The sequence below is a fragment of the Periophthalmus magnuspinnatus genome, chromosome 12, assembly GCF_009829125.3.
Source record: "Periophthalmus magnuspinnatus isolate fPerMag1 chromosome 12, fPerMag1.2.pri, whole genome shotgun sequence".
NCBI classification, from domain to species: Eukaryota; Metazoa; Chordata; class Actinopteri; order Gobiiformes; family Gobiidae; genus Periophthalmus; species Periophthalmus magnuspinnatus.
Genome location: NC_047137.1, coordinates 12,000,496 through 12,107,042, shown reverse-complemented (window position 1 = coordinate 12,107,042; position 106,547 = coordinate 12,000,496). Strand labels below are relative to the sequence as shown.

Below are 106,547 nucleotides of genomic sequence, written 5' to 3'. Positions count from 1 at the left end.
CTCCAGTAATCTTTTGCCAAACTTGCAGATAAAGTGCATATAAGTCGTCATTGTTCTTGTCTCTGAGGCTGGACCCATTGAGGGAAAAAAAGATTGTAGGAAACGTAGCTCTCCAGGCTAAAGTTACGTATAGTGTTGTAGACTGCATGACATTTCTGTAGCAAATTTAACCTGTGAAAATGCATGGAGAGCTAGTGTTTACGAGATCTGGGAAGGCACACGAATGTCTCAAGCTATATATTCTATAATGTAATAATATGACATAAGAATGATACGTTTTTGAGGCAGAGTAAGATAGATTACAGGAGCTACTTAGTATGGACCTCAGTTATTTCATATGAAGACAATATGGAGGAATTCACATACAAGACGCTCATCCTCAAAGTAGGTCCTGATGGTGAACTTAGCTTAGCGTTTTTACAGAACACATATTATGCTTTTTGTGGCTTTAATTCTCTATAAAACATGCTCTTGGTCACTTTGGGATTAGTATTTCACATTTTCTAACTTAAAATAATTGGTAAAACACACTTTATAAACCACTTTTCCATTTCCAATGATGTATTTAGGCATTGGAGCGCCCTCTGCTGTCAGCAACAGGAATGGAAAATCAGAAATAAACAAATGAAGCTCTTAGGAAATGTGAATACTAATAGAGCCATACATTTGTTTATCAGCACAATTTGACCACAGAATGATTCAGGTGATAAAACTGCGTAGGAGAAGTCCAGTTTTTTGCCTATGTTTGCATTTTGCCTGGATTGTTGCGTCAGAGGATTTTTCGAGTGCTCAGAGAAGACGACTTTAGATTAATGAAACAAGCATGAATGGAGCAAAATACAACTCCAATTATGTTTTTGAGGAGGGGACAATACAATATAACATGGTTAAAGCTGAAAAAAGTACTTTTTGCATAATATGTGTCCTTTAAGTTATGTTTATCTTCTGCTTTAGCTTGAAAACTGAATGTCTTTTTTCAACGGTCCAGCCTCATAGACACATTACTGGCCGACTATAGCCTTATTTTGCTCTTGTCTATGTTTTTCTTGGGTCAAATTGCACACATTGAAAGAAATAATAATGTTTTTGTTGATGAAGAAAGGTTGGACCGGATGTATATGTGAACAGACGGGTTCCCCTCAGAATGCGATAATATAAGTCTGCATATAGAGATATTGTACGAAAAAAATAATTGCTTTGAGGTTGTTTGTTTTTTTTGCCCACTACATTGGAAAATCATTTTGTCATTAAAGTTGACCTGAATGAAGAGACGAGTGTGGACATTTATTTGTATTTTTTGTGCTTTATTTAGACAATAGAATGTAATAGAATGGCATTAATGCATCTTTATCTAGCAATTTTATTTTTACCAGACATTTTTATTGCTCAAAAATACTGTTCCTCGCCAAACACAGGCTTTCTTATTGAGTTGGATTGCCTCTCCACAGATTTGACCTATAGCTTCACCTGACTGTGCCGCCTGCTTGTTTCCATGGAGATCGACACGTTTAATGCCATATGTAGGGTCATTCTAGGCAAAGGAGTAACATCTCGGTAGCGATAACCACTATGTAACCATTCACCAGAAATGTTACACAGTGCACGTTTAAAGGTAAAGCAGAAATATTGTGATTATTAATGACACAATTCCATTATTTATCACTATCCTGTTTGTAAAGAGACTGATTCTTACTTTATAAAATGCCGCTACTCTATGAAATACTTATTTTAATAGTCAAAACAGTCAGTTTCCCCAAATAAACAATAAAACTGTCGATCTACTACAACTTTGCTTTGAGTAGTATACCAAATATTATTCATTGGGCTGTACAGATTGAATATCATCGCCAGCAGAGGGCCAGAGGAGGGTAGTACTCAGTTACATGTACTTGAGTAACTTAATAAAGAAACTGCAGCATACATTTACTCCTACTTGTGTAACAGTTTTATTGAAGTAACAGTACTCTACACTACGTTTTGGTAACAAATGGCAAAGCTTTATGTTGACAATATGAAACGATTTGAACATTTGTGTTTCTTGGACCACTCCTTCAGATATTTAGTTTTTTTAAATCATTTTTGTGAGTGAAAATACCAGATTTTGTGCATTATTTGATGACACATTCACTTTAAATCATAAATCGGACAGTTACTCTTACTTGAGTAGTAGTTTTTTTACTCTTACTTGAGCAATTTCTTGGACCACTACTTTGTACTTCTTGAGCAATATTATTTTGAAATACTTCACCTACAGCTTTGCCTGACTGCCCCGCCTGCTTGTTTCCATGGAGATTGACATGTTTAATGCCATATCTAGGGTCATTCGAGACAAAGGAGTAACATCTCACATCATAAATCAGACAGTTATTCTATAAGTTACTCTTACTTGAGTAGTAGCACTTTAGTACAATTTTCTACCAAATGCTCAAGTCTTCCAGATTTTTAGTCTAACATTTGAACTTTAGGTTAAATGTTAGTACTTTCTATGTCTTCTTGCAGGCAGACATGGACAGTATAATGTGTTACGTGGGCAGCAGTGTCCTCCTGTCTCCTGCAGCTGTCCCTCTCGTCCACAGCCCTGTCCCGAGGCGTTGCATAAATCTTTCCAGAATTCCACCTCGCATTCCCTGGACCGTCGTCAACACTGTCATAACTCTGTCACAACACTGCTCCTCATGCAACAGGGACCAAGAGAGGAGCACAAGCCTCAGACGTGCCCGACATCAATGCTACTCGTGTGACTGTTGATGTTTAAGTGTTAGATTAAACATGTTGCAAAAAAATCTGGTTGAAGTTGAGAGATTTTTAGATTTTGATTAAGAAAATCTAATATAAAAGAATTGTGGAGGAATATTAGAATTTGATTTCCTGGTCAAGGGCAGCTTGGCATAGAGGTAATTCCATGACTGTTACCAAGCAACCACAACATAACAAGTCTAACTTTCCCTGGCAACATTAGTTATGATTAGCCAACAAAAAAAACAAATGTTTTTTTTGTTTTTTTAAAGGGCCTGTATTACACTGTTTTCTGATCAATGTTATAATATTTCCTCGTCAAAAAACATACCTGTGATTTAATTTTGTTTCATTCACACGTTTAACACACAAACCCTGCATATTTCAGTTGAGTTCTTCTCTCAAATGGAAAACACTCTGTTCCACCTTTTGATGTCATGTGGTAATACAGGAAGTGCTCCACTGTGTTTTTAAACTCCATAAACCTTCACTAGAATCATTTGGATAATTTCACCCTTGGAATTGCAAATCTATACTGAACTAAAAGTAAAACGCACTGTTAACTTGAAAACTACCGCTTCATGACATCACAAGGTGGAACGGGGCATTTTGAGTTTTGGAGATGTAGACAGACTAATAAACATGTGTGAATGAAACAAAACACAACTCTAGGTATGTTTTTGAGGAAGTAATAACATTATAACATGGCTAAAATAGTCAGTTTTGCGTAATACTGTACAGGACCTTTAAGAGTTTTGACCTGTGACATCACCTGCTTGGATATAGATAGGGTTAATGCCATACTGAGGAATATTCTATTATTAGGATCATAGTTGGTTGATGGTGTCTTGGTCAACCGAAATTAGTTTTAATTGACTTATTATTTTAGAAGAAAGGGGAAGTTAGTAGAAGATTTGGGAGTGAATACTGTCTTCAATCTGCTTTTCCGTATAAATACATTTTCCTAGTACTTTTGTGTTTAAATAGTAGTTTTTGCATGAACTCACATACAGTTGTATCTTGTCTTGTGGGTGCAGTTAAATGGTCAGATCATTGCCACGCCCCCTTTTAGTCGATCAACCGGCAGGACCAAGAATTTGTTTTGTTGATGACAGCCCTAGAAACAAGACAAGCAGGTGAGAGACCCTCCATGAGAAAAGTTACATAGTGTGTCTTTAATAGTAGTAACGTCAAAACTGTGCAAACCTGTGTTATTAGTACACAGAATGGAAAAGAATTGTCAGTAACTTAATGTGCAGGGTGAAGCTGGGTGAAACCAGAGAGCTCTCTTTTCAGGAAGTGGATCTGTCAGAGAGTATCCAGGGTACATTTAAAACTTCCTCTCCCATCATGCATCTGGGCTGAACCAAAGGCATGTGTTTTGTCTAGGACTGGAATGTACAATAGACACAAAGATTTCAAAATGTGTAATCTAGTACGTGTATCCATCCACCGAAGCGATAAACAATTCAAGCCAAAATATATCTTTAAAATATTAAGTCCTCAAAATGGTGCCCAGGAAACTGAAATCTATTAATGGGGTGATTATGATCATGCTCAAGGATTGATCCTCCTCTTCCGCCCACTGATTCTTGGTACACATCAGCACACCTGTTCACAGCCAATCAGCTGTTTTAAAGCGTGTCTTAGCCCCACCCTCTGCAGCTGACAGCATCGTCATGGTTACAGGGTGGTGGCCGCTCCATCGCTGAGGCAGACTCACACTGCAGCAGAGACTAAAGTAACTGATCTGAGCTTATATATTATTTTATATCATAGTTTTAGATGGAACACAGGGCCCTATAACTCTAAGGGTTATTTGCTATTTTTGAAAGAACTAAACAAATAGAAAATCCATGTATTTTGAACCAGATGTGTTTGACTAATGCCTAAGTGCTACAGTGCAAACACTTTCGCTCGCAGGCCTGAATAATTTTCCCATAATTCATTTGTCCAGACAGAGAAGCAGGCCCAATAATTACAGAGATATTGCCACCCCACTCTAACACCTTTTGTTTAATTTTACTCATAATATTGCACAGAATTTTAACAAAAAAAGTGCAAATAGTAGGGATGTACCTATATTTATTATTAGTGAGTAATAACAGTATCTGCCAAAAGCACTGATATCACTTGGCCAATTATCATTACTATTTCGCTCCGGTAATGGGAGGGTTAAACCTGACATCCCTTTCCACATGCAGGAAGAAAACGGCTCCCTGGAGAGAGCATGGATCTGGGAATAGAGACGTGATGCTGCTTCTGTATTCTAACAGAGCCGAGTGTAAACTGTTATCCAGTCTTCAGTCCATGCCAAAAGACTCACTAAGGACAAAGTATATAGAAGTATCGGTTATCGGCCCAAGTGTTATCAGGTTGTTAAATTCTTAAAATTATCACCTTAAAAAGTTGGGCTTGATCAGATGCCACCCCAGTGAAAAAAGTTTAAACATACAACTTGTTCCTTTTTGTTTGTTAATATAGAGTCTGTGCACAGTGTGAACATTATAACTATTAAAATCTATGCCTGATCTATGTTATAATGTTGTTTCCTCATCAAAAACATACCGGGAGTTGTGCTTTGTTCCATTCACACATGTTTAACACGCAAATCCTGCATACTTGGACTGAATCTCTACTGAACAAAAGGTAAAAGGCAGCTGTTAACATGAAAACTACAACTACATGACATCACAAAGTGGAAAAGACCATTTAAGCTTTGGAGATATAGACAGACTAATAATAAAGGATTACTCAGACGCGTGAATTAAACAAAACGCAACTTTAGGTATGTTTTTGAGGAGGTAACGGCATTTTAACGTGGCTTAAAGCTAACAAGAGTAAATTTCCTGTAATTTAGGACCATTAAATAATAACGCAAAGGTATTAAAGTGTTGTTTTAAACTCTCAAAGGTGCAACGTTACACTATTCATTCACTGCCACAGCCGCCTTACGGTTGACTGCCAGAGATATGGCTGCCAATCTGCGCTGAGGACTTCTCCAAACACCATCACACACTACATTCATACACAAGCAACATCGGTGAAGTGTCTTGCCCAAGGAACGCAACTGTTTTATGCCTCGGTCAGCCATCACCCTTCAATGTACATTTAGACTGACCATTATCTATGTACGCCCACACTATGGAACCTCTCAGTATGTAGCGCAGTTTAAGATCAGACTGAAAACCCACTTCTAGGCGGGATATTTTGGTGTTTTATTGTTTTACTGTTCTTTGACTATGTGTCGCATTTTATCTATAGGCCTATCTGTTTTTGTTGACTTTGTGTGAAGCACTTTGGGCAGCTTAAGTTGTATTTTAAATGTGCTGTATAAATAAAATTGAATTGAATAAAAATTGAATGTTATCCCTTATATGCAGGAGTTAGTGGGCACTATTCTTATCAAAGATGTACTTCATAATTCATTCATTTTGTACATTCCAGAGTGGTTACTGTGGTGAACTGGACTCGTGGCCTACATTAGTGGACATAGTCGACCACAGCCCTTCCTTCCTCTGCCCCTCTGTTTACAGGGAACACAGCCAATTTTCCTAGAGTGGCCAGATTTCCAAAAACTGGGACCCCCCCGGTTTTGTGTTCTGATCATTTTCAAAGACGTTTTTCGGTATGTTGCTTACAAATGACAAATTATGCACGTCTTTAATGTTGGCAGGGATCAAATTGGTCAAAAATACGGACATCTGTGACATTTTTTGTATAAATCCGGGACAAATCAATGGTTTTGGATAAATCAGCTGGAACACGGGACACAGGGTTTAAAAGTGGGACTGTCCTGGGTAAATAGGGATGTCTGATCACCCTAAACCTTCCCCATGCAGAATCATGCCCTCCTACACTGTCACTGTTAGCTTAGCCTGCTATTGTCAGCTAGACCGTGTGAGAATATTGCACGAGCATATCACGGGAGGGTTACAAACTTGTTCGCTCATTACAGAAAAAGCTGTTTTGTTCCACATGAATTGTAACTTAACGACACGGTATCACTTTGAAACCAGCATCACAATGTAAATCCTATATTTTCTTTTTTCAAATAGTTCTGAGAAAAGCCCACACAAACCTGTAACTATCAATAGCCTATAGTTTTTGTGATACAGTACTTAGTTTAGCACGATCATTTAAGTTCACTCAGTTACTGCACTTTTAGCTGCTCAAATAAGTATCAGCACAGCAAATTTTGGATGTACTATGTGACTTTTTTTGGATGTACGGCGAGCCACCTGCTTGTCTCCATGGAGTTGTTTTTAATGCTCCACAGTATGGCATTAAACATATCTATCTTGCATTTATTCAGTTTATTCAGTGTTATTTTTTGCTCCACCGTGCTGAAAAACATGCACTCTTATTCTCCACAGACGTTTAACTTAGTCTGGTGGTGTCAGCTGCTTTTGGAAATGAGTTTAATTCTATACTGTGTGAAAGCATGATTTTTGTTTTATTACTTTACTCTTAAACCTTGTGTCGAATACTTTGTGTCTTAAGCTTTGAGGTGAGCTTGTTTCTCAGTAAGGATGTGACACATGCTTATTTTAAGATGTCTACACTGGAGCCTGTTACTTCGGTTACATGATTTCGGTTAGTGACACATTCTACCTCACTGTAAACAGCTAACGGTACATCAATTTATGAGCTTGTACAGACAGTATGTAAAATGAGTTAAGTCTTTATAGGATCTGCCTTCTATAGATAATACCTTTCTCGGGCTATAAGTACTGGAAAAAGCCCCTGAAATACAACGCATGTGCCTGTTGTCTGTAACTTCATTCATCTGATCAGATAAACTTCTTTCAGCTCTCTACCTGGTCTGCAATCTCTTCCTTCACAATTACACCGTGGAACATTCCAATGAAAGTGCTAAAATATCTATGGATACCTGCAACTACCAGAAAAGTTACATATAGTGCAGCTTTAATTACACAGGTTGAATGGTACACTCTTTATAGCATCGCCAATTTTAACTAGACTTTTTCATAGATTTGAACACAAATCTTTGCACAGGGGACAGGGGTGGGTACTTGGTAAATTAACGACATCTGGGACTACAAATAGTTGGAGTTGTTTTACCACTACTTCAACTTGTAGGTTATACTTGAGTACTATTATTCAGAGGTATTTTAAAGGCCATGTATTTGAGCAAAATGTGTCTTGCCCCAGTGCAGATATATTGTATAAGCAGCTCTTAGGGTCAAGATATGTCCGCTGTGTGCTGTTTGGAGCTAATTAAAAAGTCGCTCCGGTTTCTGAAAGTTGTGAAAAGCCCTTATAAACTCATCATGGTGAATAATTAGGATGCTCAGATTGTATGAGGTAAGTGAGGAATAACTTTGAACCACTGCAAACTGTTTAAAACAAACTAATTCTGTTTTTTTTTTTCACAATTTTAAGACTGTAATAATCAGATCAGATTAACCCAAAAAGTGACATTATTCTTCTGTCTAATCCAGAGAATCTCCTCAAACTTTGTCCAAACATTTGTCTCTGGTTTCACTTCTTATCACCATGGAAACAGAGGTAGACATGTTTGCAGTGTCCTCTCCTCAGTGAAGCTCTCAGACAATGGCCCCGCTTTTCGGTGGAGCAGACATTAAACCGTTAACAGCTACCAGTCTGTCGCCATCGTTGTCATGGAAACTGGACTCGCCGTTCAAATCCTTCCCATGGTGCTTTGTGCTCGGGACGTTTATCAGTTCAATGGGAGGGCTTAACTGAATCAGCGTATTCCTGATTTCTATACAACACTGCCAAAGTTTTAAGAAAAGTCTCACCAGGCAAGGCTCAAACCGGTCTAAACCAGGAATAATCTCTGGTCTGCAGCAGAACTAAAACCACGTTCCAAAAAGGTCTCATATAACACTCCTTTCTCGAGTCTAAACCAAGTCAGAACAGGAATAAACCAGATCTGAATCAGGACATCTACATTTCAAGTACAGCTTAGTGAGTTCAATGTTTTCTCACCACTGGGGTTTGCCTGGGGTCCAGAACACACACTTTTTCAATACTTTACAAAGGTGTGAGTCTGGTCACTGGTGAATCTCCCTGAGTTCAGATGGGCGTGATTGACATGCGGTTTAGCCAATCAGAGACATGCGTGGTCTGTACGTGTCAAAACAAATATGGCTGCTTACAAGGAAAAAAGAAAGGAAAAAAAGATTTCTGTAGAATCTTTTTAGTGAGCGAAACACTATGTTTTGTTAATCTGAGGGGAGATACATTTGATTTTGTTTGTAAATGATGGGTGACCAGTGAGATCCTTCGTTTCACATGCATCACTGTAATAAACAAATCTGATTGGACAAAAATGTTTTATCCTGGGTTGAGGTGCGACGGAGGGTATGGGGACCACTTTGATATCAATCTGTATGAAAAAATACAGAAAGATATCAGTCTGGATTTGCCATTCCTTTGCAACAATGGGATGGTAACCCCTTCAATGCTAATATCAACCTTCATCCGAAGCCTCAAGTAAATCTGATGTAACAAACTATAAAGTCAGTGTGCCACTTTCAACTATTTTAAGTCAATTCAACATATGCATACAAACTGATTCAGCACTGATTCATGTTTGGCTGCAAGTCCTGGGGTTAAAAGCTAAGGTAGTCCTGGTCAAGCCTAGCAACAAGATCAAGGAGATGGGTCTCTGAGTGCTGCACTACGGCGCCCACTGCTTCTGAAGTAATGCCACAGCAGCAGCATTAAACGATGGGTCAAATGCAGAGGGCAAATTACCCTATGGGGACAATAAAGTGAACCTTAAAGAAGACTTGCTTGTGTCTGCTCTATGACACCCATGGATCATTTGTTATAATTTCGACATTTTTAATCGCAATATTAATCTAAAATGACTTTATAAAACTAACAAATGCACTGACTTCCGTGTTAGAAATCTGCGGAGCCCAATGGGAGCTGATGTCGCTGCAAACTTCATCACAACATAGTCAGCACCTCTGATGAATAGCTACAGATCACCGTAACGAGCAGCATATTTCTTTTCATTTGTACCAAAATGACTACGTGACGCTGCCAAATCTTACGTGTGTCGCTCATTAAGAAAATAAATTTGGAAAACAAAATAAGCACACAGCAGTGGATGTATGTTAGTGGCGGTGAAATCAGGGATTGATTGATAATATGGCGTCTTAAAAATAACCGTTTAAGGATGGCTCAAACCTGCATCAATCCCTCAAAATACAACTTCAGGTGAGAAAATGGTGAGGGGGAACAACTAAAACCTCTGAAAAGTCCATTTTGCATAATAGGTCTGCTTTAAATTTAACCATAACACCAAATTATGATAAATAAATAAGACATTTCCAACATTTTTTAACTTAAGAATAAATCAGCAGTAAAACTAAAAGCTACATTTTATTTGAACGCATTTAACTTGTATATCTGGAAACACACTAAGGTCAAGTTTATCAAGTTTAAAATAGAAATATTCCATGCATCCAGTTCCTTTAAGACCTTTACGTTTCAACAGATAGAAAGTAAAGAAAGTGTGTACAAAGGGAAGGCTCAAACTGCATTGTGAATGAGTTTGCAGTGAAACAATTGATCCGTGCATAAGCAGGTCACTGGAGACATTTTGTTCTGAAAAACTCACACTGCATATAAGGCCTATCTCTCAGTGTATCAAGTGCTGGGCTCGTTTTAAATAAATAACACTACTTTATCCCATTAGTGGAGTTATTATCTTGTCTGTGGCGCTGTGTAAACGTGTGTGTCAGTTTGTCCTGACTCAGCAGATTCTAAATGTGTTCTGCTGCTGAGAAACCTACAGATTTCCCACAGGACGTCGATATAGCCTCATGTCGTAAAACAGACTCATTAGAACTGTGCTAAACTGGATTTTTTGGTTAAATTGACGACTGTGTTTAAGAATGTATTTATTTATTCGAGAAATGTGTGTAATATGTATATTTTTCTTTAGTGTTTTGGGGGTTTTGTTTTTGTTTGCAGTACAGCGGTTAAAGATATTCTACAGTGTATTTTTTATCACAATGTCTACTGCAGAATGAAGTTATGTTTATTGAAATTATAGGCCAAGGGATGGAAGGAAAAAAGGGAAAAAAGGAAAAGGAAACAATAAATAAAAGAGAATGGAGACTCAACCCTGAAACTAAATGTCAAAACTTCATAACTATACTCACTAATTTATTAATTTTACTTGCTCAATAATAAAACATTAGCTCAGAGTAAGCCCCCAGCCCACCCCTCAAACTACCCCCTCAACCCACCCCAAGCTCTGATCATTGTTTTATTTCTGTTTCTTGTCCTTTGCTTCGTACCAGGTTTATCATTTTCTTGTCTGTTTCTTCATCTCCTGTGAATGTTTCTGTTATGTTTTGTACTGTTTTTGTTTTTTTCATAAATACAATTTTAAAAAGAAAGAAAAAAGAAAATTATAGGGGAATTGAATTACCAATGTGTTGTTGTTCCAGGCAATTCATACAGGCCTAATACTAAAGAATCTAAATGTGTAAAACATGTGTCAAACCATCATAGAATTTTCAACAATCAGTACTGAAGGAACAAGGTAGACACAACTGAACCTGAGTTGTCAGAGCCTTAACCTGCAGATAGAGGACACATACAAGTATTTTTCTCATTATCAGTCTATGAACAGGCCTCATTTGAAAGCTGGAAGCCTTCAGAATTCACTCATTGAGCTGCAGAGGGGGTTCACTAGCACTGATTAAGGATTGGCTGCAGATACTGGGGTTTAGGTAGTGACGGTTCAGATCAGAGAGAGTCCTTTTAGGTTTGAACCAGCTCGATTTCGGCATTGAAACTGACAACCCAAATGAGAGACTTGTGTGAGGCTCATTCTGCTTTCTGATTGGATAATTGTCTTGGAAGCAAAACCCCAAATTACAGCATGATGCATAATCAGCATCAGTAAGAGCTATTTGATCATGTCTATATTACAAACAAATCCTTTACTAGACCTACTTCATGCACACACATTTTCTAAAAAAGTATAGCACAGACTCTATAACCATGAGGACACGAGCTCAGACTCTGTGCTCTATAGTCATATATATGCAGCTCTGAGTGTCACAGCGCTGCTTCTTCCCTCATGGTGCTGAAGGACAGCGCCCTGGTGCCTGCCGCCTCATTCTCCCCCGACTGTCAAACTTCAGAGTAACCGCCCGGACACGCACTACAGCCCTCGTGCCGCTACATGATCTCATCTCTCATTAGATTACACGCTTTTGTGCCAACTACGCGCCGTGCCATCTGACGCGCCACAGATCAGTCCCAGTCCTCCAGTCCAGTTTGGAGACGATTTACGGACAAGATCTGGAACTCCTTCAATTTGCAAAAAGAAACTGGCTACAGGTAGGTTTGAAACGTCGATTTTCTTACATTATTAGCTTCACAATCTTACCCATTACTCAACTAAACCGTGCGTAAAGCTATGACTGCAGCGCGTCGATTAAAATAAATTAACATATTTCAATCCAGTACGTAATTTCTGTGTGTTCTGGTGCTCGTGTTTGCAGTTGCACAGTAGCACGGTCCCTTATCGCACCGAACAAAAGGCGGTGTCTGTCCACTGTCCACGGCAAGACGCACAAGACGCACAACACGGCACCCTCGCATCCACCGCCGCTGCTCCACTCCCAGCATCTCCTCCTCCTACTTAGACTCCCCTGTGAAGCAGTATGTCTCGCTACGGGGAAGTGGCATCCCTAAGCCCACCCATGACCAGGCAGGGGCAGTTCTGCGGCGTTTTCTGCCCCGTGGACGGAGCCGGGGGAGCGGGTTTGGGCTTGGACGCGTGTCGGGGACGAGGGCGCAGCGAGGGGCGTGGGACCGACCGGCAAACGGAGACCTCCCAGCCCAGGAAGGTGGAGATCCGGCAGAGCACGGGCAAAGAAGCGCTGCAGAATCTGGACCAAAAGGTAAGATATAAACCATTTTTACGTTTATAGTTGCGTGCGGATTACGTGCTGCTGTCTGTGTGGGCTGGTCAGTGATTTATGAGTTTGAGAGAAGTTGCATCGCCTACATTTCCCATGATGCAGCGTGATGTAATAGAGGAGAGTGGCACAGTCAGAGGGAGTGGCTGCTCGGCTCCATTTTTGTCGTAAAATTTGGTGGTACTGTTTGGTTTCCATGGTGACAGTCCAGGTTTTAGTGCAAGGAAACACCAGGCTGGTTTTTGGTGTGACTGCATGTGGTCAGGTATTATTAGTCATGAAGTAATGGCTGGGCCAGTACTTCTTTTATATTATTCTGACATTTTGGGATGATTATTTTTAGAACTAAATGATTGCTTAAGTCAACTAAGTAAAAGGCCTACAGTCTATTTGAAAATTACAATATTTTTCCTCTGCATTTGACCCATCCCTCACTGCTACTTCGTCAGCACATCAGCAGCAGTGAGTGGTTACTGGCTGGGATCCTGGTACATAGTAATAAAGAATAGGTTATCTATCTTAAGTAATAGCCTATTGTAGCATTGTCAGGATGCTAAATAAAAAAACACTATTTACCTAGACAATGTAAACTAATTTTCAACATTATAAACAATAGTATTTTCTTTTATATTCCCATGTGGCCTTATATCTGTGTAATCCCTCAGTCATAGTGGTCCATGGGTGTATAGTAGTCTATGTGTCTTATACTGGTTCCGATACAGATCAACATCATTCTAAAGCTATTCAGGAAAGGTTCATTTCTGTCCTGTGAATGTGACTTTTATTAATATCAGTACTTGCTCAAATGAGTATCTAGTTTCCATACTAGTTTTAGTATTGATTATCGCAAGGACAGCAGTCCAAGCAGGGACTCCCTGACTTCTCTCACCCCAAACACTTCCTCCAGCTCCTTCAGTGGGACCCCAAGGCGTTCCCAGGCCAGTTGAGAGACATAGTCCCTCTAGTGTGTTCTGGGTCTACCCCGGGGCCTCCTCCCAGTGGGACGTGCCTGAAACACCTCCACCCCAGAGTGGCATTTAGGAGGCATCCGGAACACATGCCCGAGCCATCTCAGCTGGCTCCTCTAGACATGGAGGAGCAGCAGCTCTACTATGAGCTCCTCCCATGTGACTGAGCTCCTCACCCTATTTCTAAGGGGGCACCCAGCCACTCTGTGGAGGAAACCCATTTAATCACGTGTATCCACAATCTTGTCCTTTCAGTCATTACCAAAGCTCATGACCATAGGTGAGAGTAGGAAACAACCACAGAGTACAGCAACTGCATCACTGCAGACGCTGCACTGAAACTGGAGAGGGAACACACCTAAACGCAGGAAGAACGGGCAAAACCACAAGGTGACTGGTCCAGGAATGGAACCCGAGAATCGAACCAAAGACCTTATTGCTAAATGAGATCATGATGAGAGGGTAAATTACAACACAGTAAAAAATAAAATGGGAAGGATGCATAAATTATGCCTGCTTAAAAAAAGTTTCTAAAAGTAACTAGAAAAAAAGACAACATTTTAAATTCCAAGAATCTGCCTATTTCTTTCTCTCTCCACTTTAAGACTAGAATAATTCATGTAGTTTGTAGTGGGTCATTGGGCCAGACTTTTCATGTAATATTCAACACTCATAAACTATTCAAATGTTTCAATTTTGTGGAATATTGTACCAGACTAAAGACTGAAAAAGCTATGTGGATGTACATTTTTGTAGGAAAAAAAAAATAAAGCCAGGTATTCATAATGGCTTTGTTGATTACAGAATAAATAGTTACAGGAGGGTGTTCTGCATGTGTATCTATGATGAAATGTTTAGCAATCTGACATGGTGATGCATGATACACATTAGCAAACACTGCCAAAAACGTTTTCAGAAGAAAGAAATGATATTTTTGTAAACTGTTGATCGATGAAAAGGTGAGTGTGACTAACTGAGAAACTGTTGGCTAATGCTAGCTTATGGCTGTAATGCTATGTGGCTTATTTAGCAGTACAAAATCAGCTCACATGTTGAAGATCCACCTACACCAGTTCTTTATGGTCAGACAGTGTTAAAACAAAGCTCAGATTAAAGTCCTCCAGTCTCAGAAAACCTCAGACAGAGCAGTGCCTCCAATTAGCATTACACCTCCAGGGAATGTTGACGACATCAGCTGCACAGCATGGACTAATAGCTGCAATTCTGAGGACATTTCACCATTTCAGTTTTGGTATTTGTATGTGGGTGATGTTTTGAGCAACTCCCCTGTTCCAGAGAAATGTTTCCACCCAGCTCAGTTTTAAGACAATAGGCCTTGTTATACTTTTTATATCATCTGAAGCAGTTATTCAAGTATTGACATAAGTTTACATGTAGGAAGAATACATTTACTAGACGTTTTCAGGTTTTACAAAGTAATCTCCTAGATAGGGCGGGGCAAGAGCCACATTTTCCTGTTGAGTGGATTTTGTTTTGAAATATCCAAAAGGTAAATGCTCTGATGTTCAGTCCATTAATTTCTGTAACTGACTAGATCATAGAACTCAGTGTAGTTCAACAGAAATCAGCATTTTAACAATATTTCAATTCATTTTAGTTGTCCCACATCTGTATTAAATATTATTGACCTATAGAATGTTGTGGTATCATCTGAAACCCAGCAGTTGAGGTTTTTTCTTTATAAAATTTGATTATACCTAACCCTAATGTTGAGGAAATCTAGACCACTATATGATTATTTAACCCGACAATCACACTTTCTTTTAGGGTTGTCAAAAGTAGCGAAAATCAGGTATGTATCGATATTAAAAAGGTCATATTCACAGGACAGAAATGCACCTTTCCTGAATAGCTGTAGAAAGATTTTGAGCTATATCAGAGAGAAAATACTGTGATGTAATGTTGAAAATGAGTTTCTATTGTCTAAATAAAGACTTTTTTTTAATTATCATCATGGTATCGGAATCAGTATTAAAATTTTAGTATTGTGACAACACTACTTTCTTTTGCCTTTTTAAGTTCTTTGCTATTCTGACCTCTTCCTGCCCGTTACTATTGACACATAAAAGCATTAACTCTATGAACCCCATTGACGCAATGACAATTAAGGATCAATACATCCATCAGGGCTCATAGTATGGGGCGTGCCCAAACCAGATGGAGCGTCCTTGGGCTCAACATATGTCAGTGAAGGCAACAAAAGCCTTCCCCTCACTGTCCTGCCATAAGTCTACTGTACAACCAGCCCCGATCCCACTGCAGCGGTGCGTTCAGTGTCCCATGAGGGTCGTAAATCTCAGCTTGCTGTGGAGCTGATCCAGGAGAGTGACTTGCAAGCATCTTGAAATTGTGCTGCCTGTCTGTGGCAAACAAAAGAGCTGATTGTAGAAATTAGAGGTTGAGAAATGTGCAAGGTTACATTTGTGCAAACCGAACTGTCTTTTGAGATTTTAACAATGTTTTTAAAGTCACATTATGTACGTGTTTAGCCAAAAATAGATAGATAGATAAATAGCACTGAAAAACATAACAAAACATGAGTCCCTACTGTGAGTAGACTCGCCTCTCCACAAACTCTCATTTGGCCTGACCTTTAAATTGCAGTCTAAAAAAGATCTAGATTTGTAAGAGGAGGGGAAGAGCACTATAACTATAATTGTAATTAAAGAATGGGTATTACGCTTTCTTTCTTTCTTACTTACTTTATTCTTTATTTGTCAGGGGCCATGTACAAATTCATTAATCTTACAAAAGAAAAGATGATTTGTACCAGATTTAGCTACTGCTACTTTCTATCTATAGTCCCTGGGCAGGTGAACACACAGTAAAATACACATTTCATTACAATTAAACACTTCTATGGGGTATTAATTAGTAACACATAACATATTCAGGTCAACATGTTACCTTTTATTGTTTTGAAAGTGCTGTATTCGCCAAAGACAGTGCATTAACATGTTAAATAAGTTTCACTTCAGTTTTTGATGCTCTGAGTCTCTCCTCCTTTTGCTCACTCCCCCTTCAGAGCGATATCCCAACACAATTTTGTGGGAGCATGGCGTGGTTTATATTTAAGTCTCTGAGTTGTTTACAATGTGCAATCTGAAAGGGATCCTACTTTTCCAACATATATTGCAACTCTAATTGCCATCACAATTCTTTTTTTTTTTCCAAAATTGTACAACCTTACACATTAGCACGTCCTGGTTTTGTTTGCTTATGTAGAGAGTTGAAACCAAGCGTAATTGTTCAGTGTGTAAATAAAACATTGCATTTGATTTGAAGGTGTAAACAACTTGGTAATAAAGGCTCTCATACCTCACAAGCTCATTTAGAATATGTCTCTTTTAATGACAAGCATTTCTTATTAAGTGGCATATCTGTTTGTATGCCTGCAAGATTAATCACAGTTGAATCAAAGTTGCATTTGAATGGGCAAAATTAGCAAATCACAAAGTTTTTGTAGTACCATAATTTCCTTCACAAACATCAAAATATTCTGTCTTATTCTGTAAAAAAAAACTGCTAACCCTGTAGTTTAGATCTGCACAAACATGCTCTGAAATGTGATTCTTGTATTAATTTGTCGGTTCAAATTTCAGTCTTTTTGTCAATTTTTCTAGGCGTGTTTAAAATGTGAACTTTGACCAGAATATTATAATTAAAACATAAATAGCAAATCTATTTGCAGTCGCAATGCTTCAAAAGAATTGTAATTAGATATTTTTCTGAAACTGGTCAGTGTAGTATGTAGTGTAATTGGGTCAAATCTGGTGTGATGGAGGAGCACTTTGAATCCTTTGGTTAAAAATGAGCTCTTGGTTTGTTGCTGTTAAAAGCTGTAATGGCGGTGTGAGCTCTACTCTCATGTTTCATATTGATCCACAGCATTTGCAACATGATCCACTCTGCACCTCCAACCACACCTCTCAAATCTACCACGTTCTGTGCCTTTTATCAATGTCTGAATTAAACATGTGATGTAAGTCAGATGTTTAGATTTAATGTGCTATTCACCAAGCTGCCAATTTGTCTTTTCAAAATTTGTCACTTCCCTCTGTTGCCAACAGAGGGCGTCAGGAGGTGCAATTCAAGTGTTCAACAGGAAAAGGAAAATGCTTACCTGTTCAGCCAGAACCACATGCTTTAACAAAACTTCACAAAGATGAATGGGTCTGAAACTGTATCCCGTCTCCCTGATTTGAGAAAGGCATGACTGACAGGTGGATTAACCAATCAGAGAGAATGATAAAAGATTGATACAAGAATTTTGGAGAGGACATTTGAGAAACATGTTATACTAATTAGCAGCTGTGGTTCAACCGTCCCAAGTTAGGACAGTTGTTTGAGGCCTTTATGGTCCAATTCCAGACCCTTCTGGATTCAAACAGAATGTGAAAGGACTGGCTGGTCAGGCAAGGAAAATGCTGCAAAATAAAAGCATCGAGGGATACATATTAATGTTTTCAATGATGTCTGTCAAATTTTTGTGGCACAGAATGTCTCTGAGGGGCATTTTGGACATACAGCTTAAAGACGGGGTATTACGCTAAATCAACTTGGATCTTATAATATTCCTCTATCAAAAACAGGCCTGAAGAGTTTTTATATGCCATTCATGCATTTTTTAGTAATCTTGCAATCTCTGACGGAGGCTATTTGAACCCTCTTTATGGTTAGCAGTACAAACCTGTCCAATACTCAGCCCACAAGCCTACAATTTCCCATAAATATACAAAACCATGATACAAAACACTACATTACAGCATCACAAACCCGATGTGATGTGCAATATTTTCATTAGTGGGATGCACGCTGATTGTAATATGATAGCGTTCTGAAGGGGAGGGACTTAGTGCGGGGAACAAGGGAGGAGGCATCAAAAAACAAGTCGATAAGCTGTTTTTGGTGCATATAGCATTTTCAAAACAATAAGGTAAGGTAATACAAGGTAACATGGTGATCTAAATATGTTTTTGTTAGCAATTAATACCCCATAGAAATGTAATACTCCCTTTTAATGAAACATGACCTATGCATAAGTTAACATTTTTAAAGTTTGTTGGCTGTTTTGACTTGTCAGATGGGCTGCATCTATCTTACACTGTGATTATTAAATATAGGTTATCTGCTATTGTGAGTTTTGTATTTATGGCATTGATCTCTTGTAAAGGAAAATGTACACAGTAGCCTACAGCGCACGCTTATTATAACAATAACAGGCTACTGATCTGCATTTAAACTCAAATTTTATATTTTTAATGTTGTCTGTGTGCGTCAGTTTCACATTTAAGTATCAGATTAGTTTTGTTCTGAGCTAAGTTACTCTATCTTTAGCAAAAGACGAAGTTTAAATCTGTCAGCTGGACAAATTGTTGTAGAAGTGAAGACGTTTTGCTGCTCATCCAAGCCGCTTTTTCAGTTCTGGTCAGATTTCTGGTGGACACTGTCTTATATCTATCTGAAGGGAGGGGCTAACTACAATGAAACTGTAAACAGCTATTGTCTCAAGTTTCAGCCTTAACGACCCTATTCAACCTTTAATGCCCCTCCTATGCCCCTCCTGAAACGTCTTCACTCCTACAACAATTTCTCCAGTTGACAGGTTTAAATTTCATCTTTTGCTATGGATTACTGACATTTACTCCATCTTTGCAAATTATTTTTCCCATATAGTCCTTTAAACCACCTAAAAACAATAGCTTACCAAGATTACCTAATTAAGATGACTGCATACTGGTGTTTTCCAAAATATATCCCTGATCCCTACGTTCACCAACCCCAAAAAACCCTCCAAATGACACATTAGTCATGCCCTGTGTTTGAATGAAGCAGCAGACTAGAGGCAGTAGTAGCTGTAGCAGGGCGAGGCTCTGCGCATGCGCCGTTGGCCTGCCCTCTCCCGGAGCTGGATCTCGGTGCCTCCTCCTCCTCCTCCGCCCCGCCGGCTGCCCTGCCTCTCCTCTCCTCTTCTGTCTGTCTCCTCTCGGCTCTCTGCTGCATCGGACACCGGGGAGGCTGCTGCCGCCACTGCCGCCACTGCCGCCACTATACAACCCCATACCTCGCTCCAACGTCCGGCTCCAAGTCTCACGTCCATCAACGTTTCCCGGGATCTGCTTTTTTAGTCGAACCGCAACCGGGGCTGACCTCAACAGGCTGCAGTAATCCTCTCCATCCGCCGACATGTCTGGATATCAGGGCAAGAAGAACATACCCCGCATTACCGTGAGTTTTGGGTTATTTTACCGTCGTTTGGCACTAAAAAATGCGCTCTACACTTTGGGGAAGCGTTACCGGATTATCACACGCAATTTTCTTTCTTTTCTTACCTGTTTTTTGGTCCATATTCGCCTAAATCCCGTAATCTTCTGTTGATTGTAACGGAACTGATCATTCTGCTGTTAAATTGATGCACGCGCCTAACTTTTGACTTTGTTTTCCCGCCAAAGCTGCATTCTCCAACAAAATAACTGCAATACCGACATTATTTGTACATTATTCGTTACCATGTCCATGTTTGCGTCCCTTTTAGCTTGAGACCGGTGTAGCAGCAGGGTTTTTTGGGGTGTGTGGGCTCCTGTCACTTGTCGGCTTCTCAAAACGTGAAAAGAATAGAACATGCTAATCTCAGAACTAGCTTTAATGCTACATTTTTGCATTTCTAAACCAATTTAACGTGGCTTCTTTGTTCATTCCTGCTTTAGCTTTCCCATTTACGTCAATACCACATTATGTCTAATCAATGGTTAGCTATTAGAATTAATTTAGCCCATTGTGAAGCCAGGAATTAAAAATAAAAGGCTTTGTTGCAGGTGTAATTGTAAGTATTATGCATTTAAAGCTGGTTGTCTTTGTGAAACCACATGTGAATATTGCTTTGAACAACTGTTGTCACATGCATTTTTATCAATGAAATAATAATGATGTATTTCTTTTCTTTTTTTAGTTGCATCTTTGGTTCTTGGTAATGGAACCTCGCAGCGGTTTTATTCCACTATGCTTATCCAGGGAGAGGCAGGGAGGATGGAACAGGGAGGGGAGCGTGGAAAGGGAGGGGACCTAGCTGGCTGCTGCTGTTCCAATGCATGTTTCTCTGGCTAAGCTGAGGGGAGGGACGGAGGCTGGCTGGATGTCGGGATGGATGGGTGGATGTGGATGTGTGTGCATGCCGCAGAAGAAATAAAGAGGTCACTGCCCAGAAGAGAGCAGATAATTGGGTTTGCATGGATTAAATTGGACCAAATCAGGCTGGCAAAACATGTGAAAATAAGGAGCAGTGGCTAATACTAGTAGGAATTTTGAAGTCAGATGAAGATGTAGTTAGGCAAGACGAAATGTTGGGTTACTTTTTAGATGACATGGTGCATGGTTCAATTTTGATATGGAGGAAAATTGTTATTAGCATGCTAATTTTATGGTGTTGTATGATGGTACATGATGTACCACCAAGGTTGGAACTGATGTGCTATAATTGATAAAGTAAAAAAACTGGGGAGTTTTCTTGGTGATGCAGATTTAAAGAATATTGGCTTCTGTGCCCACTTGAAATGAATTTGAAAACAAGCAGGTTACGTTAACTTACTAACCTCTTAGCCTTATGATAGAACAAAGTATTGCCAATGTACATACATTTGTTATAATGAACATTGAGATTTTTGAGAGTCAGAGAGACTTTAAAATTTAAGTTGCCAATTTTTACCTACAAAATAGTTGGAATACTAATATTGTAGTGTTCTGCTGTAAGGAAACATGCCAAATTTCATCTGGTTGCTTTCTGAATACAGGGCCTACTATAAATGTTAACCCAAGCCAAAACAAGAGCAAAAAACAAGAGCAGTCTCAACTCACTATAGCCAGTCTCCAGAACAGACCAGTAACTGATGAACTGAACCTTCACATCAACTTGTCGGCATAGCAACCAAGCATCACATACAAAAGCAGTTACATTAACAACAACACGTTAACAGTTACAAGAACAACAAAAGGTGTCAACTCTGAGCTAAACACGAAATATCATTACAATATTATGCATACAACAGTCTTACTGTTGAGACCAATAACGTGTATTTGTGACTATTGATATCAGGATTTTAAAATAAGCTTTAGTAAAGTTCACAAATTTGAACTCACTGGTCTGTTTAAAAGGCACATCTGATGCAATTAATTTCCCCATTTTCACTGATACTATAGGACCATTATATCATCCATCCGTGATAGTTTCATTATTACAATCCTAGACAAGGAGCATGTTTAAAATGTAAGAAGCAGAGCCGAAATGTGCTGATAAGATATTCTATTAACTGTGTAAAGGTTAAGAATTTGTACTGTGTCCACATTGAGGAGATGAGGATTAAGGCAGTGCAGTCATGTACCATGATGCAGATACATGTGTCCTTATTTAATCAGACATCCATAGCCTTCGGGCGTTTGACATGACTCCAGATGAACTCTCTGTCAGGTCCTGTTTATCTAATGGTAGTAAATGTCGTGTCATCTTAATAAATGTGAAATATATAGGTCTTGTGACTGTCTGCGGAGAAGTGTCTGGTTTTCTCCATCAATAAGACTCTTTGATTGAAATGAGTCCTTGTTGTGTCACTAAATAAGAATCATTGTGCTTGGGTAAGTGCTGGAAAGGTTGTCTTGAATATAATATATTCTGTAGTATGGGCTTTCTTGCTGTGACTTGCTAATGCTAACCATGCTGATCACCATGCCACTAGTTTAAACAGTGCAACTATTGTTTGTTTGCTTCATTGTCCATTTTATTTGTAAATGCTGCAGATTGATTGTATGGATGGATAACAGCAGATCGGGCAGCACTAGGCCTGTCACAATAACATATTTTGAAGTTTGATATATTGCTGAAGTAAATAGACGATAAATGATAATATCAAAACTAATTTATGCCACTCTAATCCAAATGCAGATTTAAACCACAAAAACTATTGTAAATGTACAATATTGTTAGAAAATCATGAGCTGCAGTTAAACAACAGAACGAACACTTAAGTATTTAGTTTGCAGAAGTTATTCATTCAACCTTTTACGGCTTAAATCTTATGGTATAACCAAACAATAACCAAAAAAATAAAAAAATTGTAGTGCAAAGAAAATGTAAAAGGAATAAATATTGATCACAACAAATATTGTTCCAACTTTCATAAATTGAATGATAATTCAATATAGTAATTATCATGACAGGCCTAGCACACACTACCAGTCAGATGTTGGGACACACTTTTTCATTCTCACTTCTCACACTTTCATTCTCAAAACAATGAATGACACATATGGAATGTAGTAAACAAAAAATAAACTTAAAATAACTCAAAGCATGTTTTTGATATTAAAAAGTTAAAAATAGCCACCCTTTGCTTTGATCCCTGGTTTGCACTCTTGGCATTTCTTGACCCTGATGCAACAGCTGTGAAGTGAAAACCAAGAAAAATTCCCATCTGTCAGCTGGACAAAAAGTTGTAGGAGTGAAGACATTTCACTGCTCATCCAGGCTGCTTCTTCAGTCAGCTCCAGTTCACAGATTTGAATTTTTCTTTTACTATGGATCGTACCTGGACGACTGAGGGATTACACAGACGTTTCAGGAGACTTGACCAAGAAGCTCATTGAGAGAAGGCCAAGGGTTTGCAGCACTGTTGACAAAGCAAAGGGTGGCTACTTTGAGCATTTGAATATAGAGTATAAAAAATATTTAGTTACAGTATTCTATATATTTTGCATCATGTGTGAGGTCTTCTGTATGTATATAAAACATCAAGTAAAGCAGTAAACATATAGAAAAACAACACTGAATGAAAAGGTGTATCCAAACCTTTTACTGGTAGTGTAAAGTTATATACATGAGTACTAGGGCTGCTAATAGTTTATCATGTAATGTGATAGGCAGTTTTATATGTTTAAAGTATTTTGAGTGAGAGCCTGTTGACGATGGCCCCTCCCACCCAGTGTCTGCACCAGTTGGCCCAGAGATGAGAGGATTAGAGCAGTTGTAGTCCAAACTGAGATTATGTCACACTTAAAAGGATTGACTTCCTTTTTTTGACCTATGCAGGAAGGAATCTGCCCACAGGCTCCAGGCACAATACTGGTTATTAATGTGCAAAGGCTGTCATTAAAAAGAAGTAGACTCTGTGGCTCGGGCATTTGTTTAAACTAGACTATGGTATCTTATTGTCTGTCAAATCAAAAAGCAGTGACTACATACTATTGCTTAAATGCTTAGAACATAGGTCGGTTTAGTTTTAAATGCATTCAGGTGTAGACTGTTATACCAGTTAGACCTGAAGATGGACCTGAAGATATTAATTAATCAACTGTTGTAGAATAAATGGGTGATGATTCATGATTGAAACATATTCCAGTATTTATATTTAAGAAGCAAAGCTGCAACAATTAGTTGATTATACAGACTATACAGTAATGTCACAATAATAACATTTCAAACTACTACTTCATACAAAAAAAATAGACTTGATACTTATTCATTTTTTAAAAACAATTTTATACATTTAGAATACTTTTTTGGGGACGATTCTGCTTTACGGTTTGGTTTCAATATTATTGTTTATCGTCTATGTTTACTTTAGCAATATCAATACTTGATCTTTTGGGTATCAAAATCAGTATCATTTAAAGGGTTTTAGACAATACTGTAATTTTCAACACAAAATAATAGTTTGCTCTGTGCACATTTTATATACATTTATATATGTTTGTTATACTTTGTGATCTTACACTTAGTTCTGTTCAAACTCTAAATGAAATTGTTCAGGAAAGGTTAAGTTTTATCCAGTTATTAGTCTTAGTATTGATTAGTTCTGATTTTTGATACTTTTGACAACCCCACTCTAAAACAAATACAGAAAGCCTTTTTGTAATAATAAACACAGTGGCATTATTAAATAATTAAATCATTTTAAAAAAAAGAAAGAAAACAGTTTAAGATTTTGCACAATAAAATTCTCCATTTAGAATGCTTCGGTCACCATATTTCAACCTTCATTATTATTATTATGTATTTAAAAATTCTCAAAATACAATAGAAAAGTTCATTTCACCAGTCAATTGTCCAAAAAAAAAAAAAAAAAAAAAAAAAGCTAACTTGTCTTTTAAATATTCATTAGATGCAGCCTTATTATTACATGAATTACATAAATTTATTCTCATTTATGTTTTGGTCCTTGTTGTTCTGAATAGGCATGGAACGACATGGAAATTTGCTGTCACCGTTATCATGGCCAAAATAATTGTGATTAATGATTTTATCACAATCCATTTTTAAAGTTGCTGACACTTTAAAAATGTTCTGGATATGAATATTTATCATTTTAATACTATGAACAGGTTCCATCTTTAAATAGCTGTTATAGTATTGTACTTTGTTATAAGTAAAAACAACAACTCCAGAAGAAATCCTCAGGGGGAGTAGCTTTTTTGTGTGCACATTCTGGTGATGTAATTGCGATTATCTTTGTTGGCGATTATCACAATTGCATAAAATGTCCCGCGTACGATTATTATCTACCCTTTATAAATGCATTCTATAAGTAACCTGGCATTTAAATAGCACTGACTTTCATAATTAAGCTAACTCCATGCAGATCACAGTGAGATTAGTGTAAATGAGATGTAAACGTGTGCAGCTGCGACAGAGCCCACTCTCTTCCTGCTTCCTGGATCACTTCTTTCCTGTAATGACATTTATTGGCCCATTATTGGACGTGGTTATACATTCTTATTTGTTGTGCCAGTATTCCAGGGCGTGGCACTGATGTCCACTTCACAGCAGATGGATTTGGGAGGCTGCTCACATTAAATATGAATGCACTATATTAAGTTCAAGGCTGGGATTGGATGGGAGCCTCGCTGTGATTCTAAACCTAACCATGACTCAAGGCTTAGAAAGGGCAGATAATATTCAAGATAATATTGAAATGATTGCTTTGAAGTTTACAATATCAAGTTTCACATATATCATAGCATAACTGTCTGCAGCAAAAATGGAGATTAAAATGGAACTTGTAATCATGGAAAAAACATGTTTCATTGTATTTGAACAACATTTGTACAGACGTATTGCAATGTATATGTATTGTCTATTGTACTATTTGCATCTAATTAAAGCATTTTAGTGTTTATTAATCAGGAAGTGCATGCCAGAATACTAGTTGTTGTTAGCTTTACCGTCACTGCAAAACTCCTTTCTTGTCTGGTGTGAAAAGCACTTATATATAATTAAGAAACGGTTTAAAGCTAGTTCTGTTTCTCACGTTTTTATAGTTGTAAGTTATGCACCTTTTTAAACCTCTACCAATACATTTAAAGATATATTTTAGGGAGTCTGACGTCGGGCACTTAGCAGCACTGTCAATCGAGGAAAGAGGACGCCTGATTTGTCTGTCAATAATGGTCATATCTTGATTAGCGAAATAAAAACATCAGGATCATGTAGAGCGGGTCAATGTGAATATTTTAAGACCAAAATGACGAGTCTGACAGCAGCAGTTACAGAGGAACGAAAACGTTTCTATGTAAAGTGAAAGAGTCGATGGAACCAGCGGCTAGCAAGTTGGCTTTGTCCATTTCTATATACTGTCTATGGTTTTAGCACATTTTTTACTATTGGCTTCCTCAAAAGAAAATTATGCAGTTATTATTGGAGCTATTTGTCCAAAAATATAGTAGCTGTATTGAGAAACTTTTACCACTTTTATTATTGATTTATCTTGTGCTAATCTATGTTATCGATGTATGGGTTAATAGTTTGCCTTGTTCTGTGAGTTTAAGCTGAAATCATTTGAGTGGCCTGTGTTAGCATTAGCAGCAAAGCACTAGAAATAACAATAATGCAGGCGATAGAGAATGAGGAAAAAGTAACTGACACCAAAGAGTGTTAAAAATAGTCCACTGATCTATTATTACTCTGTCCTGGATAACGGCGAGCTCAATCATCTGCAATAGTAGATAGTCTTGTACTGTCTGGTGCCTTAGGACAGACAGTGGCTCAGGTATAGAGCAGTCGCCATGTAACCAGACAATTTGTGGTTCAAGTGCGAAGGTTTTCCTCAAAGTCTGAACCTCTTCTTTTCAATTCCCATGCTGTTTTTCTAGTTTCTTACAACCATTCAATTTTTCCTCTGTTCATTCATAAAAGTAATGCTTTGTTACAAGCTAACTCAGGGATAAAATGAGGCGTAATGAGACTTAAATTGTTACCTGGAAACACTGTTATTTTGCTCAAATAGAAACTATTCTGGAAACCTCATTAACTGTAGGTTCACGCATACAACATCAGTCTTCTTATATGAGCCTGCTAGCCGACCCATAATGACGAACACAGCTCTGGTTTCCAAATACGAGTCTAAGCTGTTTCTATGGTTGTTGTATTGTCACTGGAGAACATAGTTTGCCTTTGTAAATATGTGAGGAAGCTTGTGAGGACGGCGGCGTGGCTAGAGCCGACAGTACTGCTTTGTTCTGCTACCCATTCATCCCAAGTTCAACAGTTCACACAAACACAACTTCTGTCTCTACTATGGGATATTATAAGTTTTCCACACATTCTTGAGCAAAAAGGTGACATTCTTTTGTTGGGGTTGTAAAGGGAGGCCTTCTACATTTTTGGCTATTGTGGGCTTAAATTCTCCTCATCTGTATTTTTCCTATATAAACTTGTCTTGCTCCAGTACAGATATATTGTATAAGGTCTGTGTCCTCTGCTAATTAGAAAGTGTTTCATTTTCTGATAATAAGGAAAGGTGTGTTAGCGAAATAGTTATTGTTAGCAAAACTGTGAGCTGTAATACCGGCTTATAAACTCATGGTGGTGAATAATTAGGATCGGAATGCATAAGGTAAGTAAGGAAACCATTTAAAATGAAATAGCTCTGTTTTTCACATTTTTAAGACAGTAAAAATCTGGTACATTGCCTTTAAATCAAACATAAAAGGCATTCTTCTGAAAATAGTTGTCAGTGAGGTTCTAGAGATTGTAGGGTCAAATGTGTGTATCAAAGCATGACATAACCCTGAGATTATTGGATACTTTTCTGTTGAATTCAGCTATATACTCTCATAAAACGACCGGTGGATGTAGCCAGTTACTGTGAAGTTTGATCCCTCAGAAGAATTAGAATCTTTTTAGAGGGAATTCAACGTCCACATAAATCATGAGAAAGTCAAAATCATTTTAAAGGATTTTCATATGATTTTTTTCAGCATCTAAATTACTAAATAGTACCTCTAAAATTATGTAAGCATGTTCTGTTTTGATCAGATAATGACTTTCTTGCATAACATGTGTGACTCACCTGAACATCAGAGGTATGTTATCACCATTGGTATCGTCTAGAGAAAATCAATTCACTTTGCTGTTTTCTGCTCACATCTCCAAAGCTTAGCCGATGTTTTTGACTGCCTTTGCTTTGTATGGGATGAGCTAACTTCTACCCACTTCCTGTTTATCAGCGTTCTCATGGAGCTAAGGTCAGGATCATGTCTGGAGTCTGGCTGTGCTCCAGGACAAGCAGACTCGGTGTCCAGCCTCTGCACACTATACACGCACACACAGACACATGCACAGATAGACCCCACACTGTGATAAATACACACCCATACACACAGTTACACAAGTCCCCATCCAGAATGATCAACAGTGTGATCAGCCAGGAAAAAGTATGGACTAAGACAGTTCACAATTAACCTGAAACTTTTATTGTCATAGTCATTATTCATTTTATTTGTTCTAAAAGTTGGCTGGACTGAAAAGACCAAGGAATCAAATAGTACTTTTCTTGTACTATTCTACTGAAGCGAAACCGTAATCTCATTGGCAATTTGATACACGGCCATTCAACCGTCCATTTTCCATTGCTTAGACAGAGCCCCGAAGGCTTAATCGCAGGCGCAGCAGTCTCGGCAAAGATTTCCTCATATATCACCTACTTGCCACCTCAGCTGGTGCCTCTAGATTTTGAGGAGCAGTGGCTCTACTCAAGGCTCCTTCTAGGTGACTTCAGTTCCTCACCCTATATCCAAGGGCACGCCAATCCCCCAACATGTATATCTGGAATCTCTTCTTTTGTGTTAATCAGTTTATTACAATATATTCTCAGTAGGAATGTGTCAGATGATTTCCTATTGTGGATCCAGACTTTTTTTTGAGTTTTGCATTGGTTTAACAGACACTGAAAGAGCACTAGTGCCAAAGCGTTGGCGCACTGCTGTGGTCATGTGATAATGACAACGGGGACACTCTTCTGTGGTGAAGGGCACATTTAGGGCAGGTGTTGGATGAGTTTGGGACTAGCCTTTAGACCCCTTCATAACCTCAGGACAGGCACTCCTTCAGACGACAACTGCAAAGCATTTCCCAAGCGGCGTGGTCAGCACTGCGGCTAATGTAACGTGTGTGTGAGCCTATCATAGTTTTAAAAATAGGTCATTACAAAAGGCCGCACAGGAAATGGCTGGCTGCAGTATGTCAGGATTGTGTTATTGCCTGGAGCTGTGGCTGTCAGCAGACTCACACTAAAACTACTTTTCATGACACCACCATGGAACCCATCCATAAAAGGCTGGGATCACATCCACCTTTTTATCTTGGAAAGCCCCAAAATGGTAGTGAATAGCAACAGATAAACAGAGACTGTGCATAAGAATATAACTGCATAACAAGGTTTCTCTATAGTTGCCAGTACTTTTGTTTTGGTCAGAAAAAGCCATTTAGATCATGCATAGTTATGGATGTGGTTGGTCTGTCAGTGTTGGACCTGTATCTTGCTGAACTGTGTTGTTTCTGTGTGGAGTTCAAAGCCAGATGTCTTGCTCATAAGATCTGGGAAAAGGTGTACACAAAGTAGTCGGTTTATACTTCAAACTGTGTTCAACGCAGACTAGTGTCCTAAGAATCTTTTATTAGGATGATTTACTATTACATTTGTCAGCTCAGGAGTTTGTTTCCAAGCCAAATTCCATTTGCTGTCCATAAAATACTTGTAGACAAACCAATCACTGCACGTTTTGGTCTGCAGTACTTTGATCCAAAATCATTTTTTGCACAACTTGCACGTCGACAGCACAGCAGCGCAGCAAGACGTCTGATTGGTAGTAGATGCACAACTGAGCTTTCAGATTGTTTTTTCATGAACATGTCTGCATTGATTTGACACTTAAGTAAAAAAAAAAAATTATGCCTTACATCTATTGGCCACTTACTCAGCCCCAAGCAGCAACTAAGTACATGCTGGGAGATTGTATATGGAATGACACTGTAAAAACAAGTAAAACTTTAGTTATTTGGAGAAATTACTCATTCTGTAAGCCACGCTTTGTTGTTATGTGTGAGGGTAAGTCAGGTTACTCAAACCATATCCCTTATGCCTTAACTATGTCTAATACAATCCAGTACAGTAGTAAGTGAGGAGGGAGGGGCTCATGGTGACAGCCGTGGGCTGAGTTTTAGCCCAAAGCAGCCTTCAGTCTATACAGAGCCCCCTTTGTTTGTAAGACGCCCATACTTGTGACCAGATCTGCCACTCCCTCTGTGGACCAGGGACTGTCCCCACTGAGGGAGTGAAAGGCGGGGGTGCACTGGGAGACAGCAGGGGTGCAGTGGGAGGTAGGATCCCCCCACCCCCTCCTCTCTTTCTGTGAATGATTGATTACACAGCTCTGATTGGTGCTTAGTCCTGTCCATTTGAGGGGATTCGGGGTGAAGGAGGAGGGCTCTCATTGTTCTCTAATTGAATTCATGAAGGCCTGGTAATGTTTCAGCGTCTGTGAAATGGGCTGAGTGCTGCTGCTTATCTTTCCCAAACATGGTGGAAAAATCTGAGGTATTTCCCAAGCTCTATTAAGCATCTTACTTCATAACCGTTAGGTTGGTGTCAATAGAAAACTAGTAACGGCCAACATGACAACATGTCACTGGTGTCACAATGCAAAAATTTGAACTATTTAAATACAAAGGAAAATGCTTGACGCTCACTACTCAGTACATTACAATACAGTACAATTTCACTGCAACAACTACGGCAAAAACAGCCTTTGTTGGCAATAGAATGTAATTCAACAGGCAATCCAAGATTAAATCAGAACCAACACATTAAAATAAAGGTGCACAATGAATGTTCCACAGTATGGCATTAAACTTATCTGTTTCCATGGAGACTCCACCAGATGCTAGATCAATGGAGAGGTAACACCCATAATGACATAATTGCTTGATAAGTATGTTAAATGCCATACTGAGGAACATTTCTAGCAAAGCAAAAACATCTTTAGGAAGTTCATGAAGTTCATGAATTTGGATTTTGTGTTATGGAGCGCAGCAATATGGGATTCATTAAGTGGTTTCCAATAGGTTAGTGATTCCTTAAACTGACTAATTCCTTCATGACGCCATAAGTCTGGTTACTGCTCCTGTATTCAAATTATTCTTCAGTCAGAACTACTACAGTGGTTGACACCAACACAAATCCTCTAAAGAATATGTCTGTCTAACATAACAAAATCACCCCAAAATCACTTCTTCTCTAATAACCTTTCTATTCTTTCCAAACACAGCCATCATTGAAACCCTAGTCCGATCCAAACATTACATGTAACTGAACTCATCTGTTTGTGAAAGCCTGCCAGAGCAGCCATGTGGTTCTCATCATACACACAGTCTGAGAACAGTACAGGTTAACTATTCAGTCTGCCTTTTGCATTAAAGACACTAACATCTATCACCCAAATGTAATCAGATCAAATTAATAGAGCTGTAGGAACTTTTAGTCGACTAAAGACGTGTCATGCCGATCAATAAGTCGATTAAAAAGGAGGCGTGGTAAAAGCTCTCAAAGCGGTTATGTATCGCTATGTGCCTGAACCAAACTGCACTCACAAGACTGCACCTGCACAGTGCATGCAAAAACAACTATTTATGCAGAAAAAAAGTACAAGGAAACAATATATTCATACAAAAACAGATTTAACTTGTGAATTCTGAGTTTAATCCGCCTGTTTATTAATGCCAGAAAGTACCAGATCTTCAGCTAACTCACTCACACTCTTAACTTTCTGCTGTTGTCCCATATGAATCCTTATAATCTAAATAAAATAATTAGTTCACTAATACATATTTTGGTCCGCTAAGACTTCAGGGCCAACAGCCTTACAAATAAGATGGTAAAAGTGTAAATGTAGAGCCTGTAAAGCTTGTATATGTTTGAACAGTGACTTTTGGTAACAGTTTGTTCATTTTGTCTTCCAGAGCGATCGTCTTCTGATCAAAGGGGCCAAGATTGTGAATGATGACCAGTCGTTCTGTGCTGATATTTACATGGAAGATGGAGTCATCAAGTGAGTGCTAGGTTCAAAATGACTACAACAACAACAAGTCCCGCTGTCCCATAAAAACCACACTTTATTAAATGAAAGTGAATTGATATGGTCTTAAAATCATTCTTGATTCTAGGATGCTTTTAAATCTAGGGTCTGACCAGTATGGATTAAGTAAGAATAGACATATTTTAAACAAGAGCAATATACAGCTAAAATATGGCTTTATTGTTTTATTATATGTCCCAGAAAAAATTTTTGGGCCACAGTGGCAAGTCTGGATATCAGTATCGGCTCAAAAAAATCGACATTGCACCATCCCTAAAATCAGACTGTAATAAAATCCAATTCTTTATAGTAATATGTTTTTAATCTTTAAAACATATGATTTTTTTTTTAAACTTTGACATTTTTCATCTCAGACAAATTGGAGAAAACCTGATAGTACCCGGCGGGGTGAAGACCATCGATGCTCACGGGCGTATGCTGATGCCCGGAGGCATCGACGTGCATACCCGCTTCCAGATGCCAGACCGGGGCATGACTTCTGCTGACGACTTCTACCAGGGAACCAAGGCCGCACTGGCAGGAGGCACCACCATGATCAGTGAGTCTATACACAGAATAGAGGGTTCAGAGGACTAAACCAGGACCAAGTCAGGACTGCTACCAGGGAACCAAGGCCACGTTGGCAGTAGAGACCACCATGATGATGGCTACAGACAAACTTGCCCCCTTTCCCCTTTTTCTAAAGTTTTATATATCTGTATCATATATCATAGTAGTCTTAGATGACTAAACTGCAACTGTATCAGAACCAAACTAGTACACAGCCGGGTCTTCACCCAAACGTGATTTAGATAGATATTGGTCCATATTTTGGTCTTGTATTAACATGATGGAGCTCAGGATTGTAAATCCCTGTGCACTTGAGTGAATCCTACTACATTATACAATGCTGATAGACTCTTCAGAGCTGAGTAGGTCTAATTCTGTTGGTTTAAACAAGACCAGGAAATGAGCCAGATCTAAACCATCCATCTGCTGAGGACTGAGTCAGGACCAGGGCCCAAGCCAAGAGGAGAAAGCATTAGACCTGAGAGCACTGGAGGAGAGTATACTCATGGAAACAAGTCTTCTGCTGTCAGTATGTGCCGATACGTCTACAATATCATACCGGTGATCACACTCCCTTTTCATCACATAACAAGCTACTGAAGTGATGTCATACAACCATGGATTGAGCCATTATATTTGAGAACAGAGACTATGGATTGCACAAAGGCACGCTCGGATTTTGATTAATAGGAACCATATTTTGAGACAAGAAATGCTTGATGCTCATTGCCAATTATATTTTTTCTGCACATAGTAACAGTAGTTTAATGAACAAGCTTATACTGGTACTAGTTCTGATATCCAGGGTCATTATAAAACTTTTCAGGGAGAAAGGTTTTTTTTTTTTTTTTGTACAGCTGTAATTAGCAATGCAATTGCAATGCAATTAGCAAATCAGAAACACTGCAATTTTTGAAACTCAACAATCAACAAACTATCCTGTATAAAATGCATAAAAAGTGTAACCCTGTAGTTTAGATCTGTATAGATCATGTTCTGAAATGTGATTCTTGTATTAGTTAATATTTTAGTTTAGTTATTACTTGTATTAGTAATATATATATATTTTTTTCAATTCTTCTGAACTCGTTTTAATTGTGAAGTGTTTTTTCACAAATTGCTCATCCCTACTTTTTCTGTAATTTCTTCACTGCCAATACCTTTTCAGCTGAGTATCTAGTTTAGTTTTACTACTAGTTTTAATACTAGTTTAGGTGTCAGCTACTGTCTGGGAATCCATTTTTGACAACCCTATTTGCAATGCACATTCTCCATTCTCCTATATCCGTTGCCTTTGCCTTGTCTAAGTTGTGTAGAATTACCTCAAGCAATCAGTCATACCATTAACTCTTGTGTATCTGGATTGGTCACATGTGCTAGACTACACTTAAACCATAGACTCTATAATAGAAGTGAACGAGGGAGTGTGACGCCACCCGTAGCTTTTGGTTGCAACCAAATTAAGCTCATCCGGAGCGAGGGTGTTGCCCCTTCTCCCTCTCACCACTTAGGCAGGGGGCGGATGCTTGGCAACACGGCTTTCAATCAGCCTGTTGCTAACACTAGCGCGAGCGACCTCAGGGAAAGCGGGCACCGGATTGGTCTGTTATTAAAGTTCATATCTTGATTTAGGGTCAAAATAAAACCCCGGGATCATGTAGAGCGGGTTAATACGCACATTTTAAGACCAAAATAATGAGGCTCACAACAGCGGTTACAGAGAGAGGAGGGATGTTTTTTCAATAGAAAGTGAATTGCAGCTAGCGCTTGAGGAGCCAGTGGGATAGCTATGTCCATTTATATATAGAATCTATGACTTAAACCTTAAGATAACCTATGTAACTTTTCTGGTAGAGGCTCTGTCACCATGGAGATGTTATTTCTTTGCCTGGAATGTTTGCCAATATGACATTAAACATATTTTTTTCAATGGAGACAAGTCAGGGATTCCAACAGGCCAAGTCGCATGTGAGAGGTGGCTCCTCTCTAACAAGAATATATGTACAATCGGTATTTTTAACCAGTTGAAGCACCCAAAATGATATGAATGCTTAATAAGTTTTATGTCATATGGTGGAACGTTCCAGGCAAAGCAATAACATTTCCATGGAGACAACCTTGTAGCTGTCCACCAGTGCATCTTTCACAAGCACTGTTTCCTCAAAGCTTCCATGTAATTTGTCAGAAATTAGATTCAAAGCACATGTTGTATTAAATGAGCTCCATGACACTGCGCTTAGGTCATGTTGGAGTCACAGGAGCCAAGTAAAGTGCTCTCCCCCTCACAATTACCCCCCTGCAGCAGGCTGTGTGGCCTGAGTCAGCAGCCCCTCCCTCAATCGTTCCGCTGCACTCACACACACACACACACACACACACACACACACACACACACACACATTATGTTTCCATGCTTTGTGGGGACATCAGTTTGACTTACATTCATTCCTGGACACTGACTGAAATCTACCACCAAACTATCTGATTAGAGTCAATGTGATGAGTTTTCTTCTCATTTGTACTTTTTCAGTGTTTCAAGTTATTATTAGATGTATTTATTATTATTTCAAATTTTTTAACATAGAGTTCACTCATACTATCTGAGCAGATACTTATAAGCTTTTCTTCCACATTTAAAGCTCAGAGTGCAGGTGACAGCGCCCTCTGCTGTCAGCTATGGTCTGTTCCTCACATGTGCTGTGTGCTTGTGTGCAGTTGACCACGTGGTTCCAGAGCCTGGGGCCTCTCTGCTGTCGGCCTTTGAGCAGTGGAGGGAGTGGGCGGACAGTAAGTCGTGCTGTGACTACTCTCTGCACATGGACATCACCGAGTGGCATCGGGGCCTGCAGGATGAGATGGAGAGTCTGGTCAAGGATCATGGTAAAAGCCCACGCACTCCACACCGCTCCAGGATTCAGATGTGGGAGCGCTTCAGTACAATATCAACTTTTAACTTGGATTTTTGTTGATATGGCTGGATAGGGAAGAGTACTGGGGTGGTAATTATGTATTGTCTACTCTAAATCACCAAATCAAGTAATTACTGTGCAGCTAGGATTTTCAAAATCTTTGAGACTACTTTGCAGATGGAATGTTGCAAAGTCTCAAAACAGTAAAACAAGAAAATCAAAGTATTAAATAAACCATTGAAGTTATAGCTAATACCTCTGTCTTGTTATAATTTGTCAAAAAGTAAGTCAAAGTAAGCTAAACCAACTGACGATTTTGCATTTACACTAGGACCAGGAATTGATAAAAAAAATAACACATTTTTGATGCAGCGCTGTATAGATGATAGTAGTAAGATATTACATATAAACTGTCAAACACATGGGTTGCTCTGTAGAGTTACAAAGCAAAACAGCACAATTTCTTTCCTTTATGTCCCACTGTTATCGGGAAAGACACATGAAACAGAAAACATCACTTTATCGCTCTCGTTGTTATATTAGTATTATATTCATCGTAAAAGGTATTACACTGAACAGGACAAACCATAATAATCGTTTGTGTATGTTCTCTGACAGGTGTGAACTCATTCCTGGTGTATCTGGTTTACAAGGACCTCTTTCAGCTCTCAGACTCTCAGGTGCCTTTTAACTGTCAAATTATCAACATAACCACGAGAAAAGAATTAATTAACCGCTCTGTTCCATGTGTTTGTGCAGGTCTACGAGGTGTTCAGTGTAATCCGGGACCTGGGGGCTGTAGCACAGGTTCATGCAGAAAACGGGGACATAGTAGCAGAGGTGAGGACTTCCCACAAAGCATCACTATTATTATTATTTATCTCTCTGTGTCGGCTCCTGCTCTCCACACGGAACGTAAACTATAACTGTTTTTGGTCAACTGTGTGCACACATTTGTCAACCCTGTCAGAAGTTTAGAATACTAGTTAGTTTCAGATGGATAATATTTACACTTGTTTATACTACACTAGTGTTTCATTCAGCAGTGCGTGGGGTCAAAGGATCAGTGTGTGCATAATTTGAACAAGGGGACACTTAAACACACACAGACTAGTGATCAGAGCCATTTGAGGGGCAGTGGGATTGGCTGACGGCGACGGTTAGTTGGGGAGGAGTTTAGTCCCAATTTAACATTATCCTCCAAGTTAGAACTGCTAACTTTGGGAGTACCTGGAGGACTAAAGAGGAGAGTGAGGATGGATGGGGTCTAGGGGATCTATCAGTATAAGCACTTCAGGTACAAGCAGGTATTTGTGATCAGAAACACCTACTGTGTGATGTCACATAGTACTTGAAATTGCAGTGGCCACTGAAGGCAGCACACAATCTGTTTTTGACTTTTTTTTAAACAGAAAGCTGCAAATTTACCTAATTTACACTAAAATTGCCAAAAATAAAAAAATACTACGAACAGTGGATAATACTATTAACCACCATATACACAGTTTAGTAGCAGAAAGGTTTGATTTTGTGTTTAGTTTCATAGTTAGTTTCAGTTATCTTTGGGGTGCCAAAAAAGTCTATGGTATAAAAAACAAATACCCTAAAAATTTCTACACTATACAAAGTTTTACAGAGCTATAGATTGTTATGTAGGCCTAACAAATTGTAGTTTTGCTGTGGCTTTTATGGATTTTTTAAGCAGTTGGGTCTGAATAATGATTAACTGGGGTTCAGAGTGGTATTGTATAAAATTTGGTAAGCGGCTATTTTAAACAGAAACTGCAGGTTACCCTGGACCTGTGAGGTGACAGAAAGAGGGAAAAGCTGAGGTTATTCCAGCTAAAGCCCTGACGATGGCTACAGTAATGTGTGTCAGTGTTATTATTTCTCTGCGCATAGACTAAGCATAGGTATGTCTAAATGTTTTGCTTTGGTTCTGACTTTATCAATATATATGATTATAATGGTGGCTGTTGATTGATGATGTAAAATTATCTTGCCGCCATACACATTTTAAAAGATTTGTTGGTAAATCGTAATCATTTTAACTGTAAAAGTACTATAAATCTTATTGTGTTTTTTCTCAAAATATGATTCCTATTTGTGTTTTGTAGGAGCAGCGTAAGATCCTCTCCCAGGGCATCACTGGACCAGAGGGGCACGTGCTGAGTCGCCCTGAGGAGGTGAGATGCTTCACCGAAAGACTAGAATGTTTTTCCATTTGAGACATTGTCCATTGTTTTGGTTTTTTTTTAGGATGTTGTGATTTAAAGGCCCTGTACCAGATTTTTCCATGTATCTGACCAAAATGTGCCTTTCCCCTGTACAAATTAGTGTTGTCATGATGCTAAAACTCAATTTCGATACTAAGGATAGAATAACGATTCTGTTACCACAGTGATACTAAAAAAACATTATTTAGACAATAGAATATAATTTTCAACATTAAATAATTTGTTCTTTTTATATTATCTTATATCTGTGTAATTCCTTAGTCAGCCAAGTAGGTTCCATAGTGGTCCGTGGGCGTATACTAGTCTATGTGGTCTTATTTTTGTTCTAATACAGCTCAAGATCATTCTAAAGCTATTCATGAAAGGCTCATATTTGCCCTGTGAATGTGACTTTTTAGTATTGATAATGTTCAAATCAGTATCTGGTTTCAATACTAGTTTTAGTATTGATTGGTATCTGATCTTTGATATTTTTGACATCCCTATTACAGATATATTGTATAAGCAGCTCTTGACATAAAAATACGTCCACTGTCTGTTGACTGCATCTAATTAGAAAGTGTTCTATTGTTCAACGATCAGAAAGGTAGCGTTAGCATGCTAGTTGTTTGCTTTACTGCCATGCCAAAAAAAGTGCTTATAAACTCAGCGTGGTGAATAATTAAGATGTTCAGACTGCATAAGGTGAGTGAGTAATAACTTTGGACCAAACTGTTTAAAATGAACTAGTTCTGTTTTCCTGGTAAAAATCTGTTACAGCGCCTGTTACCAAAAACAAAATCATTTGCCAAAGACCTTTAAGCCAATGATATGTTGCTATGGATTCAAAACAGAAATAAAAATTGTGCCTGTTTTGAAGAGTAAAAGGTAGACTTTCTCAGTATGTATTTGTTGAGGTCATGAGAAGACTAGATTCTGGGCAGTATTTGAACGTGATTTGTTGTGCAGGTGGAGGCAGAGGCTGTAAACCGCTCTGTGACCGTGGCCAATCAGACCAACTGTCCTCTGTACGTGACCAAAGTGATGAGCAAGAGCGCCGCCGATGTCATCGCTCAGGCCCGCAAGAAAGGTGAGCTTTGAAAATCTGTGAGGACAGAATAATAATGCTGTTGATTTTGGGGGTATTATCTCCAAAAACACAATTCATTTTAGAACCTCATTTCTCCAGCAACCCAATTTTCATTAATTGCAACTGAATCGAAAACATAATTTCAATGGACACAATTAGCAAATGGCAAAGTCTGTACAAACATGGTCTGAAATGTGATTCTTGTATTAGTTTGTCAGTTCATATTTCATTTTTATTATCAATTCTTGGACGCATTTATAATAAAAACTTTAAACAGAATCCTATTATTAAAACATAAATTGCAAATCCAATTGCAGTGCTACAGAAAAATTGTATTTACATATTTTCCCAAATTCTTCAACCCTTTATTTCTACTTTCCTAAACATTACTGGTTAAATATCTGTTTATTTGTGGGTGTGAGAGATCCTCGTGTAAATAAAAATGTATTTATTTTTGTTATTTTAGTTGTAATGCGATAAGATTTTAGCTGTAGACAGAAGAATAATTGCCTTTTGCGGCTTATTACTGCTTTATTCTGTTATTAATCCCAGTGAACCATTTTAAACCATTAAAAGATCTGAGCTGCAACAAATTATCTTGTATTATTGTTTTTGTATCAGTAGCAAAAAAATAGTTTTAATATTATTGTTTATCATTACATTTCTCTGTAGCAATATATCCTGCTTCAAAATATGTTATCATGACATTCTTTTGTAAATGCTGTGGTTTAAGTTCACTGTGAAATGAGCTGGGATATTTTTATTATGGATGATTTGTTCCTGTCTCTGATATAATGCTGCATATCTGGAAAACGACATATAAATTATTTGCTCTGTCTCCCACCTCTAGTGCACAGATATGAATAACGCTGGTTTTGGCCATAGGTACTGTGGTGTATGGAGAGCCCATCACTGCCAGCCTGGGCACGGACGGCTCTCACTACTGGAGCAAGAACTGGGCCAAAGCTGCTGCCTTCGTCACCTCTCCGCCCCTGAGCCCCGACCCCACCACGCCCGACTATCTCAACTCCCTGCTCTCCTGGTACTTAAACCACACAAACACATACAACCAAATGGTGTCAATTCAGTTCTGAAGCAATTCTTTTTTCCTTTGGATTTTATTAGGCCTACATGCACATTACATTAGTTCATAATTCAGTAAAATAACAGATTCAATCAATTATTATTTAGGCCAAGTTAATCTCATATATGTGTTTATTTGACAATGTACAAAATATAAAAAATTGCACTGTTAATAGCCTATTTGTTGTGGCTGTAGTTCACGCACTGGCTTTCCTTCACTACTTATACCAAAATGTCAAAGTGAACCATGGAGCAAAAGTGATTAAAACAGCGCTAATGTTCTGTTCACCTCTCATCTGTGTGTATTTTTGTGTGTGTGTGTGTGTGTCAGTGCATTCAGTGACAGGCCTCCTCCTCTCACTCCTGTCACTTTAGAGCTCTGGTGCACAGAGAGCTAGGGTCTAGGATGTTTTAATGAAATTGCGGTATAACACATTTTTTAATACTACATGTGGACTCATTCCCAGGTTACTGATGATGTGAAATGTGTGTAAATCCGTAGAGGCAGAGTCGGGTGAATTTTAAGGGGCTTTTTACCATGGTGGAACATTTAACATTGAACATTTGGAATCGACCCATAATCGTGATCCTTTTAAGAAAATATATTTTTCAACGCCCCCGTACTACAGGTGTACATGTCCTTACAGTGGCTCTAATGTGTGTTGTAGTGGAGACCTGCAGGTGACCGGGAGCGCTCACTGTCCCTTTGACACTGCCCAGCGCGCCGTGGGCAAAGACGACTTTACCCTCATCCCAGAAGGAGTCAACGGCACCGAGGAGAGGATGTCCATCATCTGGGACAAGTGTGTGGTACGGACCTCATGTGGCTTTTGGAAAGAATAATTCTGTAACATCTAGCTTGAATTTATTTATTCAACTTTGTACTGCTCAAATCTTATCATATTACATAAAAATGGCTAAAATCTCCGCACTATTGCAAAGAAATTGTAGACTTGATACAATTTCAAATTATATCGTCCAACATATGAAAGCTGGAACAATAAATTTATATTGTAATTAGACTTGGATCTAAGATGCAAGCCCAAGGACGCAGGTTTTTCTAGGTTTTTTAGTGCAATAAAAACAACCAAAATGAAAAAATATATATTTGAATCTATTTTGGGGCAAAATAGTTACATACTGTGGCTTTAAAACAAAAACTAAAAAATCTAATCGTCGTCCATTTTATTAGGTTTAGTTCAGTTTATATGAGTCAAAAAAATGTCTATACCTTTATTCAACAAAAATATTAACTTTTAGTTATAATTGTAGTCTCTCAAAATATCTGTAATTTTAGACATCATTTTATTAAACTATGACATTATACTGTATTTTAGATATCAAAATTCAATCATCTTCTTCAGGTGACGGGTAAAATGGATGAGAATCAGTTTGTGGCTGTGACAAGTACCAACGCTGCCAAGATCTTTAACCTGTACCCCCGAAAAGGACGTATCGCTGTGGGCTCCGACGCAGACCTGGTGCTGTGGGACCCCGACGTCACCAAGATCATCTCTGCGAAGAGCCACAACTCGGTAACTGACTCATGTTTACACTTTAATGGCCCTCTGTGGTCATGTGGCATTGTACAGAATGTGAGGAAGAAAGAGTTGCCTGTCTCGTTTTCAATGGTTTTAAGTTAAGGTCTAAAGTTATTCATTTCTTAATGCATTCTTATCATCCTAATTATCCATAATGGTGAGTTAGTAGCATGCTAACAACACACTTTCTGGTTTGTGGAAGATAAAACGCTTAATAATTAGATGCAGAGATTTTGACCCTAAGAGCTGCTTTTACAGTTTACCCCACCACTACCTCTTTTGTCAGTCTACCCCAGGGCAGCTGTGTATTTATTCCCAGTGGATGTTACATTGTTAAAAGTTGAAGTTGTGTCACTGCTATCACATTTGAGTTACCTCACAAAAAGCCCCCTACAAATGAAGAGATGTGTTGAGGTGGAGATTTTGTGTTTGTTTTGGGTCCACATTTCTGTCTGTTGAGCTGTTTCTGTGTCTGCTGCTGCTGCTGCTTCATCTTTGAGGCTCGTACAGACACAGTGATCTCATCTGTGAAATGCTCCTGAGAGCTACAAATCAAACCCGTGTTCCCCCAGACCTCTCTGTCTTCAGTCCAAGTGTGACGAGCAGCCATGTTGTTGTGTTCTCTTCTGAGGAGGTGCTGATGGGAAATATTGATGGGGAAAGTGGAGAGTGAGTGAGTGTCCAGTGCTGTTTCTGGCCACATGAGCTCAGCTTCTGCTCCAGCGGTTTTATTAAGAGCTCCAGCTGTGGTCAAGAGGCAGTTTGACCACACCCATTGAGTAGAACTAAATTTTCTTGTATTTTTCATGTACTTACAAGTCTTGTGGTCAAAAAAGTTTCAGTGGTAGTATCTGGACTATGTTTTAGAAATAAAAATAATGCTACATTTTGTGCACTAAGTATTATACAACCTTTTTTAAACTACTTTTTACACCTTAGATTTGTTATTTCCTGTTGTATAAATTAAAATAATGTGTTTGTTTGGTCTTAGTTATTGTAAAATGTCTATATACAAATTGCCAACATGGGCACAAGGCCTGTATGTGGTTGTGCACTGAGGAGTGAAGCAGTGTAATACTAGCTGCAGTTTGTTTGGGCTTGCTACAAAGGTGCTAAATTGTGGTGGATTTGAAAAGATGGGAACAACTGGTAAAAGTGTATGATGGACTTTAAAAACAAGGAGGAGCTTTATGTAATAGCACTTGCTGATGTGTAGCAGTGAAAGTGTTTTGAGCATACAGTATTGTGGGGAAGCTGGCCCGAAGTGGTCGAAGTAGGAGACAGACTCAAAAAAAGTCCAATTTTACCAGATTTATTTGCAGCATTGTGGTACACCGTGGACAAAAAAATAATACATATTTACAAAAAATTAACTGTGATCAACATAACAAAGCAACAGAACTTAAACAACTAAGGAGAAAATCCACGTGTACCCTGGCTACACTGATGTCTCTCTCGAATGTCCAATTAGTCCTGCTTAAATACCCTCCTGTACAGGAAGCACTGGTATACACCATATCCTTCACAGGTGCTGTGGGTAAAACATTAGCTGTATCTTATATTAAAACCATCTCTCAGGGCCCAAGTCCCTTAACTAAATAGTGTTTAACAAAATAACTATAAACACTTAAAACATTGAAACAAAATAAATAAGACATTGACACAAAGAAATAAACAAACTTAAACCAGTTTGGTCTGGCCCACGACCACACCCAAGCTATAAAAATGGCCGACATAGGGCACGCCCCCTCTTTGTCTGGACCATGTCGAGCTTCACGTAAGTGGATTGCCTTATTAACCCGAATTGACACAATAACTGAATTAACTGCATTTAACCAAATAAAATATTTTGAAACTAACAAGTGTGTGTGGAGATTAACCTAACTGAAAAACTAAACAAAACAAACTCGGGATAGTTCTATCTAGTTTTGTATTGGACAATTATTGAAAATGAACATACAGGTGAACAAACAAAGTGATGGTATTAAAAGGGATAAAGGCCCACTTTGTCACAAGTATATTGAAGAATTAATGGTCCTGGACATGATTTTTTTCCATATATTTGGGCAAATTATGTCTTATCCTAGTAAAAATATATTGTATAAGTAGCATAGAATTAGAACAGGTTTTGTTACAAGAGATTAGCATGCTGTTTGTTAGCTTTACCGTGACAGCAAAACTCTGCACTGGTCTGAGTGTAGTTAAAAGCACATATAAAGATGTTTGTAATCGTAAGTGAAGAATAACTGAACCACTGCAAGGCGTTCTGCAGATCTAGTTCTGTTTTTCATGTTTTTGAGATGGTAAAAATCTGGTGTAGTGCATTTAATTTAATGACTAAGACACAGAACACTGCCTACATTGTTCTATATACTTTTTATTGCTCCATCCAGAAGCACCTGTCCATATGAAATGTCTGTGTGAAAGTGAGCCTCATCTTACACTACCCTGGACTTGTGTATTGCTCTTGACCTGGCAGTGTTTCCCAGTGGAGGGAGCGAGTGGTCATAAATAAGTCCAGACTGCACATGTGCTGTGGAGGCTGACATCATGTGAACACTGAACACGCTGTTGTGTCGATGTCATGGCAACCACCACTGTTAAAAAAGAACCAAAGCATCAAAGTCTTTCATCACGTGTTCATGTTTCTTCAAAGCGGCAAATGGACATCTTCCAACATGGGAATTTGACAGCATGGTTGTGCCACAGAGACAGATTATAGCAACTTGATACTTGTTCAAATGAAAATCTACTTTCAATACTAATTTCAATCATAGTTACTACGTGTATATTGATTCAGAAAAAACAACAACATTCTCAAAGTTAAAGTATCTGTAATTCTGTATGTATTTTGTGCTTTTAATGTTTTAAAAAGTTACTACAATCGCAACTGAACCTGGGTTGCCACTGCCTTAAAATGCAGATAGAGGACCACACACAGTTTACATTCATATACCAACATGAGTACTGACTCTCACTCTCATCCTTTTTGTGCAGACGGTGGAGTACAACATCTTTGAGGGTACAGAGGTGCGTGGGGGCCCCCTGGTGGTCATCAGTCAGGGTAAGATCGTCCTGGAGGAGGGGACTCTGCACGTGACGGAGGGCTGTGGCCGCTATATCCCCCGCAAACCCTTCCCCGACTACGTTTACAAGAGGATCAAGGCTCGCAGCAGGGTACAAAACTATCACACTAGTCTTATTGATATAGGACAAGTCAACTGTAAGGGTTTTTCTACAGTCTACTCTGGGATCAATATTGACTCACTAGTTAACACAAAAAGTGGGACTAAACTCCACCTACAAGCACATTTCAAATATGTGCTAAACTGGGCAGTGGTCTCACAAGTGTCCACACTTCAAACTCCGCCCCCGCAATTAAGTGTTTGTAATCAGAAACACCTGGCTGTAATCAGGGCAGTTCTGTGTGATGTCATATAGTACTTGAAATTGCAGTGGCCATTGGAGGCAGGAGACAAACGGTTACCTTGATATTACTTTATGCAATGAAGGAAGCTTTTTGCCATGTAGTCTTACCTCAGGATGACCACATATAGTAGTTTTGTTATGTCCTTATGGCAGTTTGATAAATTAAAGGTGAAACTTTCCTAGTGGAGAGTATGACACCAGCTTCTCTTCATGGATATGTTTTTGCATTACCTGGAGAGTTAAACAATATGACATTAGGGTGTGTAGCATTTATTTCATTGCGTTTGTATTGCTAAAAAAATCCTTGAAAAACATGAATTATTGCTGTGAGTTAGTTTGCCTTTGCCCTTGACACCTGCTTTCTAAGTTTAATGCCATACAGTGGAACATTCTTAGCAAAATAAGATGGGATTGAATGAATGAGATGATTACCATAGAGGCAAGCAAGTGGCATACTCTATCCTTTAACAGAAAAGTTGCATACTGCTCCTTTAAAGTTAATTATTCATTTAGAAATATACTATATATTATTAATGCTTCCTATTATAGGTGGCATTACGCAGACATTCCACCATTCAAAAGGTATTTTTGTTTTAAATTGTTAATTGCTATGGTAGTGGTCCTAATTTTTTATTCTGAAAGCCATGGATTTCTACAAAATTTTCTCTCACTTTCTCAAGTGTTAAGGCTGCTACAGCAGTAACAGCGACCTTCTTGTGTGTGCATAACCATCGCTGTAGTGCAATTAAAGATGCACACTGGCACTGATTGTGTTGTGACAGTGTGAGGAGGCAAATATAGCATTTTCAAAACAATAATGGTGACATGGTGATCAAAATATGTTCAACATGTGTTAACAATGAATACCCCATAGTAATCCCCCCTCTCAAGATGTTAGTGACATGCAGTAACCATGGATGCTAACTGCTGCTCCTGCTGCTGCAGCTAGCTGAGCTGAGGGGCGTACCCAGAGGACTATACGACGGCCCAGTGTGTGATGTCACCGTGACTCCAAAGGTCATGACCCCTGTGTCCTCCACCAAGACGTCGCCCGCCAAACAACCCAACCAGCCGGTGCGCAACCTGCACCAGTCCGGCTTCAGCCTGTCTGGTGAGTGCCACTTCCCCATTTCAGACAACATTCCTTTGAATATGGATGAAGGAGTGTTGTGCATGTTGTTGAGAAACTATTCAAGCAGTTTTAATGAAAGTGTAAACCCTAAGATCAGGGGTGGAAAGTAACTACAAATACTCACATTACTATAATACTGTAATTTTTTTTGAGTAGCTTTTTAAACCTGTTAAAAAGTAACTAGTAACTGATACTCTGAATAGTGTTTTTCATGTGTACAGGATGTAACTGTACTTATACTGGAGTACAAATGGATGCTTTCCACCACTGGTTAAGTTAAAGTTAATTCTTGCATAGAGAACAAAACTACTAAGCAAATTAAACAATAAGACATCTTTTTGGCTGTATTTTTATTTTATTTCAAAAAAGTACATTCAGTGAATGTATTTGTCCTAATAAAATAGAAATGGCATATTGCAAAATTAAATACAATTTAAGGCAAACCTAGTACACGTAGTACACTATAATTTAGTGTTTTGACACTTAATTACACACTGTTTGAATAGTGAAAAGCACAAAATGTGACTTTTCAATTTGTGTGTATGAATCCAGTTCCTGCTGTTCTTTTCCACTCTAAAGTACTAGATCTTGAACTCTGACCTCTCATTTTGTCACAGGGGCCCAGATCGACGACAACATCCCACGCCGCAACACGTCTCGCATTGTGGCACCACCAGGGGGCAGGGCTAACATCACCACCCTGGGTTAGACTGCTCACTCAGCGCTGAGGAGGGAACAGCGCTCTCAAGATGGCCGACAAGAGCTTAGAATCCCAACACTAACCTCTGGAGGGGTCAGAACCCGTCCTCTGTGCAGACCTGTCCATCCTTCGGTCCGCCTCCTAAACTCCAGTGCCATCTCTACATGTTCCCATTCTCTGCAGCCCAACTTCCGTCTGAAAGGACACAGTTCAACACAAAAGAAACAAGCGTCGGCCTCGTGATGACAAAACAGAAAACTCTTATTTGAGCACTTTTGACTTTGTTTTTTATACACTTTCCATGTATGAGTTGAAATGTGTTGTTCTGACAGCAGGATCAGAATGTTAACAAACGGCATCCATTTTTTATTATTTTGGGAGTAGCATTTGTACATAAAGAGCAACTTTCAATTACCGAAGGTTAAGCTTTTTTCTTTTATTTAACGAAAACTGTACCTCCTTTGTACTTTATTTAATTGAGCTACAGATTCTTTTCATTTCCCGGAGTCTTACTTTGTAACAAACACGGCAAACTTCCATTATCTTAGTGATACAGAATTTAAAAAAAATAAAAAAACATAAAAAAAAACATTTGACCCATTACCATCAGAATTATTTTAAGTGGAATTTCTAAAATCCATGGAAGCAAGAACAGGATGAATTGTAGAAAAGGGAAGTTTGAAATAAGAAAATAACATGTTTTAAATGATTTTAAATTGTGTTGTCTGCAGAGCTCAGGTTAGCTGTCTCGATAAATAAAAAGAGTAATCCTTCTTTTAGTAAGACTGATGACACGTGTGAATCTTAATTTGTTGTTTTGATGTCTTGATGCATTGACCAACAGTTAACACGTTTAATTTCTGATTTCCAGCTTGTGCCTCATCCAGCTGGTTCAATAAAGGCATAGGTATAAACAGGTATAAACGAACAGAACTTCTGGCCTTACTCCACACTCACCTCTGCTCAGTTTGGTAAGAGCCAAACTCATTTACGCTTGTACATTTTTATTAACATCCAGAATGTTTCTACTCATGGCAATCCTTTTTTCCTTTCTGCTCTTTACGTGCCTGAACCTGTACAAGTTACTTAGCTAGTTTGTTGTTTCTAATTACTGAAGCAAAGTGAAGGATGTATTATATAAAGGTTGTGAAATAGCCAGGATTAACCGATTCAAAGGTGCCAGATTTTGCGTTTGAACAGGCTCTGTGGTTAGAGCCGTGGTATATTGAAGTGTGTACTTTTTACCTTGTTGTTGACCTGCTTCAGTGTGTATCTAGGAGCCTAGAAGGGCTGAGCACTATTCATTGTTTCGCTTTAAAGTACTGTAGACCGGAGCTGATGTGTCGCTGGTAGTGGGCAGTGTGGTTGTTGTGTGAGCTATGGGATGTGGATATAGGACCTTTTTTTTTTTTTTTTAAGGTAGAAATTGAAAACATCTCAAAATAAAAAAAAAAATCCACATTTTCCAGATCCTTAGTGGAAGTGCATGCCAGAGGATTGTAAATCTACGTAGACTGATGTAGAGTTTGCATACACATAAATGTACCCCTGAACTTGCTGTGAGGCAGATGTGCCACCAATTTTACAAATTGCACAAAGTATACTAGTTTTTGGCTAACTGTATGTAACTAGTCATATATAATAGACTACGCTCTCAGCCCTAGGCTCTTCTAGTACAAAAAGTACAAACAAATGCAGCAGAAAGTCACAAGCTTCTGGAATATTTCATCTGTGTCATAGCACAAACAGGTGGCATCAGAAAATGTACTCATTGGCTGTATTTAATTTAAAAAAAAAAAAAAAAAAAAAGAATTCACAAAATAGGACAACTGTTTGGTTCATTGTGTAGCATCCTATTGGAGATTGACTGGTCACATTACATTCCATTGGTCCTTTTATCTGGAATCTCCAGACATAGCATACTTTCCATTGTTTCCATTGTCTGGAGCTATTACAGCTACAGAACTTCCAGGCTCATCATAGTAACATTAGTTAATGGGACTTCACTTGTCCATATAAACTAGTCCAGACAAAGTGCAGATGTAATATCCAGGATCAAGTGTTGAAACACAGCAGACTCCCCCATCTACCAAAATATATCCCTCCATGGTCTACACTCCTCCATTGCTCTGAATGCTATTCTATGCTGTTATGCTAATGATATACAAGTGAAGTGTATGTATGCTGCTGCTGGCTGCAGACTGAGAGGAGCTTTATCTATCCTTTGTGAGACTTAGTGAACCCTGTGATGGTATTGTCCTGATGGCTTTGGGGTTTTCTGGGGGGTATGTTTGCTCACTATGGTATAAATGTCAGATACTTTGAATGACAATGTAAAGACAAAACAAGGACTGCAAAGAATTAAAAAAAAGAAACAAATTTGCGTCTTTATTTCCTGCTTGTATTTAACCATAACATTTTATAAAGCCAAATGGCAAAAAGTCTAAATTATTCCCTTCATTGCCTTTCAGATCAGTGCTGACATCAGTCACTAACAGATGACTTTTTTTTCTCAACTTCTTTGATTCCAAATTCAAACTCCAAAATAAAATGTGACTCATATAGATTTAAAACATCCTACCTCCCTCTAACATGAGGTGTCCAGTTATATTTATATTTAAAAAAGTAACTTAACTGAATAAATTACACTAAAAGGTGTATTTACAAAATACAAATATTGTAATTATGTTCAATAGAAAAGTAGGGGTAATTCGTCTAATCCAGAGGGCAATTATTCTTAGTAGTAATGTACAAGATCCCCAAATGCCATACTAAAGCACAAACTCCTGACCATCTTCAAAGTGAATGTGAAGTGAGTTATCCTGAGGGCTCAAACTTTACCCAGGCAAGTTGGTCTAGAAGTGGTGGTGAAGGCGAGGAGTCAGAAAATCTTGTGTTCGACTCTTCTATGAAAGTGGAGCACACAGTATGATTCTCATACCTACCGTTATGAGTTGGTTTATGCCTTTTGTATTGGCGTTACAATCTCAGGTTTACCTTACAAAAGAGTCCACACTTTACTTATTAGTGCTACATGTTATTTCTCCATTAACGACACAGCACAAATAGGTTTATTTAAAATTATTTACTCATAACCACTGTGAAACAAAGAATATAAAGAAATGAGAAATTAGCTTTAAATCCGAACAATTTGTCTTATAAGCTCCAAACAGAATTCAGTCTTTTAAAAGTTCATGTTTTCTAAGTGAACCGATTGAAAAATGTGTTTGAGTAAATAGTCAGCACACTTAGCAAAAGATGACAAATGGTTTTATGTAACTAACGCAGGTGAAGTATCAAAATTTGAGTAATGCTAGAATGGACTGATTGAGGACCACTGTCTGCTGTTCGTGGTGTTGTGGATACAGATATTCTAACAATTTTACACATGCATTAGTTAAGACTGAAGACAAAAGTTACTAACAATATCAGATCTAACTATGATCAGAGTCCTGTTCTTGAAGAGGTTCCACTAGCACTGCTAAAATGACTAGCCTAAACCCTCACTAAACCCAGCAGATCAGTGTATCTCCAGCTGTTCCATTTTAGCATCCTCATTAAAAAAACCTACTGCAATTTGTTTACCTCCTGGTCCCATTTCTCGAGGAGGTCCTGCAAGTTGAGGTTGAACACGTCGATACCTTTAGGACTGAGGTGCACCCCGTCAGCGCGGTACAGCCCGGTATTCGCGCCACACCGGATGTTATCATGCGATAAAGACACGCCCCCTAGCTCTGTTAGCACACTGTGAATGCGCCGGTTCACAGTGGTACGCACCAGATCCACCTCTTGACTGTCGCTCGAATGTCTCCAAACGCGACGCGGCAAAATGTGGGACCAAACGAGAAGACAGTGCGGAAAGATGCTCCTGATAGAAGCTAAATCTCTGCGCACCGCCGTCAACAGGTCAGTGGGGCTGTCGTTCAGGTCATTGCCCCCCAGGTGGATGATGAGCACGTCGGGGTTGGGCCACAGCACTTTGAGCTGATGCAGTTGGGGCAGCAGCTGTGACCAGGTCATGCCCTGGGTGCCCCTCCACCACAGGGTGACACGACTGGGGTCCATACCCAGCTGCATGCCCACCTCAGGGGACTTGGCCCGGGACTCAGCCCAGTAAACCAAGGAGTGTCCGCAGATCCACACATTCCTTTGCTCCACAGTCACGGGCTTAGCTGAAACACAGACCGAAAGTAGAAAGTCAAACTACTATTTAACATGATACATTTCAAAGTCATTTCAATCTTCATCTACAGTATTATACAGCAATAACATACATACAGAAAACCCATTCTCACAGCAAATTTGGAAAATTGGAAATAGAGTATAAAATTAAAAGTAATATCTTAAAAGAACCTGCGCAATATTAGCTTTAAATGACATGAAATGTATCTTGGAAATTCGTACGTCTAAAAATACAGTAAACTAAATTTTGACAGAAAAGGGTCTGAGTCTCTAATGTGATTCAGACTCAGAACTTTAGGTGTTTCCATAGCTGTTGCATTCATTACAGTACAGATTTGAACAGTCAACGCAATGCACTTTTTCTTACGTTGTATTTATCATGTCTTTAAAAACACAGTTATTCTTAGAAATAAAAAAGAAACGTCTGAAGCACCTCAAGGGTCAAACTTCTAGCTAGCGTTTTATAGCCTGGTAGATACGACATGAAAACGTAAGAAAGCTCAACACACTAATTGTTACGCTTGTTTAGATTTTAACAGCGAGTATAATTATATGGCCAGAAACAAAAAATCTGGTTATCACATTTCTCTTGGGCATGTAAACATAATCAAAAACACCTTGTTTCAGTTAATTGTGGGGTTATAATAACGCTTTGTACTTAATGCGTTGTACAGGCTCCACACTGGAAGTGGTAAGCTACTACAGTAGCCATAGCTGCCCTGGGGCAGACTGACAGAAGCAAGGTTGTCAATCTGTGCCAATGACCCGCACGACAGAATTTAGTTATGAGTAAAATGTGTTTATAAGACATGTACACAAACATTTCTTTGAAGATTTTTAACATCACCTACCTTTCCAGCAACTTGCCAAATTTAAACATTTGAAAATAAAAATCACGGCCAAACAGCAAGATTTTAAGTAACAGAAATGTAACCAGAAGTGTTATCAAATACAAGAACACATTTACAAAACAATTATAAACAGAAACTCAACTTCACCAGTTTAATCGGTAATGAGCTTACGTTTAAGCTTCGTAATGAAAACAATTATCTATATTTATCAACTACATAGATCTTTACCGTTTTTCCCCTACTCCAATACGAATCAGAAAACGTGTTTTAAACTCAGCCTACAAGTCCTAACTGTAGCTCCCAAATGTGCTACCGCCAAACCTTAAAAATAGCAGCGTATTCGTTATAAGCAAACATCACCCAAACACGAATGTAGCATAATTCATAGTAACAATGTTAACATTAGCTTGATGTGCTATGTTTACGCAGTCAAATGGAAGCAGTTTAGGCTAGAGATATCCTTATACTAACAAAGAAATTAATATTAGCCAAATATATTTTTAAAAATCACTTTTGATCCTTTCCATACATGGGGCTTTGCAAATGCAATGCAAATATAAAACTTAAACACATGGTGCCTTAAGGTCTAGCCTGGCCAGCCAGACCATTCTCTAATGCAACCAGAGGTACAAGGAACATATCCCTTTTCTCCAGAACAAAAATGGCAGCATTAACTATCTTTGCCAGTGTTGCCATAGCATGACTGGCAAAGATAAACCTGAACAATGGTGACGGTAAGTTGTGTTGACTAATGTTAAAGCAAAAGGACAAATAAAAATCAGCCACATTAATGAGCAACTCCAGCATTCAACAAAATCTGAGGGTGAGGAAAGAAAATACTTGACCTGGTTAAACAGAACTGAGAGAAGGTAAAGTTGCTCTGAATGAGTAGTAAACAAGACAGAAATCTTGGGATGGGATGGGAACCTAAAAACCCACTTTAAATGTAAAAGGGTGTAGGTTGGACTGGCTGACCAGGATAATTAAACCTTAAGCACTTCTGTGTATAATACATTTCACACATGTATAAATAGGCAGCTTTCATGTACTACCTGTACTCCAGAGTTCTATTCTACGCACTTCGACTTCGACTTTAAGCATGGAGAAAATGAAAACATTTACAGATGAGATGTGGCACTTCCCTGCTGTCGCGAGAGGGATGAATAGCCTCACATTTCTGAATGACTTGAAGGCGCAGACGGCATAATTTAGAAAGACTTCTGATGAGCGTTTCAGTTCAAGCAAAACCACGTGATGCATCACATTAAAAAACACATTTAACATACCTAACATTAAAGCTATCTATAATAACGGGCAGTCTGGCTGCAGATATTTTTAGACATTTATATGTACTAGCTATGCTATATATAAGCATTTGTGTTATAAATTATAAATGCATTATACATTCTCACAATGTAATGATGTAACAAAACGCATTTTAACATTGAAGAAGGCATTACCATTACCAACAAAGAGCCGTGACAAGTAAGCTGCTTGTTTCTGTAATTAACTATGACGAATTATCACGAGTCTCTACACCTGCAAAAACTAGACGGACTTGCACATGCATGGCGTTTGTAGCATTGAAACATGGGCGCAACTTCTGATGTGTGTAACGCACAACTATACAGCTAATATAAAAACAAAATGTTACTACTAATTGTAGGACTGGGTACTGATTTTTGTTCAAAGCAACAGGTAAAACATTTTTAGACTAGACTCATGTTTCTCACACTTAAAGGCAAAGCAAAAGAATGAAACAGCCTTAAAGATATGACAAGAAAATCATCATGCTTCTTTTCCTCATATTGATCCAAATTCTTATTAACAAATGGCTTTCAATGTTCATTTCCTGAGCATAATAGACTTTCAATATTTGCCATTTAAAACTAATAGTCAAATTTCTTTGTCTAAAGAAAAGTCTAAACTCATGAATTACATGGCCGAAAACCTCACAAAAGGTAGAAGACCTCTTGACAAAAAAAAACTAGCTGATCATTGACCATTAGAAATTGATTAAATTTAAATGATTAAAAAAGGATTAATTGCACAAGCCTACATAAATGTGACATTCAAACTGAGTCTGGATGTAACTGATGGGAGACTAAGTTTAGGTGTGACGTTATCAGCTTTTGAGTTTTGTTAATTTCATACCAGAAGTTAACCACCCAAATTGTGTGTGTTATGAATTTGTAAATTCATGTTTGAGTTTAGCATACAGAACATAAATCAGTAAATATGTGACAGTTGGCAAGCTCTCCTTTCTTGTGAGAAACACTGCAAAGACACTGAACAATACATTTGACGGATTTTTAAAAATGGTTTTCTCAATACCCAGCCCTAACAACAGACTTAATTAGAGTAAAAAATGAAAAGGTTTTACTGTGATGAAGAGATGTAACCGGAGTCTTTGTGATCTTTCTTCAAGCAAGTTTACGTCGATGAGGCCAACTTCAACCAGGCGGCTAACTAAAGACTGTTAGCTACAATCAAATAACATTAGGGAAGACTTACTGTACTGTACTTGGCCGTACCTACTGTAAATACAATACAATGAAGATGTATGTCCCCTGATAATAAATTAATTGATTTAAAAATTAAAATGTGTGCTATATGTAAAAAAAAAAATAAGAGTTAATCAAGAAGTTGCTGCTGTCACAGCAAAACAGCTCCAGATCAGACACAAGAGAGACAAGGAGGATATTGGCTGTCATCATGGTTTGTAATGTCCTAAGGAAATGACTTTTCATGTACTAAATCTAAATACTTCAAGACTGATCAGGGCTTGAATACATAACAAAGGACAAATACATTTTCACAGCACTGTACAATCAAGTTGATGCTACGTAGTCACACTCCATGGCTACTGTGTTAAAGAGTTTAACCTACAGAAAAACTGAACTACCTGCCACAAATGCACGTCAAGACGTGGTTCCTAAAAACCTCGAGTCTATATTAATCCTGACTACATTTCTGGTCTATATAGAATGCAGCCTTTAGAATGCTGAGTAAGCTCAGGGAAGCAGAGGGCAGATGACTCCTGACAGGAGAATACTCAGGGCTAGAGGCCTGTGGAACAGAGAGCCAGTTAGTACAATTAGAGCTCCATGGAAAGTGCTTTATACCTGGGACCACAGCTGAGCCATCCTTGTTCTTGTCCGATGATTTTCGAGACTCCAGATACTTCTTCTTATCCAGGTCCCTCTTATCCAGGATTCGCTGATTATACAGATCCAACTACACAAATGAACATCAGCTAAGTCCACATGCAGAATTTTAGATTTAGAAAAAGCACAATCTCCTGAGTCAAGAATGAGTCTAGATACTGAGCAACACTATGATGCTTTTAGGGGGAAAACACATTTTGTATAGTGGTGTACAATCTTCAGACACACTGTTGCCTCATTTTCAACCAAAACAGATAGTACTTTTGAAATGACACTCTCATATGCATAAAATAGCTGTTACTAATACTACTACTACTAAGTAGTGAGTAAATTCAAAGGAAAAATCACCTAAAGAGGAACAGTTTTAGAAGCTCAATTAGTAATACTAAATGCATGATACTTAAATAAACCATGTGTAGCCTGCGCTCACTGAGCTGGGTTTAGGTTATGGTTTAAACTTGAAATGACTCTCTGATCTGAACTGGATTTCAGCATTGAAACTGGCAGCCCTAATGAGACTCATGTAAGGTTCATACTATTTTCTGAATTAACAATAATCTTGAGAACCAGAACTCCAAACAAATGGGTCATCATGGCCAGTGTTTGTAATTAAGAATAAATCAGTGTTACAATTGTTATCAGTAAAAGTTATATTTGATAAGAACAGGTTTCACATATCTGTGTCATAGAGGTTACACTTACATACAAGTTCTTAAAGTATTGTTCTGAGCATAAAATATTAAAACTATACTCTTAAGTTAGTTTAAAACTATACTCTTAAGTTAGTTTATAGCTGTCCACCTACCTTCTCCTTCTGCATGTTCTTGATGTCCTCCTCACTCGCGATTGTGGCCTGGGACTCAGAGGGTAAATTGAACTGCACAGATTTGACTGGTCTGGCTGACGGCTGAGCCAGGGTCCTGACTGTCTCGATGACTTGGAGGCAGCGAGCTACAGTGGTGGAGATGGCCGGGTCTGTAGAACTTTGGCCAGGTGCCTGAGGGTTGTAGTGGTGAGTAGTAGTAACTATTAAGGCCATTGACGTTCCATTTATTCCAGGAACAGTGTGGCATTGTAGGTTATGAAATTGTAACCAAATTTGTACCAAAACAGGAAGCAGGAAATGAAGCAGATTAACCTATTATTTGTAGGGCATTTAGTCTTTGATATATCCTTATATACCACATTAAAATTATGTAAATATACTAAGGTCAATATTAGAAAAGCTTCAGATCCATTTCATCTATTGTACATGAATTGTTTGATTCTTGTGATGTATGGTGCGTGTGAGGTCCTGATCTGACATACCTGAACAGCAGAGGGGACAGTCTGGGCAGTGGCCTGTCCAAGGAACGACAGGGAGGAGAGAAGAGGGGCCTGTCCAGCGGGCCGTTTGGGAGGGGGCCCAGGCGGAGGTCCTGGTGGGGCTTGAGATGCAACACGTTTGGGCGGGGGTCCTGGGGCCGGTCCAGGAGGAGCTTTAGAGGCACTATCCAGATAAGATGCCTGGTTGTTGGGGTTGGAAAAAGCTTGAGGAATCTGGACATCCCAGCTGTCTGGGACTGGAGGGCGCTGGTACTGGGCAGGAGGGGGCCCTGGAGGTGGTCTGGGAGGTGGAGTGCCCTCACTGATGGAGCGAGTCAGACTTTGCATTTGCTGAGCTTTTTGCAAAGCTTCTAACTCCTGCTGGTCCAGGAAGCTCTCATATTCATTGACTGGCTTCCGGGCAGGTTCCAAGCTTGCTGATCTGACTGGAGACGAAGAGTGAAGGCGGTCCACAGAACTGGTTCTGCTGGAGCCCACTTGCTGGACCTCCCGCTCCAAAGAAGCTGACTTGGGAGCGGAGGATAGTATTCCAGCTTGTGATCGGAGTTTGGTCATGTCATCAGAGGTGAATTTCAGCCCAATACTTTGCAGAAGACTCTGGATCTTGTCGTAGGGTTCGGCCTTCTCCAGCTCTCTTGGTTGGAGACTTGGTGGTGTAGGGCTTCTGGTGGGTTGAGTGGGTTTTACTTCAGGCAATCCGACGATCTGAGAGAAGCCAGTGGTGCCTTCTTTTAGTGCTCGCTCATGCGGAAGCAGCTCATCTTTGGGTGGGCTGACGTATTTCTCTGGAGTAACCTTCTTCTTATGAAGCATGTCAAGGAACCGGTCTAATGGGGGTTTTTCAACTGGGGGTGGAGGGGTCTCCTGTTTAGGAGGGGGGCTCTTTGGAGCAGGCTCTTCTGGAGATGGGGGTCTGAAGGGAGGGCCGGAGGGAGTAGGGCTCTGCTGTGGTAGAGGGCTGTCATCTAGAGGTGCTCTGTGGTAGGGATCGTTGGAATAAGATTGGCCTGGTGTTGGTGGGTATTTTGGATCGAGGTAGCGACTCTCAGGAGGTGGGTCGTAAACATCATAGCGATCAGTGTAGCGTCTGGAGGGCTCACCATAAGGAGGCTCAGGGTAGGATCTGTCCTTATAGGATGGCGCCCCATAGGGGCGGCGGTCATAGTACGGATCACCATACCTGTCTGCATAAGGATCTGCATAGCACTGCTTCCTGTACACATTGTATTCTCTGTCATAGTATGGGTCCCCATAAGGTTTGGAAGGGGGGTATTCTGGAACCACTGGTTTGAACTCTTTCAGAGGAACAGCTCTTCTGCCGTGGTCATAGTCGATGCAGGTCTTGCCTCCTTGCTCCGTCACCCTGGGCTCCATGACCCTGGGCTCCATGACCCTGGGCTCCATGACCCTGGGCTCCATGACCCTGGGCTCCACCAAAGCCTTCTTGTATGCAATCATTTCATTGAGCTCTTCCAGTTCCCTCTTCTTCCGAGCCAGCTCGTCGTCCATGTGGCGTGGCGGTCTGGGACTTGGCTCGCGTTGGCGCCTGTACTCGTCCCTCTCGCGGCTGTAGGTATGCCTTCTGGAATGCTCTTTGCTTCTATCTCGACTTCTCCTTGGGCTTCGACTGCGACTCCTGCTGGAGCTTGAGCTCTTGGATCGTTTCCTGGAGTGCTCTCTACTGTGGGAACGCTTTCTGGATCTGTCCCTGCTCCTGTCCCTGCTCCTGCTCCTGTCACTGCTCCTGTCTCTGCTCCTGTCCCTGCTCCTGTCCCTGCTCCTGCTCCTGGAGCGTCTTTTGGAGCGGTCTCGGCTGTAGTGATCTTTACTAGAACTGCGCTTTGACTTCACTCGTCCAAACTTATCCCTCTCTAGACTCTTTGATCTGGAGCGGGATCGATGGCGGCTGCTTGCACTGCGACTTTTACTGTCCTGTGTTCTTAGGTTCTTCACTACAGCCTTTAGTTTTTCTGCCTCTGCCTTCTTCCTCCTAAAAAAATATATATAAAGAACTAATGAAAAAGTCCAAGGTGCTGAATATTACAAAGAAAGACATTTTAGAAACTCACTCCTCCTCAGAAGGCATGGACAGCTTGATGGTCATTGGCTATGAACAATAAAAATATATTATTGTACTGTAATATAGTGCACTGATGGTGTTTTATCTACCACTGGTTGGTCTTGGCTCTTAATAAGCCTCACCTTGTGCTTGTTGGCAGTGACTCCAGACAATTTCTTCACAGGCAGAAACATTCTTTCAGTGTAACGTTTAATTCGGATCGCCTGTTGCTCGCCCTCCAATGTTTCATGCTTGAAAAAATGGACAGCGCAAAACATTTTATATAGAAAAGACCATAATGCAAAGAAAAGTACTCAACAGAAAGAGTTAAAGAGTTAAATCTTACCGGGATAATGCTAAATTCCACCTTCTCATTGAGCTCCAGTTTCTTCCTCTCAGCCACCTCAGACAATTGGAAGTACAGCTGGGGGCTCTGGCTGCATTTGATCAAACCTGAGCTGTCAGAAAACTCTATCACAATGCCCTGGATCAGACAAAGCCTCATCAGAATCAGACACTAACAACTATAGAAAGGCTCATTTTCTGTCAGTGTAGAGGTGCTTACAATATGTCGCTCCTCTGCAGACTCCACAAACGAATCACCGAGGATCTCTACGTAAGCCGCTCTTTCCTCGTTGGTTTCTCGCCGAGTTGCAATGTTAAAGCGTACCTTTGCACAAATACACATGTTGTTCTCAGACCCCTGTGTTACCTTTGCACTACTTTCACTATGGTTAATGCTAGAATGTCGGGTCAGGACGGGTGGCCTGCTTGAAGTGATGAAGTTTAGGCAAATGATTAAGATTAGAGTATGGTTAAGTTTAGAAACAGGATTATCTTAAAGTGTCGAAAATGGTCAAGGAAGGGGTTAGGAAAATGTTTTGGGTTAGTTAACATGTTAGCAGAAGTAACTTTAAAATGCATGTAAAATAACTGGCTCAAAACTGTTCCTTCTAGGTGTGCACTTATTGTGCAAAATGTGATCTACAACTTCATTTAATTTGCTTTAGAACTAAATGTACAGATGCTTTAGAAATTAATCATCCATTGTCAAATCATTTCAACATCTACTCACATTTCTAATTAAAACCAAACTGTTAGAACTCCAAATATACAAGAAGAGCAGCACCTTACCTTGTCTCCGACAAGCATAGTGGCCCGTGTTAGTAGGTCTTTGTGTCCAAAGGAGAGTTTCTTCTGCTGTCCATCTACAGTCATCACCAGCAGCCCAATGTCAGGTTTCAACTTCACATCCTCTTTTTCCTCTTTTTTCTCCTCCTTCTCTTCATCCTTCTCTTCTTTACTAGGCTCCTCCATTGATTCCTCCTTCTCTACCTTGATTTTTACCTGTAGCATAAGAGAATAGAAAGGGTTTCTTTACAGTGTTCAGCTATTTGATTTGGTTCTGGGTCCAGAATTTTTCTTTAAATCCATTTTTATCTTAATTATTGACTTGAAATTGATTTAGGTAGATGGATGCTAGGCCAGCCATGACAACATGCTTTTTCTGTAAAAAGGTGAGAGACCTTAGATTTTGTTCTAAATTAATTGAATAAACCTGATTGCACAGCTCTGTTTGACCTTGGTCATTCCTCCTTTCCCAGTGTCTCAAGTCAGGCTGTAAAGAAGATTTTAGTCTGGATTTAGCCAGCTAAATGGGGCAGTAAGCTACATTCAAATAACAAAAGTCTACAATTCTGCTTAATATTTACTTTAACTCATTTTCTACTGTTTACTAGATTTTTTTAAAGATCAGGCACAGTTAGCTAAACAATAACACTGCAGACTGTGTACAGATTATTATGCGTATTATCACTGATACGTATGCCATATAACTGACGATAAGACATGACTGAATGTCAACCTCTCGATTAATTGCTCAGCCCTACTCTACAGTTAGGTACAAAGCTAGCTAAGCTCTGCACAGTCAAAGCAGCAATGGAAAGACTTTGTTACCATGCTGATGCATGAAGTTAATTTGAGCTTCCCGGACAAAACTGAAGTAAAAAAGCAACAATTAGTTAAAAAAAAAAAAAAAAGCAAAAAATTTTGTTGTGCTGCCATAGGTTGTGCCATTCTGAAATATCGAAGTGCATATTTCATCAAAATGTAAGTGCATGAGTTCAAACACTAACCTCAGGGAACAGAGGTGTTACGTTTCGGGCTGGTCCTGATTCTGGATCCTCCATTTCTTTCTTGATCTCCTTTGGAGGGTGTTTGCAGATGGCTTTTAAAACAGTGCCATTAAAGCGCTCTTTACTAACAACTTCATCCGGGTCTGGCCCACGCATCATGAATCCCAGAGGAGTCAACTACACATACAGATGAGAATAGCAAATTGATATATGCGATCATACAAAAGTGACAAAAAGACTAAGACAGGGTTCAAATTTGGTCTAAACAAAGACACTGAAGCTAAAGAGCTAAACAAAGCAATATGGAGTACCTCATAACTGGATAAAGGAATGAAGTAGAAAAAAAAAGTTCAAAAATATTAACATATGGCCATTTTGACACTAGTACCAGTTCAGTTTAACATTAAATAGCCCCAAGCTGAGAGAAAGTTTATCAAAATAAGTCGTCATGTCTGCACCTTGTCTCGAGCAGCAGCCAACGCTGCAGCCACCTCCTCCTTTTTTTTCCTCTCAGCCTCCAAGCGGATATCCTCCTCTTCTTTCTTCTTCCTCTCCAGCTCCTGTTTTCTCTCCTCTATTTTCTGTCTACGCAGCTCCTCCTGCTCCTGTCGCTTCTTTTTCTCTAGCAGAAACTGCTCAGAAATTCGATGAAGTCTGTGGAGGCGGATAGCATGCTTCTTTTTTTTTACCTGTGAGTGAAAACCACAATTGAGAGCAAATCTGAAACAGTATCAGTTTGTTGTAACAGATTTGCAAAAAGGACATTGATGAAAAAGAAGAAAAACACATGTAATATTATCTCATTCACTCCAGTCCCAATTGCAATTTTCCATTAAAATACTGGTACTTCTCAAAATAAGTAGGATCATGAGTAGAGAGTTGCTCTGACCTGTATCAGGGTAAATTCCACCTCTTTATTGAGGTCACTGGAGCTGAACTCTGTGTCGCTGAAGTTCTCCTTTTTATCAAATGGGATATTTCCATGTTCCTCTGAAGTTAGGGTGCCCTGTACTGCACCCAGCTTTTTGATGACACCCTAGAACAAATAATGGAGCGAAACTGAAAATTAGTTAAAAGGCAGAAAATTAAGATCCAATGATGTTCTGATGAACATCTGATAGTTAAAAAGGCCAATAAGGCAGTGGAGAGGGAGAGGAGCACTCAGAAAGGCTTATATATTTGCTTAGCACTGAGACTGTGTTGTGTCAGTTTAGGGCTTTATGCTCAAACCTGAGAAAGCCTGTTTTAATGAGGATTACATAAATATAAGTATATCATCATTACTGTCTTATCATATTCATTTACACATTTATATAATGCAAAATCCATTTTTATTTATCTTCACTCCAATATAATACTTTATAATCTCTTGAGGCTGTGGGGGGCATGGATTTATTGTATATATACGTGCTGGAAAAAGTTTGAGAAGCACTGCCGTAAAGGCACTTTAAACATGAGTAGTCCTGGTTCAGGAGTCAATATTAGGACAGGCCAGGATCAGGAAAGGTTAGGCTGCCACATGTCAGTTTGCCTCTCAAAGAGCTGGAAGAGGAGGAAAAGGAGGTCTGAGCGCACACTGCTGGAGTAAAGCTTCCATACTGCTTTCGTTTATGTTTATGTCCAATTTCACCTCTGCTAGTTTCTAGAGTCATCGTGGAAAGTTGCTGTGTTGCTTTAGCCAGATCTCTTTACATAAAAATGTAATAATCACTTCTATGGGCTAAACTTTTGCATAATAAAGGCCATTTAAAGTGCAGGTTACGTAAATCTCTTAATGTTGACTATTTTTTAGAGAAATAAGATTTCTCTAAAAATTGTGCCTAGTCTTTTCTAGTTTTGCAATATTGGTGAAGGTTATAATTTACTTCCTGGTTGAACACGAGTGGCAGATATGACATATGTAGAGGTATGATACCTAGCAACCAATTTGTTAACAAAATGTGTAACACATGTGTTTCATTGAATCAATGTTTAAACAATCAGAAAAATGCCTTCCTTATGTGTAAACTGTCTGCATTTTGAATGGAATTGATGACAGTTTTAGATATGTAGAGGGATTCTAATTAAGGACTCAGCACTGCTTTCTGTTTTTTGTACTTTTCACCTCAACTTTTTTCCACAAATGATGTAGAAGTATGATAAATATATACCATAGGTACTATTCCACCACACCAAGTCAAAACAATCGGTCAAATACTTCAAATGATTACATCAACAGAAGTAATTTAAAAAATCATCTTGTGGATGAGACTGCCCCAGTGTTTCTGGGTTCGTACCTTCTCCCTCTTCTCCTTGGTGTAAGTGAAGGTGAACGGGATTTTGGGCTTGATGTTGGCAGCTCTCTTCTTGCCCTTAGATTTATCGATGAGGAGGTTCATAAGCACTTGGTCGTACTTCAGCAGCGTCACTCCACAATCTCTGTGATCAAACGTCACGTTGGTCTTGTATGGTCCAATCACTGCGTGAATCTGACCCGGATATCCCTTCGATGTGGCCTAGAAAGAAGTAAAGTCATTCAGATAATTGTAGTTTCAATGATTTGTTTATTTATATGCATCCCATTAGCTAAGAGCAGTGCAATCAGATAGTGTTCTTGGGTCCATCAAATTAAAGAGAAAAGAGGGAGTATTACACTTCTATGGAGTGTGAACATGGTGACCTAATTATGTTAACATTAACCTTTTATTGTTTTGAAAATGCTATATTTGCTGAAAACAACATAACAAGTTTCATAAGTTTAACTTTCATTTTTGCAGGTCTGAGTCCCCCTCCGTTTGCACTAAATCACTCTTCTTTCAGAGAGATTACAACGCAGTCAGCCTGCATCTCGCAAATTAAACTACCGCACATTGCATCAGGTTGTAGTGTATTGTTTTGTATCATGTTTTTGTTTATTTATGGAAAATTGCCATGTGGGAGCATGGGAGAAGTAGGCTTGAGGCATGAGCTTTGAACAGGTGCCTACTGTTAACCATAAGGACTGTTCAAATAGGACCCAGGGGAGATCGCTAGATTACTCAAACATGCATGGATGCATTTTAAAACCTCTGGTAATCTACTTTAAGGTGATTCACTTTTTTGGCCAGCAATCATCTCAGGTATTTTTTAATGTAGCCCCCCCAATCACTGAGAACTAAAATCGTAACATCCATCAAAATTGACCAACCGAGGGCTCAATGATGGGCTGGCTCACAACCCCCTCATACAGCCCTGTGTCCAATTCGAAGTTGGACAGGGGGATGTCTGCTCTCATTTGGAGGGGTTGGTCACTCAGGTCTTCTGTAACTGCCTGTGCTTCTGCCTCATCCTCTTCTTCTTCCTCTTCATCTTCTTCCAGCTCTTCAGTGGCCAGTGAACTTAGAGTGAAGAGCAGAGGCTCATTGACTCTGCGGATCCGGATGGCGCGCTTCCCTGCACGGAGCTGTGGAAAAAATATTGAAGAAAGTTTTCTTACTTTTAGTTTTAATTGGATGAACCTTCTACTAGAACTGTGGATGAAGATGAAATCAAACGTCATCATCCCACAATGGGGAAATTAAAGTAAAGTTGAAGAACGCAAAATAGGAAGCATACAATCAAAATATAAATAAAAAAACAAACTATTAAAATACGTAAGACCTCAAATCTATCAACACTGTGCTAGTAGAGTAAAGCAATAAGGATACAAAAGTATTGTGTACAATAAATGGCTATGAGTATGGTTATGTATAGTGTAGCAGATAATCAGGAAGTGCACGCTAGCATGCTATTTGTTGTTAGCTTTGGTGTCTGAGAGCTGTGAAAAGGGCTCATAAAATCATTGTGGTGAATAAGCGGGATGCTCAGAATGCATAAGGCAAGTGAATAATAACTTGACTTATAATGAACTAGTTTTTAATGACATGCAGCAAGCATCATCAACCCACACAATTCCAGCCGACATTTCCTACCTCGATCACTGTGAACTCCACTTCTTCGTTTACATCTTCTTCCGTAAAGTCCACGTCGCTGAAGTTTTCAGTGATGTCAAATGGAATCTCTCCATGAGGGTCGCACTTGATCACACCTTCAGTTTGGCCTTTAAAGCTCAGGATTACGCCCTGAAGAACAACAGAAATTAAATACTTAAGATACCCAGAGCCACATTACTCAGATAACAGATTTTCACAATAAATTAATTGTACTTTTTATGTTACCATAGTTCTGATGAATCAAGATTATTTTGAACTAAGGTCCAATTTTGTCTTAGCACATACACTCACTGTATAAATCAAACTTTTAACAAGTCATACACTGGTCAAAAATGATTACTTAAAGATTAAATATAGCTAGCAAGTGAAATTTATACTTATTAAATTAAATTAGATCATATTATTCAGAAAAAACAAAACTTGTGCAATAATGAGAAGAATTAAAGAATTAAATGAAATGAGAATCTAGATATGTTATTTAGTAGTATCTGATAGGGCTGTCATGGTACTGAAATTTTGAACTTGATTTCAATTCTAAGGAATAGACTCGATACTCAATACTGATTCCGATACCACGATTATAATAAATAATAATAATCTAATAATTATAATAATAATTAAAAACTCCATTTAGTCATCCAGGTAGGTTCCATAGTGGTCCATAGGTGTATACTACTCTATGTCGTCTTATACTTGTTCTGATACAGCTGAAGAACAATACAGCTATTCAAGAAAAGTTCATTTCTGTCCTGTGAATGTAATTTTTAGTATCGATACTTCCTCAAATGAATATCTAGTTTTGAGACCAGTTTTAGAATCAATTGGTATCTGATTTTCAATACTTTTGATAACTCTAGCATCTGTTTTTTTTCCCCTCTAATTACATGCACAGTTTTATATTACCAGCTACACTTTTCTCCACTATGAGATCAATAAAGTCACCATCTATCTCTTTTCCTGTTCTCTTGTAAAGCCAGCACAGCACTTGCCTTCTCCCTCATCTCGCCCGTGTGGTTGAAGGTCTCTGGGATCTTGGGCCTGATGTTGGTGGCTTTCCGTTTGTTTGTGACTAAGTCGGTGAGGAGGTTCAGGAGGATGTGGTCGTTCTCTAGCAGAGTGACAGAGCAGTCTTTCTTCTCATAGGTCAAGTTGGTCAGGAGCTTGCCTATGGTCACATTGACTTGCCCGGGGTAGTTGCGCTCGCCCGGCGCAGCCTCCTTCAGGGGCTGGCTCACCACGCCCTCATAGATTTCGGGGTCCACAATCGCCGTTCCACCTTCTGGCACCTTAATGTCAGTAGCAATATGCTTGTTCTGTAGTACAAGGAAACAGGAAACACATGAGGAATACAAATAAAGGTGAGACGCAGAATTTTGTCTCCAAGAAGTTTAAGATATTGTGAATATGGTAAAGAGAAAGGATCCTTACATTTTCATTAAGAGCAGTGAAGTGAACTCGAACTCCTGTGACCATTGATTTGGGATTCCCAAAAAATGACGAAAAACTAAAGGTGAACTTCACCTTGTCGTCTCTCTCAATAGATCCGCTTGATGGCTTTAAATATGAAAACAAGCAGGTTAGAAATCGCATCTGAATTCAGGAAGACTAGGACCATCTACTTTTCCATCACTTTCTACTTGGCTGTACCTCAGACCTTACCCCTTTGGACCAAATAGTCTAATATTTTTTAGAACTGCAAAGAAAACTGCAACAGATTGACTGCATTGTTTTGGAAGTGGGTGTCATTGATTTTGCAGTTTAACTTATAGTTTTACTAGAGAGGAGAAATAATTATTGTCCTTTTTACTAATCCCCGTGTTTGTCACTTTGTCTGCCCCTGACGCTCTTATTGGCTGGTGCAGCAAAGGCAAAATTTTTTATGGTTATATGACAGAGCAGCTCAGGGTCACTCAGACACCACACATGTGAAGTGTGCAGTGGCTTCAAAATCGCCTGTGAGGATTCAAATTTGGGCCTTAATAAAATAATCCTGTAGTGTGTAGCAGTTGTCACAGTGTTTTAGTGTCTGTCAACCTGACCCTGCTTCACCCCCTGCTGCCGCCCAGTTCTACATAGTACAAAGCAAAGTTGCTGAGTGGGGCTGAGTTGGGTACATGAATCCAGAGCAGAGTAGAGCAAAGTAGGACTTAATGGAAATACAGTAAAACAGCTTAAAATGCTCCATGGCTCTTACCCCAACGTAAGATATTGTACCTATGGACCGGCCTGGTGGAGGTCTGTGAACAAAAAAAAAAAAATGGCGTAACTTATTTTCAAACTCTACTCCATACTAAAAGTATTGTAGAAGACGAGTGGACCCACTCCTTAGAAACTGGTTTTCCCAGCAGGCCTATATGTTTGAAGACCTTCTTGGATTTTGGGGGTTTGTTCACTGGTTCTGTTCCTGGAGGAAGAGGTGCAGTGGCACCAGTGGCCACTTCAGCAGGCTTTGTTTCAGTTCCAGGTGGGGCAGAGAGCAGCGCTTTAATCTGCAGCATAAGAAGTCAGAGTCAGGCAAACATCAGAAACATTCCAAGGTCAGGCAAAACAAATGTATAGTGTGACTGACCCAAATGGGCTTTTCTGTGTCGGCCTCAGAACTCTGCAGTGATACACAAAGACAAAATGCGTTATGGAGTTAGCGTGAACAAAATCAAAAGTGGCAAAAGGAAAGTACACTATTTGTAATATATTGAGGAAGCCCTCACCGCTCCACTCCAGCTCCCAGGAGGGAAGCCCGGGAAGCCAAAGGGTGGGGGACAGTCTGGAGGAGGAACTACTGGAGGAGGCAGTACTGGAGGAGGCAGTACTGGAGGAGGCAATACTGGAGGAGGCACCCCAGGAGGAGGTAACCCCACACCTGGAGGAGGCACCCCAGGAGGAGGTAACCCCACACCTGGAGGAGGCAAGCCTGGGGGAGGTAAATCCACAGGGGGCAATGGAGGGGGAAGGGCTGCAGGAGACGGGCCCAGAGGGGGAGGTTCTGGGCCCCATGGATCTGTGGGTAGGTCCCAGGGAGGTGGTGGTCCTGGTGGACCCCAGGGATCTCGGGCCCGGCACTCTTCATGCCAGCGTCGCCACTCTTCCACCCTTCTCCATTCCTCAGGATCCCAGTCCCGAGGTGGGTGAGGACCCCACCCCGGAGGCCCACGGGGGCCCCAGTCAGGTGGTGGCCCACGAGGCCCCCAGAAATCAGGTGGTGGAGGTTCACGGGCCCCCCACCCACCAGGAGGAGGGTGCCAGTTATCTGGACGAGGCCAGCCACCTCGAGGCCCCCAGTCTGGCCGAGGTCCCCCCCAGCCAGGAGGTGGTGGGCCCCAGTCAGGCCCCGTAGGAGGATGTCTTGGATCCATGACGGAGCAATACTATTGAGACTGAGGAGAATGCTGCAAAAAATAGCACAACCCAAACTGAATATTGATTCAGAAAACACGCTTCATACGTTTTAGTTTGTTTAAAAACACACACACACACATAGTTGTTGTCGAAAAACATCACACACAATTACGTATTGATAGCACAAACTTCCAACGAAAAAGACATCATGATGTACATGTTCTTACCAGCTGATCTGTGGCTCTAGTGCAGCTCCATGGCTCAGTCTACGTGCAGCACCAGGCTGTAAACAAACCCCTGTGTTCAGAAAGGAGCTCCAGCCGCCAGCTCAGACACATGAGTGTCTGTATACTCTTTCTCTAACCTCTTTCTGTAACCTGAACCCAAGCTCGCCAGTGAGCTCAGTTCGGCTCAACCTGCAGTAACTGTCTGGACACAAAAGCTAACAGAGCTAACCGTAGGTGAGTGAAACTGAAGCTCCTCTGGATAAACACAGACCACAGACTTTATCAGCTGTGAGAAGGAACACGGGGTTTGTGTCCAGATCATTAATAATTGTCATTCAGACAAAATGTAGGCTTCAATCTTCACTAAATCTAATGTAAATAGCTAAAGCTAAGCGCCACTGAGAGGCAGACACGCCACTTCCTGCACAGCGAGACACGGAGCGCAGGGGAGCGCCCCCTGTTGGTCACCCGGACCACTGCAAGGGCCCACACCAGGGGCCAAACCGGGCCAAACCATGGTCTAAAGTACGACTGTTTAGTTCCTACATTGCACCAGAACATAAGGTAGCTCGCCTTCTACAACAGGGCTAGAACACTACTTCTTAGCAGCAGTGCCTCGCTGCTCAGGGTGGACTGTGATTGAAACAACTAATTAAGGTTTTTTTCGTTTATCTTTATTTAGACAGAGTGTCCAATGAAAGTACCTGACTTTTTTCATGTTAAAATACAGAACAATACAAACAAAACAAATTAGTACACAAGTCCATTTAACACATTGAAAACAGGAGCAGGTGTGATTATAAATGTTTATCATCAGATTATAAAAGTGCATTAGTGGCACCAGTGTATCCAGTTTTGCATGTCCTTGAAATGTATTCCATTTTTGGGAAACAAAATAACTAAAATCTTTTTTTCCCCATTTCAGTTCTAGTGCGAACAGTTTTTAATCATGATATCTTGTATTACAAGTTCCCAAATCAAAGTTCAACAAGGAAGTGAGATTTTCAGGCAGTCTATCAAATAGTCCCTTATAAATGCATTTTATACAATGTTGTTCTCTTCTGACAGATAGTGATGGCCTCTATTAGGTGAGCTGCCTGTGCACCTCACAGCAGACAGGTCCAGATGAGGCTGTTACATAAAGAACAAATCCTCCCAGGAAGATGTCTGAGAAAGGTTATTCAGATGATTGTAAAGAGGAGGAGTCAGGAAGTGAATACTAGTGTCTATTGATTCTTCTTATGCTGTTTTTATTACATTACACTAGGGTTGTCAAAAGTATCAAAAATCAGATCAATACTAACTAGTATTGAAATTTGGTACTCATTTGAGCAGGTATCGATACTAAAAACGTCACATTCCCAGGGCAGAAATCAATCTTTCTTGAATAGCTCTAGAGTCATCTTGAGCTGTATCAGAACAAGTATAAGACACATAGACAAGCATACACTCATGGACCACTATAGAACCTGCCTGGACGATTGAGGGATTACACAGATATAAGGCTACACTGTGATCTAAAGAGAGTACAATCATTTATTGCTGAAAATGATATTATATTGTCTAAATAAGAGTGCTTTTATTATTATGGTGGTATTGGAATTGGTATTGAGTATTGAGTCTCGAGTCTGTTCCCTAGTATCAAAAGCGAGTTTGAAATTTTGATATTATTTTGGTATTATACAGCCTACAAGTAATATGTTCAGTGTTTTGTTTTTTCAATCAACTGCTCAACTGCTGTACAGTCTATTCACTTTTATTTATTATTTATTTATGTTTTTATGTATGTATATATATATATATATATATATATATATATATATATATATATATATATATATATATATATATTTATAATAATAATAATAATAATAATAATAATAATAATAACAATTATTATTATTATTATTATTATTGTTGTTGTTGTTGTTGTTATTATTATATATTTACTTATTATTTTATTTATTTATTTTTTCACATAAATACAAAACACTCAAAACACAAACTTTTTTTTAATTTTTTTTATTTTAGCGGTTAAAGGTAATGTTTGGAGATGGTTTACAGTTTGTGGTGCCTGGACAACCAACTTCTTCACGTTGATGTCTGTGTAACTTTTCAGTCATCCAGGTCTGATCCATAGCAAAAGCCGAAGATAAATCTGTCACCACGTGCAGTCCAGAACTGAAGAAGCGCCTTCGATGAGCAGCAAAATGTCTTTGCTCCTACAACGTTTTGTCCAGTTGACAGATTTAACTTCGACTTTTGCTATTCTTCACATTGAGTTTCTTCAGCTCAGTCCTCTGCTGTAGGATCAGTCTGAACATCTACCCCAGCGAGGAGTAAAGTTGAACGCAGAGGCCCCCCATTTTCTCCGACAGCTCTGTTTTCTCTTTCACCGTTGCATCCAGAGTTGAGTTTATAGGTTGGGGCTCCTTCTCTTCTCTGATGCTTTTGACCTTCACATTTAGACACATTGACAGAGACCAGAGGCACTTGACTCTGAGTTGTGTTTTGTAGCTCTTTAGTCTCACCCTGGTTGCTCACTTTTCATTTCAGCTCTGAAACTTGACAGCAGGCACTAGCGAGTTCCTGCTTCAAGTTTATGTTATCCCTCACAGATGTATCGGTAGAGATACGGGATCTCGTTGTTAGCAGTGATCTGTTGTTGTAGCTTATTGTCTGTATCTTGGAGAGTCTGTGTAACCCCTTTGAGCTTTGCCTGGTTATTCAGCTTTTCTTTCAGCTGTGAAACTTCATGCTTGGCGCTTGCAAGTTCCTGCTTCAGTTTGAGTTTGTCGCTCACAGGTGCATTTTAGATATAACAGATTTCCTTGTAAGCAGTGATCTAATGTTGCAGCTTGCCTTGTTTATTTTGGAGAGACTTTTGAGCTTCTTTAAGCTTAGTGTTTTTCTGGTTGATTAGTCTCTCCTGTGTTTTCAGTCTCAGTATTTGGTACTTTCTGACGGACCTGCTCATCTGGTTGAACTTTCACTGTGGCCAACTGTTTTAAATGCAGAGTGTAAACACCCAATGTAGCCTGCATGCTATTTCTGTGTTGATACTGTTAGTTTAATATGGTTTCTTTCAACTGTCAAAAGCTTTGAAAGAAAAAAGAAACAGCAGTAAGGTTGTGTTTATAGGTGTGTGAATATTTTCCAAAGAGAGTTCATGTTAAATTATAGAGCTAAACGTTCTAGGCTTTTCACAAATGCCAATGTTATAGTGAATCTGTTCTGCAAAATGTACTTTTCAGAGCTTTTAAACATGATTCCCCATTCTCATTTAACCTCTTAGTGCTGTATTTAGCATGATTCTTGCACATTTATACTTGTGTATTCAAGACGTCATTGCTCAGATCTATACCTTTTTTATTACTTACTTCATTCTCCAATTTTTTTTGTTAATTGGTGATATGTGTAGGATTTGGCAGCATTGCATAGAAAAATCTGATACTCACTAGTGTGATGTGCAACTACCCATAGGAGGGATGAATAGCATGTGGCTTTTTATTGTGATATTGTTTAGTCAGCTCTCATTGGGCACCACAGTTTTCTAACGCAGAAGTCAGCGGCCTTTTTTTCTTTTATTAAGTCGTTTAAGATCAATATTGTGATTTAAAATGTCCAAATTGTAACAATATGAGCCACCGGTGTCATAGATTATTATTATAGCAGACTAAAGCATAATAGATCTTCTTTAAAACCAATTTGAGCGACAGTCACAGTGTATGTTTGTCTGACTAAACAGGACCCAGGACTGGGGGAATTACAGGGATTTGGTTCTTGACACGCATGGGCCTTCTGTGTGGAAATGCTTATAAAACATGAGTCTTCTTCTTGTAATTCTGGCACAAGTCACTCTGCTTCACCCCTTTGCCCAGAAGGTGGTGGTAAAGTGCTGCTTTGGTTGTCACAATAAAATTAGATTATGTGTGAGACATAAGATACAAGTGTCTGTCAGAGAACAATGTGGCGCATAAACACACTAGGGTTGTCAAAAGTATCGAAAATCAGATACTAAATACTCATTTGAGCAGGTATAAAAATGTCACATTCACAGGACATAAATGAACCTGAATATCTTTAGAATGATCTTGAGCTGTATCAGAACAAGTATTAGACACATAGACTATTATATGCCCATGGACCACTATGGAGAGGAAAAAAGAACTAAAGTATAAAGTAGTAGTATAAAAGTATTATGACTTGCTGTTGAAAATCACAATGTATTGTCTAAAGAGTGTTTAAAAGGAGTTATCACTACTGTCACAGGGATACACTGGGACCTGGTGATAGTCTCTCACCAATCAACATTTGAGAAGAAAGTTGCTCCCACTAAATGCACTAAAAAAAACTTCACTAGGGACTGGGCACTTGCAGTTAGTAGTGGCATTGTTAAAAAGGTGGTATATTACTTCTATGGAGTATTACGCGTCAACACATAACATATTTAGATCACCGTGTTACTTTTTATTGCTCTGAAAATGCTATATTCACCACAAAAAACAACATTAACAGGTTTTGTTTTTGATGCTCTGAGTCTTTGTCTTTGCTCTCTACTCTAAGTCACTTCTGCTTCAGAGCGTGCATCCCGCTAATGAAACTACTGCACGTCGCATCAGGTTTGTGAGGTTGTTGTGTACAGTTTTGTCATGGGTTTTGCATCCTGCTTTATGAAGAATTGTCGTGTGGGAGCATGGGTGACATAGGATTGTGAGTTGAGCAGAATTGGACAGAATCTCACAACTAAACGTGACCAGGGTTCAAATTTGGAGCTTTCTACCCTGTTATAACGTCGTTCGCTCATCAAAAACATGCCTGAAGCAGCACGAACTCACGCCTCTTGTGCAAAGTTCTACCATAAGCCTATGTATCCAGGAAGCTCACGATTTAGGGAGCACAGGGAGTTCATTCATTCACTAGAAAAGGGCGGCGCCAACGTGGACAGGAGTCTATGAGCAGTATCAATCATACACAACATAAAAACATAATCTGGAGATACATGAACACAAGAAGAGATAGGGGCAACAGTTTGGGTCTTGTCGTTCCCAGACCAATGCACTGGTGGGGATCCAACACACAACGGCGACACGTACCACAACTAAAAACAACATTAGCTTATTTTAACACATGTCTTAACACTATAATCAGACAGTTTTGCCATTCGCCAGGCAAAGTTTAAGTTTTGATCATCTGGGCTTGATGCTTCTGGAATGAAGACTTGACTTTTAGTAAATTTTAAGCATGAACATTGGTTTCAAACTGGCTATACATGCTCCTAGCGGCTTGATGCCATGCCTCGGCTTCTAAGGTATGACAGCAAGCCACCTGAGAGGTCAGATGGGCCAAGTATGAGTAAGAGCGCATTTTATATTGAGGAAGGGAGAGCATGCATCACCACTACACAGGCTACATACAGTTCCTTAACATTTTTGGCATTCAATCCCAACCTCTAGAATTTGAAACCAACCAATTTTCTTATATTTGAGGCTATTATCTTTCCTCCACTATGATTAAAATGCACACTGTAACTTGAGATTGACTCCGATGAATGGTGACAGTATCCAGACAGCCCAAGGTCTGGTCCAGGCTCTGTTGAAGCAGTCAAAGGATGTTTTTATCATCTAAGCTGTCGCCATGACGACGGTAAGTGTCCTCCTGTAGACTGCACCGAAATGGTTGTGACTGACTTGCATTCAGCAGCCTCAGTAGAGTGTTTTTCACTTCACAGACGTGTCCTTAGCCCCTCAAGCCCAGGAATACAAAGGAGATGCACTCACAGTTCACCTATTTGAAATAACTAACTTAGTCTCACATCTCAGAACAGTGGGCTACAGTTGTCTTGAAACCTAACTGCTTTTTGAATAGGGATCTGGCTCTAATTTAAAGTGCATAGACGGGTTAGAATACTCATTTAACTAAAACATAGTTAGCACGATTTTATTTAAGATTTTACCAAAAATAGATTTACAGTTTAATAGATTAATGAAGTGTATAATTTTGCTTCCTGATTTAGACACTGGCAGCAGATTTGACATATATAGAGGGAATTCCATAAATTACGTAGCAACCATAATGTAAACAAGGGCTAAATTGTTTTGATTATGGTTGCTAGGTAATGACGCGAGGCAAGGCAAGTTATTTGTAAAGCACAGTTTCATTCACAAGGTAATTGAAAGTGCTTTACAGAATAAGAAAGACATTAAAATCACAATACAACAAATCAAAACATAAATTTCTGATCTAATCTCTAATTTGATGTTTTGGTTCTCAAGAGGATTATCCAATTAGAAAGCAGAATTAACCTCACTACAACTGCAACTCTCTGATCTTTCTGATCTGAATCATCACTACCTAAACCCCAGTACCTGCATCATTATTCAGTGCCAGTGCAGCCTCTGCAGATCAGTCATGAGGCATGGCCTGTCCATATCCGGAAAATGAGAAAAACCTGTGTCATATGCAGGTTAAAAGTTCTTAATAATAATAATCAGGTGCAGCGCCTTTAAGGAACTAGCAGCTCAGGTTCAGTTGTGACTGCAGTAGACCTTCTGCTTTTATTGTACGATCCTTTTAAAATAATGTAAGTAAATGGAAACAAGTTCATTTATGTTAGTGTATTGTGAATCAACAAACTAAATATGGAACGGACATTAAACACTGACAAAAACAGTCTGAGCCACAACTAAAATTCTTATATTGATTTGAATCCATTTTAATATTTTTTATGCTTTTTTAAACATACATTTTGACTTTGAGAAGAGGTTTAATTTTCATGCAGAAAAATGTCATGGGTTTTACGTCAAATAATTACACCACATCCATTTTATCATCATCATAATTGGCAAAACATGGCTTTGTCTTTAAAGTCTGTTTTCATTGTCCATTAAGAGGTGCAGCCAGTATAGAATCTGCCATCAGACAAAGGAGTAACAGGTTCAAATCTTCTTGGGACACAGAATTTTCCACTGTAGTCAAAATAATAAAATAAATAAAAATCACCACGTGCCTGAAATTAAAAAGTCCAATAATGTCCAAGAATTTCCAAGGTATGGGATTGTTAAGTGATAATGTCACTTCCGAGTCCAACTAGCACCTTCACTGCTAATTTGTAGCTTTATTTTTGTTCCTTATTCATCAAAAAAGAGACAATGACCTTTAGAAAGTGCATGTTTAACAAACTTATGGACCTTAAATCTGGAAGTGATATTACACTTAACAAGTCTATACTTCCAAGATTTTCCACAAAATTCATTGGCATTCGTCCAACATTTGAAGCTGTATGTTATGTTAACGTCAAAGTCAAAAAATGCTTGTTGTGAAGTCAATTTTCAGCACAGAAATGTAAAAGCGGACTTTGAAAACTTGCAGGATCACTTCAGTGGGTTTCATATAAAAATGTCAAACAGGGTATTTTGTTCACTTAGCAGAGACAGCCTCACCAAACAGCACCTCTTTGTTTCTTCTTGTTATTCCTTCACTTTTAATGTTCCACAGTATGGCATCAAACTAATCTATATCCGTGGAATCAAGCAGCAGACTCAAGTAACAGGTCCGATCTGTCGAAAATAGACCCCGATCACTGCATGTTTTTCAAGGTATTTTTGTGCTATAGAAACAACGCAGTACATACAACAGTCATAGACAAGTTGAATGACACACTGTTGGACAAAATAATAACATCTCCATGGAGGCAAAAAGGCGAACTCCCCAGTAGAAAAGTTACAAATTCCACCTTTAAAGTTAGGCATCTAAACTCCACCCACAACCACAGTTGAATAGAGCTGTTAAATTGAGCAGTACCTGGAGGACTAAAGGGGAGAGGAAGAGACACAGTGTGATTGATCTAACAGGAATCCACACAGCCAGGTGTTTGCTATCAGAAACACCTTGTAATCAGTGCAGTCCTGTGTGATGTCACCAAGTACTTTTTGAACACAAAGCTGCAAATGTATCTATTTTTTATTATAATCTGCAAAAGAGGACTAGGAACAGTCGATAATGCTATTAAAAACATGTACACAGTTTGGTAGCAAATAAAGGTGCACTATGTAACTTTTCAGGTGGTGGGCCCACTACTTTCTTGTCTCTATGAAGATGGTAATACTTTGATTAGAATGCTCCAGAGTATGGCATTACTTACCCCTATGGAGACAAGCAGGTCAAATAACAGGTCAAATCAATGTATTTGTTTAGCAATAAAAAACCTGTAATTGAAGAAATGCTAGATTGATATATTTTATGCCATACTGTGGAATATTCATGGAAAAGGATTAACATCTCCTTGGAGACAAGCTGGTGGGGAACACTCTATGAGTAAATGTACACAGTCCATGTTTAAAGGTCCTATATTACACAAAATGGATTCTTGTGAGGTTTTAGGATGTTAGAATGAGTTGTGTTTTGTTTCATTGTCCATTTTAGAGAAGAACTCAACCTAAATATGCAGGATTTGTGTGTTAAACATGTGTGACTGAAACAAAACACAACTCCAGGTCTGCTTTTGATGAGGAAACTTTATAACATAGGTCAGAACGTAGCGTAACATGGACCCTTTTTATGTATCAGCTTTCAAAAACCATCTCATTGTTCATTAAACTGTTACACTTCCTCCCCAGCTGCCCCGATGGAAAGCCTTAGAACTTTAGCCGACCCTGAGTTCTCCCTCGTCCCCTGTCTCCTGGAGAAGCACCACGTCTTCAGAAGAACCTTACTCCGTGACTGCGTATGTCCTTTCCCACCTCCACCACCTCCACAACAGCTGCAGAAGCAGATGGACGGGGACGGGCCTGAACTCTCCAGCACCTGACTGGCTGCAGGGAGGGGCACGACCTGGGTTATGGGGGCGGCAGCGGTGGAGGTGACGGGGACGGAGGTCTGAGGGCCTGTGCGGAGACAGCGCCCCCTCAGGACGTGCTGGAAGGCGCGGTTGAACTCCTTGCTGAAGCAGGGGTAGATGATGGGGTTGATGCAGCTGTTGAAGTAGCCCAGCCAGAAGGTGATCTTGAAGACAGTCTCCGAGGGCTTGCAGGAGGGGAAGATGGAGCCTGCAGAAACAAACAAGGGAATCATAAGTATATAACATTGGATTTTATTTGTTTGTTTGTAACTACTCTTGTTTGAAGGTTTTACAGCTTACAAAAAAAGTAGGGCTATTATTCTTTTTTGTTAGGATGTGACAGTAAAAGCAAAGAAATGTAAGCTGTTCATATGAGGCTAGAAACAGCTGGTAGATTCAAAGTTTTACAATATGGAAAACAAGTATAATTGGATTTTTGGTTATCACGGTACAAGAAAATGGCACTCCAAACACTTCAAATGAGGCTAATAGCTGGTAAGTTCACATTTGAGATCTTGGCGTTGGAAATCCAAGCTCTGGACAGCAGTAAAAAAAACAAAAAAACAAAACATGTTTATACATATATATATATATTATCCTAGTTAAAAAATAATAATAATAATTAAATTAAATTAAATTAAATTAAATTAAATTAAATTAAATTAAATTAAATTAAATTAAATTAAATTAAATTAAATTAAATTAAATTAAATTAAATTAAAATAACAATAAAAATAAATTAAATTAAATTAAATTAAATTAAATTAAATTAAATTAAATACATTTGAAAGTGTATGTGGTAAAGTGTATGGACTTCCTGGATTACCACCTAATGATGTCATAAGGTGGAACCAAACATTTTTAGCTCTAAGGAATCATGCATACGTTAAGTTATAAATTAAAAGATGCCTTATTATTGCTTAACGATCATCATTTTACATTTTCAACTTCCTGCTCAAAATGTCAGAGCTGATAGGCCACACTTTTTCATAGTGGCATTTCACCGCAACAAGCAGCAGATTTTCAGTTACATGTTTGTCACAACACCAGTCCTCAGAAGGGCTTTTAACTGTTCAGATTTCTCTAAAAAGCAATGGGATTATTTGTAGAAAAAATTTCAGTACATACAGTGAATTTGTCAAGAGAATCAAAAAGTATTAAAAAAAAAAATCCACACACAACTCATGCACTCACACTTCTCAGTATCACTTTGCCCTCCCACACTCTCATGATATCACACACACAGAGTTTACATGGTGACATTGCTGTTGTTCCACTGAACCCAGCCTGTATGGCCCAAATTTTGAATATCTTGAATAATCTAAATTACAGAATTACAGAAGTGTGAGTGGGGATAGGTGACCACAGGGATTTTTGAGCAATCAGAAACCTAACCTAACATACATAAATCAATCAAAATGCATCTTTGGGTAGGTTAAAGTGAGACCAGACACATAAACTCCGCCCACAACCACATTTCAAAATAGATCAGTGCCTGAAAGACTAAAGAAGAGCGTGAGGGGTGAGGGGGGCAGGGTCTGGAGGGTGGTATTAAGGAGCACTGTGATTGGTCTATCAGGCATCCACACTTCAAACTCAACCCCTGCATCCAAGTGTTTGTAATCAGAAACACCTGACTGTAATCGGGGCAATCTCTTGTGTTGTCACCAACTACAAGTAACTGGAGTAATCACTGGAGGCAGCACACACTTAGTTTTCTATGTTTGTGACCAGAAAGTTGCAAATTTACCTATCTGCACTGAAATTGCAACAGTATTACACAGTTACACCATATACATAGTTGGCAAAAAGTGTGTTTAATTCCAATTTAATGATGAGTGAGCACTGTTATAACAAGCATAAAAGATCACGAAAGTCCTATGACCCCTGCCTGCAAATACTGAAGAAAAAGACAAATCTACAGCAATTTAAATCAATTTTTATCTGTGAGTCTGAATTTCTTGGCCTGAAAAGCCCACAGCTAAGCATTTATAACAGGCTCCATTAACTATCTAAGAAGTCTATATCTTCGGATTGGGGACAACCTTGCAGAATCCTCTATGAGTGAACTATAGTGGCGTATATCTCTTTGGCACATGCTGGTCTCAGTGCTAAGTAAGCATGTGTCACTTCTTATCCTCGTAGGACACCCAAGAACCCACATACCATTTCAGAAAGAAGAATCCAATCATTCCTCAGCCTTTTTAAGACTGGAGTTGAGAATGTCAATTTTCCTGGATTAGCACCTAATGATGTGATAAGGTGGGACCGAACATTTTAGGATCTACGTGGGGAAGCAGATGGCCTAGTGAACTCTAGGTATGGTTTTGGAAATAGCAAAAATCTGGCTAAAAGTTGATTAGTGCAACTGTCCCTCTGACTGGAACTAGCCTGCTACCTTTGTCACTCATTCTGTTCATTTCAACTCTAAAATTTACAACAACATGCAGCTAACCAACTCTGACATGCACTACCAGTCAAAAGTTTGGACATACTTTTTCATTTATAGTTCTTCTTTATTTTCATGATTATTTACATTGTAGATTCTCACTGAAGGCATCAAAACTATGAACGGACAAATATGGAATGTAGTAAACAAATAATACTCAATAATAGACTAAATAATAAACCTATTATGCAATTTTTTTTCAGATTTCTAAAAATAGCCACCCTTTGTTTTGATCCCTGCTTTGCACTCGTGACATTTCTTGAGCTTGACGCAGCACACCTGTGAAGTGAAAACCATTTCAGGAGACGTCATCAAGAAGATCATTGAGCAAAGGCCAAGGTCTGCAGCAATGTGTGGATACTGATAATAATTCCATACATCTTGCATCATACATTCGATGTCTTCCCTATGTATATAAAATGTACAAATGAGTAAACTAAAGAAAAAAAACATTGATAAAGGTACTGGACTGGTAGTGTATATTCATTTTTAACCTGATTAAATCTACTTCCTGCATCAGTCCAACAGCAGCTGGAGTCTTTGCAATATAAGACCTTTACAAACATAATTTAAAAAGCACTACATGACCTGCAGATCTCTTCCAACCCCTATGGTTAAAGCACTGAAGAAAAAACGTGCTGAAAAAGAAAAAAAAAATCCAATCATTCTTCAGCCACTCACGACTGAAGTTGGGTATGTCCATCTTAATTGAAATGCATAAGTACGGACCATCCATGGGTGTCCTGGGAGCACCCTAGGGTGAGAGCAGGCATGGATACATCACGGGTCATTAGACCCCATGCTTGTTATCTATAATAGGTTTTCATATATAGCAGCAGCAGTGGCATCAGGGCAGTGCAAACCAACAGGGCCCGCTGTACGCTCTTTTATTTGTTCTGTTTAGCTGCTCGTAATTGAATTCCTGTGTTCACCTCTTCAGAAAGTAGAAGGAGCAGTTTGCAGAGCAGGGGTGTATGGTGCGTTATTATGTAAGATGAAGGAAACTGTAGTATTTGGACAAAAATACAAAAAGTGCATTGTGCATCTTAAGTGTGTATAAATGTGCAGTACCTTTGATTAATGTTGGCATCTTAGACAAATGAGAAAATATGGTACAGTCGTCTCTTAATTTATTTAAATTGGGATATTGGCACACACTGCCAACACTATCACAATGTCTTGAGGGTTCATTTCTCCAGGTCCTGGATCCAAATGCTAAGTGAGTTATTAGCAATTGAAATCAACATTTCCAACATTTGGGGAATAATTGTGTTCAGAATGAATAATAATGCATTAATCTTATCAGTCTGTAGTGCAGTTTGAGACCAGACTGAAAACCCACATTTTCTCCCTGGCATTTGGGTCAAGCTAAGCAGGATATCTTGGTGTTTTATTGTTTTACTGTTCTTTGCCTATTTGTCAAATTTTATACATATCTGCTTTTTATGTGAAGCACTTTGGGCAGCTTAAGTTGTATTTTAAATGTCCAATATAAATGAAATTGAATTTAACTATAGCACTTTTCCAGACACTCAAATTTGCTTTACAATTTTGTATATTATTAATTTGCTCCATACTCAGTGGTAAAGTAATCTGTGCCATATGCTACTTCGACCATCACCACCAACACTCACATATTCATACTAGACAATGTCGGTGAAGTGTCTTGCCTATGGGCACAACAACAGTTTTGCCACAGGTGCCCCCACTGGGTTTTCCTCATGGTCTCCCATCCAAGTACTAACCAGGCCCAACCCTGTTTAGCTTCTGAGATCGGACGAGATCAGTTTAACAAGGTTTGATCATTATTTTAGTATAATTAGTTTGATATGTGCCTATCTTATCCTGATAGTGCTGATTTATACCCAGTTTAATCCTGGTGTAGTCCTGGATCCCAGAAAGTCTCCAAAACTACAACATAAAGTTAACTACATGTTGTTTAAAGACTTTTTAAAATTGAAATAAAGCAGTATAATCACATACAAAAACATTTTACCAAATATAAAATACGAGACAGCTTTTCCCATAAGAACTCTCTTAGGGCTGTGTCGGACATATTGCAAGGCTGGTTTTCTGCACACAGGAAGCAGACGCTTTTTGGAGACGACACTTCAAACACCATGGAAACACGAATTTAACCATCACATGGACGTTTAATCAGGTGAAAATGTTACTTAATACTGCTTTAATAAACAATTATGTAAATAAATCACTGTTGTACTGGCATTCATATGTAACCATAGCAACACACTCATGCCTAAAAATGGAGGAGAAGAACACCATTTTGAGGACCTGTGGTGAGATGGACGTAGAGCTCTCCCAGCAGGAGGAAAAGTGCATTTTCCTAGCACAGCTCCTGAAGAAAACGCTAAGAGAGCGCACCCTGCTGGCCGAAAGGAACAGTGTACTACAGCAGGAGGTGGAACAGGTGAAAAATGGGAACGCTGATCTAGAGGAAGACAAGGCTGCCATTTTGAGGACCTTTGAATACCTAAAGGTAGAGCGCCCCCTGCTGGTTGAAAGAAACCGTGTTTTACAGCAGGAGGTGGAACAGGAGAAAAATAGGACAGCTGAACTTGAGAAAGACAAGGCTATCCTTTTAACGACCTGTGAAGACCTAAGGGTAGAGCGCTCCCTGATGCTGGAGAGATACAGTTTGTCAGACGAGCTGTTTATAAAAGAGCGCTCCCTGCTGGTCTAGAAGAACAGTGCACTACAACAAGAGGTAGACCAGGAGAGGTAAAGAAAAAATAAACTAGAGAAGGAGAAGATGGCTATCTTTAAAACCTGTGAGGAGCTGAAGCTCCCCCCTTACCATAGCATAAGCTGAAGTTAAATCTATCAACCGGACAAAACGTTGTAAGAGTGAAGACGTGCTGCTCATCCAGAACTGAAGAAGGGGTTTGGATAAGCAGCAAAACGTCTTCACTTCTACAACGTTTTGTCCAGTTGATAGATTTAACTTAGTGTTTGCTTTGCTGCTTGAATGAGCAGCGAAACAGTCTTCAGTCTTACAATGTTTTGTTGTAGGCGGGAAGACTGTATCAACTGTAAGAGTTTACAACTCCTACAGTTGATAGACTGTTGATAGACTGTTGATAGAGTTTACAACTCCTACAGTTGATAGACTTCGGCTTTTACAATGGATCAAACCTGGACGACTGAGGCGTTACACAGACAATAAAGGATAGCAAAAACTATGTATATATATATATATATATATATATATATATATATATATATATATATATATATATATATATATATATATATATATATTTTTTTTTTTTTTTTTTTTTTTTTTTAATGCTACACAGACGTGTAAAACCTTCTCTTCAAATGACTGTTAAGGTCTGTTAAGGTGAAATAAGTTTTAAGAAAGAAGATTTTGATCGTTCAGGTAGTAGCTGTAATGACTTTTGTAGCTAGCAATAATAACCTTCCTTTCACTCAAAGAAAAGCCTCCACCAATCACAGTCAGTATTTTTCCCTTGTGTAGCACTGTGGCTTTATGGGTAATTGAGTCTGATTGCTGTTATTAGATGACACTTTGAGGGTTCCACACCAGAGAAATACTGTAGCAACTTCTCCACAAAAATAACAGTAATTTCTTGTAATTTCAAGGGAAAGCTTTGTGCAGTCACCTTTGTCGGTCTATGTTTTTTCACACTGCATTATTGGAGTCTTTAGATGGCAAATGGAGCTTCGAATACAATACCAAATGTGTGTGGTTTTGTGAGAAGAAACATTCTGCTGTTAGTATTAGCGCAAATATTGACACAGTGAACTAAATCACTCCATTTACTGTGTCTCCAAAAGCATGTGCATGTTTTTAAATGGAGGGACTGCTACCTGCTGGGCTACAAGGATATGTTTGCTTTGCTTTGCTCAGAAAAGTTACACAGTATGGGATTAAACATGGAAACAAGCAGGTCGTGCCATCAGGGCAAGTTACAGGTCTGTTCTGTGGAGAGGCAACTCAACACACAGTAAGAGTACATGTTTTTCAACGTACTACACCTGTAATGAAATAAATGCAAGATAGAAAAGTTTAATGTCATACCGTGGAACATTCCAGGCCAAGCTATAACATCTCCCTGACGACAAGCAGGTAGCGCACCCCCATCAGCAAGTTACATCGTACGCTTCAATTTTAGATGGATAGTCCGGTACCTGGTTAATTCCATGGAGATGTTATTGCCTTGCCCAGAAAGTTCCACAGTATAACATTACACTTACTTATCTCTATGGAGACAAGCAGGCGTTACCACCAGGGCAACTTACAGGTCAGATCTATGGAGAGGCAATCAATCCCACAGTAAGAATGCATGTTTTTCAAGATATGTTTGAGCATTAAAATTTTATTAATAAACATAAATGCCATATAGATATGTTTAATGCCCAACTGTGGAACATTCCAAAGCACTAACATCTTCAAGCAGGTACCCTCTACTCAAAAAGTTACATAGTGCACCTTTAAAGTAAACTTCATGACTTCAAAACATCACTTATTTCCTGTGAGTGGCCAACATAATTTGCACATTTGTGATTTACATCCATTTACTATAGTCAGATTATGTTTAAACATACAGTGTAAACAAAATCATGATTAACCTTCAATAACATCAATAATCATGATTAATTGGACATAGTATTTCATGTTTTATGTCTTAAAGATGCACCTGCTTGTCTGGAGACGTTGTTCTTGTGCCTGCATTATGGCATTAAACATATCTATCTCCATGTAGACACGCAGTTGGCGCCACCAGGTCAAGTTACAGGCCAGATCCGCTCACAATAAGACGCAAGTTTAGCTGCAACTACATTTTAAATAGAGCAGCTAAACTCGGCAGTGCCTGAAAGACTAAAGAAAAGAGTGAAGGAGGAGGGGGGAGTGTGATTGCTCTAACAGGTATCCACACTTCAAACTCTGCCCCTGCAGCCAAATGTTTGCAATCAGAAACACCTGGCTGTAGTCAGGGCAGTCTTCTGTGATGTCACCAACTACTTGAAATTGCAGAGACCACTGAAGTCAACACAAACATAGATTTTGGCATTTTTGACCAGAAAACTGCAAATTTACCTTGTTTATGCTTAAAGTCGCCCCAAATAACTAGGAACAGTAGCCATTAAAACACCATATGCACAGTTTAGTAGTGAAAAACTTAACAGAAGAGTTTTTAAACCAACACGGGAATTTCGTCTCAATTCCAATGAAAGTTTTGAAACAATCTAGACAGAGCACATAACAAGACAATACTGCAGCAGAGAGTAACTGTGAGAAAAGAAAATGGAAAGGGAAACACCTGCTGGGTTTTATATAGTATCGGTGTCGCTATTAGATACACAATGCAGTAAAATGATGAGGAGAATAAAGATGTCTTGTATGCATTATAAAGTAAGGTTTTCAAAAGAACATTTAATTTATCCATCCTTTTTTCATTATCTAAAATGTCCTCTCCCATAAATATTTGCACCAACAGTTTTCTCATGTACTTTTCTCAAGCTGTTACTGATACATTTGCCAACTTCAGACTAAAACAAATGAATAAATCATTGAACTATTTGAATCAACGTTAACTTCCTTGCATCAGAAGGGGGCGCTGTACGTTGTCCACTTACAGGTCTAGGAAAACAGGGATTTGATGCAGTGCCATGTAGTAGCTATGAGTTCTTAGTAACTTTAAAGGTGCATGTAAAGATGTGATCGCTTTGCCTGGATTCAACTTATTCATCTTGCTCTCTTGTTTTATTAATAAAATACCATGCATTCTTACTGTGAGTAGGGTCACCTCTCCACAGATCCTGCTTGATAAAATAAAATTAAAGCAATAACATCGCCATGGAGACAAGCAGGTGGCATAGCCTTCACTAGAAACGATACACAAACTGCATCTTTAATAACATACAATTTGGCAGATATTATTAAACTAAGTCCCACGTATTAATCTTGAAATGCATCTGAAAACATTTGTATCAGCACTGGCCATGAAAAAAAACCAAACAGATTAAACTCTACTCTTAGATAGGGCTGTGCCGAAAATCGAAAGATTGATAGGTCGCAATTCAAACTTTGGTCAATTTTGATGATAAACCGAACGCATTTTAATCAACAGGTTGCCAGTCAGTTCTATGGCAAAAAAAGTGTGTGGTGCTGAAGAGGAGTCACAACTCTTGTTTAGATGAAAGATGTGAGTCACGCTCTCTTGTTTAGGTGAAAGATGTGAGTCACAGCACGTCTCTTTATGTTTCCTCACGTGTCCTTACGTTTCACAAGTTTTGACTTAAAACTGCGCAGTTTGAATAAAAGTCCAGTGTCGTCTTTCCTCTGTGTTTATGTGTATGGTGCCGTTAACCTCCTCTTCCTCTTCCTCTCCCTCTCTCTGATCCAACAGCAGCTCCTCACCTTTTCTCCTCTTTCACTCCTCTGCTGCTTCTCATCATTATAATCTAAGTTACGGAAAGTAAACGACTATTTTCACACCGTTTATGAGTGAAACGTAAGACCTCATTTAGCACATGAACATTGCATTTGTTCCTGCTGATAGTGGCAGCGTGGATGCTTTTAGGCTTTAGTATATTTTACAAAGTAATTCCAAACTTTACATGTGGATTTCTGCAGAAACATTGGTCCAATCAACACAACATCAGTCAATAAGGAAATAGACAGATTGCGCTTTCTGCCAATTTATAACATTCCTTCATCAAAACACGCCTGAATATGTCACCCATACATATTTGAGTAATCTAACGATCTCTCCTGGGCTCTATTTGAACCCTCCTTACAGTCAGTGCTCTTCCACGTCCATTTTCCATAAATATTAAAAAGCACAATACTAAACAATAGACTACAACTTCACAAAACTAATGCAATGTGCGGTAGTTTCATTAGCGGAATGAATGGAACATGGGGAAGGGCAGCTACTATACTGTTTTTTATTGTACAGTGTATGATTCTTATTACGTAATGCCCATCCAATCATTTTAACCTGTCTGCCCCTGCTCCAGACTGACATTTGAAAGAGCCACGTTAAATGATGCGAAAGGAAGAAAGGACAGATTCCACCGTGTTCAGGTCACCATCGGGTCGAGCGCTCTGGAAATCCCAAGAATGTGCCTTATATTTTGGTTCCTAAACGTCTGGCAGCTTATCGCCTGCTGCTATACACTGGGAAAACCTATAGAAGCTATAGGCTGTCACGCAGGGTAAGGACTGTAAGGCCAGACAGAGGCCCCAGAGTCTGAAACAGGGATTTAAAGGGTTAGAGGGGGGACTTGGGTTAGACATAGGACTTCATTGGTGGGCTGATGTACAGAAGGATACTGAGACGCAGCAGTAGTGAAGATGGAAACTGGGGGAAAGATTTTGAAGGATTTTTTTTTTTTTTACACAAAATTCTGATAATAAATAAGGTGAAACCTAGACCAGAGAATGGATTGATAAAGGGTTTAAACTGACATAATGGCGTGTCTGTGGTCTTTTTGAATTATTGATGAATATTCACTTACACTGGTCTGTGACAAATTGTAGTCTGTTTACAGGTCAATACACCATATGAACACATCCATCCATGCACTGTCTTCTGCTTTATTCCCGAGGCATTCCCGGGCCAGCCGAGAGACATAGTCCCTCGAGCGTTTCAAGGGTCTTCCTCAGGGCTGCATCCCGGTGGGACGTGCATGGAACACCTCCCCTGGGACACATCCGGGAGGCATTCTCCTGTGTGACTGAGCTCCTCACCCTCTCTCTAAGGGAGTGCACAGCCACCCTGTGGAGGAAACTCATTTTGACGGTTTGTATATCATGGATAATTATTCAATTTACTTCACAGCAGTTACTATAAATTTAAAGTTTTATTACCAGAAATAAAAATATGTTAATGCAGAGCATGAGGATTAGATAACGTACTACAAATAATAAGTTAATTGCAATATTGGATACTTTGATAAATGGACATGTCCAGCTCTGTATAATTTGAGTTCTTCCATAGAGTATTGCAATTAGAACATGACTGCTGATAAAAAATGTTACTATTAATAATAATGTATTGGTGGTGGTAAGCTAAGACTGTAGCCACAGCTGCCCTGGGGCAGATGGACCCTAAGCGAGGTTACCAATCTGCACCACCAGCTCCTTCGACCACCACCAACATCACACACACACACCACTTTCATACTAGTTAAGGTGAGTGAAGTGCCTTGCCAAAGGACACAATGAGAGGCAACTAGCGCCCCACTGTGGCACCTGGAGTGGTCTCCCATCCAAGTACCAACCAGGCCCAACCCGGCTTAGCTTCTGAGATAAGGCTTTGACAAGGAGGCCACAATTAATCACAAATGATTCTTCTTTAATTATACCTCATTGGTTGTGTTGTTCTGGACTCACCTTTCCCTCAGCGCCTACACACTCTATGAATGAGTACAGTGAGTCAGTACAGTTTCATAATGTGGAGACATAGATTATCACAACATAAAAGTGACAGTTTAAGTCCCAGACATAATTCTGTCTGTAGAACGGGTGACTGACTGTACTGTAAATTTTGATATTGGCTTGAGCAGAAAAACATAGTTCTAATAGTGAGTTTAAATAGTTATGGTTTATATTCACTTCCTGGTCACAGTTTGCCGCAGCTGTCCTTAGGGAAAACAAGGTGATTTATACAGAACATTCACATAATCAGTGGACGTGACATAACTGTTAAGCGTGACACTAAATCATCCCATGTCTAGTCTTCTCTGCACTCCCTTTACACACTACTGCCACCTATATGAAATGTAGTTTTTACTGTGCAGCTAATGTTCTAAGTGTTGTACCAAATTTGAACTGTAAAATTGTGTCTAAAAAAATTGAGTCTTAAAAAAATTAAGGTTTCAAGGCATAACTTTGACCAACCACCTAATACGTAACTTAATTCTAACTGTGAAGTGTTTATTGTCCAATCAGGAAGTGCATATTGTCACTATATTATTATATGTTAATGTGAGTTTCAAGGTACAACTAAAAAATCAACTAAGACGTGAATAATGATCTCAACGCAGTTATAATCAAACAGAAAATTATGGAAAACTAAAATCTCATGCAGAGTTAATTTTTTGTTTATAATATTATTTTGAATCTTCAGAAATACATTTATTTTTAATTCAAAAATTGTAAAAAAAAAAAAAAAAAAAAAAAAAAAAAAAATATTTATTTTTTTCACATTGAGCTTCACGGCGCCAGCTTTATTCTGTTTCACTGATGATTGCAATGGAATTCTGCTAATTCGAAAGCAGATAACCTGTGACAAGTTATTTTTTTTAGCTTGACAAATAAATCCAGGGTTAACTCGTGCAGAAGATAACCTGTGAGCCGTTTAAACAGAACCAATAGTGTTTGTGTTTCACCTGGTAGAACACACTGGATCCCCGAACGCAAGGTCATCAAAGCACTCTGTTATCTCCAGTGGAAATCTTTAAAGTGCATATGCAGGTTAGACCACTCATTTCACTAAAACAGTTAAAGTGGGAACACAAAATTCACCTTTTTCTCTACTAAAGTGTGCATATGGTGTTTTAATTGCATTATCTTCTGTTCCTATTGTTTTTTTGGGTTTTTTTTGGGAGGGGGGCAATAATTTTCCTGCAAGCTAGGTTAATTTTCTGGAAATCTCTGTATTATTATTTTTTTATACAGATTGATATCAGTCTGATCCCCACACTCTTCAGTTGCATCTCAAGCCTGGTTAAATGGGATCATGAAATCAGATTAGTTTTTTCCAATGTTGTGAAATGAAGGAGCTTATTGGTCAGTTTGTGATATTTTTTTTCTTTGTTTTTTTTCCAATACAGATCGGCTATATGTGTCTCCACCTGTCAATCTGCCATTTGAAAACAGGGAGATTCACCGGTGACCAGGCTCACATTTTCATAAAGTATTGATCCCAGTTTTCTTTGCAGTTTTCTGTTCAAAAACGTCTAGATCTAAATTGAGCGGCTGTATTTGAAATGTGGTTGTGTTCGGAATTTAGGTGTTTAGCCCAACTTTAACGTCATTTTATTTCAGATTTGACTAAAAATCTCACTTTTATCTTATCATTTTACTTCCTGGTTGGACACGGACAACAGATGTGACAAACAGAGGTAATTTCATAACTGTTACGTAGCAATCATAATGTAAACAAGGGCCATGACTTCTCTAAACTGTACAATAGCTGTGATTAGACTAATAAAAACACTGTTATTTTGTTAAATGAATGTTTAAACGTTAAATGTTTTGTATGTCTCAGGGAACTGCAGATGAAGAGAGCTATAGTCTGGTACAAAGCAACTCTTCAATCCTTCTTCTCTACATGGTCCCTGCAAAATAAACTAAACAAACTAAACTAAACTGTCAGAAAAATGTCTTCCTCGTGCATAATTTTGGGTGGACTGTTCCATGTTCATGACACAGGTAGAACTATTCCATTTTCAATCTCAGTGTTTTTACTTTTTTTCCACAAACTGCCACTTAACTAATGCAAAACCAATGTGATCTTTACCACCCATCAAACCAAGTCATAATTAGAAAAAACACAACCTGTAATACTCTCTTTAAGGTGCCTTTATGTCTACCAGTTAAATCCACTAACCCTGGACTTTCCCAGATGAGATGGTATCTGCATCACTGTATACATTTCATTTCCTAAGAGTGCGGATGTGGAGTGGACTTCAAAGTGCTTACGTAACAGCCAGAATGTGCTTGTGTTTAATTATCTCACTCACAACTTTCTTAAATGTTTTTGCCATAATATTTACCTCAGATGTGAGTAGATGTTGAGATGATAAATGTGCTTGTGAATCTGTGTTTGGTTTGTTTAAATGTTAAATGTACCGTTTAGGACAAAGGTCAAATCAAGTAAAGAGCAAAATAAAAAACAACCACTCAGGAATCGTGTACTTGAGGAATATTTATGTTCATGAATGAAAACAAGCAGAAGTAGCTCCAAGTACTTCAAGTTATCACAATTTTTCCTATCAAAAATGCAGAGTGAGTTATTACATGGGGGTTGTGTTTCATGAGGACGGACCCAGATTTAAGCTTCTCCAATCAGATCAGAAACAAACAATTTAGCCAAAGATTTACAAATTCTGCAACTATTTAATGAAACTTAATCAAGCTCCACTGCCTAACCATTTGAGTCCACGGGCCGAGCTCAATGGTTCATGTCTCTGCTTTATCCTTCAGCCGCTAAGTCCATCCGGAGGCGGTAAATGCTGCGCTCTTCTCCCATGTGAGCGCGTGTAAGGAGCGTGGTCTCTGACAAACAACTGAAGGGTTTTGAGCTGAGAAAACTTTATGATCTAAAAATAGGAAAACACTGACACAAAATCTGACCTTTGTGAAAGTTGTAGGTGCCCTGTCAGCCAAACACCAGCGGTTTGTGATTATATTGCGCTCTATGGGAAAAATGCTGTTTGGGCAGGAGGATTTTTCACTGATCTACCAATGAGGGGCCACTCAGCCAACTCGAGACAGTTCTAAGGTAGAAATATTGTGTGTTGACATGCTGGATGTGAGCTTTACCATCACTGCAAAAACACTGTCTGCAAGAGTTGTGAAAAGTGCTTATAAACTCATCGTGGTGAATACTTACGATGCTCAGAATGCATAAGGTGAGTGAGGAATAAATATGGATCAAACTGTTGAAAATGAACAAGTTCCATTCCCGCTATGTTTGACAAAAAACTACATATTAACATTAATACGTTTCAGTTTCATTTTTGACACCTCTCTTTTCTTCTCCCTGCGCTAAATCACCCTCCCTTCAGAGCACTATCAAAACAATCAGTGTGCATCACGCTAATGAAACTACTGCACATCTTATCAGGTTTGTAAAGTTGTTGTATATTGTTTTAAATCTATCTTTTGTATGTTTATGCACAATTATCATGATGACATACGCATAAACATCTGAAATAAGGGTACAGACAGAGTACAAATATGTTCTTCAAGATGTATCTATGTTCCCTGGGGTACAATTTGCTCTGGAAGGGTAAAAAATATTTACCTTGTTCTGCCCCGCCCACTTTTTCCATAAATGTGACTAAACCTCCCTTTCTTTGTTGTGGCACTTCAGGTTAAGTGGGAACCCCATTCCTTTCAACAGAGAATTTGGGAAAGTTTCATATGTTCAATGTTTATGTGCAACAATGAGTCAACACTGCACCAATTCTCTGTAAGGCTTTAAAACTGCTTTGTAGTCCATATAGAACTTATTTGCTGCCAAGATTTGCAATCCCATGCAACCTACAAGCAGTGCCCACAGCAACTTCAGGAATAAGGTGAATAAGGGTAGTAAATTGTACCTTCTTTACTACCCTGTGGCGAACCAGTGTACCCTATAAGACACAAATTTTACCTTTTATTTTTAACCATGTAGACCTAGGGGCTGAGCATTGGACAGGATCGTACTGCTAGCCGTAAGAAGGGTTTGAATAATTCTGATGAGGGAACAACATTATAACATGATAGAAAAAGTCAATTTTCCATATTACTCTGTCTTTAAACCACACATTTAAATCTTTATTTTTTGTTTAATTTTAGGAGCTATAACCCTCTGCACATTCACATTATAGTCAAACATAGACAAATGTGGACTTTTATTTAACTATTTGATTAGCATAAGCTTTAATTTATTCGATGCATTTCTCTGTCTCTAATTGCCTGTGTCAGTGTGTCTGTCACTGAACCACCCGACAGCTGCGGGAGTCAGATTGTACACGGGTCTAACAGTGTGACAAGCCAATCCAAAGTTACTCTCACATTTGGAATACTTTTAGAACTTTCAAGCCACTTATTTGTCCTTATGCCATCTTAAAAAGCAATTTTGCAGAACACAATGTGGCAATCACATTTTAAATGAGGTCTTTTCTTGCTCTGTAACTAGCGTTTGTTGAGTTGGTAATAATGGGCCTTGATTCTGCAATTGGTTTTACCAGTCAACGTGGTTGCAATTCTAACAGAAATCCAAGACTAATTTAGTTGAACACTTGAAAGAGTTAATCAGGCTTAGAACTTTCAAAATCTTTTGCAGTATCTATGTGATGGTGGTGCAGTGGGTTTACCGTTCACCCATGAATTGGAAGCTCAGTGGAATCTTATTGTAGCTCAATCGCTTTCGCTCATTTTTGTTTTCCTTGTGTCTTAACCATATCCATCTCCAGTGGTGGGTGGAGTAGCAAAATACTACTCACGTATGTCCTTACTTCAAACTAATATGGTTCAAGAAGTAGAAAGTAGTGAGTAATGTAATGTAAGTGTAACACAGCTAGGGGAAATAGGGTTTACTATTTTGGGCAATGAGTCAATAGAGCATGTTTGGACATAACATTTGAAGTTATAACTGGAAGGACAAACATTAAATAATGCATGAAACCTCATATTTTCAAAGTATAGATCATAAAAAATCAACAAAAGCTTTTCTCAGAGAGTAACCTAAACTTAATTTTAGCGCTAAGAGCACTGTTACACAGAAATAATGGAGGCTAAAACTGGTCTCAGAAGATGAATTATACAAATGTGCTCAAGTAAAAGTACATATGTAAATGTAACTGAGTACTATCCACCTCTAATAACCTATTTCTTTGACTGCACTTTGACTTGGCAGTTTACTTTTTAATGTCAGATGCCCATCCTATTGCAATATCTCTGAAACTTTATGCAATGGGTGAATTTTTGAACCAGATACCCTCTGTCTAGAGGACAAAGCTTTAACCAACAACACCACTGTCAACCCAGTTTCTACTACACATTTACCTTAAAACGTAAAAAACAAAACAAAAGCCCTGTACCCATTTTTTCCATGTATTTGAGCAAAATTTGTCTTTGTCTGTGTTAACAATGCTAGTTGTTATTAGCTTTACAGTGATGGAAAAACTCCACTCTGGTCTTTAAAAGTTGTGAAAAGTTCTCGTAAACTCATCTCTATGAATAATTAGCATGCCAAGAATGCATAAGGTAAGTGAGGACTAGCTCATAAACGGTTTGCAGTGGCTTTTGTGATTACTTTTTACTTTGCGTCACTGTGAGCCCCGTCATTCTTCCAACTTTTATTTACTATCTTTCAAGAAAGTTGAAGAAAGTCAATTCCAACGCAGCAATAGCCGTTGTTGAGTTAGTCACTGATCAAATATAATAGTTCTACACAAACAAAAGTGAGTCCTTCAGAAAATCCATCATCTTTTTATAATCACAGCTCAGGCTACAGCAGCCCACAGTAAACATCATTTCATAGAACACTACCAACAGAGCCCAAGGTTGACTCTGCATTTATTTAAAGTTTGACTGAGTTTGGTTTGTTTGAATATCCTCCTCTATAGGAACACTATATTTCATCAAAATTTTCTTCTTCTGTTTACAGGCTATGAATGAATATAATGTAACTGAATCATCTTCTAAGTTGGAGAGTGGGTTTAAAGTGGATCTGTCATACAAAATCGACGTTTTAAAGCTTTAACCATGTTATAGCTTTTTTTACCCTTTCAAAATTGTATTTAACCTCCCTTTTTAAATACAAATAATAATTAAAAAAATGTTACTTGCTACTGTGATGGGCAGCTCTTTGTTGTGATAATGTTTAAGGTGACATTATCTCACCCATTATCTCACCTTCGCAACATAGTTTTCTAACACGGCAAACCTTTTTCTTTTACTACCTCATTTTAGATGAATATTGCAATTTTTTCCCCACATTTTAACATAATAATCTGCAGGTGTACTATACAGCAGACACAAGCACAATGTCTATAACGTGTTAAACTTCTGCTGGGGCATCTGCAACATGCTTGTCTCCGTGGAGATGTTATTGCTCTGCTATAGTAATTAAAGTTACAACAGAACTAAGTTAAATGTTGTTTTAAATCTCTGTGATGGTTAAATATGTATTTTCGGGGCCCGTTGTCTCCCTCTGCTGTCTCTGCATGGAAAACCAGCCTTGCAACATGGCAGACTCCAACCCAAATTCTCCAGGTTTCCCAGGAAGAGAAAAAGATTTTGCAGCTTTTTAAAAAGAATAAACAATGTATTCTCATAAAGGAGCTGCAGGGGGAGCTCTGTCCCTGAAGTTACTTAGTTCTGTTTTAAATATCTTGCATTTTTTCAATTGCAAGTTGTCTATGATCCAGATTACTTATTCTTCACACTTCTTCAATACTTTGTAAAGATGAAAAGTCTGGTCAATGGTGAATCTCCCCGTTTTCAGATGGGTGTGATTGACAAGAGAATTAGCCAATCAGGGACACACATCGTCCATTCATATTGGAAAAAGGAAAAGAAGACAATGCCACATAGGACTAAAAAAACATCACTCCTTTCTACAACAGACGGCAATTTTCAACACAAAGCCATGTATTTAATATTGCGGTTTTATACTTTTTTTTCCCCACACCATTCTCAAAAAATAACTTGTCATGTTTAGTATTGTTACGTGCTCAAAGAAGTACTGTTTTGACACCATAGCTTCAGCATCAAATAGTATCTGAGTTTATTTTTGTTTTGTCTTTTACAATTCTATTTCTATCCTCCATCTTTTGTCAAGCTTTTCGGTCTTTTTTCCGGCAGAAAGGACGAACTCTAGTTAGTTTCCAGAGAAGAGCGATCCTGAAATGACCAGCTTTCCCGCAGATATTACTTGTCTGTGTTTGGACCCTTCGAGCACACATGGAATTAAAGGGTCACTCTCTGAAAGCTCAAAATGAAGACCTTTGATAAGCCTGGAGGTGCTGCTGTGGCTTTCGCGGTACAGTCCATCTCACCATCCAGGATTTGATCTTATTTCTATTTGCTTTCCCTTCCCCAGGCCTCAATCTAGTTTACTGTCTGTCACTATCAGTTAAAGCATTCATACAACAACAATTACAGCGATTGCATAGGGACTTCGTACTAATTGAGATTTTTGTCACTTGTCTCATTACGTAAACAATACAAATGTCTTCTCCTCTAACTCAATTAAAAAAACTAAACTCTAAATCAGAACACAAGTGAAAAAATCCATGCAAAACTTTTACCGAAGTGATACATTTGATAAATTTGACGCACAAACCTTTAATTCCTTCATCTTCTTTTGCTAATTCCTGTTACGGGCCACAACTTTGGGCCTTTGGCAGGGTACACAGTGGACAATGGCCAGTTTGTTGCAGGGCTATAACAGGACAGACACATAGACCTACGCAAACAGACAATCATCCACTGCCACTATCGCTATGGTAACAATTGACACGGCAAGAGAAGAGACTTTGAGGGTCTGGAAAAGCTCTATGTGAGACTAATACGTTATTAGAATCCACAAAGTTTCTGAACCAAACCCCAAACGACCGAAGAGCTCGCCATTAAAAAGATCCGATTTGATTATTGACGATTAGAATCTCTCTTGAAATTCAATTAATTGCACAGCCCTAACTAACACATGGTGGATTCAACTTAACGGGACACTGTATTGTTTCTGGCTGTGTAACAATCCATCCCAGTTTTATACAAGAAAAACTGGGACACAGCCAGGGATGGTAGGGTGGTATATCCAGATGTGGACAAAATTGTTGGTACCTGTCACAGAAATAACTTGAATCTGACAAAAGTAATAATAAATAAAAATTCTATGAAATGTAACCAATGAAAGTCAGACATTGCTTTTCAACCATGCTCCAACAGAATTATTAAAAAATAAATAAACTCATGAAAAAGGCCTGGACAAAAATGATGCTACCCTTAATTTTATATTTTGTTGCGCAACCTTTTGAGGCAATCACTGCAATCAAACGATTCCTGTAACTGTCAATGAGATTCAAGTTATTTCTGTGACCATTCTGAGTTTTTCTTTCATTAATTGAAGGGTGCTAACAATTTTGTCCACGTGTGTATAAAACTGAAATGAGCACGTAACATTGTCCCTTCTCGACTCACTTGTGGGTTTGTATATAATCGGATGGACTTCTGTTGGTGCATTTTTTTGCCTTATGCTCATTTTCAAGCACAATTTCTTGTATTTTAGCCAAACAAATGACAATATATGGCCCTCCGTCCTGTTGGCGGGGATCAGATTGGGTAAAAATATGGACATCTGGGACATTTCTTGAATAAAACTGGGACAAATCAATGGTTTTGGATAAATCTGCTGGGACAAGGGACAAAGGGTTCAAAACTGGGACTATCCTGGGTAAATAGGGATGTCTGGTCACCCTAATCTAGCCAAAAAACCTGACCTGTAACTTGCAACTAATGGCATCACCTGCTTATCCTTATTGTATCGCTCAACCAATCAAGTATTTCGTTTTTTTTCATTCATTGGGACCAATACAAATTATGGTTGAGTCTGTAGTTTGTGTCGTAATGTAGAAGTGGTACATACCTATGGGTAGCACCAGGAAGAACGGCAGCCAGCAGAGAACGAAGCAGCCCACGACAATCCCAAGAGTCTTAGCTGCCTTCTCCTCACTGGAAAACTTTATCCTCTTCAGCACAGCGAAGGAGGCGCGCTTATGCTTCACGCTATCCTGCTTGTCCGAATGTCCAGCGTTACCACGATGTATCCGCAACGTCACTCCCTCCGTATTCTCTCCTTTGCTACCTTTCCTCAAACTCTTGGTCTCCCGAGTCGCCACGGTGTACACTCGGCAGTACATGACCAAGATAATCGCCAGAGGTATGTAGAATGAACCGAGAGCTGAGAACAAGGCGTATCCAGGTTCTTCCGTGATCTGACAAACCGTTTCGTCTTCAGGTTGCGGTTGCTTCCATCCGAAAAGCGGCCCAACGGATATAGCCGCGGATAGGCCCCACAGGCAAGCGACCGCAGCAAGGCATCGTCTCCCGGTTGCTACGGTCGGGTAACGTAAAGGGTAGCTAACAGCAAGGTAGCGGTCAATGGAAATGACGCACAAGCTAAGTATTGACGCTGTACAGCACAGAACGTCCAAAGCCGCCCACACGCTGCAAAATGTCCGTCCGAAAACCCATCGTCCCAATGCTTCGGAGGCGGCGGAAAACGGCATGACCGCAGAGCTGAGGAGGAGGTCGGCGGCAGCGAGGTTGACGATGAAGTAGTGCGTCACAGAGCGCCAGTGGTGGTGGAACAAAACGGACAAGATGACAAGCATGTTTCCAAGAATACCGAAAATGAAAAATACCACCATGACGATTCCCATAATAACAGTTTTGCTGATATCAACCTCTGGGTAAAAAGACACACTGCAGTTGGAACAGAGAGTGCTCATGTTGGGACCATTAGCGACCATTTTTTGATGTTAGCATCTTGGGGCTACGCTGTTTAGCTAGATATTAATGATACTAACCTATTACTATTAAAACTAGCCATAGTTAAGCTAACAAAAAGAGGTAAAATTAGGCTTAGACTCAATATATTTTACATTATCACTTCTACACACTATCTAGTGATAGTCAGCCCCATGCTAACATGTCAGAATTTATTTAATTCTATAGTTATTGAGCTGATAATGCAATAAAAAGTAACTAGATGGGTTGACTATGTTGAACTTATGGTGAGTATTAGCGTTTAATGGGCCATGAAACTCTGCTATCTACAAGATATTACCTTCCATATCTGCTTTGCATTTTAATCTAGTTTCCAATTGTTTCTTTAAACCTCAAATGGACAGTTCATTTGTAACTCTTGGGGAAAAAGTGTAATTAGGCTTCACTTTCCCCGTCTGAAATGACGCTTGGTTGGTTGTGTCATGCGTTGTGTTGTTGTCCAATTTAAGTGGCCTAAAATACTTTATATTCCAGCGCAGCCATCTTTCCATCCATCAAAAATGTAGCCCTATTTGAAAGTTATTTCAGTTTAATCACTCTTATCTTGTCTTGACGCTGGAGGAATCCGTATGTTTTTCCTGTGCCAAGATAATCCTTTTGTTTACTTGGGCAAAGTGGACTTCAAACTTTTAGCAAGTCTTCTTTTGTGCCATTAAAGTAGCTTCAGTCAAGCGGTTGGAAGTCATTAAAGTGCATTTGTATTCCAGACCATTCACTCTTTTCACTTATCAATATTACTCCCTGTGATTACTTCCGCACACTATCTCGTCTTCTTTCACAGTGGGTAAACTTGTCCAGCGATGTGCCTGCCAGTGGATCAGATGGGATTGCTTGGCTAAATGTCACTGTGGTACGGTTTGTCAGATTGGGCCCAGTATGGTTCTGTAGAGATGACAGCTAATGTGTTGTGGAGGCATTCCCGACGGATTTGAAGAGGTTTATCCATTTCAACCTGAAAAACAAGAGACGAGAAGAAATCAGTTCAACGTTAACCACGGATTCACATAAGGTGTCACAGTAATTGGGCTCATTAGCGCAAAAATGTGGTTACTGAAGATGCCTCCAGTCGAAGTACCATTGTTAGTCGCTAATAAAGTCCAGTTTAGGAAGATTCAATGTTACGACGGATGCCAAGTGCTGCACGTTTTCTCTCATTATGTGAAACTCTTAATTAACATGTTTTTGCCCTGTAACACATTGGCATTTCACGCAAAGATTACCCAAATCCAAAAGTTGATCACAATTACAACACCTCTCCTAACCCTGAGACCCTGATGAAGATTCAAAGGTGAGGTCACACACAGAGAACCTTGAATTATGATCTTTTTTATAATTTGCCCTTTACAAGAACACCTGCGTTTTTAAGTCAAACCTGTTGTGATCCGGATGAGATCTCCAGCTGCTTAATCCTCCCATGTTGCCATCAGATACTTTTTGCCTAATCTAACGTAATTCAGCCATTTAGAATCAAGTCTCTGGGGCAGTTTGTTTCTCATTATTCTTAGTAACAATGTGCCTGATTAGACGAGAAAGTTATTATCTGAGAAAATGCTATGTTAAAATGGATGGAATATATTTTATAGTCTCACTTTTTTCTTATTTAGCAGCAATTACCAAACAATTCATGACGTAATGTGCATTCATCTTGACAGGAATGAATTAAAATCCGATACAAAAGCCCTTTAACCTGGCCCACATGATGAATTGTCGTGATATTCAGTTCAACCATAGTTTAACATTGTAGTTTGAGCAGAAGCCAAACATGACACGGCAACACAGGACATACTTTTATGCAATTTGTGTCTTATGCAATTATGTCTGTCTTGTAGAATAGATGAATGAATGTGGTGCACTTTAGGCTGCTCAAACCTTTTTTCCAATGTGGTTTTGGCAAATAAACTGAACTGAACTTTGGCTTATTTTAGCAGAAAAATAGATGATTTTGTTTGTGGAAAATGTGCCGAAGGTAAGTGTCTTGTGCATTTATTGACAGGGAAGATGTCTGTGCTGCTTCTCTCAAATGGATGTAACACAACTGGAAGTCTGACTTTTGAGGTTGTTCTGCTGTTTTGGCACTTCGACCAGTCAGATTCAGTGATTCGACATGATGTTGAACCTTTTCCCAATCGCTACACATATCTGCTGCGTCCCAGGTAAAAAAATATAGCATTATAATTGTTATTTCCTATTTTTTCTGCCAATGTATTCATACGATGACAGGATGTACTGGATATATCAAACAGCTTTTCCATGTTTTTCCATGTCATCTTTGCAGGTTTGCGTAATCTTGCAATCTCTCCGGGCACTATTCAAACCCTCCTTACAGTTTTCAGTAGCCCACCAGCCTACCTCCCACGCTCCCACGCAGCCATTTATCATAAATATACAAAAGTGTGATACAAAACATTACACTACAACTTCACAAACCTGATGCGATGTGCAGTAGTTTCATTTGTGGGCTGATTGTGTTGTGATAAGAGTGATCTGAAGGGGCTATTTAACACGTTTTCTCTATGAATAAAGCATTTTTGGAACAATAAAAGGTAACATGGTGATCTAAGTATAGAAGTGTAACATAAAACTAATTTAATACGGATGATTTGGGTAGTCATTGCAGATATGTTTCCATTGGTGTTTAGAAGTATATGGTATATTTTTGTCACCAATTGTCTGAAAATATAAAAGATATATAAGCAAGAGAACAACAAATTATTTATGATCAAACCAATCAGTGAGTTTTTAAGGACAGCTCTTCCCCTCTCATTACCGTTGCATTAGCACGACCACAGATTACGCCTCACTGAACTAAAAGGCATTTGACAATTTCCTTTTCATCACAAAACCGTTACCACTTTTGGCTGTTTTGTGCTTTGCCGACAAACAAACCAATGATTATTGTCCCATTAGAGATTCCATTTAACCAGGTCCAATGTTTAAGAGTATTAAGTGAAGGACAAAAACAGAAAACAGACTGTGGGAGGTTATTCATAAACGTTAAAATAATGAGTTTGCTATGGCTCCAAAAAACACTTAAGTTGATGAACATGCTCCATGGAAAATAGAAATACGTTCTATTACCATACATAATTTAAGCAGTGAAATTAACTGGCCATTGAAAAGCAACGAAGCCCCAGTTTAGAATAAGTGGTTTATAATAAATAAATGAACGATTATAACTCACAGCCGAGAGGAAAAGGTCAGTGATTAACAACAATTTAAATCCAGTGTTTGTCCAAATAAATGGATTCTACTTCTGATAAAGTTGTGCTATAACTTTTCCCATAGAGGCCTGGATGAATGGAGATGTCATCGCTTCTGTAGAATGTTCCACAATATAGTATTAAACGTGAATATCTACTTGGAGTAAAGCAGGGCACCAGGCCAAGTTACAGCCAGGCAGTGGTGGACTCAATTTTGTACAGATACAGAGGTAAAAAGTAAAAGTAAAAGTATCACATAAAAAAAGCTACTTAAATAAAAGTATTAAAGTACTCAAAACTGTACTTTAAGTGTAACAAGTAAAAGTATTTCACACAAGTGTTAATTTGTTAAACTGTTAAATGTAATGATACTGATTTAAAAATGATGTATATTTTTGTCAACAGTAACAATATGAATACATTTCTTAATTTTCCTGATGAATTTTGTGTATTTATTTTTGTCTGCTCAAAGCCAAAGTTTGACCTCAAAAACTTTAGTCCAGATGTTACCACGAAAATAAACCGTCAAATCATATGAAAAGAAGTTTTTACTTTTCATTCCAGTTGAGTTGTTGTGGAGTAGAAAGTCTAAAAGTATCCCCTGTAAAGTTTACTTACGTAAAGTGCAGTAAAAATTCAACTTAAGTACAGTACTTTACTACTTGTACATCGTTACCTTCCACCACTGCAGCCAGGTGAGCTCTGTGGAGAAGCAACCCCGCTCACTATAAGAATGTATGTTTTCCAAGGTATTTTTTGAGTAATAAATACCTGTAACTGAGTAAAAGCGAGATTGATAAGTTTAATGCCATACTGTGGAATATTACAGACAAACCAATCACCGATCATCTCTATGGTGGAAAGCAGGTGGCAGACACTCCACCATAAAAGAGCCGATACTACACTATTTTTAATCTGTTATGGTGTTAAATTGTGTTTTGTTTTCATTCACACACGTTTAACACACAAACCCTGGATATTTAGGCTGATACTACTTATTCTTCTCTCAAACTGAAAACACTCTGTTCCACCTTGTGATGTCATGCGGTAATACAGGAAGTGCTCCATTGTGTTTTAAACTCAATACACCTTTGCTACAGTCGTTTAGGTAATTTCAGCTCTTTGCCAATCTCTACTGAACTAAAGGTAAACTTGAAAACTAACTTGAAAACTACCACTACATGACATCACAAGGTGGAACAGAGCATTTTGAGCTTTGATATATAGACAGAATATAAACCAGGATTACTCAAACATGTGTGAATGAATCAAAACACAACTCCGGGTGTGTTTTCGATGTGGTAACAGCATTATAACATGGCTTAAAGCTTTCAAGACTCAATTCAGTGTAATATAGAACCTTTAAAGAGCATCTTCTTATTGTGATGGACTGACTGGTTGAATATTAAAAGTAATGCAATGAAGCTAGACACACACGCACCCAAAACTGTTAAACATGCCTGCTGGATCCAAAAACCAAAACAGCAGAAAGAAAGTATATCCACACAGGTTTTCAATAACACCACAAGTGATGTTTTGAGTCAGAGCCCTTCTTCAGACACGACGAGTTTCAAATATACACCTGTTTTGTCCAAATCACGAGGCCATCTGACTGACCCTATGACTCCAAAGATACTGTGCAGAGCTATTTCTTTCAGAGTTGTCGAACCACACAACTCTTTCCCAACCCACAGACTCACAAGTTACTCTTTAACGCTTCTCACTCGAGCACATATTTGGAATCTTAATCACTTATTTCTAAAATTGTCAAATTGAGTAGGTCTGGCCACCTCCTAAAAACAGTTGGCGTTCCAAATGTGGAAAACCGATCTAGTTCATTTTTAAGTTATTCCTCTTACTTTATGCAGCCCTAGCATCCTAATTAGTCACAGCAATGAGTTTATGCGCGTGTTAATGCTAATAACAACTAGCATGCTAACAGTGCACTTCCTGATTCTCGTACATTAAAGCGCTTTATAATTTTACTCAACTGCACAGACGCTTTAACGCAGACCTATAATACAAAATCAACTTTCCAGAGCTTTTAGGCCTGTTACAGTTGTTTCCCCTTCTCAGTTACCCTGTCAGAGTTGTATTTGGAGTGATTCGCGCATGTTTGAGGAATTTTTAATAGCTTATTTTCAAGACGCTAGTTTGCCGATCAACTCCTGTTTCACCGCCGCAGGCATACACCCACTGCTCTGTACTTAACGTTCTGTGATACGTGTAGGATTTCCCAGCGTGGTGAAGTCATTTTGGTACAAATGAAAAAGCTACACGGCTCTTTGTCGCGATGATGTTTACGGAAACCCATCTCTTCTCCCTGGCATTTAATAACTAGCTAGACAGGATAGCTTAGTGTTGTATTGTTCTTTTCCTTTGTATTGAATCATCTGTTTGGTGTTTTAAACTTATTACGTGAAACAGTTTGAGCAGCTGAAGAATTGAATTTGGCACTGCAGTTTTATACCGAGGATGTCAGTGGACCTGCTTCTTTAATTAAGTTGTTTTAGATGAATGTTGCGATTTCAAATGCAAATTATTATATAACTATCCACCGTAAATCTCTAGTGCAAGTATGAGTATTGTTTTCATACGCTCTTTGTAAATATCATGGCGTTTAGACGAGTCCATAGGGGAAGAGAGGGATGAGTTTGGGCCCACAGCGGTTGGGATGCTGCTCGCTCCGGTGACTCCCTAGTTTAGTGTCTCCTCTTGGGCTGCTCCGGTTCTACATGAGCGCTCCGTAACACAGCTCCGAAAGGACAGTTTATTAACGACTGACAGCTGCTCCCAGATCTGCCTCAACAACTGATGAATGCAGAGCCCAGACCAAATAAATACAAGCTGGGGAGAGAGATACCTTATAGAGGGATAAAATCAGTTGTTTGGCTAAATGGGAACATGTGGTTTTTGTATTTGAGAAATGAAAGAGGGTATTGTGCATCTACCCTCATTAAAAAACATGTCTGAAGAAGGTTTAGATGTCATCCATGCGTGTTTCAGTAATTTAGCGATCTCTCTTCTTATGGTTGTAATGTGCAGTACTATTGGCAGGATGTACGCTGATTGTGTTGTGATATCGCTCTGAAGGGGGAGCGACTTAGCATGGGGAACAAGGGAGAGAGGTTCAGAGCGTCAAAAATGAAATTCATAAAACATGTTAATACACTGTGAATGTAGCATTTTCCAGGAAATTAAAGGTAACATGATGATATAAATAGCATATGTTATGTGTTAGCAGTTAATACCCCATAGAAGTAAAGTACCTTCCCTTTAATATTTTCAAGCTTTTCGGAAATCTTTGAAGACTTACAGTGATCCGAGCAAATTGACAAGAACTGAGCTAAATGTCAGGATTTTAAACGACTTGTTTGTGTGTCCTGATAGTTCAGATTTAATAAGTTGGCACAATGCAGTTAAGGGAATAACAGTTCTGGATTGTGTTATGATTTTGTCTGCTGTATTATACGACATTAACGATGGTCATCTGGACACTGATTTTGCAATCAAGATGTTTCGGCTCCCACCCAGAAGCCATTTTAAATTTAATGGCATTGGCTTGAGGAACTAGGATTTATACTACTCTGAATTAACTAAATCCAGCCAAAAAAGGAGGAGTTCTCTGTGCACTGAACCCTCCTGGACGATGTCTTCTTTAAACTTTGACTTACAATATTGATCTATCATGACTCAAAAGAAACAATTTTGCTGACTTTTGAGTTGAAAACTGAGGAACTGATTCGGTCTCTTTACGGTACATTACCATAAACGTCATCACAACAAACTGGCAGACTATACTGACAGCCCCTTTTATAGAGAGCTTTCATGGACCTGTTGTAAGAACTGGATAAGACTCTTTTGTCCAGGTGCAAAATCGACAAGTGGCTGCTCCACAGGTGATGTAACTCCTGGGAGCTCCAGCTCAAAAAGAATTGTCCCATAGCATTTTTTGAGAATTCAAACTGCTCATGTTCAGCTGACAGGACATTGAGAACTTCCACAAAGGTTGGGTTTTATATATTCTTCTCTATTTTCACTACATGATCTTTTAAAACATTTAAAATCCTCAAACTGCCTAAAACTTAGCTCTGATTGGTCAGAACTGATGACACACTGCACGTTTCTGTCATCACACAGGTCGGAGGTGTATTGAGGAAGTAATGTAGAAGAAACTTTTTTTTTTTTTGACATTTCGCACCAATGATATCTATATAGTTCACTTTACCGAGAAGCGAATACATCTTTTCATTTGTGGAGGGGGTGTGTATGGGGCTAATAGTGTCTTGATAACAAGCTAATAAAGATTGCTCATAAAATGCATGAATCACTTTAAATATAACGGAGTTCTCAGGTAAATTAGAAGGGAAACAATTAACATGGCTCTTAAAAGTCAACTCTGCATAATACACCCTCTTTAAAAAACACAGAGCACTTGTAGATGATGTGCAGGGGTCTTAGTTTTGAGCTCTTTAAAGGGAGACAGGCTAAAGATGACACAAGCACAACTCCAGACATGCCTTTGATTGTGATAAATACTATACATCTTAACTATTTAGACAATCCTGAATGAGCCTCCCTCTGTCAGACTTTGTCTCTGCAGATTTGAACTCGCATCTACAACCTGTCTATCCTGGTTTGATCCTGAATTAGTTTCGTTTCAGTTACACTAGATACTTGGTTTAATCCTGGTGTAGCCCTGGTTCAGTTTTGGGTTAGTTCTGGTTCAATCCTTGTAGCAACCGATAATGTCATAACGGCAAATAATGTAATAATTTTGTTTAAATGTAATAAGCCGATAATGTAATAAGAGGCAGATTATGTAATAACAGATGGATAATGTAATAACAGGTGAATAATGTAATAACAGGCAGATAATATAATAACAGGCGGTTAATGTAATAACAGGCGGGTAATGTAATAACAGGTGGATAATTTAATAACAGGTGAATAATGTAATAACAGGCAGATAATATAATAAAAGGCGTGTAATGTAATAACAGGTAGATAATGTAATAATAGGTGAATAATATAATAACAAGCAGATAATGTAATAACAGGCAGATAATATAATAGCAGGCGGGTAATGTAATAACAGGTAGATAATGTAATAACATGTGAATAATGTAATAACAGGCGGATTATGTAATAACAGATGGATAATTTAATAACAGGTGAATAATGTAATAACAGGTAGATAATAAATAAAAGGCGGGTAATGTAATAACAGGTAGATAATGTAATTATAGGTGAATAATATAATAACAAGCAGATAATGTTATAACATGCAGATAATGTAATAACAGGCAGATAATGTAATAACTATGGTGAGCCAATAAAATGATCACATCTTGCCAATAATTACCACATTGTTGGCTGCAGTTACTAAATTATCAGAGAACATTTTCCTTGGCTGAAGATATAATATTCACCCAATAATATAATAACTTAGTGTCTCTCAAACTGTGGTACATGTAACACTGGTGTCACTGGGTCTTCAGTCTGTAGGTTTGCCTAATTTCATTTTATCTCTATTTGTACTCTGTGGATAATTTCTTGCTTAGAACTACAGTGGAATGATGTAGTTCACTTTTAAACCTGGTTTAGCCCTAGATTAGACCTGGAATAGTCCTGTTCTAGACCTGGTGTCACTCAGAAAACCAAATATTTTCTTTTGTACTACTAGTACTTGGTGTGAAAAGTTTGAGAGCCATAGACTTGTTACATTATTGTTAAGATGTGATTACAGTATTGGCTTACCATAGTTATTACATTGTTAGCTAATTGCATTTAAACTTTGCCAAAATG

General features: G+C 38.9%; 3 protein-coding genes across 4 annotated transcripts; 1 reads left to right on the top strand and 2 right to left on the bottom strand.

Annotated features, from left to right (window-relative positions):
- Positions 1–12,437: 12,437 nt before the first annotated feature.
- dpysl2b (dihydropyrimidinase like 2b) lies at positions 12,438–48,520 on the top strand. 2 transcript variants are annotated; one of them, XM_033975982.2, is made up of 14 exons: positions 12,438–12,662; positions 31,950–32,038; positions 32,440–32,624; positions 35,351–35,515; positions 36,163–36,224; positions 36,304–36,384; positions 37,662–37,730; positions 38,730–38,850; positions 39,736–39,892; positions 40,602–40,743; positions 41,298–41,468; positions 44,472–44,651; positions 45,849–46,014; positions 46,653–48,520. In XM_033975982.2, exons 1-14 carry the CDS (start codon positions 12,462–12,464, stop codon positions 46,742–46,744), a joined length of 1,881 nt encoding a protein of 626 aa, XP_033831873.1. In that variant the 5' UTR covers positions 12,438–12,461; the 3' UTR covers positions 46,745–48,520. The 2 variants fall into 2 exon arrangements, with proteins under 2 accessions (XP_033831873.1, XP_033831874.1); XM_033975983.2 differs by lacking the exon at positions 12,438–12,662 and adding an exon at positions 19,620–19,897.
- Positions 48,521–49,955: 1,435 nt separating this feature from the next.
- LOC117379226 (uncharacterized) lies at positions 49,956–68,403 on the bottom strand. The gene is made up of 22 exons (XM_033975904.2): positions 67,969–68,403; positions 67,114–67,791; positions 66,975–67,007; positions 66,728–66,894; positions 66,600–66,642; positions 65,834–65,959; positions 65,395–65,718; positions 64,385–64,534; positions 63,622–63,876; positions 62,732–62,950; positions 61,345–61,491; positions 60,914–61,144; positions 60,456–60,632; positions 59,455–59,667; positions 58,886–58,990; positions 58,667–58,804; positions 58,464–58,571; positions 58,331–58,368; positions 56,244–58,251; positions 55,741–55,932; positions 54,894–55,005; positions 49,956–50,907 (listed from the first exon to the last, which is right to left on the bottom strand). Exons 2-22 carry the CDS (start codon positions 67,756–67,758, stop codon positions 50,303–50,305), a joined length of 6,036 nt encoding a protein of 2,011 aa, XP_033831795.2. The 5' UTR covers positions 67,759–67,791; positions 67,969–68,403; the 3' UTR covers positions 49,956–50,302.
- An 8,109-nt stretch (positions 68,404–76,512) lies between these two features.
- adra1ab (adrenoceptor alpha 1Ab) lies at positions 76,513–97,483 on the bottom strand. The gene is made up of 2 exons (XM_033975903.2): positions 96,617–97,483; positions 76,513–77,015 (listed from the first exon to the last, which is right to left on the bottom strand). Exons 1-2 carry the CDS (start codon positions 97,479–97,481, stop codon positions 76,570–76,572), a joined length of 1,311 nt encoding a protein of 436 aa, XP_033831794.2. The 5' UTR covers positions 97,482–97,483; the 3' UTR covers positions 76,513–76,569.
- Positions 97,484–106,547: the final 9,064 nt, after the last annotated feature.

Excerpts from the sequence above, each read along its gene's own strand:
- dpysl2b (XM_033975982.2), top strand. The coding sequence starts at position 12,462 with ATGACCAGGCAGGGGCAGTTCTGCGGCGTTTTCTGCCCCGTGGACGGA. Across the intron at positions 36,385-37,661 it reads ACGGGGACATAGTAGCAGAG|GAGCAGCGTAAGATCCTCTC; the intron begins GTGAGGACTTCC and ends TGTGTTTTGTAG. Across the intron at positions 41,469-44,471 it reads CTGCGAAGAGCCACAACTCG|ACGGTGGAGTACAACATCTT; the intron begins GTAACTGACTCA and ends CTTTTTGTGCAG.
- LOC117379226 (XM_033975904.2), bottom strand. The coding sequence starts at position 67,758 with ATGGATCCAAGACATCCTCCTACGGGGCCTGACTGGGGCCCACCACCT. Across the intron at positions 58,369-58,463 it reads TCACTGCCAACAAGCACAAG|CCAATGACCATCAAGCTGTC; the intron begins GTGAGGCTTATT and ends TATTGTTCATAG. Across the intron at positions 58,252-58,330 it reads TCCATGCCTTCTGAGGAGGA|GAGGAAGAAGGCAGAGGCAG; the intron begins GTGAGTTTCTAA and ends ATATTTTTTTAG.
- adra1ab (XM_033975903.2), bottom strand. The coding sequence starts at position 97,481 with ATGAGCACTCTCTGTTCCAACTGCAGTGTGTCTTTTTACCCAGAGGTT. Across the intron at positions 77,016-96,616 it reads CTTCCTGGTGCTACCCATAG|GCTCCATCTTCCCCTCCTGC; the intron begins GTATGTACCACT and ends TTGTTTCTGCAG.